Source organism: Squalius cephalus (genome assembly GCF_949319135.1).
Source record: "Squalius cephalus genome assembly, chromosome: 7".
In the NCBI taxonomy this organism is placed as follows: domain Eukaryota; kingdom Metazoa; phylum Chordata; class Actinopteri; order Cypriniformes; family Leuciscidae; genus Squalius; species Squalius cephalus.
The window spans coordinates 12,418,214-12,528,968 of record NC_137128.1 but is presented as its reverse complement, the minus strand read 5'-3'; the positions used below and the strand labels follow the sequence as shown (position 1 = coordinate 12,528,968).

The 110,755-nt window shown below is 39.0% G+C and overlaps 1 protein-coding gene across 4 annotated transcripts; it reads right to left on the bottom strand.

Moving 5' to 3' along the window:
* Nucleotides 1–1,349: 1,349 nt before the first annotated feature.
* rock1 (Rho-associated, coiled-coil containing protein kinase 1) lies at nucleotides 1,350–85,169 on the bottom strand. 4 transcript variants are annotated; one of them, XM_079877386.1, is made up of 33 exons: nucleotides 84,285–85,169; nucleotides 50,581–50,662; nucleotides 46,984–47,084; nucleotides 44,553–44,690; nucleotides 42,240–42,415; nucleotides 42,059–42,143; nucleotides 40,747–40,891; nucleotides 38,079–38,217; nucleotides 37,842–37,933; nucleotides 35,359–35,518; nucleotides 35,203–35,266; nucleotides 35,005–35,093; nucleotides 33,827–33,875; nucleotides 33,510–33,645; nucleotides 31,486–31,565; nucleotides 30,562–30,808; nucleotides 27,817–27,923; nucleotides 26,555–26,705; nucleotides 25,580–25,740; nucleotides 25,303–25,487; nucleotides 23,520–23,589; nucleotides 19,725–19,828; nucleotides 19,435–19,600; nucleotides 19,153–19,246; nucleotides 18,989–19,077; nucleotides 16,669–16,860; nucleotides 16,300–16,465; nucleotides 11,868–11,938; nucleotides 11,670–11,758; nucleotides 11,459–11,537; nucleotides 10,073–10,334; nucleotides 7,942–8,149; nucleotides 1,350–1,448 (listed from the first exon to the last, which is right to left on the bottom strand). In XM_079877386.1, the coding sequence occupies exons 1-33, from the start codon at nucleotides 84,381–84,383 to the stop codon at nucleotides 1,445–1,447; spliced, it is 4,080 nt and encodes a 1,359-aa protein (XP_079733512.1). In that variant the 5' UTR covers nucleotides 84,384–85,169; the 3' UTR covers nucleotides 1,350–1,444. The 4 variants fall into 4 exon arrangements, with proteins under 4 accessions (XP_079733512.1, XP_079733511.1, XP_079733513.1 ...); XM_079877385.1 differs by lacking the exon at nucleotides 1,350–1,448 and adding an exon at nucleotides 6,148–6,326 and having other exon boundaries at nucleotides 84,285–85,163; XM_079877387.1 differs by lacking the exons at nucleotides 1,350–1,448; nucleotides 84,285–85,169 and adding exons at nucleotides 6,148–6,326; nucleotides 65,881–65,925.
* Nucleotides 85,170–110,755: the final 25,586 nt, after the last annotated feature.

Below are 110,755 nucleotides of genomic sequence, written 5' to 3'. Positions count from 1 at the left end.
AGGCACCACCTGACAAAACATCAGAAACGATTAAACCAGGTAGGTAAGAACAGGTAAAACACACTCAGGCGATAGATAAAGATATGTTTATTGACACATATCCATCAGTGCGGCCTCCAATGCAATTTAACATGCAATACATCCACATCAAAACAGATCATTGTTCCAGTGCTTATTTTACTGAACACATTTGTAAAAACCATGTTGGATTATTGAGGAGGTATTCATCATCTTGATTCATGAGTATGTACACTGACGGAAACCGCTTTGACGGGGAGCTGGGGATGTTAACGGTCTTTTTTTTTATTGATATTATAAAAGAAAAAAAGCAGGACATGTTGCCTTCATCATGGTTCCACATGCAGAACTTCTGAACTTTGGTTGACAACATTGAAGACATGCAATAGATGGTCCGCTCTGTTTCAAACCCTTTAGGTTCTGGTAAAAATCACACTGTAATAGATATGTTTGTTTTCAAAGTATGATAATAGTAAAGATTTGTTTGGAGAGGAGCGCAAACAGATATGGCAGTAAAATTGTTATCCAAAAGGCACTAGGTGAGCCAAACGCTACAGATGTTTAGTTCTACAAATAAATTACAATTCAAACAGTGCAGTTACATTTGTTAACTTAATGTTTTCCTTTTTGAAACATTTATCTATGAATCAAATGTAAGGCAACACATTACAAAAAAAATAAACAAAAGAATATTACAGAAACAATGTACCCAATGAACACACACACAGACACAATTTATTTTCAATGGTTTCTGTGACATTTTATGTCTCCTGATGCCATTTTGATGGTATCCTATGGCTTGGAGCCTCCAAAAACAATAATGATGATAATGACAATTATGATAATATTATGCATAGACTGTAATGATCTTCCATGCTCCAGAAAAAAACCTCAAAATCTCCCCTCAGAAACTCTCAGTACCCAATACTTTGCAACCAAACCCAATTCATTTTGAGGCATAGAATAAGGCAACCAGAGTCCATCAGAAGGAGGCATCAAAGTGGATCGAAGTGGAAATGGTTTGCAAACAAAAAGACCCTTTTACGGTTAATTCCCCAAATTTCCCCATTTCCAGAGGTTTCAGAGTCCAAACAGAAAGACATGGCCATGAGAACAGCCTATAGTTTCCTTCCCAAGCTGTGAAAAGATGTCAAAGCTTTCCTCTGGACAGTAGGATATATGGTGTGGAATAAATGGGGAGAAGAGGGCAGAAAAAGATGATGCCAAAAAGTCTCCATGATGCCTTGCGGTAGGTAAATCCTGAATTTCAGCACCAATTACTGTCTGTTTTTTCAGTTGTGAAATGCAACTTTAAAAAGGTTAATTACATGTTTGTTACAGAATTTGTGTATACTTTTTTTTTCTTTTTTTTTTTTCTTAGAGAGGAAAGTACAAAAATCCCAATTTAATCCAGAGGTTCAGATGGTTAGCTGGAAGAAAGAAGAAAAGAAAATGTCCAGTGTTTGAAATGAAGTTTAAATGTTGGATCACTCTTACTGAAATTCCATGTTAAACAGAACTTTTCAGTCATCATCATAACATGATACACACACATCTCTCGACGTGGGTGAATCGAACAAAAAACCACAACATTTGACTGCAGAAACCAGAGAACAACAACAGTAGTAACTTTTAGAAGTTATATTTTGCATGAAGGAAATACAGCCTGAAGATATTTGTATGCATTATGAATGCATATTTATCCTTAATATTACTACAAAGCATCTGGATGTTATATTGAAATCTCTATGGTAATTCTTATTGTTTATTTTAAATTACAGTAATAAGAATAGCTAACTGTCATCACAATACAGTGGCCACGATATGTATTGCAATATACAGTGCCCTCCACAATTATTGAACCCCCTGGTAAATATGATCAAAATTGGCTGTAAAAAATAAATCTGCATCGATTATCCTTGTGATCTTTCATTCAAAAAATGTGCAAAATTCTAACCTTTCATTGAAGTAAAAGAATTGAAAGTGGGGGGAAAATCACATTATGAAATAAATGTTTTTCTCCAAAACACGTTGGCCACAATTATTGAAACCCTTTTATTAAATACTTTTTGCAATCTCCTTTTGCCAAGATAACAGCTCTGAGTCTTCTCCTATAATGCCTGATGAGTTTGGAGAATAACTGACAAGAGATCAGAGACCATTCCTCCACACAGAATCTCTCCAGATCCTTCAGATTCCCAGATCCATGTTGGTGCTTCTCCTCTTCAGTTCAGCCCACTCATCAGGTCAGGGGACTGAGACGGTCATGGCAGAAGCTTCATTTTGTGCTCCACAACAAATTTTTGTTTTGATTTTGATGTTTGTTTTGGATCGTTGTCCTGATGGAAGATCCAACCATGGCCCATTATAAGATTTCTAGCAGAAACAGTCAGGTTTTGATTTTTTATCTGTTGATATTTGATAGAATCCACAATGCCATGTATCTGAACAAGAAGTCCAGGACCTCCAGCAGAAAAATAGGCCCACAACATTAAAGATCCAATGGTATATTAAATTGTACACATGGGGTACTTTTTATCCTTGTGTTCACCAAACCCATCTAGTGTGTTTGCTGCCAAAAAGCTCTGTTTTAGTCTCATCTGACCACAGAACCCTGTGTTGTTTGAAGATCCAGTCGTGTCTGACAATTAAATTTGCTGGAATTTGTTTTTGGATGAGCGAGGAGGTTTTTTTTTAAACCCTCCCAAACAACATGTGGGGATGTAGGGGTTGTTTGATAATTTTTTTTTTAGGCTTTCTGACCCTAAGACTCAACTAATCTCTGCAATTCTCCATCTGTGATCCTTGGAGAGTCTTTGGCCACTCAAACTTTCATACTCGCCGTGCATTAAGACAATATAGACACACGTCCTTTTCCTGGCAGATTCATAACATCTTTAGTTGGTTATAACTTCTTAATTATTGCCCTGATGGTCAAAATGGGGATTTTCAATTCTTTAGCTATTGTCTTACAGCCACTTTCTAGTTTGTGATGCTCAACAATCTTTTGCTACGCATCAGAACTGTATTCTGTGGTTTTACTCATTGTGATGGATGATTCAGGGGATTTGGCCTTTGTGTTTCCTCATATTTAAACTCCTGTGAAACACGAAGTCATAGCTGGACAGTTTCATGTTCCTAGTCACCCTGGTGTACTAAAAAAGGTAAATATTAATGGGAATATACTTCAGAGATATTTTACTCGTAAAAAATTCTAGGGGTTTCAATAATTGTGGCCAACATGTTTTGGAGAAAAACATTTATTTCATAATGTGATTTTCCCCCCACTTTCAATTCTTTTACTTCAATGAAAGGTTAGAATTTTGCACATTTTTTGAATGAAAGATCACAAGGATAATCGATGCAGATTTATTTTTTACAGCCAATTTTGATCATATTTACCAGGGGGTTCAATAATTGTGGAGGGCACTGTATGTGAGTTAAGTGTAACAGCTGGTTACTGAACACTGTATAACAGTACAGGTAGTGGTGTAGGAGTACATCAACATTCTGCGATGTTTGTCTTCAATACAGACACAGAAGCAGCTTTAGTGATAATGTCAATTATGCGACAATACAAAAAACATCCTAAAAATAAGCTTCATCTTCTTCAAGCAAAATATAATCACTTCCTTTGTCAGGTTTTGTGTGATTGACATTTTGTTACCATCATAGAAATTTAAAGAACAGAAAAACGACATCCAGTTCCCCCTCTCTGGACATTATGGGTGTCCACAAAGCTTAGTATTGTCAAAAATACCGACTTTGGTACCAAGTCGGTACTGAAATTTACAAAATGTGACGATACCAGCATTTCCCTCTAGCATTTTGATTGCTGTTGAAACAGATTCTTAAACACCTCTGATTGGCCATTGTGTTCACGCAGTCTACATATGTGTCTCTGATTGGCCATTGTGTTCACGAGCTCAACATATGTGTCTCTGATTGGCCATTGTGTTCACGGGCTCAACATATGTGTCTCTGATTGGCCATTGTGTTAACGCAGTCAACATATATGTTTCTGATTTGCCATTGTGTTCACGCAGTCTACATATGTGTCTCTGATTGGCCATTGTGTTAACGCAGTCTACATATGTGTCTCTGATTGGCCATTGTGTTAACGCAGTCAACATATATGTTTCTGATTTGCCATTGTTCACGCAGTCTACATATGTGTCTCTGATTGGCCATTGTGTTCACGGGCTCAACATATGTGTCTCTGATTGGCCATTGTGTTAACGCAGTCTACATATGTGTCTCTGATTGGCCATTGTGTTAACGCAGTCAACATATATGTTTCTGATTTGCCATTGTTCACGCAGTCTACATGTGTCTCTGATTGGCCATTGTGTTCACGGGCTCAACATATGTGTCTCTGATTGGCCATTGTGTTAACGCAGTCAACATATATGTTTCTGATTGGCCATTGTGTTCACGCAGTCTACATATGTGTCTCTGATTGGCCATTGTGTTCACAGGCTCAACATATGTGTGATTGGCCATTGTGTTCATGTGCTCAACATTTGTGTCTCTGATTGGCCATTGTGTTCACAGTCAACATGTGTGTCTCTGATTGGCCATTGTGTTCATGTGCTCAACATATGTGTCTCTGATTGGCCATTGTGTTCACAGTCAACATGTGTGTCTCTGATTGGCCATTGTGTTCATGTGCTCAACATTTGTGTCTCTGATTGGCCATTGCATTCACACAGTCAACATATGTGTCTCTGATTGGCCATTGTGTTCATGCACTCAACATACATTATATTGCCAAAAGTTTTGGGACGCCTGCCTTTACATTGCACATGAACTTTAATGACATCCCATCTTTAATTTGGAGTTGGCCCACCCTTTACAGCTATAACAGCTTAAACTCTTCTGGGAAGGCTTTCCACAAGGTTTAGGAGTGTGTTTTATGGGAATTTTTGACTATTCTTCTAGAAGCGCATCTGTGAGGTCAGGCACTGATGTTGGACGAGAAGGCCTGGCTCGCAGTCTCCTCTCTAATTCATCCCAAAGCTGTTCTCCCAGGTTGAGGTCCAGAGCAGGCCAGTCAAGTTCCTTCACACCAAACTCGCTCATCCATGTCTTTATGGACCTTGCTATGTGCACTGGTGCTAATGTTAATTTTGTCAGCTATTTACATTTAGTCTTAGTCCTGTGTCAAATGTACTTTTTAGTTTTTATCATATTTAGTCAACCTTGCCCTGTTTTCATTCAGTAAAGTTTTAGTCGACTAAAAGCCTGGGCATCAATGAAAACGTAGTCATATTTTCGTCATGCTGCATAATGATTAAATTTATAATAGGCTAAAGATTATTTCATGGGGGTCATGAAATGAGAAATCTAAATTCCCTTGATCTTTTAACATATAAGAGGTCATAAAAGTACTATAAAAACATCCTGTAAGTTTCAGAACTCAAAACTTTCTTGTTAATCTAAAAACAGCTTATATTGAAGCCAATCCATCTGAGCGCATGAACACAATGGCCAATCAGAGACATAAATGTTGGGCATGTGAACGCAATGGCCAATCAGAGGTGTTTAAGAATCCGTTCAACACCGCTCAAAATGCTAGAGGGAAATGCTGGTATAGTCACATTTTTAACAAATACCAGTACCAACTTGGTACCGAAGTCGGTTTTGACAACAGCAGTTGGGTTATGTTAAGTGATAGAGCTATGGGTGTGGTTGGACCGTCTAGCTCAGGGGTGTCCAAACTCGGTCCTGGAGGGCCACTGTCCTGCAGAGTTTAGCTCCAGCTTGCCTCAATAAGTTTCTAGTATGCCTAGTGAGACCTTGATTAGCTGGTTCAGGTGTGTTTGATTGGGGTTGGAGCTGAACTCTGCAGGACAGTGGCCCGCAGGAGCAGGACTGGACACCCCTGGTCTAGATGCACCCATTACTCCCAGCGAGGGGGAGCTGGACGTCAATCTTCACCCATTGTCTCCTGCAGTGGATACAAGATACAAATGGCAGAATATAGGGGGAAATTTCAAGTTTTAAAGCCAAGACCGTAGAGAGCCTCTGTCCAGATAAAGGAAATTCCCTTTTAATTGGTTAAGTTTGTAACAGAAAGAATTTGCCATTCTTGTAAACAAAAACCCAGAGTAAACAGAAAAGGACAGGCCTCTAAAGAGCAACTGTCCACGGTTAACCTCGACCTTTAAAGCTGTGAATGAAGGCACTGAACAAACACAGGAGCAGTGGACTACACCATTAGACATGTAAGGTGTGGAGAAGCTGTATGATGTTGTCAGCATGTACTGGATGTTGTGTCTGCCGCATGGAGACTGGACTGCGCCCTGCTACAAGACAACAGCAAATAAACAGCCCGTCACGAGACTACCCTGCCTCTACAGCCAGGAACTTATGGCCTTCATTAGCAATAATTACAGATCTTTATATCTCAATCTTATAAAAACATGTCCCAGTCACATTTCACCCCAAATGTAGTATATATTAAAAAAAATTATGTTAACATGAAGTTTATTTTTAGGACCATAGGGTTTTTTGAACTAAGACATTATTTAAATGACAATCAAGCACTTCCCTCACCCATTTTAAATACCATACTGTATCTCAAGTCAAGTTTATTTATATAATGCTTTATAAAATACGGATTGCTTTAAAAGCTGCTTTACAGTAGCAACCACAAAAACAGCATCATAAACGTTTAAAGCAATCATGTCAGCTTGGTGTGTGTGTGTGTGTGTGTGGGGGGGGGGGTGGCAACAGTTTGAAACACAACGTAACTGATGAGTTTAAGCTACAGCATAAGTCAATGTTTTGTCATTACATTTTCTTATCTACCTGTTTTATTTTATTTACCATTATTTCCTACAATGAAGAACAAATTTTTTTTTTTATATCAGCATAAAGTCAGTACCGCAAATACTATGAAATAAATACATTTTAAATACATATTGTTTAACGCTACAATAAAGTTATTTTTGTATTATTGTTACAATACCAAAATAGTGGTCTTTAACAATACGATTAAACACTCCTTTTAACCGTTTAACTGCATGAGATATTTATTTATACAAATTTACTTAAAGCAGAGATGCATGTCAATCAACAGAGTTCAGTATTTTTCTTTTTCTCTCAGCATTAGCATTATTTCTTTTTGATTGTTATTAATGATAGCACAGACAATGTGCACAGGATGTGACGGTGGCAATTTCTTTCTTTTCTTTTCCTTTTTAAAAATAAATAAACACTGCTGTGGCGAAGGTGTTTGGGGGTGGTGTGCACTTTGAGAGGGCTGGGGGAAACGGGCAGGACAGAACCACCCTCAAACACTATAGAATAACACAAGACGCCTCACTCGTATTGTGCAACGCTCAATATGGGGGGATTTTCCAGCCTCCGTTAGAAGCTCCGATTTCTATAGAAACAGTCAGATTTTGTTTTCTGTCATGAATCGAGCGTTTAGAAACAAAATTTATGAGAGAGTTTTTGTCAGATTTCATTGGTGATTTCAAATATGAAATTTAATCGTAAGCTTGGCGAACAGATTTGGAGAATTTGATGTTTCCCCATTCAAAGAGATAGGAGCTGCACTTGCATGCCCGAGAGGTGTTTCAAAATGGTCGCCGAGTGAAATGACTTGTCTTAACGGCACTTTGATAGGACATAGGAATGATCACTACTAAATGGAACGACCAGAATCTGCCAGTGCTGCAGAAAGATTATTGCATCATGTTTTCTATTTCATCACTACATTACAGTAATAAGAAATGTGTGCTTTTTATTGTCCTGAAGACATTTTATTATTTCTTTTGGAGTGAAATATGACTTGCAATCAAATCCAGAGAGAATGCTTTCTGGTTAAAACTATGCTGCACTGAAAATCCTATTCTCTGCTCCAAATGCATAATGTGCTTTAAGATTGGTGTGACACTGTATGGTTGTAGTTACCTTGGCTTTCCTGGCATGTTTTTGGGGTTCTTGCGGAAGGACTGGTTTGCTACGGAGCGAGTGGACATTGTGCGTGGAGACGCCCTTGAGAAGGTAGAAGGAGGGGTCTTGGGAATCTTCTTGCCGAGATGACCAATCCATTTCTTCTGCTCATCTTGGGACAAGGCCAGAAGCAACATGTCTCGAGCTGATGTCACATCATAATTAACTGAGGGACAAGAACAAAATGAGTGTTGCTGTGAGATGCCTTGTCATTAGCCATTTTCACAATACAGTCTTTGCTGTAGATTAAATGTAACTTTCTGATTAGAGGGCCCGTTACCTACATTTTTTTAAATCAGCATTTACAGGTAAAATTCACTGTCAATCAAACAAGAAGTGCAACAGAAGGGGCAAACAACATCTCCCGCATCGCCAAGTTCTGCCACCGTTCGATCCAAGATATCGGTCACGTTATGAAAACCGTAGAGGCTGACAACCAGGTCTTGCGAAACTCTGATTTGCCGGCATTTGAAACGAATTACGTTACCGCTAATATCAAGCCCACCTTTGGACCAGCATCACTGATTTCAACTATGGAGGTGAAGTCGTCCAGTGAGATGTAGAATGGGAAGCGGACTGGCCACAGCGACATACCAGCTGAGATCTGGAAGATGATTGGAGAGTGTGAAGCAGCAGTTTTGAGGTACTCATTCGAGTCATAGCTGAGAACAAGCCCCCAACACCTGAACAACCAGCACAACTGTGCCATTCAGGAAAGGTAAGGGCAACTACCACCCAAATTCGATTGTTCAAAAGGTATTTCAGCGGGTACTGGACCAACACCTCCAAAACATCACTGCCATCACATCCAAACAGTGTGGCTTCATCAAAGGATGTGGCCCTATTCTTGCCATCTGGTTGCTGACGGAGAAGCACCTGGAGAAGAACGGTACACACAGCATTCCTGGACCTGGAAAAGGCATTTGACTGAGTTTCACGCAACCTTATCTAGCGAGGACTGCAATCTCATGACATCCCTGAGGTGTATGTGGTCTAATTTCTTTACTGTAATGTCACAAGCATGGTTTGATGCCCAGTTGGGATTTCATCACCTTTCAACATCACTGACGGTGTTCACCAAGGCTCAGCCCTCTCGCCCCTTCTGTTCATCCTTTGCATAGACACAGTGACAGCAGACTTCCAATCACCACACCCCTGGACACTCTTGTACGCAAAGCATTGCTTTTGCAGGAGACCTGCTCTGTGCTTCAACATCCAACGGCTTAGTGAAAGCAGAATGCGGCTAAACATTCAAAAGATTGAGTACCTGGAGTTTGGCCCCCCAAACCAATGGCACCATCAACATTGATGGACAGGATTTGAAGAAGATCATCTAGTTTAAATACCTCGCGACACTATCCTCGATGCCCGGGGAAGAATCGATGCAGCATCGCTCAAGTGGAGACTAGTCAAAATCTATAAGACCGTAGTGCATTCAGTGGCCCTTTATGGGGCAGAGTGTTGGGCCACCACAAAGCAGCACGAGCAAGTCCTCCACACCAAGGATATGAATGTGCTCCAGGGGACACTTGGCCTGACCCGTCTCAAAGGCTTGGAATCACCTCGATCATGGAGAATATGCGGGAAGCATTGTATACGGCTATATAATGAGCAGTAACAAGAGCTCTGTGGCAAAAACAGCCCTCTTTTTCAACCCAGGAGGCCACTGACAGCATGGAAGTCCAAAGAAACAGTGGATAGACAGTGTTCCAGTATATATGTGGGCCGTGGACCTTGCCCAGAAGATGCTAAGGACTGGGCCAAATGGAGAAGATAAAGCTGAATTGCAAAAACCTTGTAAAACTATGGGATAAACTGTAGCAAAGAGAGATACATCATAAAACTAATTTACACTGTGTGAGAATAATAGTAAGTTTGTTGTATATATAAAATCAAGATCAGTATGTGCTGGAAATTATTTTTATTTTTATTAATCAAAGAAACAAGTAAGAGATTAACTCAATATCAAAACAGTTGATAGTTCATGTTTGCATATTGTAATCAATACTTGGTTTCAGTCAAACCATATAAATGTAAAAAATATAATAATAAAAGGGTAAACACACAGAGGCATCTGCTTGTGGCTCACCTTTGCAAGGGGCAATAACGTCCTCCTTCTTGTCCAGATGGTCCTTGTGGCACTTGACGTGGCAGCGGCGGCACTCCAGGGCTGGCGGCGGCTTGAACACGTGCCACAGGGGTTTGGAGCACGCCTCACAGTTAGAGGGGAAATGGTAGAGGGTGGGGATGAACTCATGGCCTTTGTGGGGCAAGCAGTTGGCCTTGTCACCCTGAGGAACACTTTCCATGTCCGCTTCCTTCCTACACTCACCCTCATTAGCATAAAGTATCTGAAGAACAAAAACATATTTTTCAAATTGTACATTTAAGTAAAAGTTAGAGGGTCATGAAACATTTTTGAGACATTAACATACATGCATATTGCACAATGTATCACACATTTTTTCTAAAAGCAAAAACTGCTACAGCTGCTTTACACAGAATCCTGCCAATCGCATCAATTTTATGATTTGGGCTTTTGTACAAAAAATTTATTTCTGTGTAAACTGTAAACGTCTCTGGTTACTTGCGCGGGTTCTCCGCCTATATAAAGCAGTGCCGAATTCCAGTTCTCATAAATTCAAGAATTAGAAACGCAGCCAGCTTACGCAATATCATGTTCCTTCATCTCAGGGAATCGAGGATATGCATGTAGCATAGACGTTCCCTTTCCATTTTGGTTTACTTGACATTGCGTCAGTAACTGATACTATGGGGAACTGTAGTTAACTAGTTATTTGATGCAGCAGCATGTTCTACATTCTCTTAACAGCATGCACATATCGGCTTGTATTGTTCATCTTCAACAGAGTTTTTCACACTGCAATTAACCCCGGGTTATCGTTGTACTAAATCTTTTAACTCCGGGTAAAGAAACGTTTCACACGTGTAATTTAGAAGCAGGGTTAACACTTCTTATCTGGAGGTGTTAACCCTGCATTGATACGGTGTAAGAATGATGTGGCTGGAGGCTTAGCAGAGGACACCCAATCACGTGTCTTATATTCACATGCTTTGGTTAGTCACAGAATTGCTGTGTTGTATAAAAAGTAGGTTATGTTTCAGCAAATGGTGACAGAAAACGTGACATTTACAGTCTGGAAAGTCCACTCAGTATAAACTTGATAGTACAGTCGTCAATATATTATACAAGGATGCACAATGCTAGAGCCTTTTCTGCAAACAGTTCGTGTGCTGTGTTCGTCCAATCAAAGACATTTCACACATGCAAATAAGGACATTATCCGAGGTTTTAGGAAAGTACAGTGTGAAACGTCAGCTTATGAATAGCCAGCACAGTTTTTGAACTATGTCTATTTATGCACACAGCATTGATACAGTGATACGTCATTACAGGGAATTTCATGACTATTTTTAAATAGAATCTCTGTGCAAAACATTGAAAATAACTGACCTGGAATATTCGTGGAATTTCATCCGTCTCAGCTCGATAAACGTCGCCTTGTGTGACAGGACGTACATGGAAAAGTTTGCTGTTTTGAAATAATATATTTTTGTTATTTAGCAGAAAGTGTAATCATTCAATTTTACATACACGAATGAATCAAGTGGCCAGTTAACATGGATATTTCGATCCATGGATAGTTATTCATCAGAATACTTACTCAATATCTAGTACCATAGAGGGGTTGGACTGCTCTTTGTCTTGCTCATCATTGTAAAAGAGAATCTTTTTACTGCTCACCACAACATACTGAGGGAAACAAAAACAAATATCGAAAAGGGGGGAAAAGAGCAGGTCATGCACGTCTAAATTCATGGACAATAATAGTTTAATACATAATTCTTCATGCAAGTCTTACCTGCTTTTTCCAGCCATATCTTTTTATATTAACCCTATTAGGTATTGCGAGCCAGCCTTCGAGCCTTGATTCTGAAAACAAATAAATTCCATTATATCCGAGTCAGAATTTAAACAAGCAATAGAAATAGACATGCTGTAAAACTGGGAACACAAACCAAGGTTGTGACACAATCTACAAAAACCGACTGGCTTTTACTAACATGCGTAAACCAGGTACACTTTAAAACAACTGCCCACATCACAGGGTTGTAGTTGCTGTTTTGTTAAGTGAAACTAACAAGGAAAAAAGGGCAGGCCTTTATTTTATCGATCAGGGATTAGTAAGATGGTGAAAATGAGATGTCCCATACCTAAACAGATCCTGATGTTATTGTGAATGTGAGAAAACAATGGCTAAATAGACATTTGACTCATTACCCAATCAATATTGACTATAATAGCTCACATGGACCACAGCCTTAGTGATGTCAGTGGAAGAGGAACACCAAGTTATTACATTTTCATTAACAATTATAAAGAATTGCATTTCTATTTGGAATAACGGGCACGATCGCTAAAAACAACAGCAGCTACAGTACTAGCTCTCTGGCTTGATTAACATGAACAAATAGGCCAATAGGAGATGCTAATTTATTACAGTGCTACATCTGTATGTTTTTCTGAAATTTTGCATAATAAACCCAGGAATGTGTATCACGTTTATAGCAGTATTAGTAACTGGCTCAATACAGCAGTTTGTTACAAAGTACATTTTTATCATCAAAGCATGTAATTCTGCCCCTTTTCTGGAAATGTCAACCGAACTAAGATGCAATTAAATTAAAATGTTACTGGTTTAAAGGCATATGTTCACGCAGTGGTTGTGAGGAAGACAGGTAGGTCACATAAGAATTGTTTTAAAAACTCATGCAAAAACTGTGTGACCACAACTGAGTGTGAATGCTTAATGTCATTCATTCTGTAGTGAGCATGCTTCCAGTGCAATAGATAAACCAACATACAGGAACACGTGTGCTTCACAGGGCTGGGTATTGACACGGAATTCCCAATGTGATTAGATAGATTCATTCTTCTTAAATTTTCAGGTCACTTTGGATCAATTTTATGGTTGGATAACTTAAATCATTTGGATAAATTAAAGGGGTCATGACATGAGATCAAATTTCCCTTGATCTTTTGACATATAAGAGGTCTTTCTACCATTAAAACATCCAACAAGCTTCAGAGCTTAAGATATTGCCCTCATTATAAACTAGGCATTTAGCAAGCTCTTTTTTTTGCAGTCTCTCGAGGGTTTTTCTGAACCTGCCTTCTCAGAAATCTGGTTGCAGCCGTTGATAGCTTCCTTTTTCTGCCCTGTCCAGGTAGAGTAACCACTGTTCCTTAACTTTGAACTCACAAACTATGCTTCCAACTGTGTCTCTAGGAACATTTAGTGCCTTCGCTATCTTTTTGTATTTTGTATGATTAGTCGCATCAGGTTTGCTTGAGACAACACTTGTTTTGCAGATGTGTGCTTTCAAGAGGGATTCGATTCAGGAGGTTGAATCATTTTGAAACTGCAGAAGTCATTAAAAGTTGCATTTTCAGTAAAATTTTGGCAAACCACTTGAAACATTGCAAACAGCTGAAAGTCTGAATATTTAGCCAATATTTTGAATAATTTCAATTGCAACTGTATATATTTTTTTGTGTGCACAAAAACCTTTATTAACATTGTAAGTGATCCCCAAGGAACACATTAAAATATATAAAAATATAAAGAAAAAAACCATGTCATGACCACTTTAAGGGTTTTCAAACTTTACAGAGCAAGGGAGGGAAAAGCCATGCTAAATGAATAAACTTTTCTTTTGTGCATAACTTGCAATTTGAAGGCAACGCCAAGTTCTATATCACATTCATATATTTAAATTTTAACCCAGGCCAATAGGAAAACAAAGAATAAAGCTATTACACACACACACACACACACATTAAAAGAGTGTGACTTGACCTAAAACACCTCTGAAAGGTGCTCAGAGCAGGTTAGTCTAAAAAGATTTTAATAAGCAAAATATGTTTCATTGATTTCAGCAATTTAGTTTCATAAGTCTATTTTAGCATTGCTCTATCTGTAAAGTCACTCTGAGTAGCTTATTTCTGAGGCATCACCAAAACACATTTGACATTCAGTAAGATGCGTTCATTAAAATAAAAATAAAAAAGTAATAAGAGACAAAATGCCACCCAATAGCACAATCCAGGCATAACGGGATCCCAATCTTAAGGTTACTCACAGAGGAAAAAGAATAGAAGATACACAGATAAGGAGAGCAAGAAGAACTGACTATATATGAGGGAGAACAAGAGATTAGACTTTAAACACAGACATTGGAAGATGATGATTATGTACACCACCTGGCAACATGAAGCATCATCACCTTCATCCTATCATCACAACATTACATGTGTGTGCTAAATCTAATTAACATCATAAATACAGTCCTGATAAATATACCCTAACAAAACTACATTCATTAGCCAAATAATATAGTCAAGATCAAGGATTTCTTTTCTGAAATGGCTGACTAATATAAACAGAATACAGGCATAATCACTTTTTAAAAAATATTTTAAAAATGCATTCCAAAGTATCCCCTCTCTCCAAGTCTTTTTTCCTGAAATGCTGACCAGCATTGTGGTAATAAATGAAAATTTTCAATTTGTCTATACTGTCAATTTTACTTTCATAGTTTTAGAAGTGTTTTACCAGTGGCTTTCATATTCATTTTGCGTTATAGCATGCAATTCTGTGTAGTGATGGAAGTTGGAACAATATGAATGACTTTTGCCTATAGGTGTCATAACTGCTTTCAGAGAATGAAATCAAACTCAGTTTGAGGTATTGGGATTAAGGGTGTGTTCACACATGTAGTTCGATTCTCTTGGTTCTTTTGGTCCGGACCAAAAAAGAAAATGATACATCTAGTCCTGGTTCGCTTAGCGTTCGTTCACACTGTCATTTTGTTTCTAAATATAGAAGGAAAAACCCCAACTGCTTTTATGGTGTATATTTTGCAACAAAAATTAACGAACATCCAAAACAATGCTGTGTGCTGGACTAAACGCGCTCGTTGTGTGTGCGGACATATGATGGTATTTTTATCAGCTGAGAACTTGAGGAGCTTATAAAAACTGCACAGTTAAAACAGCGTCAGGATTTGCTCCATTGCACACAAACGCAGATCTGCTGCGAGGAGACGCGGTTTCAACGCCTGTACTGAACTGTGATCAGCAACACAAGTCCTATGATGAGAAAAACCAGGTGTGCTTGAGCATTCTGTCCTTTTTAAGGTCCGATCTTGTGACATAACGTCCTGTCTTTGGTCTGTGTTGCGTTCATAAATCTCAGCCACCATATCGGTATCAGCCGATATATGTATAATTTTAATGTTATTGTTATCGGCCCAATAACAAAACTGGGCTGATATATTAAAGCCGATAAATAATGGATTATTTCCTTCAGTTGACACATTTCAGATGTGCACTGTTCAACATGATGCTTTTGAATTGCTTGAAATATGATTGAAACCACTTCAAAAAAGGAAAATACGGTTAAGTGCAACATGTCCAGCACAAATCTGTTATAAATTAAATGAGAACATTATAATTGTGTGCTTGGGAAATGGCCAATGGTGAGACTTTTGTTTTTGTAATCAGGCCCTCAAAAATCATAAAAAAAAAAAAAATTTGGATTTAGATTTATCTGTCAATATATCGGTTAGCGGTTTTCAAATATAAAGAATTATCGGTAATCGGTATCAGCCAAAATGTTCACACTGGTGCATCCCTAGTCTCAGCTGGAAAAAACAAAACAATCGTATGTATGCGTCCATAGTTTTGGATGTTTGGTAAGTTTCGTTGCAAAATATACATTATAAAAGCAATATTTGCATCTTTAAGTTCGGTCTTAAAAATAACAACGCCAAGCGAATCAGGGCAAAATGTATAATTTTCTTTTAGGCCACACCCTTAGTCACACCAAACTTGATGCGAACAGGCCCGTACGGTGGCATTATGATAACAAAGGCAAGTTTGCTTACTGTTAGTTACCTATTCTAGTGTTGCATTTTAACAGTGGCGCATGCTGATTGATGAAATACAATGGGCATAGAGAAATTTGGGTAAATTGCTTCTAATTTTTTTGCACTTCATTTGCTCTGCGTGTTTTTTTTTTTCCAATGAAACAATTTTAAATCCATTCCTAGCAGACCTTGAAACATGGACAGGGATGATAGCAAGACATGTAGTCAAAGCTTCAGAATGATCTGGCTATTGTGGGCTTTCCAATCACTACAAATGCAAACCAAATTACCTAAAACTCTATTCCTTAATTGACCTGACATTTATATAACAGAAATATTCATGCTTCGTGAACGTTCCCTTACCAGCAATGTTACTGTCCAGCTCGTCCGTCTGCAGGCTGGTGACGCTGGAGTTTTCCACGCGGAGCTGCAAGTCGTTCAGCTTCTCGCGGAGTTGCTCGATGTCACTTTCTTTGCTGTCCAGTTGCATCTGCAGCTCATTGCGATACGTGCACTCCTCAGCCCATTGCTGCAAATACACACAACATCATTATCATGCTGATTATCATGCCGATGTGGCTTCCTGGAGTGTGCAGTCATGAAACTTAATACATTTTCATGAGGCAATCCTTCACTAGAACAGTCTTGTTGAAACTGATTTAGAGAATCATCAGATTCCACTGATATTGGCATCAGGTTTGTCCCTGTGAAAACGATTAAACATGAACTTGCCGCTTGCATCTCGTTGAGCTCCTTCTGGTACTTGATGGCCATGTGGTTGAACTTCTCCTTCTCCTGGTTCAGCTCCAGCTGCAGTTTGCGATTCTCCTTCTCTTTCTTGCGCAGGTCAGTGGTGCTGCCTCTCTTCTTCTGGTCCAACTTCATGTCCTTCCGGTTCATAATCTCAGCCAGCTTATTCACCGCCTGCAGGGACATGATGAGGCGTCAAAGTTTGAGCAAAGAGCAAAAGATTCTTTTCCTTTCAGACATGTCATATCAAACAAGTCTGGCTGTAAACCGAGTGAACTGCTGTGCTGTCAGCTGCCTACACACAGAAACCTAATTAAAATGGATCCTCATAATTGAATGATAAGGAACGCTCTTTATAGGCACCACGCAAATAGAGACAAAGCACATAATTGATTTTGATGTTAATATTAGGGCTGTCGATTTAATGCTTTACTTTGATTAATTAGTTATGGAGGAAAAATAACACGTTAAAATTATTAACGCATTTAGCGCAGCAGCTCCGCAGCCCAGAGCTACGAAGTTCATCTTAGATTTCATCCAGTTGATGGATGATGATAAAATTGAGATTTTTGGGTGAACTATACCTTTACTGGGTTTTTTATTAAATATAAAATATTTATATGTTTATATGTGAGCATGAAGCATCACTGTGTGATGGAGCCTATAGAATGCAGTTATAATGGCCCTTAAATTCAATATATTAGGGCAACAACGCAAAAATTATGTCTCATATTTATATTATTTGATATAGTTAAGCAATTTCTCACGTGTAACAAGCGCAATATCACACGAGTGCTGTTTTGTTTCAAATAGCACGAGTGCAAATGTGATATTAATTTCATACAACAGTTCAATAAATAATAAGTTGATATTGTGTTATATTTTAGACACAATATGGTCTAATTTTAGCTCGATTTTGCCAACGAAAATATCAATGAAAATACTACCTGCAGAGCCAGAGCAGAAATGTTGAGCGTCTCTGAGAAAACACACAGCGGTGTTTCGTTCTGAATGAATCTGTGTTTTGAGCGAATAAATCGTGTGAACCAATGATTCAATGACTCATTCATAAAGAGAGCCATTTACTTCATTCCTGAATGAATCAGCTGTTTGAGCGAATCGAATGAATCGAACTCCATGACTTCGTCACTAAGCATTTACCATCACCTACTGGTAGTTTTAGATTCTTATTGAGAGTATCATTTCATTCAAAAAATATTTTATATTTCCATATTAATAAAAAACCCAGTAAAGGTATAGTTCACCCAAAAATCTAAATTTTATCATAATTTACTCACCCTCACAGCTGTTGAGGCCTAAATGTTTGTGTAATTAATTCTTTTGAATAAAAAAATATATATATTTTTAAAGCTAATTTTTGAAATAAATTTTTCTCAAACTAATTTTTGAGCTAATTCATGCTTTTTTCATTTAACACAATAATGACTTGGGGGTTAATTTCTCAGCCAAATTTGATGTGTGATTAATTTGAAATCAATTATATTAATGAATTGCCACATTGTGTAATTAACTAATTAAAAATGTTAATCTCTTGACAACCCTAGATAATATATTAGTTTAACGACCTGATATTCTAATAACAATAAAATTACACATATACCATATAAATATTAGGTAAAATTGCATTGATTAATTAGGTTAAATTTGAAAAGATTGTAATGTTTCTAATAATGAATTTTTAATATGCTTTAAGACAAACCATGTGTAAACTCATAAGTCAACACCTTATGAATTTTATTCAGTATTTTCTTCCTAAAACTGCAGTGAACCAAAGACAGTCTCAAAAACTCGGTTTGAAATCGCTGGTGTTTCTGACGTCACAAACTACCTTGTAACTTGATCAGATCAACGTGTGATCGTCAACAAGTGGATCTCTGAGCTGCTGTGAGTGAGTGGAGGCGGGCTAATTTTCATATTCATATTCATTCATATAGATGAGTCAAGGGTGTAGAGTTACATTCAAGCTATTTTAATGCATGACGAATTATTTTCAAGGAATTCTTTTTTTAAATATGTCATTTTGGTGATCAAAGAGTTTTATAGAATACAAATATTGACTACAGGGGGACTTTAAATTTAGTCTATGTTTGCATTTGACTCTCAAAAGACAATATGAGAACTCAAAAAGTCTTTTGAGAGTCAAATGCAAACAGACTAAATTTAAAGTCCCCCTGTAGTCAATATTTGTATTCTATAAAACTGAATACAAATATTGTATGATATTGTATAAAGTGGCTTTTTCACTATTAGAACATACATTATTTTTACAAAGTTGCCATACCTGGATCTTCAGAGTTCTTTCTATATTAAGGATCTTCTCGTAGTTCACCTTTACTGAGTTTTCCACCTCCTCCTTCTCTGCTGCAAACTCTACAGGAAGACATTAGAAAAGTCGTGTTAATGCGTAAAGATAAACTGTAGTTAACCACTTGGAATTAAGATTACCTTCTTCTTGAGCTCGGAGCCTTTTATCCAACTCGGTCTTCTCCTTACTGAGGATCTCCACATCTTTGGTAAGGGTTTTAATGGATTCCTCAAGCTAAACGAAAATGCATTATACTCCAATTAAAAGCCACTAATATAAACACAAAGTTGACAATAATGACAGAGTAAAATTGCAGGTGGCATATAGAGGTCTAATCCTGAAAAGTGCTGGAAGACAAACAGACTATATAAATGAAATGGTCAGACTGAGAGAAGGACGCCTGTCCTTCGCTAACAACAGACCTGTGTGATGCTGGAGTCTTTCTCTGAGATCTCCAGTTTGTAACGTGAGACAGCCTTCTTGTTCTCCTGAGAGAGTTCAAAATACTGTTCTTCCTGAAGCGCACGGGCCAACTGCTCCGACTCTGCTTTCGTCATGGTGAGGTCCAACTGAGCAGAGAGCGACTCCCTACAAAAAAACATTTCAGGAGGAGGAGTTCACAAGAACGTTCACCGGTATTTCTAAGTCACAAGACTCTTTAGTTCCTTTAACATTTTTCTAAAAGCTACAAATTCATGAAGAGGACTTTTACTTCTCTGAGTACATGTCCTGGACTTTTTTGAGAGCGTCTTGAGTTTGTCGATTCCTCTCCTCTATCTCCTCCTTTAGCTCCTTCACCTGAGTTTTATAGAGTGTCTGAAAACAGGAAAAATGGCTTGAGAATATATAAACAATGCTGATTTCCTCTCATGGAAAATATGATCACACACAAGAACATAACATCCTGACATGGCCGTAACTCATGAAACTTGGCCTTATACCATTGTCGATTATTATTTGTTTGAAAAATGTTAGGTAATAACAATTTCCATATCACTTTGCCAAACTCCATCAATTCCTTCCTAAGCCTAAGCCAAGCCAAGTTAATCAAAAGAGTGGCTTCAGGCCAAAACCCTGACAAATGTATTGAGAGAAATGTAGTATATTAGACATGCACATCTGTAATTGTGGTAAAAGCAGAATAATTAACTCTGCACCACTTAATTGCAGTGGTGATCCTCTGTGTATTAGGAGTTAGAGGTTTTTAATTAAGGAGATGAGATTGGAAGTGACTATCATATTTATTTAAGAGCGGGACACATCATGGCGACGGTTTTTGAGCGTCGGTCGGCTTGGTTTTTTCGGTGTGTTCTGCACTGTTGGCTCTAGTCGGAAGCCGTCGGGGGATTATTCAGCATGTTGAATCAGCGTCGGGCTGTCGGTCAGAGGGATCACTCTGATTGGCTGTTTAGCTTAGCGAACGAATCAGTGCACAAGAATAAAAGCGAAAGTGGTGAAAATGAGAAAAGAAGTCAAGACGGTACAGACAGAAGGCTGTTATAACTTTACATCATCTTTGGCCTTGTTTACACCTGGTATTAAGATGTGTTTTGGTCGAGCGGATCATAAGCAGACGAGTGAGACACATGACCGTTTACACCTGGTGTTTATCCGTCTCTTTTGTCCACTTTCAACCACTTCTGTATGATTTCTTCGAGGGGAGGGTCTATGGGCGGGTGAATGTATGGGCTTTTTCAGATTTTTCCATCTAATGGATGAAATAAGCTCACACAGTTTAATTATGAACTGACTGGAGAAAGCAGAAAAACATACGGCGAGCAGCAGCTTTCGTTTCTGCTCAAGATCAGAAATCAGGAATGGTGAGAGAACACTGTTTTGTACGTTTTTCGTCTTCAAACCAAACTTGGGTCTTCAGACAAAGTTTAAATCCCGTCTGGCTACACACTTCCCATGTTTACGGATTAGGTCAGTTGGCGTAGAGAAGATGGTCATTTGTGGCTGTTTGAACGCATTCGATCACATGAGCGTTTACTCTACAAAAACAATCCAGGCGAATGTGTTTTTGACTCCCTCTGGAAGTGGAAGTGCTCAAAACGTTTTAGACCCCGTTTACACCTGTATTTAACGTCGTTCACTTGTGATCCGATCGACCAAAATGATTTTAATATCTGGTGTAAACAGGGCCTTACCTGAGCATTTGAATGCACTAATATTTTCATAATAACATGAGCCGCCTGGAATGAAGAAAGTGATCAGTGTAACTGATATTCAACATGGTCAGCGATCACTGCTTTGTTCATGGTTTGTATTTCTGCAGTCCTAGATTTGGTTTCTCTTTTTGAATGATGGAAATACACTATTGATGCTGATATAGACAGATATTTCCTTACACGCAGGGCAGAAACCATGTGATAGTTGACAGTCACCTTTAGTCGTTTTACTGTGTTCAAGCGCAGCTTTTTGACCGAGACGCAGACGACGAGAGGCGACAACAGTCAGCTTTTATCATTGCTAGTTCTTTGACGTCGGCTTGGTGTGTCCCGGGCTTTAGTCTGGTTACTGACAAATTTGTTAAATCTCAAGAAAATTGGTCACTAGCTAGGCTTCCATCAATGTATTTTCATGCTCATTTTGTGACATTGCATAAAAACACACACACATAAAAAAATAATTGTTTGCGGTTTTTTTTGTGCATAAGATATTATGGAAACATATCAAAAAATGTCATGTGACTTTGCCTAAACAAGTCCTGTGACTGAATAATTTGCTCAGAGAAGACATTATATAATCAGGGTTTCTGCAGGTTTCAGTAAGTCAAATTTAAGACCTTTTTAAGACATTTTAAGACCATAAAGATTGAAATTTAAGACCTACACGACGCATTATCCAAGTTAGATAGATAGTTACCTCGGGATCATTAGAGTATCTATCTATCTTTCTATCCATCTAGGATTATCTGATGTGTGTGTGTGAGAGAGAGGGAGAGGTAGATATTTTTTTAACAGAAAATTTTACTTTTGCATATTATACTGTAAAAACACAATTATTGTTGATTTTAGTTGATCACAGTTGATCATAACTAGAGAGGAAATGATGAGATGATTGAAGTGACCAAAATGATCACGGTTATCACAGAATCCTGTTCAAAAAGTACTAATACTACAGAATAAAGTCAATTCAACAAGTTTTATGTCGAAAAACAGCAAATAACAAACTGATTAGCATCAATATGCACTTTTTGTTTACGTAAACATCAAAATACCATTAAAAATGTTGGCCAGATTTTAAAAGAGTGTCTTGCAACATGTTATCTACTAACATGTACAAGTTCAAATAAAGTTTTGACAAAAAAGGTTTTATACAAAATAAACCTCATTATAAAAAGAATGAGTCAAAAAAGATAAATTACTGACATTTACACATTAGCTTATATTTATTAGTAGTGTTTGGGTGCACCCCCATCCTTCATGTTGACTGAGCTTTCAATGTTGTTATGGAAAGGGGTGATTGGTTGTTTCTGTCACATGATCTTGAAACATGAAAAGTTTAGATTTTTTTTCATCTCGTTGCGCCTGGTAAAAAAATTAGCACGTCGCTTCAATTATGAGCGCGCTTGCCGCACGCCTACATTTGAACAAACTTGAGCGCGCAAAAGACGTGATATGTGAAAGGCCTCTGGCGAGCTAGCTCATATCAAGCCACGAGTTATTGGTAGCACGCGAGCGACGTGCTGGAGACCGCTCTAGGGCTCCGCTTTGTAGGCTACAACTCGATACTTTTTTGCTACTTTGTAATAACTTTCTGGGGCCAGCGTTTCTGGAAATGAACAAGGGTAAACACTTTTTTAGACCTGACTAAATTAAATTTAAGACCTAAGATGAAAATCTGTCCGTTTTTAAGACTTTTTAAAGCCTTAAATTTAAAGTTCAGAATTTTAGACTTTTTAAGACTTTTTAAGACCCTGTGGAAACCCTGATAATACATGCATCTGCCTCTGTTGTGAATTGTGTTGGTTTGTCTGCTTGCACTAAGCTCAAAGTCATTTATTACATTAAAAAAAGAAGCCACAGTAGCTTCTCCTGTATCTACAATTTCCATTTCCGTTGATATACTGAAGCATTTCTCTTGTACATACTAACGGAAATGTAGCTTTCTTTGCAATCAGTTTTTCCAAGATTCCACTTTTGTTTTCTTTTCTTTTCTTTTTTTTTTTTACATAAATTGAATTCGAAACTTGAATGGAAACCTGGCACATATGAAACATGCCTTGAACCCAGGTTTTATGGGACTTTATATGCACTTTACACCCGGGAAAAGGTAACAAAAGCATTGCTAAAGTTGTTTCTGTTTTTACTGTGATGCTACAATATCAGGATTAGGAAGTATTTACCTCTGTGAGGCAAGAATTGCCAACGACACAAGTAAATAATGTAATGAGCAAGATGATGATCACACACGAGGAACGATCGCTCAAAGCACTTGATGCGTTTTCACCTCATTAAGGAAAAGGAAACTTGAAAAATGTTCAGCAGTCTGTGATACTCACTGAGAAATACTGTTCAGCCTCCAGCTGGTCCTGAAGTTCCCTCATCTGACCCTCATTTCCTCTGTACTGCCTGAGGAGACACACGCTTCCATCAATCAGTCACTTCAGCTTCACAAACGGTATTTATTCAGACTCCAAAGCTCAAGCAAGTGGAAATGAGTGTAAACCTGGCAGGTCCACCCACTAGGTCTTTTGACACATTAGGGCAAGTTGTCTCAAGCAAAAGTCATTTGAGAGATAAACAAAGTAATTATATTTTGATAAAAGATTACAGTTTTTTTTCTTGGAATAATGTAAAATGATGCATAACTCACAATAAGGTCAGGGACCTACGGAAGCTTGTTTCCAAAAAAGCAATGTCTTACAATTCAGACTTTTTTTCTTAGAACTGCGTGATATAAACTAGCAATCCTGACTTTTTTGCTCCAATATAAATTATACAGGTTCCTAAGGAAGCTCGTTTCTGCCACAAAAAAGATAATGACAAAATCTCGCAATTGTGAGAAATAAAGTCATAATTGAGAGATAAAAAGTCGCTATTCTCTTTTAAAAAATTTTATTCCATGGCAGAAACAAGCTTCCATAGGAGCCTGTTAATATAAATCGGTTAATGATTTAATGCAGACTTTGAGGTACGAAACAATCCGACAGAGGGGAAGTTAAAAGATTAACTGGCAGTGGAACTCCAGACGGAGGTCAACTCTTAATCCACGCGTGTAAATACTGGCAGCCAATAGTTTTGGCCAGATTTAAACATAATCTGCAATAATAGCCTTTTCTACAACAGAAAAGCCTTCTAAATATTCAGTAATGTAATAGCTGTTGCCAGTAAGGCATTTTATGGACAGAACAGTTACAATTAGGGTCCAACATGACCAATAGAAATGCTTGTACTGAAAAATAAATAAATAAATACAGAAATAAATAAGTTAAAAGGATGGTTCACCCAAAAATAATTTACGATTAATCTTCGAAACATAAATTAAGATACTTTAAATGAATGAGAGGTTTCTGTCCCTTCATTTTAAGTCCAGGTAATCAAAACTTAGAAGACCCAAAAAGATCAGGAAGGCACCATAAAAATAATCCATATTAATTGAACGGTTTAATCCAAGTCTTGTGAAGAGATATGATTGGTTTATATAAGGGATGCACTGATATGAACATTTTGGCCGATACCGATTACTGATAATGCTTTATATTTGAAAGCCGATAACCGATATATTGGCCGATATATTATATATATATATATATATATATATATTGAGGGCCTCATTACAAAAACAAAAGTCTCACCATTAAAAGCCATGTCCCAAGCACACAATTAAAATGTTCTCATTAAATTTTATCTAGCCTATATATGACAGACTTGCGCTGCACATGTTGCACTTAACCATATTTTCCTTTTTTCAGTGACTCCAATCATATTTCAAGCAATTCAAAATCTTCATGTTGAACAGTGCACATCTGAAGTGAAATAATCCATTATTTATCGGCTTTAATATATCAGCCCAATTTTCTTAAATGAACATAAATGAACATATATCGTCCGATACCGATACGGTGGCCGATATATCGTGCATCCCTACTTTATATAATGAACAGAATAACTTAGGCTTTTATTTATACCATTTGGACCCTGTATAGAAACTAGATCATTTTACTATTGCTGGCTAATAGTTCCAAAGAACATGAGTTTAGTGTCTTTTAAAAAAAAAAAAGGGGAGATATGTACATATATATTCATGACCCTTTGAGGGCAGGAGAGAGCAAAAGAGCGTACTTGGTGAGCTGTGCCAACTGGAACTCGACGGAGCGTTTGTTCTCGAGGGCCGCGTTGATCTCCTGTTTGAGTTGCTTCTCCGATCCTTTCAGGCGTTCAGCCTCCATCGTCCAGTTTTTCAGCTCGTTTTGGGCCAGCGAACGCTTCCCAGACTCATGCTCCAACTGCACCCGCAGCTCCTTGACCTGGTGGGGTGGAGAGAAGACGAAGGATGCTGGATTCATAACACCTTTAACAGTTCTTTTCAAGACAAGCTGTTTGCTGGGTTGACACTCACCTCGTCCTCCAGCCTCTCCTTCTGCTTCATCAGCTGCTCCATCTTCTGCACAGACTGTTTGAGGTCGAACTCCAGCATGGAGCACTGCTTCTCCACCTCCACCACCCTGCTCTCCGCTCGCATCCGCAGGGTGGTCTCCTCCGACACCTTCTGCTCCACCGCTGACAGAGAAACAGAAACAGAAAGACTGAACACCATGGACAAGAGCAGTCGATCGACATATTGGTCGATATTTGGCATTTCAAAATTTTGACAAATATGCAATTCATCGTATCACTGTTAATTGTATCAGGCATGGTATCATAAAAAGTGTACTTTGAGTCTCTGACTTATGAACGTTTTGTGAATAAGATGTATTTTGTCCCAGGACATGCATGAGAGAGCAACTTTAATTGTAGATTTTTTGCTCATCAGCCACTGTGGCAAGTGGTTCTCCAAAGTTACTAGCCACTCAGCATTTTCACTGCATCGATACAATGGGGGAAAACGGCTTCATAGATATTTTTATTATTATCTCATAATTTGGCAGCAGATTTATTAGGCTGCTGTCACTTTAAGATCTGACCATTATACTGTTACACATGCGATTTCTTTCTCAACTGTTTACGTTCAGTAAAAACATAACTATGTTTATGTGAATACTCACCAAGACCAGCATTTTGACATTATTTTGTTTGTTTTGTTCGACTGTTTAAGAGCAATAAGCAGCAAAAAGAAGTCAATTTAGTACTGTGAGGTGGCTTTATGTGCGCGCACTTTGGGTTTGAGCACAAAAGCTGCAGGAATGAGTTAAATTATGCGCAATAAACGCAAACCCACACCGAAATTCCAGCCCTGTAACACCAACAATATTCATCCGGAGCAACTGAAACGAGTGAGTGAGGGGGTGGTGTCCGGGCATGCAGCTATACAAGACGCCGTGCAGCTCTGGACACGCAGTAAGATGGCATTGGTGCGTCTTACACACACACATACCGTGCATAGCAGCTGACTTGGATTCCTCAATAGACTCATATTTGTCTGTGAGTTGAGCCTTCGTGATGCGGTGCTCGGTCAATTCCTGGTCTAGCCGCTGCTGGAGAGTCTTCAGCTTGTAGTTTAGGTCAATTTCCAGACTGTTCTTCTCCTGAGGACACAGAGAACATAGAAACACCGGTTACACAAAACACAGTTACTACACACAGAGAACACATCAAATAAAATGTATGTGGGTGGATTTTTCTTTAAGTAAACACTTTCAGATATCCTTGAGTGAGACTATGGCATGAGACTATATTTTCAAAACGGTTTATCTCGGAGCAATTCTAAGTGTATCTGTAAACCAGTCTCATTCTACTGTGTGTAAAATGGTTATACACTTGAAACAGACTTTTTAATGGTGAGACAGTTGCAAACAGTGAGAAATGTTAAATCCTAACGTTGCTGCCTAGGTTTCCATTCTAAATGCATTACTGAAAATGACTAGTTCAGTCATGAAACTGTAAGGCGAAGGCTGATAGGTCCTTTACATACAATCTGCTATCAATCACATTGTCTACTTACTACATGGTACAAGCTGATTGGCCTCTGCTGTATTGCAGCCAATGAGCTTGCTTGTTCAACATTTGAATAGTCTGGTTCAGTGTTTGCTGTAAGCCGGTCTATCAGAGTTTCTGAGACCCTCCACCTCCCCCAGCTCCACTTGTTTAGCCTTGCTATGGGATTTAAAGTGTGCCTATTTATGTGGCAGCAGCAGCAGCATGTCTTACATGCTCACAGCAGATTGTCTGTGTATGTATTGGCAGTGCAAGTCTCCATATTTGCTCTGCGGCAGCAATAATAGGAGCAGCATGCGTAGCAGTCATGTCACTGTCACTAACATGCTAAGACTATCCAGAGAAATACCATGAGAAGTGATATATAGCCAAATCAGCTTAAATGTCAGAAAGTCTTGAATTTTCCCGCCCAAACTCTATTACCAAAATAGTGCTGACACTGTCCGAAAAATGTGAAAAAATGCAGCTTTAGGCATAAAAGAGCTTGCCACTGGAGCTGTAACCTTATAAGGACAATTTTATATCTTATCTACCCTTAAAATTGATAATGTAATGTATGGAAAAGTAAATCAAAATAGTCACAATGCAAAAATATCTTAAAAGCCCCTAATAGACTGCAAATATTATGTAAAATATATTTAAAAATTGCATTTTAAAATATGTTTTTATTCATTTTAAAATAATATGAAAAAAACAGCAAACCTTCTCAAGAACGTTACATCTGTCTTGGACTTGTTTCCTCTCCAGCTCCACTTTAGACAAACTCTGCTTCAAGTTCTTGTTGTCCTCCTGTAGACCAGTGATACGAGCTTCAAAGAGACAAAGAACAGACTTAGATCCCACTGGATTATCACAATAGTTGCAAAGGGAATGTTTTGAAATTTTAAATGAATATTATCTACACTATTTGCACACCATAGAAAATGGTTTTATTAATAAAGAATTCAGACCTTTACTTTTTGCTAAAATGCTTCAAATGATTATTTTTTCACGTCAAACTACACCCCATAATTAAACAGATTTGTGATAACTTTGTAAATTTATTAAAAACGAAAAAACTGAAATATCACACCGACATAAGTATTTAGGATCCTTTGCTATGACGTTTGAAATTTAGCTCAGGTGCATCCAGTTTCTCTTTGAGAGGTTTCTACACGTTGATTGGAATAAATCTGTGGAAAATTCAATTAGTCGATTTGTGTGGAATGCATCAATTCGTCGCGCTGTTTATGTTCCCCAATGATGCATGCTGAAAATCAGCCGTTATTACAAAAATATCTGGCCCGATCTAAAGTGGAAGTGGAAATGTTTTAAACAAAGACCGAATAAAATGCTCTGCACACTCTATAAAACTGAAATGGCACAGGCCGACCGCAGCAGCACAACTTCTATGCAAGAGAATCTGAAAAGAAAGAAAACATCCCGGGGCTCTCCTACCTTAAAACAACGAGACGGCAGCGTAAGGATTTGGACTATTACAGTGAAGTTTTACACAGTACTAGAATAGTGTTGTCATTTGTCAGTCCCATATTTTGTGCTTAATACGGCTGCGTTCATCCAGCACTCTGTCTTTACGAGCTGCTGTGGGTGCGAGGCGTACTGTCGGCAACCAGTTACAAAGATCTTAACAGTGTTGGTTATTTCAAATACCTAATGGATGAACTCACGCCTCAATTGGACTCATTTAAGTACGCACCGTCAATCGTGGTAAAATTTCACGGTTTTATGGACACCGCCATGTTTGATACTGTCGCCGTGGTTACCGCTATGGTTGTGGTTGTGGCTTCAGCTGTTTGATCATGCAGCTGAATGAACATATTCAAGCAGGCACTTTAGATTATTCGATTAAAATAATAAAAAAACCTCTTAAAACTACATTTCATGACACAACAACAGTGGTTTTTGTAAAATGATGGTGTTTGCTCGTCTGCCATGACACTCGCTGAGAGAGAAATGCTGCAAGCGGAGAGAATGCTACAAACAGTGATATGGTTCCCGTGGTGATACTGAATTTTTTCTGTAATTAATTGTGATATCGCACATTCAGGTTTTTAATATATTTTTATATTGTATATACAGTGCACCAAAATAGATTCAATTCATTATTTTCCTCAATATTATACAAACAATACCCCATAATGACAATGTGAAAGAAGTTTGTTTGAAATCTTTGCACATTTATAAAAAAAAAAATAAATAAATAAAAAAAAAAAAATCACATGTACATAAGTATTCACAGCCTTTGCTCAATACTTTGTTGAAGCACATTTGGCACCAATTACAGCCTCAAGTCTTTTTGAGTATGATGCTACAAGCTTGGCACACCTATTTTTGGGCAGTTTCTCCCATTCGTCTTTGCAGAACCTCTCAAGCTCCATCAGGTTGGATGGGGAGCGTCGGTGCACAGACATTTTCAGATCTCTCCAGAGATGTTCAATCGGGCTCAAGTCTGGGCTCTGGCTGGGCCACTCAAGGACATTCACAGAGTTGTCCCGTAGCCCCTCCTTTGTTATTTGGCTGTGTGCTTAGGGTCGTTGTTGGAAGATGAACCGTTGCCCCAGTCTGAGGTGGACCTGGAGAGCAGGTTTTCATCAAGGATGTCTCTGTACATTGCTGCATTCATCTTTCCCTCGATCCTGACTAGTCTCCCAGTTCCTGCCGCTGAAAACCATCCCCACAGCATGATGCTGCCACCACCATGCTTCACTGTAGGGATGGTATTGGCTAGGTGATGAGCGGTGCCTGGTTTCCTCCAGAGTTTCTTGGTCTCCTCCCTGACTAAGGCCCATCTCCCCTGAAAGCGGCCAGCTCTAGGAAGAGTCCTGGTGGTTCCAAACTTCTTCCATTTACGGATGATGGAGGCCACTGTGCTCATTGGGACCTTCAATGCTGCAGACATTTTTCTGTACCCTTACCCAGATCTGTGCCTCGATACAATCCTGTCTCAGAGGTCTACAGACAATTCCTGGGACTTCATGGCTTGGTTTGTGCTCTGACATTCACTGTCAACTGTGGGACCTTATATAGACAGGTGTGTGCCTTTCCAAATCATGTCCATTCAACTGAATTTACCACAGGTATCTCAGGGATGATCAGTGGAAACAGGATGCACCTGAGCTCAATTTTAAATGTCATGGCAAAGGCTGTGAATACTTATGTACATGTGATTTTTTAGTTTTTTAATTTTAATAAATTTGCAAAGATTTCAAACATACTTCTTTCACGTTGTTATTATGGGGTATTGTTTGTAGAATTGTGAGGAAAATAATGAATTGAATCCATAAGGCTGTAACACAACAAATTGTGGAAAAAGTGAAGCGCTGTGAATACCTTCCGGATGCACTGTATACACAATATATATATATTGTGTTAATATAATCTGCCTGTGTCCTCATCTGTGGTCTATGTTGATGGAGTCAAACGGGTGAAAGAGTGAGCCGCTCTCACCTTGCAGTTCTCTGATCTCCTCTGAGCCCTGGCTGCAGGAGCGTCTCTCGGTGTCCAGCGTGGTCTGCAGTTGCAGAAGCTCTTTCTCCAGCTGCTGTTTGACACTCTCTGCAGCGCGACACTTCTCCTGCAGCTCACGGTTCACTCCCTCCAGCTGGCTCATGGACTTCCCCATCTCCGTGTGGCTCTTCCTCAAACGCACCACCGTGTCGGACTCAGCCCGCAGGAGGTCGTTGGCTTCCCCCAGCTGTGTGAGATGATGTTTCTTAATTATCATGTGGTGTAAACACCTTTTGAAGAACCACAGAGCCACACTTGCTGGATGATTTTTTGAGGAAATCATCCCACAAATGACTTCCAAAACAATTACACAATTTCGGTACCATAGCAAAAGCTATTGGAACACTTTCCCTTTAACTATTTATATGAACTAAATATATGAAAAAAAAAAAAAAAATTAAATACAATTAGTAAGTCAATTATTAATGCTAATAATAATAATAATTATAAGTTCATAATACATAGAAGCATTAGCATGTAGCCTTCAAACACTGCTTTAAAAAGAATCACATTGACAGTAATAGAAGAAAGTCAAATGTAAAGGCTTGAAGCTACTAAATGTCTTTGTTTTCTTTTTCTTGTCAGTGTTGCGGCAACAGGATTATAAGTCTGCATTTACACGACACAGATATATCCTGACACTTTGTTGGTAATCTTTATTGTCAATCGTCACAATTTGGGGAGCGGGGCTCAACGCTAAATAGTTTTTCTACTGCCAGTGGTTCCCAGTTTTACTTGCCCCAAAAACATATTCACTGGCCCAACCCCCAAAAAACAGGAGGGTTATTAAAACCAGAAACAGTTATTGTTCAAGTTATTTATATTAATATATTTAAATTCGAGAAGTGTTCTTGATAAGCTTACTTGGTTCTGTAGCTGGGCGATCTTGTCATTGTTTTGACTCATTTTCCTCAAGTCTTCCAGTTGCTCCTTCAAAGTAGACACTAGAGAAAAGGAAATTGGATTTAATACTGGGAGGGGGAACGCTTCATCTTCCTTATAACATGTTAACAGAGCAATGAAATGTGTATTATACAGACCTATATGGCGCTTGGGTGAATTGTATTCATGTTAAGGCTATTGTCCTGTTTCCATTAGCTAATTTACAGACTGTCATAGTCAAAGATCAGACATATAACTGCTCTTTGCTGGATGTGGTTTTCCACAAAACATTTAATGAACTACAGTGCTCAACTCAAAAGCCTGTTTAAGGCTGAGCAGTATGAATGAATATGCCATGAAAAAGTAATTTTTTTTCCAGTGATAGAGGTTCTGCCATGGGGTAAACTCCAGAAGGCAGGGTTAATGTAATGTAATGTAATTTCACTAAACCCAAAGCTCTCAAGTCAATTCACATTTATTTCTATAGCACTTTATACAATTCAGATTGTTTCAAAAGCAGCTTTACAGTAATAAAAAGGAAAATAACAGTGTTATTGTAGCAAAATGTGTCAATTTTGAAACAACTTCCATTTCAGCTGAACAGCTCTACAGAAGAAAACATGGTTTCATGATGAAAACCCAAAGACATTGCCAACAAAGTGCTGAATACAAGGCATTTTTCAATACCAAGAACGCCAAGTAAAACTGAGCAGTACGGTCTCCTGAAGGCAGGAGGATGCAAGGACTTTAGTGCGGTGCTGTTTCTAATGTCACTCCCCGTAAAATGTTCACTGCCCTGCTTCTGATTGGTTTCAGTGGGGCTGCTGCCTGCTGGCCCCTATCTCTAAAGCCCACACCTAGTCCTAACCCTCATAGGAAGAAGCAGAAGAGTCATAGGCCTTTTATCAAACCCCAGAAATCAGCACAGGCGGACGATGTACAGAAGCCTGTAAGCTTTAAACTTCTCTTGTTCTCACTCAAGAGATTTCCGCTGAAAGCTCGCAAATACCCGACGGCAATTTTAATGTCTACACAAATACTCATGTACAATAAGATATCCAATAATAACCATAAGGATAAATAAGTAAATATTTTATTAGGTTATGACATCTGTGATGTTATGTTTTATTTATTGTGCTTTGGATGGTACAGTCCCACTGTCCCACATGTGCTGAACGATCCTCGTGTCCTTCCGAGTTCATTCTTTCAAGGTAGCTGGGCAAGACCAGTCTTCGAAGAGCGCAAGTCCGTTCTTTACATTGAGAAACTTATCTTGGAAACTATGATTATCTTCACTGTATACATATTTATAACAAAATGAAATATAATATAAAACACAACCTTGCCTCTTTTGGGTTTTATTTTTAAACTATGAATCCTCAATAAAAGGAACGGAGCAAAAACACATCCAGGGATTTGAACTGTATTTGGCTAGAAGTGAACGTTGAATTGGAACAGTACTCGGGCAGAGACTGATGAGGTTTCACAAGTTCACAAATATAGACAAGAATGCATATTGAGAAATGGATCAAGATCACCATAGGAAAAGGATGGTAAAAGAAGGGCACCATACATTTACTAATCGTGCAATCATGTTTTTTCTTTTTCTTCTTTCACATGTCATACTTTATTGACAATGTTTGATGTTTTGAAACAATGTTTTTTTTTTATTATTACTGTGAACAAGAATATATCTGTAGGGTTATAATATAAGTTTGAAGCTAAATAAATAATAAAAAGTCTGTGCTTGCAAAGATAACATGGCTCTGTAAGTCTTTTTTTATGTATAGCTGTTTTACTTCCACATTTGTTATAATTTTTTTGTATTATAGAAATACATTATAACACTTTGGGGAATTTTATTTTTTTAAATGCAAATCCAAATAAATAAAAATAGTTTTATGTTGTTATATTAAATTCATTTTTAAAATTAGTTATATAAATGTATTATTGAGCGAAACCCGAAGCCTTATCAAAATTAGAATGAGAGCCCGACGACGACTCACCCTCATTCTCCAGATTTCTTCGTTTTTCAGCCTCCTGGTCAGCCTTCCTTTGATGTTCTGTTGCTCGGTGCTGGATCATGATCTTGTCTTTCTCCAGTGAAGACATGTTAACCTCCACACTCTTCCTTAGATTACTCTGAAACACGTCAAGACAACAGAATGACTAGAAACCGAGAACTAACATAATATAAAATATAAAAGTTTCACCAGATATAATTCAATTTAGCTTTAATTATATATTGGAGCTTTGCATACAAAATACATATCCTCTGTATTCATTTAGATACATGCTTTAGAGATTAAATCATTTCACTCACCTCCTCATCTAACTCTTTCATTATCTTGTCTAGCTTTGTATTGGATGCCCTGAGGGGGAAACGAATCAAAGAACAGATTTCAGAGGCCTGATTTTTTTTTTTTTTTTACTTTGGGTTTGGATATAGGAATGAGGAGATTAAATTGGGGAAAGATGGATTTATTGTTGGGGATATATGGATCTTCACATGGCTGGCTGAGAGTTTGATTTGAGATTGAAGATGGTGATTTGGGATAGGTAGATGATGTATTGTGGCTGGATGGACAGGGTTCCCACACCTTGGTTAACTTCAAATTCAAGGACCTTTCAAGGACTTTCCAGGTCCAATACCCTCAAATTCAAGGACTTAATGTGGGGACACATTTCAAGTGAGAGCAAGGTTACATCGTGTTACCTTGTTAATACATTGTTATAGTTTTGCGTGCGTGAACGTCATAAAGTGTTGGCGAAATAACACATTAGCGGACCGGAGGGAATACTATGGAATTTTTTTTTTAGAAAACTTCTTGCACAAAATGAATTCAAGCACTTTCAAGGACCTGTATCTATATATGCTTATTTTCAGAAACTTTCCAGGGCCTTGACATTTTTTTTCCCAGATTCACAAACTTTCAAGGATTTCAAAGACCCGTGGGAACCCTGGATGGATGAAGAGTTTGATTTGGTTAGATGTATGATACATAGATGAGGCGTTTGATGGGTTTGGATCGGATGTTTGGTTGTAGGTGGATGGATGAAGTGTTTGGTTCGGGTGTTTGGTTCTGGATGGATGAAGTGTTTGATTGGTTTGGATGAGGTGTTTGGCTCTGATGGATGGATGATGGATGGATAAAGTGTTTGGTTTGTCTGTATTGGGTGTTTGGTTTGGGATGGATGATGAGATGTTTGATTGGTTTGGATGAGGTGTTTTGTTCAGGATGGATGAATGGATAAGATGTTTTATTTGTTTTGGATAGGGTGTTTGGTTCTGGGTGGATGGATGGATGGATGAAATGTTTTATTTGTTTGGAAATTGTGTTTGGTTTTGGATGGGTGGATAAGGAGTTTGGTTCTGGATGAGGTGTTTGGGAGGTTTTGAATGGTTGCGTGGTGTGGATGAGGTGTTAGATTGGTTTAGATGGACAGATGAATGGTTGGATAAGGTTATTTGGGTGGATGGGCAAGCAGACAGATAAACACCTGCACTTCTGCTCCATCTCGTCTCTCATCTGCATCTCACTGTTAAGTTTTTCTTCTAGCTGATAAATTCTCTTCTGAAGATTCTCCAACTGAGAGATCAGAGAAACACAATCAATCATCCTCACAGTTTAAGACAAAGATTCACTATTATAGTGCTATAAACTCTTTCATTTAAAGTCTCTGTTTAGAGGTCCTTACGTGACTCTTATCTTCCTTTGTTGAGCTGCGTTTGTCACTCTTTATAGTTGATTCCCGAGGAAACCTGATAGGGAGTAAATAAATAATAATTTTTTTCACGCTTTTTCCAATCTAACACAAACCCCTGGGATCTAAGCACTGACTGCCTGTACTCACTGGTTATTGCTGTAGTAGGTGAAACCCACAAACGGAAGCTGGTTGCCTACAAACGCTTTAGGAATGGGGAATGTCTCCTCCTCCCCTCGATCTTCCTCAATGTCGTCGAAGTTGCTTGTGTCTACGTCACTGCTTAACTCCGGCACCACTGGAGCAGCCGCTACATGCAACAATAAAGTAGTACATTTTAATGAGAACAAACAAATAATGCTACAAATGCAAAAAGTAAAGTCTGATGAAAGGAAGGTACAATTACAGTACAGTTGTTCTTGGTATATTTGTGTCTCTACTCAGAATCAGATGGACAGCATGCCCGAAATTACAGCAAAATTACAAAAAGAAAAAAATATAACAGTGCTGAAAACTGGTGAATACAATCCCAATGGAGTAAATGTGGCCAGGACACCGGAGTGCCATGGGATTTTAAATGACCGCAGAGAGTCAGGACCTCGGTTTAACGTCTCATCTGGAGGACGGTGCTTGTTACAGTATAGTGTCCCGTCTCTACGCTAGGGCCGTACCCCCTGCTGGCCTCACTAACATCTCCTCCAGCAGAGGTCTCCCATCCAGGTACTGACCCGGCTCAGCCCTGCTTAGCTTCAGTGGGCGACCAGTCTTGGGCTACAGGGTGATATGGCTGTGGCATTTGTGGCTGTTCTGTTTATAACACTTCCTGCTGCCAGTTGGTGGTGCTATGACTGTGACTCACTCACAATAGTCACATCCACGAGACGAACCATCATTCCCAAACCTACAGCTCAAGTTTGATGTAAATCACTCAATCCATGTAGAATACTTCAGACACTCCAACAGGATTTCTTTTGTAATTTTGTCTGGCTCAGTTAGACAATTGTGGGTGGAGTTAGTGTAAATAGCCTCTGCCAACAAGCCAGGCTATTTGCACTTGGTGTGAATAGATACCGTTGAATATAGAGAATTCTAAATATATATAGAGAAGCACACTAGACAATACGCAATGGATTCTACTGAACACGTGTTTATATTTTCTAAAGGAAAAGTGAGTGTTTGCCATGGACTTATTATGCAGTTGCTTAAAGGTTCCCAGGGGGTTTTAGTGCATTGCTGTGTTGTTGCTAGGGTGTTTTGGGTGGGTCAGAGGAGCTCATCCCCAAACTTCAATGATTTTTGTGGCCAGATTTACTAACAGCTAACAGATTACTAACAGATTTACCAGCGCAAACCCTTTTTTGGCGTTAAAAAACTACTGTCAGGATTTACTAAAGACAAAAATTAGTGCTGAAAAGGCACGGACAGGGTTATTTTTGCAGCTGACCTTATTGCATATGCATTTGTAAGAGTTTCTCTTTCAGATGCAAAATTTATGGGTGGAGAGTATATAAATTAATGATGCAAGGTCATTTACTAAGGTCTGCGCTAGTCAATTCACTGATATTTGCGCCATTATTTACCGCCCCCAAAAAGCATGTCTTAGGGGACGTTTACACGACAACGAAATGCTTAAAACAGAGAAGTTTTTCCTTTGAGTTTTCCACGTACATACATTGTCAAAACGATCCCCATTCACACGAATCTGCGAAAACGACTAAAAACGCTGTATTTGCTGCCAGGCCATTAGACGGCGATGAAACACTATAGACTGAACACGTAATACGCATGTGCATGACATCATCGTCTTCAGAGATTCACGTTTAAATGGAGACTGTTTTCAAAAACGTGCATTTTAAAGACCGTTTTCAAAAGTTCGCATTATCAGGCACCGTTGTCAAAACACAGTTGTCGTGTAAACGAACGACCAAAATGCATAAAAAGTTTGACCTTTATAGTTGAAAATGGTGTCATGTAAAACAGCCCCTTAAACCAGATGCTAATTTGCGCTGCTCTTGGTAGATTGCACTGGCCAATATGGAAATGATCCATTAAATGTTCTTTGCAGAACTTTCCACTCCCATCGGCACTTTTGTTGGATTGTGTTCCCATGCTAATTTGCCTTGTTTAGTAAATCTGGCCCTTGGTGTCTAGGTCACCTGGAAGTTTCTAGTAATCCTGAAAGCTGGTTCAGGTGATTTTATTTAGGGTTGGAGCTGAACTCTACTGGACAGTGGCCCTCAAGGAACTGAGTTTGACAACCCTGGTCTAGATGGTTCATTTTTTTTATTTGATTGTATTGTGCACTAGAGTGCATTTGAAAAAGGAAACTCTCTCAGTGAAGAGCTCAACTCAACCCTCATGTTCTTTCAACCTGTGTGCATTTATTTTTTTGTGGAAAATGAAAGATGATATTTTAAAATGTCTTAAAATCAGTGGTTTTTTTTTGTCCATATAATTAAAGTCACTGGGGTCCAGTGTTGTTTTGGGGTCCAGTGTTGTTTTGGACCCTGGTGTCTTTCATACCATAGTATATACAGTAGATGGTTTCAAAGATAAAAGACAAGAATCAAAAAGGTCAGAATTTTGAAAAGGTAACCAAGCTGGCAGATCTGAGGTTCAGAAACTCAACTCACTCTCTCTGATGTTCTCCCAAGCCCACTGGTCGTTCTTGAAAAAACCGTGTCGCTTGATTTCATCGACTCCATTGCGTCCTAACCGCACTTCCCTAGTGAGAGATGAGATGAGATGAGATTAGCACAGTGTATTTTGAGTTAACATGCTTTCGTTCAATCCCTGATATGCAACTGATCAGTGCTGAAAACACTTACTATATTTTATTTGTAGCTAAAAAGTGTTTTTTGTATGCAAACCTGTCGGTGAGGAAAGCACAGATGAGGTTTTTTGCATCCTTTGAGATGTCGCTGTCCTCGGGGAAGGTCAGGGCATTCTTGTGATTCATGATCTTGCTGTAGGTGCCCACCAGAGAGTCAGCATAGAATGGCGTGTCACCTGAGGATACATTGAACAACACATAACACTTATTCTTCTGAATGCTTCCTCTATCCCAAGCTTTGTGATCCCTCCATCTGTTGGGAAGTCTCGCATTCTTAGAAATGTGTCTTCGTCTTTCGAGTTTAGTTTCTAAGAATTTAACCTGGAGCCAAAATGAACGAACAGCTACTCTTGTGCTTCTGCCAAGACCTTCCCTCTTGATGTAGGGATCTATGCTCAGAAGTGTAGCTTTTAATAGACAACTTCTATGGTAATTTGCAACATGAGGATTCTAAACAAAGCAGTTTGAAATGTGATGAGATATAAAGACTGTGCGCCACAAAATAATATGAATAATAAGAGAACATGTCTTTCTAATGAGCTGTCCTTGCACAAGCACTATGTACTCTGATTCACCAACAAATGGCTTATAACCTGGTTATTTAATCAAATCACACAAGTTACCAGTTCATACATAAATCAAGAAAAGAACACTCCTTTTAAAATCACTTAAGTGGTCAATCACTTCTGCGAAAACTCTAGTTATAACAACTGAAGCTGACTACACTACACAATGAATCTCTTGTTTTCATTTATATATAAATATATATACAGTATATACATGCAAATATTTCTTATATATATATATTTGTATTAAATGTACACTATGTAACTTTTGACCTTCAAGCAGTTAAAAAGCAAAACTGCATGCATTTTGTGGAAGAATATTGTTTTGGTTGTGCTTTGGCTCTGCGGGACTGTGCGGATGAATATGACCCTTCACGTTAGATACAGTTTTACAATGAACTCTGTTTGAGAGCTACTTATGACACTTTATCTGTTCAATAAAACACCTTACTCACCACTAAAATACAACATCACATCTCGCCATCTACGAAAAGCCAATGTTGATCTCGTTTTATTACGAACTCTGTCGTGTTCTCTTTTTGCCAGCAGACTCTCCTCGTTTCAGCGTTTGTTAAACCGGGTGATTCCCCAGAGCTTTCTCGCTCGTTGTGACAAGTAACCTCTGCCACCCCACACCAAACGCACGTCAAAGTAGCCGGAGCAACTACTCTCTATTGGCGGATATGACGCGATGTATGTACGCAGCGAAAACCATCCCGACAGGTCTAAAATATAAATACTTAGACTTGCCATAGTGAATCAGGGTAAGACAAAAACACGTTTTGGGAGAAAGACTGATGATGTAATGACTTAATGACTTAAAGGAGAACTCCGGTCAATTTTAACATTGAGCTCATTTTTTTGTACATGTGGAGTGCTGTCAATACAGAGAACAACGACAAAAAACGGTGTTGCCTACACCGAGTTATTCTATTTTTAAAATTTGCACCCTGTTGACTTCAATAGGGCAAGTAGTAAGCCTGCTTTTTAGCCTCTTAACATCCTTTAAGTGTCATTACAAGTGCACAGAAAATGTGAGTGATTCCTTCCGAGTGAACACGGGTGGATCTGACTGCAGTAGATGTTAGAGATATGAATAAAAACGAAGTTAATTCAGCCAGCGCTCATACCTTTGTTTACATCCTGTTTTCGGTGGAACGCCATAGTAATCGATTTTCGAGTTCACGCGCGTGATCATTGGTAACTAAACCTATGCGCGTGAACTCGACAATCGATTACTATGGCGTTCCACCGAAAACAGGATGTAAACAAAGGTATGAGCGCTGGCTGAATTAACTTCGTTTTTATTAATATCTCTAACATCTACTGCAGTCAGATCCACCCGTGTTCACTCGGAAGGAATCACTCACATTTTCTGTGCACTTGTAATGACACTTAAAGGATGTTAAGAGGCTAAAAAGCAGGCTTACTACTTGCCCTATTGAAGTCAACAGGGTGCAAATTTTAAAAATAGAATAACTCGGTGTAGGCAACACCGATTTTTGTCGTTGTTCTCTGTATTGACAGCACTCCAAATGTACAAAAAAATGAGCTCAATGTTAAAATTGACCGGAGTTCTCCTTTAACTAATTTTGAACCAAAAATGGTGGACTTTTACATAGTGTACCTTTAAATAATAGAAACAAATTAATACAACGTCCTCACGTTTAATTAATATATTAATTGATATAATAGACAAATATATTTGCCTATTTTTTTTCTGCATGTCATGTGCAAAAAACAAACAAAGGTGATGACATATGAAATAATGTGGTGACAATATTGGCATTTAGCATATAAATCCATGTATGGGAAACGGACTACCAGTTTAATGCTCCCATGCAAATCAAACCAACTTTCAACTGTCATAAAACGCAAGCACATGACATTTACTATGCTGCTTGAATTTGTTCTGAATAACAAACATATTCACATAAGCTAAATTTGCTCCTGTGAATAAGAATTATTTAACCTAAAGTGTTTTTCTTAGATTACCCACTGACTGCAACCGTCAAATCTAACCCAATGGCACAGCAAGGCTGACTAACAAAAAAATAAACGTTCGCCTGATAACCTGTGGGCAAAAGCTGCAAATGCATTCAAGCTTTTTTGCAAATGCGAGACTGATGCTAAACTCACCAACGAGCATCTCATAGAGGAAGACTCCCACAGACCACCAGTCACACTCTCGGCCATAGTAGCCGTCTCCTCCCTGCGACTTCAGTACCTCTGGAGAAATATAGTCTGGAGTTCCTACTGCTGTGTCACATCGTACCATCCCATCCTGAGAGGAGGAAAACAACAGAATAAAGTGTACGGCAGAACTCAAACAACAGTGCTTTGTAGGAATGGTTCAGGATGTCATTCACCAACTGACTTGTTCATAGCTTTAGATGTAGATATTTTTTAGATTATAGTTTTGATTTTAATATTTTTTAGTAATGGTGCTTTAAAGGTATAAGAGATTGTGTGGATTGCTGTAAACAACATTCACTGCACTGTGAGACAGACAGCTGCCATTTCATCCAGTACAAAGGATCATTTTTTTATTTTTTTAAATGTTTATATACAGTTGTAATGATAACTATGATGGTGGGTTATTCTTGGGTCATACCCAAGTAGAGAAGCTAAAGAAAATGTTTAATTACATCATATGATGAATGACAATTATTCTTACTTCGTCTGTATGTCAAATGCAGATTCCTGAACTGTTGTATTTCAATTGTTAAATGTCTTAATTTCCATTGAACATCAAGTATGGGGTTAATTGATGTAGTTTTCCCAAATAAGATTCGTACACAGTTTAATTTACAATATATCAGGTGAAATTCTATCATACAGTAAGAAGTGATGTCCGGCATAGGAAAATTAACATCTTCAAACTTTATTTAAATATTATTAAAAATTAGTTAAAGATATTTTAAGCATATTGCATAGTTGTGCTTGTAGTCAACTGTTTAATTTGTGAGAACGCAATGAAACATGCCAAATTGTGCCGACAACATTTTTGGTCAGGCTGTCATACAAAGAAATGATGAACATGCAAACACAAGAGAGAATCAACTAAATATTAATAACTGATTATGTTGTAGTCAATGTATGTGTTTTCCTGCAAGGTTTTTGTTGTTCTATGCAGAACAACAAATGCAGACCCCCCCCCCCCCCCCCACCCCCTTCATATTTAAAATACTTTAATCCTCATATTTTGATGGTTTAATTGAACTTGTCGGTCACTCTACTGTACACAGTATTGTGGGAATATACTGTACAATACTGTGCTAAAGTACAATCAGATGCTTCACAAAAACATTTTTGTGTGTTTATTACACAACAATATGGTTATCAGATCTAGGAAAGGATTAGGTATTCTACACTAAGCACACACACACACACACACACACACGTGACAATGACTTCTATGAAAATGTGTAGTTTCGCACGTCTCTAGTACCTTGTTCATTTTCATGCAGGTCCCAAAGTCTGCCAGCTTCAAGTGGCCTGCCTTGTCTAACAACATGTTGTCAGGCTTCACGTCCCTAAGACGAATGTTAACACACGCACATATTGGTTATCTTCAAAACTTCAAGCAAGCAAGCACACCAGAAAAGTGCAGTTTAATGTGTGCGTGAGACCTGTGAATGAAGCCCATGGAGTGGATGCCGTCCAGTGCCAGCACAACCTCAGCAGTGTAGAAACGTGCCCACTTCTCAGGCACATCATAGTTGCTCATCAGGTTGACCAGGTCTCCGCCTGGCATATACTCCATCACCATGTAGAGGTAGCGGTTGTCTTGGAATGCATAAAACAGCTGGATGACATAAAAAAGAAAAAAATGATATACATCTTAATAAACATCTCAACTGTTTATGTTCACTTAAGACACATCTGACTGTTTACAAGGATACTTCCCAATATGGGCATTTCAAGCGCAAGACGACGTGAAAGAGTTCAGTATTCACGCGTTTTCTACAGACACAGATTTCTGATGTTTACGCACAGAAAACTTCCCACACAGCAAGTAACTGAGTTCTCTTTCTCGTCTTCTTACACTTGAATATTTCATGTGGCGAGGCTTAAACTTTCGTGACGATGCATTACTGGCCCATCAACTGTCCCGAGAGTCGTTCACGTTTGTTCTCACAACACTGCATTGCTAGAATTCATAAATACAAAACCGACCAACTGGCGAACAGGGCTGTCAAAATGGCTGAAAAGCTAAGTTTGAATTTCTTTCTTAAATAAAAGCAAAATTCAAAATATATTCGAATTCTAAAGGCAATATTTCATGTTAGAGGAAAAAAGTGCTGTTTTGTCTCCTATGCACACAAGAGGGAGCAAACGAGTGCAATAAGCAAATATTAACCAAATCGAGCATCGCATCTTTTATTGAAATGAAATTCACTTTTTAAAGTGCATTAACGTTTGAAACAACTGTTCTTAAATAAAAAAGAATTTCCTTAATGTGCATGCAAGGAAAATTAGGTTACAATTATTGTGCATAAAACTGTGTTTGTGCATCAGTAACCTGAGAAAACACGCTTCAACACACACCGTAATGAACTACATGAACACGAAATAGTCAAAAACACCAGATGGTCAACTTGATCTGCAGCGAGTGCTAATAAGCGCTTTATGTTGACAATGTTTCCAGCTGATGAAAACACATGCTCAGCTCTGACCGATGTGCAGGTATGGGGTCAAGTGTGTCGTTGCATGATTTTTGCCCCCAACTGAGAGGGTTTTCGTCAGCAGGAAGCCTTTTCCCGCCATTTTTCAAATGAACAACGCAGCCGCACTGTGCTGTTTAGTGGATAAGCTAACAAAAACCAACCAGTTGCTCCAACATCATCACCATGTCATGCCGATGCGCGCCTCGTGACACACCAAAAATTTGCATGCACGGTTTTTGCATTCGAATGTGCCGGGGTTTTTTATTCTACAAATATTCTAAATTGTTATTTTTATTTGACAGCTCTACTGGTGACTGACACAATTTCATATGCTCGCCAACGCTGATCTTTACTCGCATTTGGCGCTTGGCGAGTGTTCATTTTATTCATATACAAGCATCATGCTCAAGAATACAACAAAATGGGTAACACTTTACAATAAGGTTCATTAGTTAACATTAATGTATAAACTAACATGAACTAACAATGAGCAATACATTTGTTACTATATTAGTTCATCTTTGTAAATGTTAGTTAATAAAAATCCAGCTGTTCATTGTTTGTTCATGTTAGTTCACAGTGCATTAACTAATGTTAACAAATACAACCTTGGACTTAATGTTTTAGTAAACGTTATAATTAATATTAACAAAGATTAACAAATGCTGAAGAAGTATTGTTCATTCTTAGTTCATGTTAACTAAGGTAGTTAATTAATGTTAACTAATGAACCTTATTGTAAAGTGTTATCACAATATACAATATATAAACTTAACATGATCAATGGCAACAAAAACAATAAGCTTTATGCCGAGGGTCACATGAACAAACAGGAAAACAGCTCTCATCGTATCCGCTCGTCAGAGAAAGTGTTAGCAGACATACGAACTGACGGCGATATCTATGCACCTTTATGCTAATCAGCTAACCTAGCTAGCTATTTTTATTGTTGCCATTTTATTCAACTTAAATAACCAAATTTTAATGGGAAGAAAAAAAAAAACTTTTAGATAACAATCTGCATCTGCGATGGACATCGGTTGTGGCTCCGTCATTCGTAACTGCTTTGAAGGCATCTTGAGCAAAACGTTATATTTAACGAAGCGCACACAAAAGACCTGAGGTTTGTTGTTGCACATAACCTGAATATAATGTATTCAGTTTTCAAATCTGTTTTTATATTAACTAGAGAGCAACTAGACATCCATCCACATTCAAGACAAAATCACACAGCTGATTATGATTAATACTCATAATTAATCAATTGATTCATACCTGTACTACCCAATTACTGTTGGCAAAGGCCATAATATCTCTCTCTTCCCAGAAGAAAGCAGAGTCCGACCTCTTGATCATCTCAAACTTGCTGAGCAGCTTCATGGCGTACACTTTCCTCGTGGCTTTGTGCCTAACCTACAGAACAGGAAGACAGGGAACATGAATAGAGCTTGTTATTTACTTTACCTTCACTATGACACACTAAGAAAACAATATAGAAAATAACTCTCACATGACTTCTACTGTATTCACACAGACGGAAAGTTAAAAATGTAATGCAAAAACAAACTGCACATGTAGAAGTGCTGGGCAGTGTGACCAAAAATCTAGATTCTAGCAGTCCCTCTGTATTTTATTCCTTTCATTGACTGGGCATTTACTTAGAGTTGCTTATTTCTCTGTCAGCAATGGTGCACGAAGTACTACACAAATACAGTAAAAGAACACACAGCTTCCCTCGTAAAATATTACTCCAGTAAAAGTACTCATTTTCATTTTACTTGAGCACAAGTATAAAAGTACTTTATATGTAATGTACTTAAGTATTAAAAGTAAAAAATACTGACAGATGAAGTGTGATTATTTACACTAGTAAATGAGTGCAGACAATTTGCAAAAGACAATCTGCAAAAAAGCAAGTTTGATTTAATTAGCAAAACTTAAAATAAAATAAAAATCTAAATATTAAGCTTAATATACTAAAATATAAATTTAAGATACTCAAGTTATTCAAGTGTACAAACAAGTAGGGCTGTGAAACGATTAATCGCATCCAAACTATATATATAATAGGGCTGTCAAACGATTAATCGCGATTAATCGCATCCAAAATAAAAGTTTGTGTTTACATAATTTATGTCTGTGTACGGAGTATAATTATTTTCTATATATAAATACACACACATGCATATATATATTTAAGATAATGTGTTCTTTATATATAAAATATTTATATATAATATAAATTATATATAATATAAATTATATATAATATAAATATATATACACAGTATATACATGCAAATATTTCTTAAATATATACATGCATGTGTGCGTATTTATATATAGAAAATAATTATACACCGTACACACACATGTATTATGTAAAAACAAACTTTTATTTTGGATGCGATTAATCGCGATTAATCGTTTAACAGCCCTTATATATATATATATATATATATATATAAAATTATACACAGCTCACACACACACACATATTATCTAAACACAAACTATTATTTTGGATGCCGTTTCACAACCCTACAAACAAGTATAAAGAATATACCATATTGTATTTTAAAAAAATGTTTGGGAACCACAGCTACCAGTGAGATGTCGTATGGGGCAAAATGTGTTAACAAAAACGCTATACTGTTTTATACTGTATAATTTGACATTTGCGGGATCTGAGCACTTTTCATTCAAGAATGGTTGTCTTCATGTCCTCAGTCAGCTGCGAGTCAGCAAGAACGGTGTCACTGAAGAGATGAAGCACTGGTTTGAGGGACGAGACACTAACAGTGTTCACCAGACAAGGCATCAGTGAGCTCCTGAAGTGTCCTCAACAACTTGTTCACGGCCTCCAGTAAATTCATGTCCTGCCAGCTTTCAACACCTGACTTATTTGATGCACTGTAGCGACTGAGCGTCTCCCAGCTGTTAACAGACTGTTATGTTAGCTGACTGGCTAGCAATACCCAACATGCCATTTGGCGGTGTAATTCTGCGAATGTACACTTTTTATAATAAGCTAAATGCTACACCTGCTCAGCATTTCTCATGTAAACATTCTTTATTGTAATGTACACTGTGTAATCATGATCATATATTTATGTGCTTCATGTTTCACGTTTAGTGTTCTGCACATGTCAGAACATGGATGTTTATGTTGAATCTTTGTCATCAGAAGACAGAGGTATATGATCACGCATGTACGTCATAGTAATAAGTTCTGGAAGACAGGCGATAGAAATTGATGATGATTCTTTCTAAAGAAATATGAAGCAATGCAAACTTTTGGGCTAAATGTATCAATATCTATCAATTGGTTTAGCATGTTGACACCCGTCACTGTAATAGTTTTATAATAATTCTAATGATAGACAGTTTGTCAAGATGAAATAAGAAAGCCATGGTAAAAGCTCTTCATGATGAACAGCGTCACATAGTTTCAGCTACGCATCCAGTATGGTAGTACATATCATATGTGGAATTAAAACAAGCACTAATATATAAATGTAAAAAAAAAGTTTTTGGTAAAAAGTTGTAACAAATTTTTTTTTTTGTAATTCTAGGTAATGGTATATACAGTATGACAGCATTAAAACTAACCAGTAATGGCAGTGACAAGGCCGATATATCAGCCGATATTACACCTTTTTCAAATATCCGCTTTTCAAAAGACGACAATACGCGATACACTTACCAGTTGTACTTCTCCAAATGCCCCTCTTCCTATGACCTTTACCACTTCATAGTCCTCTGCTCTCATCCGCAGCTCCCGAATCTTGCTGATTGTGTCCTTATCTAGAAACAAACACACACATGCACAATATAACCCAGAGCTGCAAGAGGCAATCAAGGGTCAATTTTATAAAGCGCTTTGGAGATTCATATTTTGTGAATAAAGTGATAAATTATGTTTTTTGCACAAAAAAAGCATTCGTGTCGCTTCATAAAATTGAGGTTAAACCACTGGAAGTCACATGGATGGAGGGACAGAAAGCTCTCAGATTTCATCAAAAAGTTCTTCATTTGTGTTCGAAGATGAATGAAAGTCTTACGGGTTTGGAACGACTATGAAAACGACGATTTTTGAGTGAACTAACCCTTTAATGCTACACCTTTCTGTTTGCATCACAGGCCGTATCATTCCTGTGCTTCAGTCGAGCAAATCACAGTCCTAAAACCTGGACTAACTGATCGCAGCGCACTCTCTCAGTGTTTGCACACAGCATCGGCTGCCAGCTGGTCCAGATCGACGCCGAATGGCACGTTTCGCCACAAGGGTTGTTCGACACAATGGTGGAAAAGCAGCTAGAGTGAGTTCTTATAAAGTCCTGTAGATCTCTCCCCCTTCACTCTAATAAACCATTTCATCATATGCACTTCTGGCTGTGCCTTTAGACAAGCATCTGCATATTGTTAAGAATCCATTAACAAAAGAGAGGGAGGAATTAGACAACCTCGCTGTAGGAGGAAGTGGATAGGAATCATTTAGGTGAGTTTGTGTAGCACTGAGGGCCCTAAAGGCTTTATCTGACACAACAGCTCTGCTTCAATAGGGGACAGATAACATTCAGACAGATTTAGTCATCGCAGAGCGAGTCACATTTGGCACAAGTATGCATGGACGGGGCGGAGGGGCGTCCAACAGATTTAAAAATACAGCAGAGAAACAATATGATTTGAATCATATTCATTCAATTTAATGATTCGTTCAAGTTTGAAAACGTTAGAACAAATAGGGCAATTGCACACTTGCATGTGTGGCTCATTACAAAGTGTTTAATTAATAGTAAAGAAATGTAAATGTAGAATGTGAATCGATACACATTTATGGTTAATGTATTTGTAAACATTTTTTGACCACTTACTTTTAATTGAATTAATTGTTAATAAAGGAAAGGTAAAAGCACTTAAAGGCACAATATGTAAGTTTTCGCCGCTAGAGGTCGTTTACTCTAAACAAAGGAGTAGTTTGATGATGCCTTGATTTCGCTGAATCATGGGAGTTGATGTCTTCGCCTCTACAGCCGGTGGAGAATACGACGGGACTCGGGCAGAAATCATATTCATGGATGACCGGTAATGTTTTATAGATTCATTAACGTTACAAAAGTCGCTGGAGCGATTGCTAATGAGAGACGAGCGCGACACACGGCTCGAGAGCAGCGGAGCTTTTATTATCCCGCAGATGCTTCCACTTCTTCAGGTCATGTGTATGTAGGTATGTGTGGTTATACAGCGCTGTTTTATGATAATAGATACATGTGAGTGTGTTGAAAGTTGTTATAATGCTACTCTGTGCGTTCGCTCGGCGGCTACGATACGAGACACTTGTTGCACACGGCAGTGAGCTAGATCGACATTAGGCATGGTAAAACGGTACTCGCGGTAAATCAAGAAAACAAGATTTCAACATTAAGACTAACTGTCTCAGTGTTTCCCACACATAGACTAATTCGTGGCGGTGTGCCACAGAATCAACACCGGCCGCCACATATTGTGTTTTGTTATACTTTTTTTTTTAAGGTTATTTAAAACACGCAGCGTATTCGTTTAGCTGCATTTCCTTTCCCTGCTCTCCCTCTGTCTTTCTGTCATTCACGCGTCTCTCTCACTCACATACTCACATACATACATACACACACACACACACACACACACATACACACACACACACACACACACCACACACACACACACACACACACACACACACACACACAGCCCCTCCCCTCCGTGCACACCGCGTCTGTCTCCATGAAAACGAGATCATCCGAGATCAAAAAATATTTTATATTCTGAATACAATGTTGTCAGTGTGTTAAAGTGTGAGTCCCGACCCTTAGCAAACAAGCGATTGCGCCTTCTTTAGTAAGTTAACTAACGTTAGGTGCAAGTTTGTGGTAAAATGCAGTTGGGCTGTCGAGGTCAAAACACTATATAAGCGGTTATGTCATCTTTAGGGTGTTAAATGTGTGGATTTTGGGTTGGGTGTGTGGATTTTGTGAAGGTGTGAAGCATTTTTTATTAATATTTAATATAATAAAGTTCTGTGTTACGAATTATTAACGAACAAATTATTTTGAACCACATCAGATCAGCAAAAGGACGAGACACCTCAGCATGTCCTACACATGTCAAAGTGCTTATTCCATAAAATCTGAATACAGATGTACGCTATGTAAGGTGTGCGCATACAGCCTAATTTGCCTTGTACAGTTATTCACTAAGGTTATGCAATTATGTTGTGTTGTACAATATTATCTTATTTCGTAAAGTAATAGTAAATGTACAAAAAAGGTTAAACTGGTTTAATACAGTAGAGCGCAACATCGTAAAAGAGACTATTATTGTAAAATGTATTATTTAGGTGAATCAATTTCTGCAAAAAAAATCCCAGATAATATTATGTTAATGCTTAGTATTTCCTGCATAGATTTACATACGTAAATCTATTTTGTGTTGAGTTAATCTAACTTGTGTCGTCAGTGTGCAGTACACATACCCATTTAATTGATTTCATACATTGTAACATTTACTGTCTATTCAAGCAGGATAAGCAAAGTAACAATTCATTTCCATACATATAGAATAAAAACGAATCCTGTGTGACTGAAACACAGGTGACTTTAGGTCAAGGTTTTGGCTGTTAGGCTTGAACACTTCACCGCCTGCTGGCAGTTTCTGTGAGCAATCCAGTCATGGTGAATGAGATCAGGTCCCCCATAGATGAGTGGCTAGAATGCAATGCAATATTGTTGCTTTTCGTTTTGTTTTGGAGCAAATGGGAATGTGAAAATTATATTTGCTATGATGTCTTATTTTCTCATTTACCCTAATATAGTTTACTTCTGCGTTCCAAAGATGGAAATGTAAAAAGGATCCATTGTAGTTGCTAGGTTGTTCCGGGTGGTTGGTTACTGGCCCAAGTCCAAAGAACCCACCCGTGTCTCTATGACATTCTACATCCCAGATAAGTCTATTAAGAGTAATAGCACAATATCTGATGCTGTTCGTGTCCGTAGCACAAATTATATTAAAGTTACAGGCCCAAGTTTACCACTTAGAGCAGTAAAAACTGTCATACAACGTTATGCCTCCAATGTAACGGTGAGAGAGAGAGAGAGATAATGACATGTGGGTGACCACCATGCAGTCCCGAAAGACCTTTTGTTGAGGGAATACTTGGACAGACAAAATAGTGTCTGACTGAGAGTACTGACCCAAAAACAATCCCCGCTTGCAGTTAAGCAGCCTCCAATGGTTTAGAACAAGCTCCAGACAAAATACTTACATCTATTTAAGAAGTTATCGATGCTTTTGTTTTTCCTCAGGGCCGGAAAATCAAGGTCATAAACCAGAGCATCCAAACTGTCCTGAAATGAAACAAAAAAACAAAGATTACTTCAGTGGAATGTGCATTTTGTATCTTCTGATCGGTAGTTGTGCTGCATATAATCATTATTTATCACTTTCACAGACTAGACGATAAATGTTTTTGCATCCTTTTGTTTTTGCAAGTCATGAATGAACCATCCGCGGTAAAATGAATGAATTTGCAGTGTTCTCTGATAGCAGAAACTCGTAGTGTAGGTGACCTCAGTCAGTCAACATGATAAAGCACAGCACATTGTAAGCATGCTAAAAACTAGTCTTGAAATTGATCATCTTCAAAGCACAGCCACTACAAATATTAAAGCTCAAGTTCTAACTCACAAGTCAATGCACCTATATCCACAAATCATTAGTTTGTTAAGTTTTATTGATTTATATAGCACATTTAATAATGACAGCGTCGACCAAAGTGCTGCACAAAATAAAAATAGACACATAAAACAGATACATAGATACATAAAATAAAATAAAATAAAAATCACAAATTTACCCAACAATAAGAATTAACACATAGTAAAGTATTATTACAGCAATTACTCCAGCCCATGACCCATTTTTTGACCCGACCCAAATTATAAGTCTTAAGCAATGATTTAAAAGCCTGAAGAGAATTGGCAGATCGTACACACAACGGTAAATTACTCCATATTCCACAATCTGATCTCCCTTAAGTTTCAAGTGTTAGGTATTGGTCTGATGGTAAGAAAGAAGATCAGACAGGTAGGATGGTGTCAAGCCAACCAGGGACTTATAATAATACCTTAAACTCAATTCTAAACTCAATAGACCTTATGCGCCAGAGAAACGAGGACACTGCCATCTTTAGAATATTGTCTTTCAACTTTCGTTTTTGCGGTCGCTCTGTATATTTCTATGGCATTTCTGTCCAGAAGTAATTAGCTTTTGAAGTGGATTTACTTAATGTAAAGTTAACAAAAGTTATCATGAGGACTGTAATGTTTAAAGCAGATGTCTTAACAAATGTCAGTAGACCGGGAAGATTTTAAAACGAGCCGTTCATTAATAAACACGCAAAATCGCTGTGAAAATACAGACCGGAAGTCAAAAGACAACGAGCGCAGCGCTGAAAAGGGGCGGGGCTACATAAGGTCTATAGGAAGATAATGCAAACTATTTAAAACAGGAGTAATACAGGAGACGTTGATCAAAGTAACCATCTGATTCTGCACGATCACACACTGATTGATTTACCTGTTGTTTAAATACACACCAGCAAGTGCCGGTTCATTGTTATGTGGCAGGCTTGCAGCCTTAGGCTATGTGTGTATTATTTTTCACATCCATCTCCATGCCTCATACAGACAATACAAAAAGCAAATGTGTGATCAACTGTGAATGTACATTTATGGAACAAAAAAGTCACTCACTTTGCAATAACCAAACAAAACATGCCTTGAGAGAGCACACTTTGATTGTGTGATGTAGTCTACCAGAATGCAGTTAGAAGAATTACCCCAAAATTCAAGATATGGGGGCAGAAAAATGCCCTCTAAAATGTGTGTTTTGGTCTTAATATTAAGCAATATTACACAAGCAAGGGTGCTTTTTTGCTAATATTAGCATTGCAAAGTATTGCAATATTGATTTGCAAATGTGATTTAGATTTTATTAGGGGTGGGCATTGGCAATATACCAGCAGAAATCTGTCAAGCTGTAGGGATACTGGACTATCGTCTCTATCATGGTTATGCTCACGTTAGCCTTGTGGTTAAAAAAAACAAGTGATTTTATACACAGCAAAATACATAGTACACCAATACACAGCAAAAAGAGGACGCATTTTGGTGCATGCGCGCTCTTGTCTAGAGAAGTATCTGAGCGCACACACCTGAAACGTGCGCCACATGCACATAAAACCGCTGCTCATTCAGCGTGTGAGTCCTGAACAGAGCATGTGCATGTGTATCATATATTAGATCAGTGCATTCGGTCTTAAAGTGACAGCAGCCTAATATATCTGCGGCCATCTGTATCATTAATGTTAATCAAACAATCTTATTGCTCTTTACTGAATCGCTTTTGTAAATTTAATAAGAATAAATGTATAGCCTATTTAATTTATACAGTGAAGACTATGCAGGGTTTTTTATTTTTTTATTATTACTTTATACAATTTATGCAGTATTTATATAGGTCTTTCTAGAGCCTGAAGTTTTTTAGGTAGGTCTATTTCATTTTTGTCTTTGTTCCATTGTAGCTACTTTTTTGTTCTATTTAAAGCAAAAAGAACTAGGCTATATTGTGATATACATATCCTTATCGTGAAATAAAATAACTCAAAGTAAAGTTAAAAGTAAAAAAGAAGTTCATATTAAGTGACTTTTAGTAATTTTAGACAATATTGTCTAGGCCTATATAGTCTATTTTTGCTCAATTTCACCAACGAAAACAGATCTGAAACAAGTAATAAAAACTCAGTGAGTGTTTTAGCGCAATTTTCTGACGTGATGGGATCACAACACTAAGAGATAGTAAATCTTTTCCTGGATTTTTTTTGTGCGTTCCCGAGATTAGACCTTCCTTAACATAATGCCGAAAACCCGAAGTCTCTAGGTGGTCTGGTTGAGGAGTAGATAGAACTGGAAGATTGGTGCGCACAGACAGAACAGAAATCATGAGTTAACAATCGCAATTTTGTCCGGTGGAAAATTGCGCTAAAAAGCCACAGCAGAACCGTTGCACGTCTTTGTGAAGGACGCATGACTCAAGCCATGTAAGGTTATCCTGGAAGAAAGCTTGCTTCCTTTTGCTCTGAGAATGTTCCCCATGCTCCATGCCACACACTCAGGACAGTCAAGGTGAGGATGGAGGACCCCCATATCTAGACCCTGTCACGGCCAGCCCAATCTCCAGACCTGAACCTAGCTGAAAACCTCAGGAATGCGATCAAGAGGAAAGACACAAAGTCACAAGCCATCAAACAAAGCCGAGCTGCTTGAATTTTTGTGCCAGGAGTGGCATAAAGTCACACAACAGCAATGTGACCGGCTAATAGAGAGCACGTCAAGATGAATGATAGCTGGGATTGGATATCAGGGTTATTCCAGCAAATATTGATTTCTGAACTCTTCCTTAAATAAAACTTTAGCATGGTGTTGAATATAAACTTGTTTTCTTTGCATTTTTCAAGGTCTGGAAACATAGCAGCTTGTTAATTTGACCAGTTATCATTCAGCAAATAAATTCTCAAAATGACAATTTTTTTTATTTGAAGAAACATTGTCAGTAGTTTATAGAATACAACAAAAATGGTAATTTTACTCAAATATATACATATAGTGCTAAATTTGCAGTGGTCTCTTTTATAATATAGGCGCATATATATAGCATTTTTGAAAGAAGTCTACTCTGTTCGCCACGGCTACTTATATTGAATCAAAAATAGAGTACAAACAAACAGTAATATTGTGAAGTAATATTACAGTTTAAAATATTGTAGTATATTATAAAATGTAGTTTATTCCAGTGATCAAAGCTGAATTGTCAGCATCATTCATTACTCTAAATCACTCTAATGTGCTGCAAGGCTCGAAATTGCGACCATTCTGGTCGCATATGCTCCTGAAATTTAATCTGTGCGACCTAAAAATATATTTGGGAGCATTTGTGCGAGTGCAAATAATGGTTGTGGTGCGACCTGTTTTCATTTCTCTAAAAAACGTTTGCAAATTACTTCACAGTGTGTACCTTATGTGCGCTGATACGCGATGGCCGGACCGTCATTCTATCCAACGTTATATAACCAATCCCGGGGGATTTCCTGCATTGATTTTTTTTTGGCGGCTGCCAAAGCCTTTTGATCGGTGCGTGAGTGACTGCTGCGCTTGACGAGAGGAAGCCCCGGCCGCGCGCGCGCTCTCTCACGTCTTCAAACAACACGAGCGCTGTCTTGCTCTCTCTCCCTCGCGCATATTAATCAAAATCATTTGACACCATAGAAAAAGAGCGGAAGACCGAAGTTTCACGTGGAGCATTCGGAGATTTTTTTTTTCTCCTAAATTTCCGTGGAGTGTGAATTGTGCTAAAAAAATAAACTACCGGGATAATCAGACAACGCTTGCCGTATGCTACACGTCCACTAATGACACGTCCGATTCGCGAACTAATGACTCATTTGAACCGATTCACTTTAATGAATGGTTAAAACAACTGATCTGTCCAACACACTCACGAGATGTCTGAATCGGTGTATAACAAATCGGTAACACTTTACAATAATGTTCCACTTATTAAATTCTAGTTAACACAGTTAACATGTACTATTAATAAACTGGACTTTGTTAATTTTTTAACCATTGTTAATGTTAATTTCAACATTTGGGCTACTAATAGCCTACATTATTGAAATATTTTTTTTTATTTGTTAACATAGTTAATGCACTGTGAAGTAGGCTTGTTGCGATAGTCGGTGTTACCGGTGATACACGGTGTTTAACCCACCTACCGGTCATAGCACTTGACCACCGGCACCGTCACCATCGTGTTGAAGTTTTAGCCTATAGTAATAAAGCACTTAATTCAGTTAGTGACTACGTGCCTTCGTAATTTAGCGTAAGCGGAACGTTCACATATCGCGCCTAAAAACGCATAGAAAACGCTAGGCGCGCCGCGTTCTCCTTTTTCCAAAGCGCTCGGGTGGTTGCGCTCCGGAGGCATCTGTCGTTGCAAAGCTTGGTTCTTGTCACGCGACCTGCGGTGAGCTTGCGGCATTCTGAAAAGTTGAGATGTTTTTATCTCGATGCGGCGCGGACGCGCTTGGAAAAAACGAGCTTCCATTATGAGCGCGCATACCGCGCGCCTACATTTGAAATAACGAACTTGCGCGCGCAAAAGACGCGATATGTGATCAGGCCTTTAAGCAGCAGGTGTCCGATTTCATTTATCATTTGAGGAGAGTGAGGCGAGCTAACTGGCAAAGGATGGCGGAAGATCTGGTTTCAAAGAGAAATGCAAACGTGAGTTTAATTTTTTTATTAGTTTTTTTTTTTTTTTTTGCACTTAAGTGTCCAGTGATTATTCGGGTAGGCTACCTTATTTAACGAAGTTTTTGATGTTTGTTCGTTTCATATTCGATGGTTGTGCGGTGTTTTTTTTTTTTTTTTTTTTTTTTTTGCTGAAAAAGGCAGGCACTTTATTTAACGAATAGTGATTTTTTTTATATAATTTCTTGTTTGATACTTGCACGATGTGTGCAGTGGTTCGTTTTAATAAATGCACTTTAAAGGTGTTTCATAAGTGCTTTTGTTTAGTTTTTACATGGTGTGTTAAGTTATTATTCATTTTGCAATAAAGATGTGTGTAATACAAGCGAGTGTCTTATTGTTTTGTGTATTTTTATTAAGAATAAAATAAATTAACCCATGATTAATTCAAACAAATGCTACTGAATTGCCGCTAATTAAAGTGAAAGTAAAATTGAGACGTGTGCACGTCCGCATTTTCGGCCACCCGAAATCCCTGACACGCAACCCCGGTGACACCGGGATTATCGGTTTTTTTACACGTCGATTAACCGGTGGAAAAAATCCGTCACCGCAACATCCCTACTGTGAAGTAACATTAATGAACAATGAACAGCTGTATTTTTATTAACTAAGATTAACAAAGATTAATACAGCATACTAATAGCAATAGAGTGCCAAGTGCCAAGCAAAAAATGCAGGGACAGGTGTGTGGCAAACAATCAGGTTCATCAGGTTCGATTATTAAGGCTTTTAATCGGCAGGATACGTCAAATATAACCATACTGTCTATGAATATAACACCGCATACACCATCGCCAAAGAAGAGCTTGCCTTCACTAAATTTATGTCAAATGACAAATCATGTGCCAATATCATCGGGGTGAGATGATATAGAGCCAGAAGACCAAATTTCAAATCTTGGCCACAGGATGAAATAAAATCTGTTAATATATAATTTGTAGTTGTGGTGCTCCTTAATTTTTGGTGGGTGCTCCTAAATTTTTGCTGGTGCTCCTAACTTTTTGAAGTTGGGAGCACCAGTGCTACCAAGTAAAAAAGTTCATTTCGAGCCCTGTGCTGATTTGCTGCTCAGGAACATTTCAAGGATCGTTTTGATAAACTATTAAACTATTATGACAGAGACCTGGCAGTGAGTCCAGAGACAGAGATTAAGGCTTGTTTTAGTCTTTATATGAGTGACTGCACAGACTGATTCTCAGCAGAGATATTCATTTATGTAAAATTCACTTTTATAAGGCGTGTGTGTGTGTCCACACAAATGTGTGTAAACAACCAGCCTATAAATGGTAAAAATCCACCCACTCCTTTTTTATAATCCCAATAAATCATAAATAGTCTCTCCAAACGAGCAGTTCCAGATTTCCCTCAACTCTTACACAAGCCCCGGCCATGACTGATGCCGATGCCCTATTAGCATAGATCCCGCCCTGAGTGAGACGCAGCAGCCGCTGTTTCTGTCTCCTCGCTGTAGCAGCTGGAGATATGCAATGTCACCCAAAAATGTAAAAAAAACATTACAAATGTTCTGTTACTGGATGTACCAACAAGCATAAGAGTCTCCATAGACTCCATAGCATCTGAGCCACTGAGGACACACTGGTTGACTTTTGTTTATGAAGGAAATGTGTCCAAGAAAGCCGTTAAAGTGTTATATATTTGGGCAAATGATTTTATGCCAGACTGCTTCACAAACAAGGGTCAGTTCCATGCTGAATTTGCACTAAAGTTGTGTCTAAAAGATGTTTAGATTAACATGACGGTACATGCTAGTCGATGATTGAATCAACTCCACAACAACTACATAAATGTCTCCACTAACCATTCAGAAAAGTCTAAAAGTTGTAACTTCTTCCCAGGGCTGCACGATTATACCAAAAATCATAATTGTCGATTATTCCCTTGAATTGTAATCAATTACGATTACCACAATTTACATTGAATGATGTTGAATTGTTTGGCCATGGGACCCACATTTCCCCATGGTCATCAAGCCGCGACCCACCTTTTTAGGAATTATATAGGCCTATTATAATACATTTGTTTACACAAAAACTGTTGACACACACAAGTAGGCTACTGTCCCCCTTTACTTAATATACAAATAAATTGTAAGAATATGACTAATAGGCTACTGATAAATAAACAGTAGGCCTACGAGTTTAAGCTATTTAAATAGCAGTCCCAAACTAGTTTTTGTTAATACAATCTTGGTATGAGCCACCACAGTCATTTAAAAATATACAAAATAACCAATAAGTGGCAATTTGGGGTTATGGAAACAACAGTTACCATGGTGATACACAATACTTACAAGAACTGTTAAAGTGAGTGCAGGCTATGAGCGCAGTATAACAACTGACAGGACATGAAATTTCGTTTTTCTGAGGTGAGAGACTTTTTTATTTCGTATCAAGTTATGAAAATAACGATAGAATAATGGCACTGACATATAGCCTGACAACATCTCATCTGACCGCAAATGCTGAATCTGGACAACGCGTTTTTTTTCTAATTTAAAACGTAACGACGTTGCATGCTTGTAGTTTATTTTGCGCTGTATATAAAATTAAGCTATTAATATTAAGTTGAAGAGTGCGCGCTACCGCAGTTTAACGGCTGACAGGACAGGAAAGTCCGTTTTTCTGAGAGACTTTTTATTTCAGCATACACTTACGTCTCTGGTAGTTCCTATTGTGCTGGGTTCTCTGAAGTAACTGTTAGTCGTGGTTCGCCTCTCACAACGTAACATGCTCAAAACACCACGCAGAATAATGTAAGCGGCTTTTTTTTTTTTGGGGGGAATCACGGTTTTGAACGATTACGTAATCGTGGCATCCGTAATTGTAATCGCGATTAGAAATTCGATTAATTGTGCAGCCCTACTTCTTCCTGAGTGTCTCCATCATCATGTCCGACTCTGGTTCAAACATGTAAGGCTCAACACCGCTACTGACCATTTCTGACATTTTGGCTGCGTGAGATTCTCCAGTTTTGTTGTTGCCGGAGTATCCGAGGCAGCTGTAAAGGCTCCGCCCTCTTCTGGAAAGTGGGCCGGAGGCAGCAGCTCATTTGCATTTAAAGGGACACGCACAAAAACTGCGTGTTTTTGCTCACACTGGAAGAGGGACAAATTTGTCAAGCTATAATAAATTATCTGTAGGGTATTTTGAGCTGAAACTTCACAGACACATTCTGTGAAGTTGTGTTCTGTGAACATGCATCAGAGACTTATATTACATCTTGTAAAAGGGGGCATAATAGGTCCCCTTGCAGTTTTTAGCTGTCCATCCCTCTGGAGTGATGTGTCACAGGGATGCCAACTAAAGTAAATTTTATGTGATCAACTTTGTGCCTGACTACACAAAACACCACTGTTGATCTCGAAATAATCAACAAAATAATGTGCTACATTTAATATTCATTTAATTCAGCAATGAACATTACACCATAAGCAGCGATGAACATTATACCATATTTTAGTGTTTTCCTGCAAAGGGTGTCGAGGAAAATATTAAAATGATAGAAAAAGACTGTCATGCCCCCTTTAAAAGAGGAGCCTGAAGATTAGGGTTGGGCTCAGTTGAGTCTGAGGGTTTGAGTGATCACACAGCACGCTTGAACTAGTCACGGGTGACTTAGACATCGAGGATTACACTAGATTAAGATTAATCCTGTTGATGTCACTTATGCCACTGCAAACCTGGTTAGATCAGTCTGCAGTTTCTTAACCTTGAAAAGTTGATGGGCATGTATACATTATATACAGTATGTACAGTATATACACTGTACGCTACCAGTCAAAAGTTAGAAAAAATATAGTTTTAATAATATAGTTTTAATGTTATGCAAACCAAGGCTCTTATGCAAACCAAGGCTGTATTTGTTTAAATCAAATATAGTAAAAAAAAGTAACAATATAAAATATTACAAATTAACTCTTTCCCCGCCAGCGTCTTTGAAAAATGTTGCCAGCCAGCGCTAGCATTTTGGATCATTTTCACAAAAGTCTCATGGCCCCCAGATTATTTAGCTGTATGCATCTGAATGCAATATATCAAAAAACAGAACAGACCCTCTGCTTTTAAACAACATTTTTTTATTCTAGCATGCATTCTTTCTTTTATCAACAGTTGATACCACAAATGTATGAAAAATATATGCAGATGCATCAAAAAAGCAACATTTTAAACAAAAAGCTGAGAAAATCGAGTTGTTGTCAAAGACTACATCTGGATCGGATTCAGAACGATGCTCAAAACACAGATGGAGTAGATCGAGTCCATCATCCCTAATGCTTCACAGTCCTACACCTCGTCCTGGGTCGACATTTCATTCAGTAACGTTAGGCAGTTTTGATTTATTTGCTGTTTAATATGATCATCATGTTATTTTACAAACAGTTGTGGTCAGAATTATTGGCATCCCTGGTAAATATGATCAAAAATGGCTGTAAAAAAATAAATCTGCATTGTTGGCCACATTTATTGGCACCCCTAGAATTTTTTGCGAGTAAAATATCGCTGAAGTATATTTCCATTAATATTTACCTTTTTTTTAGCACACCAGGGTGACTAGGAACATGAAATTGTCCAGCTATGACTTCTTGTTTCACAGTACTTTAAATATGAGGAAACACAAAGGCCAAATTCCCTTAATCATCCATCTCAATGAGTAAAACCAAAGAATATAGTTCTGATGTGCAGCAGAAGATTGTTGAGCTTCACAGAATAGAAAGTGCTGTAAGAAAATAGCTAAAGCATTGAAAATCCCCATTTTGACCATCAGGGCAATAATTAAGAAGTTATAATCAACTAAAGATGTTACGAATCTGCCAGGAAGAGGACGTGTGTCTGTATTGTCTTAATGCACGGCGAGGATGAAAGTTTGAGTGGACAAAGACTCTTCAAGGATCACAGAAGGAGAATTGTAGAGATTAGTTGAGTCTTGGGGTGAACCCCTACATCCCCACATGTTGTTTGGGAGGGTTTCAAGAAAAATCCTCCTCGCTCATCCAAAAACAATCTCCAGCAAATTCAGCTGTCAGACACGACTGGAACTTCAAACGGGACAGGATTCTGTGGTCAGATCAAACTAGGGCCTTAAAAAGGGCCTTTTGGCAGCAAACACGCTACATGTGTTTGGTGCACACAAGGATAAAAAGTCCTCCATGCCCACGGTTAAATATACCGCTGGATCTTTAATGTTGTGGGCCTATTTTTCTGCCAGAGGTCCTGGACATCTTGTTCAGATACATGGCATCGTGGATTCTAGCAAATATGAACAGATAAAAAAACCTAAACCTGCCGGCTTCTGCTAGAAATCTTATAATGGGCCGTGGTTGGATCTTCCATCAGAACAACGGTCCAAAAGAAACTCAAAATCAACACAAAAATGAGTCCCTGAGCACAAAACCAAGCATCTGCCATGACCATCTCAGTCCCTGACCTGAACCCTATAGAAGATGAGTGGGGTGAACTGAAGAGAAGCAGCGCCAACATGAACTTGTGAATCTGAAGGATCTGGAGAGATTCTGTATGGAGGAATGGTCTCTGATCTCCAAACTCATCAGGCATTATAGGAGAAGACTCAGATCTGTTATCTTGGCAAAAGGAGATTGCAAAAAGTATTTAATAAAAGGGTGCAAATAATTATGGCCAACGTGTTTTGGAGAAAAGCATTTATTTCATAATGTGATTTTGCCCGCACTTTCAATTCTTTTACTTCAATGAAAGGTTAGAACTTTTGCAAATGAAAGATCAAAAGGATAAACAATGCAGATTTATTTTTTACAGCCATTTTTGATCATATTTACCAGGGGTGCCATTAATTCTGACCACAACTGTATGCATCTGCTTACATATGATATCGCTTGTTTCTGCTTCTTCTTAGCCTGTGTTATGATCAGGAGATTCAGTACTCTTTCAGAAGATGCCTAATAGCGCTCCTACCTTATAATAGTGAAAACAATGAAAGCCGGAAAATTCCGTCAATGGCAGGGAAGCGTTTTCTCATTAATGACAGAAATTTTCGTCAATGGCGAGGAAAGAGCTAAAAGAATGTTTTATTTTATTTTAATATTTTAAAATGTAATTTATTCCTGTGATGGCGTTCAGTTGTGCTGTCGTTCCTGGTTCAAAAAGAAAAAAATTGTCATCAATTACTCAACCTCATATCGTTTCAAACCCATAAGACTTTTGATTATCTTCGAAACACAAACGAAGATATTTTAATGAAATATGAGAGAATTATATATTTTCATTGACAGTCCACACAACTAACACTTTGACACTTTAAAACGTTTTTAGTAGGCTAATCCATATGAATTGAGTGGTTTAGCCCAAATTTTCTAAAGGCTCGATTGCTTTATATGATGAACAGATTAAATGAATTTTATTCACATTTTATTTTATTACAATTGTTATATTTTACTGTAAAAAATGAGTATCATATCTTAATTATATTCAATAAGGTTACACTTCATTTTACAGTGTCTCTGTTACATGTTACAAGTAGCCTACTTAATAGTAATCCAACAGTGGTTACACTTTATTTTAAGGTGTCATTGTTACAGTGTAATTATATATTTAAGTACTGAGTAATATTAAGCAACTACATGTACTTACTATAGGGTTAGGGTAGGATTAGGATTTGGTTGAGGGTTAGTTGGATGTAATTATGCATAATTTACTGTTATTACTACGGTAATTACATTATACATATGTAACAAGGACACTGTAAAATAAAGTGTTACCATAACAGTAAATTATGCATAATTACATGTAACTAACCCTAAACCAAAGCCTAACGCCAACAACAAACATATAGTAAGTGCAAGTTGTAAATTAATATTACTCAGTACTTAAATGTATATTACACTGTTACAAGGACACCTAAACTTTAAAATAAAGAGTATCCTTAATATAATAATAATTTAACTTTAAATTACAACTAGAGCTGCACGATTAATCGTTAAAAGATCTCAATCTAAACTAGGGCTGCACGATTTGAGGAAAATGTCATATTGCGATAATTGAGGTCAATATTGCGATTACGATTGCGATATGCGATATAATAAACAAATGGTTTCATGAGTCAACTTGCTTGGTTCTCAAGGAAAATAAATGCACACACAGATTAGTGATAATCAGCCTAAAGAAAAAAGTTCTTTAGTCAAGAGCAGTGAGTGTTTTTCTCTGTTCCCTTTGTTCTTTAGCGACAGATTTTTTTTTTTATTGCATTTTAACAAGAACAAAACATAATTTACATACAAGAGTACATATTACCATACATGTCAGGGGTAAAGAAAAATAATAATAAAAAAAAAGAATAAAAAAAAAGAATAACTTTAGCGACAGATGTAATTAGTGGCTACTGTGCACTGTCCCTTTAAGACCAGCCGCTGTCAGAGACTCGGATCTCACACGCGCCTCATTCTTTCACGAGTCATCACAACTCTTCATGTTCATCATAAGACTACTCTTATGTTATGAAGACACTCGACAAAAAGACATTTTGGCATAATTGTGTGTGTTATTGTTCGTTAAAGCTCGAAAGAGAACTGTAGCCTATTCTGTCATGCTGTTTTGTGCGCGCGCACGCACGATATTAGCGCGAGTCTTTCTGTCACAGTCAGGAGGACGTTCACAGGCAGCGCGTTCATTTTGGCATACATGTGTTGTTCGTTCTACCGCGAAAGAGAACTTGATACTGGCGCGCATCTATCTGTGTGTGTGTGTGTGTGTGTGTGTGTGTGTGTGTGTATATGTGTGTGTGTGTCAGGAGGACATTCACAGGCAGCTTGTTCTTTTATGTCTTATCGCGCATGAATGGTTTAAAAGCATTTGCATTAATAAGTGCGTTAACAGCGCTAATTTGTTTATTTAATATAAAATCGCAGCATTTTGCGTCATACAATCGCGTAGGCTTGACATCGCGATTGCGATTGCGATACGATTAATCGTGCAGCACTAATCTAAACACTAGGGGTGGGGGAAAAAATCGATACTGCATAGTATCGCGATATTTTCTGTGGCAATACTGTATCGATACACGGGCGCCAAGTATCGATCTTTTATTATTTAAATTACACATGAGAAAACACGCAGCATATTCATTCAGCTGCATTTCCTTTCCCTGCTCTCCCTCCGTCTCTCTGTCACTCACGCGTCTCTCTCACAAGCAATTTTTTGTCTCGCCAAAGTCTTATTTGATCGGTGAGTGTTGTACATGACTGCTGCGCTTGCGATAATGCGCATATTACTGAAAGAACGAGCAGAGAGAGCCCCGGTCGCGCGCGCGCGCACCCTCGCCGTCTTCAAACTGTCTTGCTCTCTCTCGCTCCCTCGCGCATATTAATCAAAATCAATTGAGAATTGACTCGATGGTAAAAGATCGGAAGACCGAAGTTTCACGTGCAGCATTCGGGTATTTTTCCCCTGAATTACTGCTGGGTGTTGTGCAAAAAAAAAGAAGAAAAACTTTTACGTTGCCTTATCTTCTCTGAAAAGCGTTCCGCACATTCAGCTGACATGAAAAACACTTTCAATAAACAAAACAAAATCCAATGATGAAATGTTTTCTGTGTTGACAAATCTTGTGCGATGTCCTGACTGCCGGGATAATCACACGCGTTGTACAAGTCCGCTAATGACACGTCCGTTTCGCGAACTACTCCTTTGAACCGATTCAACCAAAACAATCTTTTAGTTTAGACTGTTTGCGGTAAATGCAGTTGGGTTGTCGAGTTCAAAACTCTAAATAAGATATGAATCAAATAAACTTAACTTACTATAAACAATGTTATGTCATTGTTTTACTCTTACACTGAATGTTTGGATTTTGTGAAGGTGTGAATCATTTTTGATTAATATTTAGCCTAATATAATAAAGTTCTGTGTAACAGATTATTAACGCAGATTATTAACGGAGATTATTAAAATTGATGTGACATGAACAAAGATGTTGACAGTTTTCCTTTGCGGACATAATTCGAAGTTGGAAAAAGGTAATAAATCGCAATATATTGCAGAATATCGCAATATGTTTAAAATCGCAATAATATCGTATCGTGACCTAAGTATCGGGATAATATCGTATCGTGGTGCCTCTGGTGATTCCCACCCCTACTAAACACCCACACAATCTCATTCCTAAATGACAACGATTCATCTGAGTCTATTAAACTAATAATCACGACAAAATCACACCAGAACATTCAGATTTGTGTTGCCGCTCTGCTGATCCAGAGAGAGCAGTTGTCGAAGAAAGAAGAACCAGGATGAAACATTATTGTTCTGAAATAAACACTTCTGCTACAGAAGCATTAAAATACAGTAAGTCAACTTTAGAAAGTAACATGGCACTTCAAATAACGATTGAATCGATTACATTGTTACGTCATTGTTGGCGACAAGTAGCCTAACTTTAAAAAAAATATTTTTTTTATTGAATCATTCATTCAAGAGATTTGTTAAAAAATGCTGACTCATCAAGTAATGAAAAAAGTTAAGTATTTAGGAATGAGTCATTGAATGATTAATTCATTCAAATTTTAAACAGATTGCAGCAATTAACATTTTGTCAGAACCCCTAGTAAATTACGTTATTTTGTTAAGTTGTCTTCAGAATCGTGATCTTTGTTTGAAACAAAAAAATCGTGATTCTCAATTTATCCAGAATAGAGCAGCTCTAATTACAACTGTAAAATTGCAAACAGCGGCAGACAATGAGCTGCTAATGTGTAAAAACACTGAAACATGCGGCGCACCAGATTCATTTTATCATCAAATTTGCAGTTTGATAATCGCATTAAGCCATATTGCAATTTCAGTTTTATTTTGATTATTCGTGCACCCCTACATCATAAATGTCTCTTTTTTGGCATTCTGAGCTATAGCTTTAGTGTTGTTATTCCTCGACATACCCATAGTTTATAATTCTCCTCTTCCAATCAGCTGTCATTAAAACAATGCCATGAACAATTCTGTGCCCCATTAAACTGAAAACTGGACGTGCAGATTCAATGATTTTGAGCACCAATATTTTTTAAAATCACACTAGATGTAATCAGACACAATATAATATTTTTTAAAGCATTTTCAAGGACAATATTCAAAATTCCTGTAAATTTTAAACCTTGAAAAAATAAAATCAAGCATTTTCTAAACATTTTACAAACTGTGGTAATAACAAACCTCTCCGTTCAGAAATGAATGTTTGCATAACATCCTGCCAGAGAGAATTCTGGATGGCCACAGTCACATTCCTCAGCAGGACTGTACACGTCAGAGAGCTATTTTAAGAATGCAGCCAAACAAGCTCCCAACAAAGTAGAGGAAAAAACAGCCGAGACCACAGTCAGAAAGTGAAGAGGGCCTAACAGGGCTCCAGACTAAGATTCGAGAGGCGTGCCACCAACTTCTACAGATGGTGGCACCGCACATGCATTAATATTACATGTGTTGTCTCTCAGAAATTTGACAGGAGCTCAATTTGGGATGCAGATGTAAATTTATTTTCATAAACAAAAAGCTTTTTTATAAGATAAAATTGTAATATTCTAACTGACGGAGTTAAGATTACTACTTATTAACATTAGCCATTGGTCTTCAATAGTATCATCCATCAGTAGATCATGATAACCACAGGTTAAACCACAAAAGGCAGATAACTACAAAATTACTAGTAAAATTTAACCATGGTTCCTGTGGTTATTTGTTATGAAAAATAGTTGCCTAAACACATTTAAAAGAAACTAATACACAACAACTGCTATAGCTTAATATTTAATAAAATTCTATATGAATATGCAATGCATCTGCCACAATACCATGGTTACAGTTAGTGTTACTACAGTAAATCCATGGAAAATGTTGATGATTTGTGGGTTAAAAAACACACAGACTGGATCGTTGTGGCTCAATGTTTCTCCTGTTTTCCGCATCAGTGTTGTTGAAAATGTAAGCACTGGTTCATCTGGCTATAAACTAGTTGAAATCACTGAGACGTTTGTGTTTTTTATCGGAGAAATCAAACAGTTTGATCACGTGATCGTGACCGGTCAACGAGTAAACGTATTTGTTCTAAGCTCATGCTGAGCTGTTGTTTGGAGCAAAGCTGATCAATGGTCCGTGTGGAACAGGAATGGCAGCACTTATCGAATTGGTGTTGGCACCAGTGCAAGCAGGTCCTTAACCTGTAGGCTATTTCAAAAGATAAACATGGAGACTGAGAACAGTTTCTAAAAACCAAAAGCCAAGGCCATAATAAAAAGTGTTTTTAAAATGTCTCTTGTAACCTCAGCAATCACAGATTTGACTAGTGTTTAAATACTGAAATTGTAAAACTGTAATGTCACCAGTCTTTCTGCAGTAGGGGTAGTATAGAGTACTGATTTTGTTCAGTATTTGAAGACAAAGGGAAGTGAAACAGAAGATATTTGAATAACTTTGGGATCCAAACTTTCATTTTCAACAGAAAAAAAAAAGAAAGTCATACAGGTTTGGAACAACATAATGATGAACAAACAATGACCGAAATTTCATTTTTGGGTGGACTAGGTTAACCCTTTAAACGCCATTCTTCCGTCAGAAAAAAAAAATAGTGCTTGACAATAAACAGCAAATGAATGCTCCTAGGTGTAACAGTTCAAGTGAACACAGAGACTTTTTTTAAACACAGTATATGATATTTTCTTAGACACATCTGATGATCTCTCAGCATAAGAAAACCTTCTGAACACTCAAATCTGCCTAAGAACCATAATTTAAAGGGGTCATGACGAGAAATCATATTTGCTTTGATATTTTGACATAAGTGGTCTTTGTACCACTAAAACATCCAAAAAGTTTCAGAGCATAAAACATCCTCCTCATTATAAACAAAGGATTTATTTGATCAAGCTCAAAAACTGCTTGTTTTGATATTGCCGTGACGTCACACGGGAAAATACATTTGCATATGACTGCCTCCAATGCAAAACATCGACAAATAGTTATACATCATCACACCAACTGGCGTTCAGTCGCTTAACGGCTGACATTTGCCTAAACTGGATGTGAGGATCGCGTCAAAAGCAAATAGCACCCATTATAATCACTGACGCTGTCTACACCTGATACAGTATACAGATGTGCGTTCAGTTTCTGACATACTTGAGTCAGTCAACAATAATCACAATAGGCCATATTATGACCCAAATTTAAGCTCTCTTACAACGATAATCAAGACTTTTGTTATAGCCTACCGTTTAAGTTATTTAAGTTTTTTCTATGATCTTAAATTTGATCAAAATGAATTCAATCAATTCAAGACTTTAAAGGTAGGGTAGGTCAGAATTGTCTAAAAAAACTTTTATTCAAATTTGTTTAAACTGTCTTTATATACCAATACATAATTAAAATGCAAGTACTCTGAAATAGAGAGTATAAAAAATTTAGTGACTCGTGTATTTAATCTTCAATAAACACAGCTCATTAATTCCATTCACTCCCACCTAAAAACGGGTGCGCGACTGCGCGCACATGGGCAGAGCCAGTAATAGCGGCGGTAGTCATGGCGACGGAGAGTGACAGTCGCGCAAGCCAATCACTTGTTTCGTCCCGGTAGGAATTAATGAGCTGTGTTTTTTGAAGATTAAATACACTATAGTCACTCAATTTTTATACTCTCTTTTTGAAATTTGAAAAAAAGTTCTTTAGACAATTCTTACCTACCCAACCTTTAAGGACCCGCGGGAAGACAATGAATTTCTGTGTTCCTGAATGTTTCTATGTGTGCATGATGATTTTGGTTTGTGTGAGTGTGTGTGTGTGTGTGTGTGTGTGTGTGTGTGTGTGTGTGTGTGTGTGTGTGTGTGTGTGTAAGCATGCATGTGTTTTAATAAGGACAGCACAATTTAGAATGGTGATTAAACAGACTGAAACTACCTGAACAGTTTTAATACTTGCCTTCCAGCCAATCCAAAACCCCAAACCTTTTTTAACATATAAGTGAATCTCAAGGAACATTAAAATAATAAAACAGTTAAAGTCATGACCCCTTTAAGCCAGTTGTACGTGATGCACTTCCTGCCACCAGTTGGTGGCGCTATGACCATCCTCACATCCATGTGATCAGCCTTCTTCACCAAACATACAGCTCAAGTTTCATCTAAATCACTCAATGCACACAGCAGACTTAGGCTACACTTAGTATTAGATATTTATAGAGTGATTGCTCAAACTTATGGTTTGTCCTTTTTTTTTTATTCTGCCAAAGTTGGCCCTCAGAAAGCATACTCATCACCCAAAAATAAAAATGATATTCATATTCTGGTCTCATGTGCCTTTCTGTATGCTTTATTAGTATGGTGTTTACTGAGTTTGGTCTTTTCATATCACTGTCTTAACGCATTTAGCCACGTTAGCGTTTCAGAACGTCCCGAGACCTCGTGTGTCATGACATCGTCTCATACAAAAAAAGTCCCATTTCATGCCAAACAATAAAACGACCCCTTTACGCTCTCCCCCTGCTGGGCCATTGCAATTGCACAAGTTAGTTATGCATGAGATCATATAACAGTTAAATATATCAGATAATAGTTGCAAAAGTCAAGGCGCAAAGATTTGAAATTGCAGTGACAGATTTGAGAAGTTGCAAGTGCCTAATAGAGGTTGTACTGTGAACGTGAATGAAAGAATAAGTGCAACTATGTACTACAAGTTTGTGTCTGTTATAGTATTTCTGTGAATGGCATTTCACACATCAGGGACTACTTGTCTGCAGCTTCAAATTCAGAATACAGGTTTGTGACTATTGTCTGCGAGTGCAAATCTCAACATTCAACTTGGGCTGCACATTCAATGAGTGTGTGGTTTTTTACCATTATAGGCTGGTTGTTCTCACACACTGCGGACACACATCGGAGTTCAAACGCCTTATAAAAGTGCATTTTGAATAAAAGGTCCCCTTTAAATCCAAACTATTGCCAAATAAGCGCTTTTACATTTCGCTTTGAAACCAGATCTTCCGCCACCGTCTCGTCAGTCAGCTCGCCTCACTCTCGTCAAGTGATAAATGAAATCTGAGTCCTGCTGCGTATCTGTGCTGCGACTCTCGTCCGGCTTACGCTGAACTAAGTCGACACGTTACATTTTTAACTGTAGTGTCTGTTATAGCTGAAATAAATGTTTTTTATTACTATAAAAAAATCTAAACGACAGCGGGGGGCGGTGCCACGGTGGGCAAGTGATGTAAACACTGACAATCGCAGCAAGCCTAGTACACATTCAAATTCCATTGTGAAGTGGCGTTTGGGACACAGACATTGGCTAATAAAGTGAAATAAGTGCTGCATTATGGGACATTCACACAGGACATTGAATGGAACAGGAACTGGCAGTTTCATACTGACAAGCACCACTCGACACACCTTCTTCAAAAAGCTAGTTTGATAAAGGAAATTATCAAAGTTTATGAAACAATCCTTTTCTTTAGAATAGAAAGTGACTATTTCGCTTCACCTACCTGCCATCAAGATCACATCTAAACCACTTCTTCTGAAATACATCCATGCATTAGCTGTGCTTCGCTGCACATGTGCTGGTGAGTGACATCACAGCTGAGACTTTGGCTGTTTCTCAACATTCACAGAGGACACATAAAATTACCTGGATGGGTTTTTGATAAGGACGCATCGATTGCGGACTTGATCAAATCGAACCAACAGAAATCCCAGAAGTCATTGTGGGCAGAAGCCAGCAAGTATTAGAATATTTTTGTTCTCAATTAAGAGATTCCCGCAGCAAGCGCAAATGTGTGATGGCTGATGAGAGTACACATCTGAGGAGAGTACACATCTGTTGTATTGTTTGGCATAATTTTAATAAAGTGATAAAAACACTTCCAGAAAGCCTGCAGTACTTTTCATTGGTATATAACATTTAAAAACCATGGGCATAAAAATATATTTAAAAAAATGATTCAAGTGAATGTTTTAATCACCAACTTAAAATGTGAGCAACAAGCTCAATCCTCACAAACATGCGTTTGGTGTCCTCGTGTCCTTCGTTCTTTCAAGGTAGCTTGACTGGTCTTCACGAGAACACAAGTTCTGTGTGTTCTTGGGAGTGAGAAACAGCCTTACTCATCACTCATTCACCTCCTACTGACAAGCACTGACAAAACCACAGACGGTGTTTCTCTAGTAATTACGTGACAAAGCATGAGAAAGTCCGGAAGTCTTCAAGCAGTTAACACAACCTCAGGGCGAAGAAACAAATCTGCTAGCGAGAGGTGTAAAGGAAGTGCCATGCTTTGTTAGTATCACTATGAAAAATTTCAATTTTCAATGGTTTTAGATTCGTTTTACAACATAATTATCAACCGGTGGAGTTTTTATATAAATAATTAAATTAAACTCAGAGAAACAGCCATGTAAGACTGGAACAAAGTCTTGTTTTTTTCAGAAGTGACACGTGACATGGGACAACTGAACCACTAATCCAGATCTGTTGTGTGGTGTAGGCCTGGACTAAAGATCTAGTTGACCTCATACTCAGCCTTCTTTACACAGTTGTACAAGCCAGCAACACTAATACCTAACATTTTGCCTTCTGGCGATCTCGTAAATAAATGAATGTCTCTCTGTGACTAAATCTTACTAATCTTACATCTTACTCTCTTAACTGAATTCACTTCTTGCCATATTTGATGTGCTCTATGCATGTGCGTTGATCAATATTTATATTAGTGTTGTCAAAAGTACAGACTTCGGTACCAGCATTTCCCTCTAGTGTTTTAAGCGCTGTTGAACAGATTCTTAAACACCTCTGATTGGTCACTGTGTTCACACGCTCAACATGCATGTCTGTGATTGGCTACAATGATCAACGCTTCAAAAACATGTTGTCTTCACCGAGCGCTTACACAGATACACACTTACTGCATTTTAAAGCAGGCGTCTATCAGCGGATCCCCAATATATCTACTGATAGACTCCTGCTTTCAAACACAAGAAGGGTGAACTCACCAGCACATGTGCAGCGAAGCACAGCTAATGCATGGAATGTCTTTCAGAATGAAGAAGTGGTTTAGATGTGATCTTGATGGCAGGTAGGTGAAGCGAAATAGTCACTTTCTATTCTAAAGAAAAGGATTGTTTCATAAACTTTGTTTCATAATTTCCTTTTTCAAACTAGCTTTTTATTTTTCCTGAAGAAAATGAGTGGTGCTTGTCAGTATGAAACTGCCAGTTCCTGTTCCATTCAATGTCCTGTGTGAATGTCCCATAATGCAGCACTTATTTCACTTTATACGCCAATGTCTGTGTCCCAAACGCCACTTCACAATGGAATTTGAATGTGTACAGGAGCCCATGTAGACAGTTGTCAGCTATTAAAAGATTAACACCAGTGGGCATGACCAATAGTGCAATATGTATAACTATACGTCAATGTCTTGCTCTGGAGGCAGGCAGTCTTATGCAAATGTGTCTAATATTCACCCATTTAATGGATTTTAAGCTCTACACCACCTCTCAGTGAGAGTGATATTTTTTTTCAGATCAAGCGCAATAAGACCAACTGAGGTGTTTACAGGAAGGATTTGTTTAGCTCAATTGAGGCATCAAATGGATTATTAAATGGATTATTAGTTTGCATGTAAACGTAGCCTTGTTTAGCCAGGTCTATTATTCCTCCTTCAATTTCTGTTACTGTAATGAAAAAGGTTCTGGTTAAATTCACACAGTCCCTGTTCAGGTCCACATCAATGTGATAGGGTCTCAGTACTTTCTTTACACACACAGTTAATTTTTTGATTGTTTTTATATAATAATTACGCCCTGATTTTCAATTTCACATGCCATTACAAAGCTATCAGGTAAAACCCTTGCTCTTCATTTTCACTGAAGCAAGACCTTGCGAGGACCAAAGGATGACCAAAAAGCAAACGAGATCAGAGGCTTTAACTCTAAACACTGCAGACAGAATCTGCATCTCACACTGACAAGTCAAAATTGTTTGAGTCTTCAAGAGCTAGAAACAATTATTCATATACAGAATATTTTTTTGGTCAAAAGATTGTCACCTGCTCTAGACACATCCAATGGCCCATTTAGTTAGTGACATACTACATAATTCAGGAATGGGGGAAAAAAAATTGCTCCAACAAAAGTTTCATTTTTCCACATGACTCAAACTTTGCTTGTCTAGGATCAAGTCCTGCTATTTATGAATCACCAACTTTTTTTTTTTCCAAACTGCAAATCTGTGCCTCGAACCAGAAGAATATACATGGGCCATAAAGCATTGCACTGTAACACGCATACACTTGGAGCCACCCTGTGGTCCAAGACAAGAGGTTTGTTGATAATCTGGGAATTTTATTAAGAGGTGGGTTGGGTGGCCGGAGGGTGCGGGAGGGAGGGGGCGAGCAAAGGACTTCATTTATCAATGGAAACTTCTTAAGGGCAAAAACAACACTCTCGTGTTCAGAGGCCTGGGAGCTTGTCTTCAAAGATCATTACTATTCATCCTCAACCTATATAAAGAGATCATTTCTCTTCACTAGACTATTCATATGGATTTGTTTTACAACACATCCTTTTTGGATCTTTTATGTTTTGGTGACCTGGACTTTCAATGGAGGGGCAGAAACCTCCCGGTTTTCTTTAAAAAAAATTGTGTTTCAAAGATTAAACAAAGTCTTTTGGGTTAAGAACAAGATCAAGGTGAGTAAATGATGACAGAATCTTCATTTTTTGGGTGAAATGTCCCTTTAATGTTAACCAGAAAACAAATGAAAAAGAGAAAATCACTCACTGCTCTTGAATGAATTAAACTTTTGTAGATTTAATAAGTATTGTTGTGGATTTAATTCATACACTGAAGACTATGCAGTGTTTTGTTTGTATATCTAACTACTTATTTTACTTGATGAAAATTGCAAATTCTTAACCTTAAGCGGTATCAGCAGTATCTTTCTTTCTTAAATCACCTATCGTCGGCATGATTGTCAATTACTTGGTCTTATTACTATTACAATGAACGTTTCCTTACAAAAAAATATGCATGCTTATTCTATGATCTCTTTCTGCATTTTAGGACCAGTAAAATGGGATCTCCTGTTTGAAAGATCAGAAGATTCCTGAATGCTCATTACTCAGGACTTCCTGCATCTGTCAATGAACTGCGTGATGTATTGAAGACATGCTTTCACTTCACAGAGTTAAGACTTATCCTGATGTTAATGAATTCATTCATTTTAGTTCAACGAAGACAAAAGCTCTTTGAGAGGGAAGGCTCATAGAAGATGACTCTTGTTCCAATCCTTTTTGCAATATTTAAAACTGATCAGCTGATAGAGTAGATCGTTTATGTAGACCAGTTTTTATTTTTTCATGTTTGAGTCTAAGAAAAATCACATTGGTTCAATGTGATGGTGATAATTCCAATAGAAACAGTTTAATTAGCCTACATCCAACAAAAATCAACATGATCACAAACGTGACGCTGATTTTATGCAACCGTTCCAGAAACAAGAAGTTTTTTACTAAGTAAAAATAATTTTAGACACAATTGAGTGGTGCAGGTATGACATCACTGTGTGGGCTAAAACGCAGTAGTGAGTTCACATTTTAGCACTTCCGGTTCCATCGTCCCGAAGTCAGTGGGTTTTTTGAATGGGGTTGTGGTTTAAAGGCTGAAATAAGGTCTGTTCATCTGTGATAATTATCTTGATGGACAAAACATGCAAGTATCATAAACTTTTGGTGATCACAGAACTTGTTTTTGGCGATAATCCAAAAGTCGATGGGAAAATCCAATTGGGTTTTTCTCGAGGGAACCAGTGTGATGCGAACTGCCGGTTGGCCAACAAAGTGACGTCATTCCTGCACCACTCTATTCGGTTTGTTTTTGCTATGCCAAAAAAAAGTCCCAAACAAGGTCATAAAGTCACTTTATGTCTCCAAGCAACACGCTGGTGTTTCATTCCTGATTAATGACTCAATGACCCCAGAGTGTACAACCGTCGTATGCTCAACACCTAGAGAATACCCATAATGCACTGTGAGAGTCGCGCCCGCAGCTCAACCATCCATCCATTTTCCAAACCGCGCTGGACCAGCCTAATATCATACAGGAATAAATTATTTTTTAATTGATTATTAAACTGAGGCATGCTAGTTTCCATGGCAGAGTTTCAAGTGATTATAATTAAACAGCAAGCACAAACTATGCACAAGCAACAGCCCAAATTCCAGCGCAGCCAGTGTCCAAATTCACTCACATGTTTTCATTCACTCCTTCAAGTGGACTATATTAATGGACCAATGATGATTTTATTTGATTGGCAACAGCCCTATGATGTCTTATTACTATTCTGATTGAACTTACTGATTCATTTCTGCCATTAAGACAATAATTTTATAAATAATCTTCATCTATAGCTTTTTTGTTGTTGTTGTTGTTGCTCAAATTGTTATTTATATCAGGGGTTTTTAACATACAACTAAAAAAGCACCTGATTTATACTGTATTATATGTATTAGAGGCTATGGCCTCTAATTCTAAACTTTGACTATGTTCTATATTTATCTGTCTAGAGACCTCAAAGCATAGTCTGCTTATTGTGCAGTTTGTGCAACTCCAATGAAGTTCTAGTTGATGTCATTTGTAGAGTAGGTAGGGCCCTAACAATGACTTAAACACATTCACAAAATCAAAATTAGGTCAGTGTGCGGTGAGAAATGTTGTCGAAGTAGTAATTTCTGACACATTCCTCCAGGAATGTAAAGTCAGAGGAAAATATAACATACGCTGGAAACACTGATGCCGGTCGCTCAGAGCTGCAGGCCAGGGAAAAGAAACTGTCACGAGCTTCCCGAGCACAAAGTGTGTTTGATCGGCCAGTTGCCCTGAGGTAAACGCAGTTCTAGACGCTCTGAACATTGCAGCTTCATTAGACATGTCATATCTCGAACTAACCCTGGATTAGGAAGCATTAGAGGCGGATACGGAGACAGGCGAGACGATACACATGGAAAAAACTGGCCAGAGGTGAAAGCTTCAGATGAATAAAACAAAAGCGACTCTACTCTTTCTGTTTGCTCTTTGAGAGCAAACACAAGGCGTAAACCCATACAACTGACTGAAAGGCATTTGAATTTATCAATCACTTGTGCCATGTAATTCACAGCCAATCTAACAGGATCTTTTTATAAACCCATCGATTCTAATCTACAGAAACTGCATTACCATTCATTCACTGTGAAGGAGTTTTTCATCCTCAACTTTTCCAGTAAGGTTCCAAGCACCCAACCAATAGATATTATATGTATAATATACCGCGTAATTTAAATGTAACAATTTTTTTGTATAAGCATGTATAATGTATTGTGGTTGGAATACTAGACATAATTACATTTTATATTTTATTTATGGACCTCAGGAAGACTTGCAACTATTTTATGGAATCTAAAGGGGAGAGTGATTTCCGAAGAGTTATTTATGCGTGACGGTGGAGTTATTCATGGGTTATTCATGTTCACCCTCATCATGTGGTGTTTATTTACTGGGAGTCTGAAAAACGCTCTAGAAGGCCCAGATAGCTGTGATAATAACTTCCAAATAATGAAGCATCTCAGAGCAGAAAATGATTTACCCTTGTATAGAACAGATGGATAATATACACCTACTGAGAATCAATTATTTTTTAAGGTAAGTTGCACCAGTTTAGTGTAAGTTATAACCTTAGTAAAGTTGGCCAGGACATATGATAAGTATATTAATTCCAGCACGAATTGTTAGTTTGATTTCTCAAATATGGATTTCTCAGAATGCTTTTATTTCATGAGCACAAACAACTGAATAGAAAATGCTTTTTTTTACATTCTGATCACATGGTTTGCCAACTTCAGAGATGCAATATTTGCACAAGATTATAGGTGGTATTACAGCTATTCCATACAGTCTCTCTCACACGCGCACACACACACGCACACACACACAGTTCATGTAATCACGAGAGCACCACGACGCATGTGCGAGAACTGAGAAGATGATGCTCACGATCAATTGATGGGAAAGTGTGAAAGGTAAGCCATTCATTCGGACATGTAGGAAATGCACACTTTAAAACCATTTTAAACTACATTGAGACCCATCTGCGTCATCTTCTCAGTTCTTGTTATGTCACGTGCACATGCGTCGTGACGCTCTCGTGAACTCACTCAGAGGCCCACACAGAAGAAAATGAAGAGTTGAATAAAGTTGTTATTTTTGTTTTGTTTTTTGCGCACAAAAAGTATTCTCGTCGCTTGATAAACTTATGGTTGAACCACTGTAGTCACTTGGACTATTTTAAACATTGTCTTTACTAGCTTTTCTGGGCCGGCAGATGAAATTACCTAGCAGCCTATGAAGGAGTGAGACAGCTCTCAGATTTCGTCAAAAATATTTCAATTTGTGTTCCGAAGATGAACGAAAGTCTTACGGGTTTGGAACAACATGAGGGTGAGTAATTACTGACAGAATTTTCATTTTTGGGTGAACTAACCCTTTAAGTGTTTTCAACGTCTGTCGTCTCAATATACGAGGACATGAACACATGAACTTCATCTCCAGAACGGCTTTGAAAGTCACTTCACAGGCTTTAACAAACAAGATTACATTCATTCTCAAGGTCTAACAAATACTGTATGTGGAAAGCATTTCCTTCCCCACGAATGGTAAATGAATATCGTGATAAATATCGATATCGAATGATATGGAAAAAATATAGTGATACTATTTTTGGCCATAATCGCCCAGCCCTTTATGAAATTGAATACAAATAAGTTGTTATTGAATCACAAACTTATGCTTATTTATTTTTAAGAAAATTTGTATCAATGTCCAGCCTCAAAAACACAGTACCAGTAATTGTAGCAGTGGACTATTGATGATTTCCGAGGAGGACAGAAAACCGGAAGGAGACTGGTCAAGTTCAACAAAAAGACACTTCCAAACACTGAAGTGATTTCCTTGATATATTTATTTAGTTAGAATAGGTATAACTCAATATTTTAACTAATTGAAAATGCTAAATAATCGATCAAAGCCTTCTCATTAATTGGTGAAATAATCAATGATTAGTCGATTAATCGTTCTAATAATCATTCGATTAATCATTTGGCGCAGCCCCATTATATGGTGTGGCAGATAACCAGTTGTTTAGTGTGGCTCCGTTCATTCAGCGCGGGTTTGTCGAGAATGTGGTTCTGAGATCTGAACATGTGCAGGTGTCAGTTCGGTTACAGAACGCGGTTCACAGTCGTAAAAAACAAAGCGCTGCACTACTAGTCTTGAGCATCTGCTCTAGGTAAGTCTTGTTTTGTGAAACAAGACAGGGGATTAGGGATGAACATAAACAGTGAGACGCATACACACAAATAATCGGTGACGCTGATTATGAAAATACGTCAATTTGTGTGGAATGACGTGTCGGAACAGCCCTAACAACAGCATTCTGTGTGTGTGTATTACTACCATTTGTAGTTTGCTTTTGGGATCTGATTGGACCTGAAAACTGAAAAATATTTTTTTTTGCACACGTCCCTATTTCATACATGAAGCGCATTTAAACGAGGACATGGTAGCGAACAACAATACGGGTCCGCTTGTGGCAGTGCTTGAAAATAACCTGCATCTGAGGCTATCACTATATATTACTATTCACTTATACTTTAGATGAAAACTTCTTGATTCTGTAATCCTATTACAGTATTTTCACAAATAAAGAAATTGTTAAAGTCCCCCTATAGTCAATCATTTTTCCCTTAAAACTCATCTTTGATCACCAAAATTACATATTTAAATGTTTTTTCCTTGAAAAAAAAATGTCTTCATGCTTTAAAATAGCTTGAATGTAACTCTACACCCTTGCCTCATTTAGTATACGCGGTTCTACTATGAATATGCAAATGAGCCCCGCCTCCACTCACTCACACCAACTCAGAGATCCACTCATGACGATCACAAGGTGACCTGATTGGTTACAGAGTAGTTTGTGACGTCAGAAACACCAGCGATTTCAAACCGTGTTTTTGAGACTGTCTTTGGTTCACTGCAGTTTTAAGCAGCAATGGTCAGTCCCTCCAGTTTTTCGCAACTCCGCGATCGCTGAATACAACGCAAAATCAACAAAATGTCGCATTTTTTTGCGATCCTGCATAATTCCTAATTTAACCGCAAAATAATCACAAAAATGAAAAAGACCTCACAAAACATTAAATTATAATCACCCAATTGAAATATCTCTAGTTTAATTAAAGTTTCAATGCATTTTTACGTGGATACAGATGTTGCGGGAAAAGGGGAAACTCCTTTTCCTCGATTTACTGAAGCCTATAATGTAAAACGCATTTTGCGGCAACTGCACATCCAAAGGCGCGGGCCCGCCAAGGAAGCGCGGCCTTAGCCTATCCCCAAATAACGCCATTTTAGCAGGTTTAGCGACTGAAGCGACAACTTGCCACTAGTGCGGCCGGCTACGCAATACTCGTTCCCTACTCTCAGGGAACTGAGGTTACGATAGTAACCGAGTAGTTCCCTTTCGAACGGTCACTTCGTATTGCGTAGCTATACACAGTGGGGACGCCATGCAAAACGCCGCACTATAAGTAACTGGTTGCCTACGGCAGCTCAGGACCCTCAACTCAGGATTTACACACAGTTCTAGAGTATAAATTACTACACCTGCTGTTAATATTTACATCGGTCAGGTAGAAAAATTTCCCATAGATTGTTTTAAAAGTTAATTTGATGAGAATTTGATTAGACCAAAATAAACAAGCTTTATGCATTTTGTTTGTGATTTGTGTCATGTATGACTATTGTGCATCTGACATAATACTATTATGGTAAATGTGATGTCCTAATTATAAAATATAAAAATCGCAAATTTTTGCACAAATTTCTGGAAATTACCACCACAAAATCAGTCATTTTGATCGCAAAAATCACACAAACAAATCATGAAATCCTGGAGGGACTGAATGGTGTTGACTTTTTAAGCATATTAAAATCACCACATTAAAAACTTGGGTTTCACCACAGGAACAAAAAATATGAATAAAAGGAAGTAAACACTGTAACCAACAGGGCACTCAGTATAAACACTAATTCTACATACAGCACACGGTGAAAATGACATGAATATGACAGTGGCCGAATGGATACTGCGCATTGAAATCAAGGGTTTAAGGTGTCGATCGTGAGCCTCCAGTGAAGCTGAACTCTCGTCTTCATTCAGTTCACACAGACCAACCATCACACACAGCACACACATTCATGCAGGCTACACATGCGCACTTCAGAACATCTCACAACTGGATTCAACTAAGTCTGCAAGGTTTGTAAATGTTAGATATTCAAAGACTTGTTTATAAAACGGATAGTTGCAGTCCTAGATTCTGATTGGTTCGAAGCCATTGTAAATGACTCAACAAACACACACCTGTGACCGCATTACATTAGTGTTACTGCGCAATTGCCGTTTGTGATGCTTTGTTGCTGCATGTGTTGCTTAGCAACCTCTTTGTAACTACATTGCTTGGCGAAGGAATAAATGTGTTATAACGTTATACTTTTTTGTTGCTGGTGTTTATTTTATGAATAAAATAAATATTGAAATGAATATTTTTATGGTGTAACCGTTTTATAAAAGCAATAAGCCCCTTGAAGTCGTGTTTTACAGTGGATTACAGTGGACTCCGCTAAGGGGCGTTGTTAGCTACGACGCGGAGCTAAGTCCACTGTAATCCACTGTAAAACACAGCTTCGTGTGTTTATTACTTAGGCTAATTATTACATGTTATAAATTCTTATTACATGGCTTGGTTGAATTCTAATGTAGAATGCGGTGTGTTATTTCTTGATAACAGACCGCTGCTAAGTATAACACACCGTTGCCATGAAAAACAGAGCGTTGCTATGGACGCAGGATTCTAACCGTAGAGACGGAACGGACTATAGTATTTTCTTTAGCGGAAGCAATACAATCGTTTTTAAATCAATAAACTCCTTTTTAAATCAATATTTTGTGTCAAATTATTGATTTATTTGGTAGGTAGCCATGTAATAAGCGGGATAATGTAGAGCGAGACGGTTGTTATAGCGAATACAACCCCTTCAGGCTGATTTGAGACCTGAAGTCCTGATCTGCCTGTCGGGGTTGTATTCGCTATAACAACCGCCTCGCTCTACATTATCCCTTACATATTTGCTGAATGGGGTTGTATTCGCTATAACAACCACCTCGCTCTACATTATTTATCCCTTACATATTTGCTGAATGTTGACAGTAAATGAGAAAGTATTATAGTGTTTTCCTTGTTATTACTGATAATATAAAATCAAAAGCTATAGGCTATAAGCTACTACTTTTTCATATAGCCAACCTTTTAATTTCTTTGTTTATCCAATAATGTAATAAACTGTTAAACAGAGTCATAAACTAATGAAGACAGAGAATGGATGCGCTGTGTGCTCAGGCGTTCTCAGCGGCGTCAAAATAAAAGTCCTGCTTCAGACACATCAGCCAAACTGAATCCCTAATGGCCTGATGCTGAAATTTGAAAAATGTCACATATCGTCCAACATATCGGCCTTGGAGATATATCGGTTGACTATTATAAAAAAATTTATTCAAATAAGTTTTGAGTCAAACTGCCTTGCATCATTGTGTAGGCAATTGAGCAACGAAACTTATCCCTTATCACCACCTAGCATCCAACCAGTACAGCACTAATACTTGTATTGCCAGTTTGAACACCGCTATGAAAATTATTATAACGTGGCATGTCTACTCCACAGGTAAATACAAAATACTCCCTTTTAGCCTAATAGTTAAATTGTTAAGAAAGAAATTGCATGTTTGTGTAACAGTAAATTTAACCTGTGCATATTAAGCTCTTAAAGTGACAGCAGCCTAATAAACCTGCTGCTTTCTGTCATGTTAATCAAAGAACAAAAGACAAAGAGAAAATCACTTGCGGCTTTTGACTGAATAACTTTTGTAACTTTAATTGCAAGCATTAATAGGTATAATTTTTACAATGGAGACTAATCAAGTGTTATTTTACATTTGATTACTTTATTTAATTTCTGTAGTATTTCTTACCTGAATACTACTGTTAGACTTACCTGAAAAGTTTAAAGCCACATTTATTTAATTTGTCTATTTATTCTATTGTATGTGCTATTATTTGCAATTTCTTTATTTGTTCTTATTTTATTACTGATGTTTACTTTGGTTCAAAGTTTCAAATAAAGCCTCCCTGTGCTGTGTGAAAGCAATTCCAGACAAATTACCCAAATTATCAAAAAATTATGAGATAATAATAAAAATATCTATATGGCAGTATAAATGGCAGCTTTCCCCATGGTATCGAAATGGAGTAGAATATTGATATTTGTCAAGGTATTTCAGTATGGTGACAACACTACCTTACAGTGCTCTTTGTAGCTGAATTCTTCATATATTAAAATGTTTCAGAGTAAGTGGAAGACATGTGGTTTTCATGTCAAATAGCACTACAACATGTCCACAACATGAGGCATATGATAAAACCATTCAAAGACCTATATTCTAAAACATAATTACCACAAAAAAAACAAAAACATTTCGAGTATATAACTGTATAGCCTTCTTGTAGCTCCAACAGCTGCATGAACAGCAGAATGAACTGATAAAATGCATACCTGAATGCAAAGCAAGTTGCTATAAGCATAAATATAGCCTATGGTGTGGTAACAGCTCTTTCGTGTCACAGCTGTTATTTTATTGGAGATTTTACTATGGCTGGGCGATTTTTCAGATTTTTTCGATTAATTCGAATTTAATGTTTTGCCTTTTATTATTTTTAAATTGAGAAATTGCAGTTTTGAATACATGTTAGCAAACATTACAATTAGAAATGTTGACAACACGGCAATGATGACAAGCAAAGATATTAGACACGAGTTGAACTTCTAATTTGAGCGCCGCGGGACGCTGCAAAAGACACGAGTGCAACAGCCAAACACGTCCGCAAAACATAAAAACTATAGAAAAGCAGCACAATGGAATGCAAAAACCTGTAAAGAACTACTGTATGTTTAATATTTCATGTTTGTATAATGGTGACAGGCTGAAATGTGCTGTTATTTTGCTTTTACAAACCATTTGCTGTTACTAATGGCCTAGGCTATTACTGGTGTTATACTTATAGTCATTTTGAATTTGAATGGCCTTGACTTTTTGGGTTGACCTCTAAAACTCAATGTCTACTTGTTAGCTAAGAAATATTCATCATTTTTCTTATTTTATATTATTTCTGAGTATAAAGGATATGTTTTAGATAAGTTTGTACAAAATTTGCCTTCACATTTCATGCATATTTTCTGCAAAGATGTTTAACAAATAAGTAATTTGTTTTACATTTACACCATGTTGATCACTTCAGGTGTGGCGCACTTATTGGAATATAACCTTTTTAACCAGATGGTTAATAAAGAGAATGTTTGTTACTTGAATCATGTTGTAGTTACATTTTTAAGTTGACGAAACGAAACTATCTGTTTTAAAAACAAACACACTTGTAATTGATCAACCGAAAAGGGTAATGAATGACTGCAGTCATGTATAAATATGCATTTATACACACACACATATAATTTATAGCTGTCTGATTCAATACATTACTATACTGTGAAATCCTGTGACCTGTATTTACTACAGTGGTTGTCAAAGCCTGTGAGACTCAAGACTGCACAGAAAGAGTACATATGAAGTGTCATTGATGTCACTATTAATAATTGAAGCTCTCAGTGAGAATGCTCTTAATGTAAGGCAAGATTTAATACTAGGCTATAACTATAACACACAATCTGTGTGCCTGAGTATGCAATGTCAACTCACAGGAGTCAGGAGGGCTCAAATTCCTAAAGAAAGAGATGCTCAAATGTAAGAAATCACTTTACAAATGGCACATTTCATGACGGCTAAACCCAGAGTACAAATGCAGATCAAATTTAAGTTTATTGAAAAATCTGAGCATGGAATATGGGTGGTGAGGCCTAGTGGTTAAAGACCCTGTTGGTTACCAAAAGGTTGTAGGTTCAACCCTGAAAACTTAGGCATGAACTATTACTTTCCTTCCTTTAACAAGAAACTGAACCTGCTGGTTCCGGGGCCAGTGGTCCTGCAATGACTTGTACTCCAAATGCAAACGGCTAGCTTTGAAATAGCAAGAATTAATACAGTAAATATCGTAATTCAAAAAAAAAAAAAAAAAAAAATTAATCAAGGTAACTTATAGTTACAATCAGTAAAAATCTAGAAAAAATATTCAAATTTAAATTCAGCATCGCTTACCAAGTCTGACTTGTACACAAGTGATTACAGGCTGGCGCGTGCAGTGCAATGTCATTAAGCATGATTTTGCATATTTGCAGCGTATATAGCGTATTATTGTACTGTACTGTATGCATGCATTTCAAGATTTATATTAGATTGTGCCTACCTTAGTAACAATTACGCAAACAAACTCCTTATAAAAGCAACAACAGAGTTCCAATAAATCTGATAAACTCACCAGCAGACAGTCTGTGTTGATCTCCGATTTGGGATCCTTCAGCATAGCATCGATCTTCTCGAAGCGAGCTGTCAAACTTTCTCCAGCAGACATATTCATAACTGATCCGATTCAGACGTATGAAAGAGATGCGAGTCTACTGGCTAAGGTTAGCAAATGAACTCGCCAACTTCCTCTGCCCTCACAAAGCAAGCACTAGTTTGATCAAAGCAGCGTTTTGTGTCTTACAGTCTTATTATCGCTCTCGTTGAAACGTGTACAACACCGAGAGGTGACGAAAAGCCACATTTTCAAAAACAAAACAACAACAACAAGACAAGGTGTCGGATTAGTCCATGACAACTTGGCAAACACAAAAGCAGCAGCAACAGATTATAGTGCGCTAAGCTAATTTAGCTTCAGGAGATATGTGGAGAACAAGCTCTTTTAAAACAGACGAACAGATCATATCCGCGCAAAAAGAAGAAGGGATAAAATAAATGTTGCAGAGTTAGCATGCGGCCACATGAAATGAAGTTTCTCCAGGCCTCTGTCCATAAATGCCTGCCAGGCCAAACGAGTCTGACAGCTGCAAAGTGAGAAGTGGCGAAAAAAACTTCGCCTTACAAATTTCGATCAGTTAAAACAAGATCCTGGTTAAAACGATCCTTTACGGTTCTTCTGCAATAAACATCTCCGAGTCCGCACGCCGGCTTCTACTTTTCCAAAAAAGTATATAATCCGCTGTGCTGTGACTGTAAGGATAGTTCAAGCTTTAATCGATGTTATTATTCAAAAAAAAAAAAAAATGCAAGACTGGGTGCCCGATTTTCTCCCACTGCCTGACCAACATGTCCGCCTTCCTGTTGAAACACCCCGGAGAATCAACTTCGAAACCTCGCTGACTGCGCATGCGCAGAAGCTCTCTCGCTCGCTCTCTCTCTCTCACACACACACACACACACGAGTACAATGGCGGGTCGTGTTGTAGTAGTATCCGCTTGCAGAACGCATAGCCATCAGTTTCAGGACAGCGGCTCCAGGCCAGTCTCTACAAAATTAAGCTACCGTTTAAATACGGTCACTTTTCAAATCGTACATGCATAATGTATCATGATTTATAACGAGCATTTTTTATTTTTTTTTACATAGTAACGTTAGTCATGTTTAAAGTTAATGGATACAAACATAATAGATCGTTGCTCACATTGCATGAAGTAGAATATACAATGTTGTATTAAAAATATGAATAAATGCTTAAACTATATTAACCAAGATTAACAAATACATAAACAGTGCGTTTTGACAATATTTTTAACCACTGTGTACTGTGAAGTTCATGTAACCTGTTGTAAACCAACCTGTTACACACACATATATATATATATATATATATATATATATATATATATATATATATATATATATGTATATATATATAGTGCAATAAAGCCTGACAATAAATTCAAGCTTTAATAATAAAAACATTTATTTTTATTTTATTTTTTATTTAACAGGGACAATGCAGTCAAACATAGTTACAATACAAATCCTGCAAACTGATGCGCAGCATAGAGTTTATAGCTAGTGCTAATTTTCAACTCATGTCCCTGGTTGGACTTTTCTAAGTACATTATAAAACAGATACATAAAAGTATAAAACATTCACATTTCTTCAAACATTAACTAATTCACTCACTCACTCACTCACTCACTCACTCACTCACTCACTCACTCACTCACTCAAACAAACAGAACAATGACTATATGTAAAAATGCCTACAATTTTGGTTTGTCTTTAGCCACACCTTAAGCCTGGAAGTGAAGTCAGATATGGTCTTAATGTCAGATGGTAACAATTTCCAGAGCTTACAGCTCTTAACAGAAAAGGCTGTGTGTGCAAAGCTTGTTCTGCAGTGTGCTGTTGTACAGTTATGGCAACTCTTTTGCTGTTCCGTATTTGAATAAATTTGCCAAGTGGCTCAGGTGCTAAATTATGAGTACACTTGAAAATTAATTTAAGAAAACATAAATTACTGAAGCTTTCAAAGCTTAATACATTATATTTCTTGAGGATGTGACAGTGATGGTATTTGGCTTTTTATCCATCATTTTTATGGCTTGATTGTAAAGTGAACCAATGTGTTTTGTTGCAGACGGAGCTGCTTGCGCCCAAACTGTCATGCAGTATGAAACATGTGAAAAGACCATAGCATGCATGTACAGCAGGGCTGCCTGGTTTGGCATATAGTTTCTGATTAGTTTAAAACAGTTAAGATTACTTTGTATTGTTTTAGAGATTTTCTAAATGTTTAGTAAATTTAAGTTGAGGATCTAGGACCAATCCAAGATATTTAAATTCTGTAACAGAGTGAATTTTTTCATTTTGTAAGTTAATTTTAAATCGTTCGTTTAGATCAAGTTTCTTAATAGAAAAACACATCTTTGTAAGATTCAGCACCAACTGATTTTGTTTGAGCCACTGTGTGACATCAGCCATACATGTAGACAGCACATCAGCAGCCAGCTCTGGTGACTTGGTGGTGATAAAGAACTGCATTGTCTGCATAGAGCTGGAAGCTGGCACCTGAACAGTTTAATGGTAAGATATTTATAAAAAGACTGAACAGCAAAGGACCAAGTATAGAGCCCTGTGGTATGCCCATTTTGATGTTCAAGAGCGAAGATTGAAAGACATGCACAAATTCAGTTTTTTAAAATCCCCCTGTAGTCAATAATTCTATCCCTTAATACTCATCTTTGATCACCAAAATGACATATTTAAATGTTTTTTCCTTGAAAAAAAAAATTCTCCATGCCTTAAAATAGCTTGAAAGTAACTCTACACCCTTGCTTCATTTAGTATATGTGGTTCTATGAATATGCAAATGAGCCCCGCGTCCACTCACTCACTCCAGCTCAGAGGTCCACTCGTTGACGATCACACGTTGACCTGATTGGTTACAAGGTAGTTTGTGACGTCAGAAACACCAGCGATTTCAAACTGCATCTTTGAGACTTTCTTTGGTCCACTGCAGTTAAGGAGAAAATACTCAAATTTCCCTTGATCTTTTGACATATAAGAGGTCTTAGTACCATTAAAACATCCTGCAAGTTTCAGAGCTTAAAATATTCCCCTCATTATAAACAAAGCATTTATTTAACAAAGCTCAAAAATGGTTTGTTTAGATATTATAGGATCTGTGATGTCACAGGGGCAAATACATTTGCATAAGACTGCCTCTAGAACCAGACATCAACGAATAGCTATACATACTGCTTAAACATCATTGTACCATATGCCACACCCACTGGCATTCCTTCGCTAAATGGCTCCACCAGTCTACAAAAGCAAACAGAACCCATTATAATCACTGACGCTGTCTACACTAGATACAGTATACAGATGCCCGTTAAATGTACACTCTACATGTATGAGTCTGCTGACAACAGGACAAATGGAGGAGTAAAATAATGCTTGCTTTAAAGCATTCTGTTTTAAACAGCTCATTTGCAACTCTGCACCCACTTGTGGAGGGTTTATTTTTAATGGCATCCTAGATCGCATTAGAGGATTATATGTTTGTTCGGAGCGTTTGACTTCTATATTAGTCAAGGCATGATGTAGTGGAGAGCTCACATAAAACTCTCTAGCAGCCAACTGTATTAGATCTGACAGCTACCATGCTGTGATTGTGACTTATTGTGACTTATATCTGAGTAAAATTGCTTCTCGAACAAGAAAAAATGTAGGGCAGGATTTGATTTCGTCCATCCGGAATTGATTCGACAGTTGTTGAGGTTATTGTAGTGGAAGGGAAAGTTATTTTGTTAAAGAATACGATGGCACATGAATTAAAAAAAGATGTGCATGGATAAATCATTTAAAATAAACACTGCAATATTTTATAAAAAAAAATAAGAATTGTCCATTTTAATTTTATGGTGACTTTAAGAAAAATAAAGAGAGAAAAGATTCCCTTATTTTCTCAACCATCCCCCAAATTCCCTGCAAACTCCATTCTCCTTCCAGCTCATACATCCTATCACACATGCTCAACGTTTTCAGGAACATTATAAACATCACATTAATCTGATATCCCCTTTGTCATTATATAAAGCAGAGGTCATCTACCCTGCTCCTGGAAACCCACTGTCTGCAAAGTTCTTCTCCAACCTGCCTCAGCACACCTGCCTGTGATTTCCAAGCGATCCTGAAGGGCTTGATTAGCTGGTTAGGGTTTGAGCTAAACTTTGCAGGACAGTGGGTCCCCAGCAGGGTTGAAGACCTCTGATATAAAAGGGTTGATTTTTTAATCTTGAAGAGGCAGATCCAATCTTCTCTCTCATTGCCCTCCACACAACATGATCAGGAAGCAAACAAAAGTTACATTTTTTCAATTCTTTGTGTTCTCAGCATTATCATAAATATTTTCATCATGAACAAATGACATCTCTCTTAGGCCTTACTTCTTCCATCCATTGCAATCCTAATAGCTACTATTTCTGCTGTAAATACAGATCATTAATTATTTTGCATATGGTTAGTACACTCCTACTCCTACGCTTTCTCTCCATGGAGTAACCACCATCACTTGAGCAAAGACCCTTGTCGGTATAACGCAAACTTTTGAAAATGTCTCTGTGTAAACAGCATAAAACGTGAATCTCTGAAGACGATGATGTCATGCACATTTGTATTACGTGTTCAGTCTATAGTGTTTAGTGTTTTCAGTCATTTTCGCAGATCTGTGTGAATCGGGATCGTTTTGACAATTGTGTCGTATGTACGCGGAAAACTCAAAGGAAAAACTTCTCAGTTTTAAGCATATCGTTATCGTGCAAACGACCGAAAGGTATTACGGGGCTGGATGAGCAGGGAGGGGAGAGGCGGTACAATCCTGCATGACGATCCTGAAGCCTTCATAGATCTTTATGAAAAAACAGCGGCTGGCAGAATGCACAGTGACTAGTGCTCTTCATCCCGCTGCTGTCTGTGAAAACACAGATCGCGGGTCCAGAACCTCCTGGGGCCACTACACTTCACAACATTGCCAGAGCTTCTGTTCCTTGAGCCTGGGAGAAAGCTAACACCCTTTTGTGTTGTCCCAACATCTTTGTGATCCCTGTGGATGGTGGTTAGTGGTGGAGACCCGAGGGATCGAGGTCATTGTTAATCTTGTGGTGCTGGAACAATTTGTTACCCGTCTGCCCAAGGAGACCATAGAGTGGGTGTAGTGCCACCACTTGACTGGTTGAGGAGCATGTGATGGTGTTTTCAGGGGCTGACGAGTCCCAGAGTGTTTCTCTCTCCTCTCTTTTTCTCGTACTGTTGGCGAGGAGCGCCAACATCAGAGACCTCTCCTCATCCCAGACCAGCTCCTCATGGGGGAAGTCCCCTAGTCCTTAAGAGCTTAGTCACCACTAGTAATAGCCATAATTCACGTCAGGGGCCAAAAGCATATAGTGGAGGCGGTGGTTAATCTCCACCTCAATAAGCCCCTGATCTTGGGCATTAATTGGCCAGCGTTTTCACTGTTATTGGGGAAATATGCTTAGGAGCTTTCTGCCGGTAGAGCAGTACAGCGCACACTTATCCCTATTTTTCTAGGATCACAGACAGGTTGACAAACAAAAGATGATACAACACAACTCTTAGTCCTAAAGAGCCGTCGGGAAATGTTATTCTAGGTGACTCAACATAATCCAATGGCTGGACACCTCAGGCAACAAAAATCACTAAATCGTCTCATTGCCTGTTTCTTTTAGCCGTGAATGTCAGCTGGTGAATCCCCCGGCCACTCCTAAAGCACCATTGTGCCCTCTCCCATTAATTGAGGTCCCCTTTTAAAGAATTGGGACAAACCTCTTCAGGCCATTAGAACAATCAGCTTGTTGGCATCACTTTGTACTCGTCAGTATAGTGGATTATGAAACACAATACCCCGAGGCAGTACTTCTCTGCAACGTGTCGGCACAAAATTTTGCGGAAGTTCTGTTTCATATGATCTCCCGAGTGGCGGAAGTGAGTGGTAAGGGAGAATTTGTTGAAAAATTACTTACAGCTGTTATCAATTGCAGTGAGTCAGAAGAGATGGAATAAAAGCTGACTGTCCATGGGAGGAGAGAAAGAGCCGGACTAGGGAACCGCTGTGAGTGTGTCCCATGAGAAATGAAAAGCACATTTTGTTGTTTTCATCATTTCCAATAAATAAAAAGACGTACTACAGACAGCCCCCTCTTCCTACTTTCCTTTGAGACAACCAGACTTGTCAAAGTCAGTTAGCAAGACACAACCATCATGTTAGTCAGTGATTACAGTTTGTTCTTGTAATGATAACAATATAAGGATAATATTTGACATTTTTGTATGATCCAAAATTGGCATTATCTGGAATCTTCACAAGTGTTGGCATCGTCTAAAACCTTTGCAAAGGCAAGATCCAAAATCTGGATCTCAATCTGCAGTTACTTCGGGATGCAAGAAAGTGAACAGAGAAAATTTAGCATGGCTGCTGTTCATAGCATTTCAGAAAATAGATGATCATGTGTATTTGGTACTATTTAATAGGATATAATTGTATTACAAGTTTAAGGGAATGCTTGGCTAAAGAGATGTGTCTTTAATCTAGATTTAAATAGAGAGAGTGTGCCTGAGCTCCGACTGTTTTCAAGAAGGCTGTTCCAGAATTTAGGAGCCAAATGTGAAACGGTTCTACCTCCTTTAGTAGACTTTGATTTCCTTGGTACTATCAAAATCGCAGAGTTTTGTGACCTTAAAGAGTATGATGGATTGTAGGCTAGCATGATTTGAGATCTGTTAAGGACAAAATAGCTAGACCGTTTAGGTGTTGGTTCCCAATCCTGGTCCTGGAGTATCCGCAGCACAGCACATTTTAGATGTCTCACTAATAAGTGTAAGGCTCAGTAAAGACTCCAAAACCTCAAACATGTGTGATAGAAAAGAGAGACATCAAAATGTGCAGTGTTGTGGATTTTCTAAGGTGTGAAAAATGCTGTTTTTATAACATGGTAAATATGAATTTCAAAAGATAAGTTGATAAGTTAAAAGCTTTTGTGTAGAGGATTTTAGTCTTATTAATAATATCTCTGTTTTATCAGAATTGAATAGAAGAAAATTACCGGTCATCCATGTCTTAAACACACTCTGTTAACTTGGATTTAGAAATTGTATCTAGCCTGGAAGGAATACCTAAGTATCATCTGCATAGTGGAAATGATGACAGAATTTTAATTTTTGAGTGAACTATCCCTTTAAGCCTCGGATACGGACAGGAAAGTCCAAAATAATTTTATTCATTCAATGATACATGTAAGCTATTGTCTGTTGTGCTCAGTCATGTGTGGTTATGTCATTCTAAAGGCAGTATGTTGATTATTATGATGCTTAGATGTTTCTAATGAAGTGTGCAGTGTGTATATATATATATATATATATATATATATATATATATATATATATATATATATATATATATATATTTATATATATAAATAATATACATATATATTTTATTATTATTATTTTGATGTACCATTGTATTTCTAAAATGGTTTTGACAATAACAATATTTATTTGTACTTGAAACTCTGTAAATTGCTCAAAAAGCTGTTGAGACTTTTTGCTGTAAGCCAAGAATTTGCCTCCACCAGGTCATATGGCATCAGTTGTCATATATTCAAATCACAGCAAGCACTTTCCAAAACTTCTCCCATGATCCTGTCTGTATTTTTAAACACAGACATAATATACTTATGAAACATATTATAGCAAATTACATCCGATACAGTGGTGAAATACATAGGAATATTTCGTATGATTTGACTTTTTATTTTAATACATATGCAAAATATAAAACGTGTGCATCATACCTGACACCTAGATGAACACTTCACAGTTGGTTTTATGACTGTAAGTCATTGTCTTCAAATCCTATTAAGCTTTAAATTAGGGCATATTATGTGTATGATCCCATACAGTAGTAAAATATAGCAATATTTATAGTTTTGTACACATGTTAATTATAATCAAATGTATTTTGTTTTATTGACCACAATATTATCATTGATATTTGTTTGAGATGGACACTTTTGATTAATTTTGAAAAAGGGCAGGGGCTTGACCCCCCAAAGAGCCCCCATTCTTGTGAGCACCCATTTCTTTACATATTTCTGTGGATTCCACTGATTCACAGGACGCCCCAAGCAAAGAAATGAACATCAGTGCTGACACCTTTAGGATTTTTAGTTGAGCTCTTAGTGGTGTTATTGTGATGTTCATTTCAGAGAATCCCCTTTCACAGTCAGCACTGCTAACAGCAAGTGATTTCACAGCCTCCTGCAGTTTTAGCAGCCCATCAGTTACAGGAATTTCTGGATGCTCTTTGAAATCTCTGAATCTCTGTCTGACACCAGAAAAGCTGATGTCGAAAAGGTCACAGAGCTCTCTTATCTCATCCTCTCCATAAAACACTGGCAACGGTGATGGCCAGGCTTCTGGCACAAGAAAATTAATTTTGTCAAAAAGTGACTTTTCACTTTTAGTCACCATTCTTGAGCGCACACTTTCAGCCAGAGCTTTATACATTTTTTGAGGATCAACTGGTTTTACCCTCGGGTCCTTTTGTATATGTCCCTTGACTGCAAACTTTCAGATAAATCTTTAAGCTCCTCCAAAGCATCAAGCATGAGACCCATGTTCTTTATAAAGTCCCCTGATGAGAGCTTTGTTGCAAGACCATGAAACATGCATCTCTCATTTGGACTGCGTTCAGCATCATGACTGGCTTTGCAGAAGTGAGCATAAAGCGCCTCATGCATTGTCCACACTGCCTTCACTGTTCTGTGTGATGAGGCCACCCATCTCACACTCAGGACTCTGCCAATCTTTTTAACCACAATTCCTAATTCTGAGACGGCAGAACTGAGCTCCCTTTGATTCTTGGGGGATTGGTGGTGCAGACAATACAATTTGTCCATGAAACTTGAATTATTAATTTCTGTGCACTGCTTAACAGCATCCCCAAAAGCCAGCTCATGTCTATGGTTTAAACAATGTACTCTGCCGATGTTGACCCCATTTGCCTTTTGCAAGTCAAGAAGTTCGGGTGGTCTGTGAAGGGTTTATTACGTTTTGCAATGTAATAAGCTGTTCTGAATATTGACATTGTAGAGGAGGCTATCTCCTCTTGTGCCACAAGTAAACTTGAGTCTAACTGCTTTTCTGATCTCTTTTTCAGTATTGCAGCTGCCTGTATGTGACTTTGCGATGACTTGTGTTCATATATTTTCTTCCGCAGTGATGTCATTTGTTTGTTTTTTGTTCTTCCATATGGGGAAATTTGACAGTTTTGCCATTCACTGGAAAAAGTGTACCTTTGAGATCCTTGTCTGTAAACACCAAGTGATGTGGCACTTTTGCACACAGAACAACCTAACCTCTTGTTAGAGACATAGATAAATGGGTATGCTTGTTTTAAATATTCATATTGAGAAATTCCCCAACAATCTGGCAAATTCTGTTCTATGTAAGTGATACTGCTTTGGGTTAGGCTACTGGTACTGTTTTGGGCTGTGGTGTTGATGCTGCTTTGGGCTACGCTGTTACTGGCCTGTGCTGTGCTGCTACTGCTAGGCTGGGCCGCTGGGTTACTGCTGAGCTGTGCAGTGGTGCTGATGCTGGGCTGAGCTGGGCTGAGCTGCTGATATTGGGCTGCGAATCGATGCTACTACTGATGCTTCTCTGGGCTATGACCTGGGGTGCTTTCATTCCCCTAATCATGGTGAAAATATGGAATTTGAAAAGTGGTACTAAGAGTCACTTCAGCTCAAATCATGATGACTGCAACAGTAAAAATGGAGAACGCAATCTGCTCTGCATCAGGCCAAATAAGTCATTTTTATAGTATATCACAGTGCAAATTACCCAGTTCCATGGCATGGACTGACTGGAACTGTCCATTCACATGGCATGGCCACTAAATAACACTAAAGACTAATGGCTCTCCGCTATCCTGACAGGCAAGCCATCCTTCAGGGAGCCCGGAAAGCAAAACCCACTTTGCCCGGAGGAGCGCGCCTGGAATTCTACGCGGATTACAGTCACGAGACAGCTCAAAAGAGGAAAGCGTTTTCGACCGTAAGATTCAAGCTTCATCAGAAAGGCGCAGAAACTTTCCTAATCTACCCAGCATCGCTGAGAGTCTCCCACAAGGGTCAGAAATACTCGTTTGAATCACCGGAGAGTGCTGAAAAATATCTCGAGGGTTTTGATGTTGACGCGTCAGTATCCACTGTTCGTAGATCCTTAAACTTCCCGCTACCGGAGGAAATGGAGGGGTAGACCTGACCATAAGGTGACATTGTTTGAGTTTTTTGCTGAATCACAATACATGGACCAATTCCCTATCAATGTATATGGACTTTAGTTCACCAGAGTGAAATGGTAAATTATTTTATTTACAAATAATTGCATTGTGTCAAACTATTTTCAGTTTTCAAAATTTAATTTTCAATTTTCAAATTGTGCTGGTTGTAGATAGTTATTTATGAAGGTCGGGTTCTACTCAGAAAATGCGGACTAAATTACAGTCCTAGCTTAGTTAAATCTGGTTGCTGTAATTCTAGTTATGAGAATAGCGTAGCCTATGTTTTGAGTTTGGAATATTTGTTCTCTAATTTAAACCTCCTCAACTGTCAAATTCATAGGGGGCTAAGAAGGTTATAGTGTTCAGACATTGCCTCGCGATCGCCACAGACGTTTGCTAAAAAGGGAAGGGGGGAGGGGGAGAGGGAGGGGACGCTTAGGCGTTTAAAGCACTCGGGACATTTTCTGTTTTTGTTTTTGCTCATTATTACGGTTGGAACTTTAATGGTAGGCTACACTCAATAACTTGCTCTAACCATTACATGCTAATTTGTGATTGTCTGGTTACTACAGACTATGGTTAAAATAAACACGTTATCTTTAAACGTCAGGGGGTTAAACTCTCCTATTAAACGTACACGAGTGTTAGATCTTTTACACAGGAAAAAGGTTGATGTAGCGTTTCTTCAGGAAACCCACCTGACTGCCACGGATGCTAAAAGAATGCAAAATAGGTGTTATATCCCCATAGTATCATCTAGCTGTAAATCTAAGAAGAAGGGAGTGACAATTTTATTTAAACGTAATTCTAACTTTATTATTGAGCATACAGGTTCTGATGAGAATGGTAGAATTGCATATTGCTGTACGTTAATAGAAGGAAAGAGGTTAGCATTTGTTAATATTTATGCTCCGAACTCTTATGACGCCTCCTTCTTTCCAAATGTCTCCAAAATCATACTATCTCTCCAAGGTTATTCAATTATCATTGGATCTGATATGAATGCCGTGCTCGACACAGTTTTGGACCGTTCCAATCCCTCAGTTTCAGTAACACAAGCTCAGTCTTCTACAGCACTGAGATCCCTCATTAAAGATATAGATGTATGTGATGCTTGGCGTATACATAACCCAACAGCCAAAGAATACACCTATTTCTCCCCGAGTCATAAATCATTTTCAAGAATTGATTATATTTTACTCTCATCTTTGTTACTTTCAGGGCTAATCAATATTGAATTTCTACCACAAAGTGTCACGGGGCGAGTGAACGAGAGACGAGGATTCAAGTGCAGAGGAGATTTAATTAACAAACACAGACAAAAATACAGAAAACTCAGAACTCAGATAATCAACAGACAGGAACATCAAAGACAGGTAACTCGGACAACGAACCAGCACAAGACTACAAACACAAGGAGGCTAAATAGGGGAACAACAAAGGAGGGTAACGAGACAGACAGGTGGGACAAATTAACCAATAATCAGATAACAAGATGGGAGGGGCTAGACAATAGACAGGAGAGCACATGGCACAAAACAACAAACACCCATGTGCAGCACAAGACAGAACAGACACGTGACATTACCCCCTCCTTAAGGAGCGGCTACCAGACGCTCCACTAGGGACGGGAGGGACAGACCAGGGCGGGACGGGAGGGACGGGGGGCCAGGTCCAAAAAGGGAAACAGAAACAGGGGGTAACAGACTCAAAGGGGCCAGGGTGACACAGACAGTACATCGGGGGAACAGGGCGAAGCAAACAGTCCATCTGGTGGCCGGGGCGAAACAAGCAGTACATCGGGTGGCCGGGGCGAAGCGAACAGACCGTCGGGCGGCCGGGGCAAAGCGAACAGTCCATCCGGCGGCCAGGGCGGAGACTTTCCCTCGGGCGGCCAGGGCGGAGACTTTCCCTCGGGCGGCCAGGGCGGAGACTTTCCCTCGGGCGGCCAGGGCGGAGACTTTCCCTCGGGCGGCCAGGGCGGAGACTTTCCCTCGGGCGGCCAGGGCGGAGACTTTCCCTCGGGCGGCCAGGGCGGAGACTTTCCCTCGGGCGGCCAGGGCGGAGACTTTCCCTCGGGCGGCCAGGGCGGAGACTTTCCCTCGGGCGGCCAGGGCGGAGACTTTCCCTCGGGCGGCCAGGGCGGAGACTTTCCCTCGGGCGGCCAGGGCGGAGACTTTCCCTCGGGCGGCCAGGGCGGAGACTTTCCCTCGGGCGGCCAGGGCGGAGACTTTCCCTCGGGCGGCCAGGGCGGAGACTTTCCCTCGGGCGGCCAGGGCGGAGACTTTCCCTCGGGCGGCCAGGGCGGAGACTTTCCCTCGGGCGGCCAGGGCGGAGACTTTCCCTCGGGCGGCCAGGGCGGAGACTTTCCCTCGGGCGGCCAGGGCGGAGACTTTCCCTCGGGCGGCCAGGGCGGAGACTTTCCCTCGGGCGGCCAGGGCGGAGACTTTCCCTCGGGCGGCCAGGGCGGAGACTTTCCCTCGGGCGGCCAGGGCGGAGACTTTCCCTCGGGCGGCCAGGGCGGAGACTTTCCCTCGGGCGGCCAGGGCGGAGACTTTCCCTCGGGCGGCCAGGGCGGAGACTTTCCCTCGGGCGGCCACGGCGCAGGAACTGGAACAGACGCCAACGGCTCAGGAACTGGAACTGGCACCACCGGCTCAGGCACTGGAACTGGCACCACCGGCTCAGGCACTGGAACTGGCACCACCGGCTCAGGCACTGGAACTGGCACCACCGGCTCAGGCACTGGAACTGGCACCACCGGTTCAGGAACAGACACAGACACAGACACAGACACAGACACAGACACAGACACAGACACAGACACAGACACAGACACAGACACAGACACAGACACAGACAGACGACACTGGCTCAGGCTCAGGAACAGGAACAGACGACACTGGCTCAGGCTCAGGAACAGGAACAGACGACACTGGCTCAGGCTCAGGAACAGGAACAGACGACACTGGCTCAGGCTCAGGAACAGGAACAGGAACAGACACCACCGGCTCAGGAACAGGAACAGACACCACCGGCTCAGGAACAGGAACAGACACCACCGGCTCAGGAACAGGAACAGACACCACCGGCTCAGGAACAGGAACAGACACCACCGGCTCAGGAACAGGAACAGACACCACCGGCTCAGGAACAGGAACAGACACCACCGGCTCAGGAACAGGAACAGACACCACCGGCTCAGGAACAGGAACAGACACCACCGGCTCAGGAACAGGAACAGACACCACCGGCTCAGGAACAGGAACAGACACCACCGGCTCAGGAACAGGAACAGACACCACCGGCTCAGGAACAGGAACAGACACCACCGGCTCAGGCTCAGGAACAGACACCACCGGCTCAGGCTCAGGAACAGACACCACCGGCTCAGGCTCAGGAACAGACACAGGCTCGACGGCGGCCATCTTGTCAGAGGACACAGGCTCGACAGGTGTGACGTGGACACTCTCGGCGGCGGCCGTCTTGTCAGGGGACACAGGCTCGGCAGACGTGACGTGAACACTCACGGCGGCGGCCATCTTGTCCGAAGACACAGGCTCGGCAGGCGTGACGTGAACAGGCTCGGCGGCGGCCATCTTGTCCGAAAGACACAGGCTCGGCAGGCGTGACGTGAACAGTCTCTGTAGCGGCCATCTTGTCCGAAGACACAGGCCCGGCAGACGTGACGTGAACAGACTCGGCGGCGGCCATCTTGTCCGAAGACACAGGCTCGGCAGGCACCACCGGAACTGGGACCACCGGAACAATTATGGAGGGAACCCTTCTCCTCCTCTTGTGTCTTGAGACCACCGGAATTGGGACCACCGGACTCGGGACCACCGGAACTGGGACCACCGGAACTGGGACCACCGGAACTGGGACCACCGGAATAGTCACAGAGGAGGTCTTCCTTCTCCTCCTCCGTCTCCGGACCACCGGACCACCTCCTCCGATCTGATCACCGTCTGACATGGTGCTCTCCTCCTCCAAAGTCCTCTGAACACATCTGGAGAAATATTCAAATAGGGAAATGGAATTTCCCTTCTCCTCCTCTGAAGAAAAAATCTCGCTCCGCTGAATCCACATTTTGGCTGGTTCGTTCTGTCACGGGGCGAGTGAGCGAGAGACGAGGATTCAAGTGCAGAGGAGATTTAATTAACAAACACAGACAAAAATACAGAAAACTCAGAACTCAGATAATCAACAGACAGGAACATCAAAGACAGGTAACTCGGACAACGAACCAGCACAAGACTACAAACACAAGGAGGCTAAATAGGGGAACAACAAAGGAGGGTAACGAGACAGACAGGTGGGACAAATTAACCAATAATCAGATAACAAGATGGGAGGGGCTAGACAATAGACAGGAGAGCACATGGCACAAAACAACAAACACCCATGTGCAGCACAAGACAGAACAGACACGTGACACAAAGCGTTTCCGATCATAATGCTGTACTAGCACATCTTCAGATTAATACATCTTGTAAACCATCCCGATGGAGATTTAATAATTTTTTACTGCAAAATGAAGACTTTCTTTCTCAACTGAGAGCAGAACTGATTGAATTTATCAATATAAACAAGGGCTCTGTTGCTAATCAGGAAATGCTATGGGCTTCCATCAAAGGGTTCTTAAGGAACAATGCTATCTCCTTTTCGGCTAAGCTTAAAAAAATTCATCTTGAACAAATATCAATGTTAGAGAGAAAATGTGGGGAATTAGAAAAGGAATTAAGCAATCAGTTTTCCAATGATACACAACAAAAATTACATTTAGAGAGGGTCGCACTTAATGATCTTTTGCGAAGAAGAGCAGAGTATTTAATGCACATTACAAAACATAAATATTATATAGATGGAAGCAGACCGAGCAGACTTCTTGCGCTTACTCTTAAAAAACATGAGCGACGTTTTAACATCCAAGCGATCCAGAGTTCAAAAAATGTTCTCACCTCACATCCCACCGAGATTAACAAAACGTTTATGTCATTTTTTGAAAAATTATATTCTTCAGAAACACAACCCAGTAATGATCAGTTAAAAATTTTTTTTGATCAGTTGAGCTTAAACATGCTTTCAAAGGAGGAAGCTGACAAACTTGAATCTGAAATCACCATAGAAGAATTACACTGCGCATTATTAAATTCAAATAAAGGAAAGTCCCCGGGAATCGACGGCTTACCAGTGGATTTATATCTAGCGCTGTGGGATCAACTTGGACATATCTGGTTAGATACTATAAATGAGTCCATATTCAAAGGCCGTTTTCATAAAGATCTCAATACAGCTCTAATCACGGTTATGCCCAAACCTGGCAAAGATCATTCAGACTGTTCTAATTATAGGCCCATCTCCTTGATTAATGATGACGTTAAAATGTACGCTAAAGTTATTGCCAGGCGTCTACAGTCAGTGATTCATAAATTAATTGACTCGGATCAATCAGGATTTATAACAGGTCGTTTAGCTTCTGACAATGTTCGTCGAGTTTTACATATCATTGCTGAATCCGAGAAATTAGAAACGCCCAGCGGCCTCCTGTTTATTGACGCCGAAAAAGCCTTTGATCGGCTGGAATGGAGCTATCTATGGTATGCATTGAAGAAGTTCAATTTTGGTGACCATTTTATTAGAATGATTCAAACTCTATACGCAAATCCCATGGCCAGGGTTTCTACTGGTGGACTCATTTCAGATTCTTTTACTATTTGCCGAGGCACAAGACAGGGGTGTCCGCTTTCTCCTTTTATGTTCAACTTATCGTTAGAACCTTTGGCACAGTATATTAGACAATGTAAACGTATTACCCCAATTCAGTTAGGCTCAACAACCCATTCTATTTCTTTATATGCTGACGATACTCTGCTATTTTTATCTGATCTACAACGCTCACTTCCTAACGCCCTTCAAATTATAGACGATTTTGGCATATTATCGGGGTTTAAAATGAATCATCCTAAAACTATTTTAATGCCTCTCAATTCAGATGGTTTTAATTTTTCTATTCCAAGTAATATTCAGATTTCAAAACAAGTCAAATATTTAGGGATTCAGTTGAGACCTACTTTGTCCCTTATTTCCAAAGTTAATTATACGTCAATTTATGGGGAAGTTGAGTCAGATATTCAAAGATGGATGTGTCTACCTTCATCTCCATCCGCCCGTATGTCAACAATAAAAATGAATATTTTGCCCCGCATCAATTTTATTAGCTCTATGCTTCCTCTCCCCCCACCAGTGAATTATTGGAAAAAGTTGGACTCTTTATTGATAAAATATATATGGAATGGAAAGCGTCCTCGTATTAAGTGGTCTACACTTCAAAAAAGTAAAATAAAAGGTGGTATGGGCTGCCCTAATTTTAAATGGTATCACTGGTCTTTTATCCTGCTCTCAGTTTTGAAATGGTTTGATTCGAGCTCTCAGTCTTCATGGAAACAACTAGAAAAAGATCGTATTTCACCAATTCGTTTGCAAGATTTTTTATTTTCAGGCCTTTCGCACAGGAAATGCTCACTGTATTATGGTCCTATAATTTCCTACACTCTTCAAATATTCAAAAAGATTGAAGCCTGTTTTGCATCTAAAACTTTATGGCACACTCATACCCCGATTTGGCACAATTTGAACTTACTTTCTGGCGGTCAACCTTTCGTTCAACCTTCCTGGTCTACAAAAGGCATTCTAACATTAAATGACATAAAAGGGGAAGATTCAATTTTGGATTTTCGCGACTTAATAGGAAGATTTAATATCTCGTCTAATACTTTATTTTTATATTTCAAATTACGTGCCGTGCTAAAGACCCATAAGGTACCTTGGGGTGCAAATCTTCATACTCACCCGGTGGTGAACTGGATCTCAAACGCTCCAAACACAGGAATTGTGTCATATTTTTATCTCTGCTTTCAAAATCTTAATACAGAGAACTTTTCTAAAGCTAGAGCTTGGATAATAGATCTGAAAGTTTCTAACAGGACAATTGAATGGGATACAGTATGGGATAATACATTTCATGCATCCACAAACCCAAATCACCAATTCATTCATCTTAAAGTTATTCACAGGGCATATCTAACCACACGCATACGACATGTAATGGGTCTTTCACCCCACCCATATTGTAATTTCTGTGGACCGGGTTGTGTGGACACTTTGGTACATATGCTGTGGGACTGTCCAGATGTGCAAAAATTCTGGGATAGTGTGCTTGATGTTTTGTACAAGGCGTCGGGGATTTGTATCCCCAAAGATCCTGTTATTTTATTGTTGAATGACAATTCTCAATTTCCTCTATGTGAGAAGGTACGGAAATTCTGGTTAGCTGCCATGACCGCCACAAAAAAATCTCTTGTTCAACGATGGAAACCTCCCCTACATGACCTGTCTATTAAACATTGGCTTCACTCTTTACTGGATATATTATACCTGGAGCTGTCATCTGCACGGACCAATCACGCTAATCCTAGGACTGTTTCGATGTGGGAGAACTGGATATCTACAGTCAATATCCAGTCAATCTCCCTGCATTTATTTGCGTTTCCACTATCAAAAGTTGAATGGTACCAAAATGCCGAACCATACCGTACCACTTTTTAGGTACCCTTCCATTGGGGTACCTAGCACAGTGGAACGGTACTAAAAGGTGGAGCTAGACTCACTGCAGGACGTTGATTGGTTGACAGGGAATCGTCACTTGCGCGTGCTAGAAGGGGAATGACAACATAAGAAGCACCATTTTTTAATATACAGTTTAATATAATACTACTGTTACTGTATCACGAAATGTAATTTTAAGAGTTTTTCAGGCGAGAAGTAGTTGTTTAAAGCTCAAATCTGTGGTTTATTTATAAAGATGATTTTTTTCCCCCGGTTGTGAGATCCATGCGGTCAACGGGCGCTCGGCGCTCATGTTTCCCGGCTGGATGAGCCTTTCCTCGGCTAGTTCTTCTGTCGTTCGCCACTGACTCCGACGGTAGTGGTTAAACATGAGATATAATTCGTCTTGTGTAGACCTAACGGGCGATCTTTGGTCTCGTGAATATATAATTCGTTCCCTGTCAATCGTTTTGGCTGAGGGCTAAGTTTAGTTTCATATTACGTTATAGGCTATTTGTATTTAACTTTACTGTTGTAATGTTAGACTAGAGCGCTGCATTTGGATATTTGACTGAATTGTTTGCTTTATGTCTTATTGTATAGCTTCTTGTTCCTTTTACTTAAACTTTTATATTGGCTATTATTGATAAAACTGAAATTTTACAAAAAGAAATATGGTTTCTTGTCATTTTTTTATTACAAGATTATCACTGATGTTTATTGCAACATTTGTACAAATGCATATTGCCTGAAATATGTTTAATTTTTTTTTTTAAACGAAAAGAGGTAACGTTAGGGTTGTGTTTTAAATTTCGTTTTGTTATAAATAGAATAACGTGCAGTGAATAATCAATATGCGTTGCGCATGAACCACATTTGTGTCCCTATAATGTTTAATTTATTTAAATGAAAACGAAAAGAGGCAGAGTGGTGTTTTATAACATATTTCGTTTTATTGTTGCTTAAAATGTACATACAGAGTAACAGAGATTAGCGGAGTAGCAGAGCGAGCTGAGTGACGCTTTTAAGAACGCGCGCACCATTTGCATGTAGGAGTCGCACATGGCAAGTACAAACTTTGTGTACTTGATATTGAGAAAAGCCTAATGTCGGCGCTTGTCTTCTTGTGACAAACATGTCGAGGAGCAAGAACAAGATCTGCTGTATGTCATCCATTGTAGTTTACTATGTTCTTCTTCGCGCGAAAATGACGTCGATCGAAACACCACGCCTATCAAGTAAGGGTACTGTTGGCAGTGGAAACGCTAGCCAGATCATGGTTAACAGACCCGAACCGTACCGTACTGTCCCGTACCGTACCGTACTGCTCGGTGGAAACGAGCCATAAAGTTATATTAAAACACTAAATATTTATTGTCCAATTCATTATCAAAACATCACATAACAACAATGCTTGGTAGACTTTATAGGCTATCCATTTCCTGATTTAAAAAAAAAATCTAAAAACAATGACTTAGGCTATCAGCTAGTCCTTCAGGGTAATTTTCTTCCTTTTCTATTTGGGCAGCATTTCCAGACCAATCCTTACTCTTGGAAACAATCAGTGATCCTTCATTTGCATCCTCTCTTATTTTCATCCTCCTCCATCTATAAGAATCAAGTTATGAAGAAATTAACATTACCAATAGGGCTGCGCGATTAATCACGATAAATCACAATTAAATCGCACCAGGGCCGGAGTGGGGCCACTTTTCAGCCTGGGAGTTTCGGGCCCAAGACCGCCCCACTTTTTCCATGGTGGAATTCCAAATTAGCACTTTTTCCAAATTGGATAAATGAAGCAACAGTTCAGCTCTTACTATTGTGTCGTTTGTATTAATACCATGGTTCAACAAATAATGTAAAGGTTAAATAATAATTCACTTAGACTATATAAGAAGCAATTGCGACTTTATTTCACACAATTCTGACTTTATATCTTGCAATTCTGACTTTATAACACGCAATTGCGACTTTATTTCACGCAATTCTGACTTTGTATCTCGCAATTCTGAGAAATAAAGTCAGAATTGCGAGATGTAAACTCGCAATTGTGAGATAAAAAGTCGCAATTATCTTCTGTGGCGGAAACAAGCTTCCATACCTCCTAGCCTCTTCCTCCCATTCATCCTCCCTGACGCGTACCGTTACGGTAGGGCCGGCCCAGCTATCGGTAGGCGCCGGCGGTGCCGCAGTAGCCTACCTGGGAAAACGTTTTGAAAAGACGGGCTATGGACCCAACCAACTCTATAGGAGGGGAGGGGAGAACTCCCTCACATGGTACAACCCATGCAGAGGCTGCGCACTGCGGTGTCAGAATGCGGAACGTGTGTAGCCTAATGTAACTAACGTGACAAATGTGAAAAAATAAATAAATAAATCCTCGACCGGCCCAAAAGTGAAGCGGCCCACCGGGAATTCTCCCAATTCTCCCGATTACCCACCCCGGGCCTGAATCGCACGCGATTTGGCAAAGGCTGCGATTATTTTATGCGCAGCTTGTCAGTGAAGTACGGCTCTGTGATCAGTAGTAAATGCTCCGTCTGAAAGCCAGAGGGCGCTCTGGCACAGAAACTCCAAATATGCCTTGCCGCAGAAGAAGATAACGCATGTCATTCCAGGAAATATGGGCATCATACGATCGCTGTTACTGAATAAACAGAAGATTGAAATGCTTTGATTGATTAAACATGACTAATAAACACACGACTGCTTTTGTATCAGTTATTGAGAAGAGAATATTATTGTTATGATTGGATTGGGGCGAGCATGGAGAGTTATTATTAGGCACACGGTTCCCTTCCCCCACTCATAATACAGAGACTGAGGGAAACGCAACAAGTGTCTGCCTGTATTTTAATATTTTTATGTTCCCCTTTTCAGGGAGACTACATTTGGAGGCACCGCTGGGATGTTCAAAATGAGGTTGGTGTCCTGTAACAGAGGAACTGACCACACATCGACCATTCTCCAAAATCGACCCAGATGGCAGACAGCGCAGTATGTTGGCTACGGAAGTGGTGGTGGCCCTGTCCGGCCCAAGGTGTATTATTCACTAGGGAGGCAACAACAACGACCAGGCAAGGCAAAACACTAACCCATAGTCCAACCTATTACTCATCTGCCAAAATGGAGTCAGAGATTGAGAACTTGCCATTTGAAATTAAAGGATTGTTATTTCAGCTCACCACTGAACAGTTGATGCGAGTAAGTGACTTTTTGAAAATATCAGGAGTTGACAGGGAATAGATTGCAGATAAAAGCTGAAGCTCTCTTGTTTCTTACATCAGTCAGTATATTGACCGTGACGAAATAGCCGAACTCGAAGATGAGGGCATGGCGGAACTGTTGAGCTTATTGGACATTGTCAAAGGCTTGCTTTTCTTTTGTGAAAACCCCAAAGAGGAAGAGGTTAAAATAGATGTACAATCCAAATTAATGAAAGAATTAGAGAGTTTAAAATTGGCAGTCCAACAAAAGGAAATTGAAATGCAGGAATTGACAACAAGGGAAATGAAAAGCAGAGGTGATAGTGAATTGTTACAGAGAAACCTACCAACAACCCAGGTAAATAGCCTCACATGGCAAAAAAACTATAAAATCTCAGGCCAGATTGGTGAACCGAGCAAAAAGGACCAACTCACGTTTTCCAGTTTAGCGCGTCAAATTAAGAAGGGCCTTAGCAGAGGGTATTCAGTGGCAGAAATAGTGGATGCTGTTATCAGGGCCATTGTACTTGGTCTGCAACTGCGAAGCTACCTTGAAGGTAAAAGTGATCTATCTTTGCCTACACTTAGGAGAATTCTCCGTTCACACTATCAGGAACGGAGTGCCACAGAGCTTTATAAACAGCTTACCACCAAAGTGCAGAACAATAAGGAGACCCCGCAGAACTTTTTAATTTGAGCCATGGACCTCAGGCAAAAAATATTGTTTGCATCACAAGAGGCAGAGTCGAATCTGAAGTATGATCCGGTACTCATACAGAGCATGTTCGTGCACACTATACTTACAGGTCTGCAGAGTGATAACATCAAAAGTGACCTCCAACCCTACCTGTTGCAACCGACCACCTCAGATGAGTTGCTTCTAGAGAGACTCAATGTAGCATGTGGGCATGAGAAAGAGAGACTAGATAAAAGGCGGCAGACACCACAGCGGTCAGTAGGTATGCACATTGTACAGTCTAGTGATGCCAGTGGAGATAGAAAACAAACAGCTCAGCAGCACACTGTTACTTTGCCCCCAGATGTGTTGTCAGATTTAAAGAGTCTCAAAGCAGATATGGTATTGTTAAAAGACCTCAAAACCGAGATGGCACAGATCCGAGAGACCATCCAAAAGACAGATCATGCTACAGGACAGAACTCTTCTGTCAACACGGAAATGGATTGTGAGTCAGCCCAACAACCAATGAATTCTCAGCCTCAGTTTGCCCCTTGGAACACAGAGAGCCCTACTGCTCTTCATCAAAATGGCAGGTTAATACAGGACTACCGTGGTGGTGCATGTGTCAAATGTGGAACATCTGTCTGTCTATAGTATTGAATCCCCTGTGTGTCATTGATTTCACCCACGTAATTTATTATTTGATTTGTGCCTTATGTGTTTTTTTGATCACTGATTGCTATCACTGGTTGCTTAATTGTGGGCCTAAATACTCACTAACAATTATGATTGACAGACCCCACTTTCTCCCTCTGACATTGGCGGCATTGGCAGTGCTGCTCGGACTAATGGATTGTTGATTAAGGACAGGTGCGACAGTTTGCATGATAAGAAGAGACAAGCGAGAAACGGAGGGGGGAGTGGGGCAGAGTGCGTTCCCCTGCACACCGCGAGCCGAACCTACAGACAGGAACACTGATCGCTGCGATTGATTACAGAAAGTCACAGCCAGACGAGCAGTGGGCAACGCATTAATGGAGATAAGTAAAGGAAAGTGCTCAGCTTACTGATGTTTTGGGTGTGTGTGATCCATGCCTGTGTGTATTGCGATCTGAGGGTTTTGTGTATTCCTTTACAGCGGAGCAGAAGAGGGACGCAGATGTTCATGTGGTGGATTCAACAAGCTAAGTAAAGGAAAGTTGTCCTGTCTATCAACTTATGTGTGTGTAAGAGAGCTGGGCCAGTATTTTGCGTGAGACTAACCCCGGATTTCCACCAACTGCGGAACGGCTGCGGATCGGCTCCGCTGCGTGTCAGCTCCGTGCTCCGCTGTCCTTCAATACCCACCAGGTCCGGAGTTGTTGCGGAACGGCTGCGGCCATGACTGACAGCTGAAGTCACGAGGACCCACGAGATCTCGCTAATTCACGTATGATCGCGCGATATGTAGTTTCTATAAACAGAACGTTATGACGAATGGTATATTATGACGTTTTCAAGGTGTAGTGTAGGGAAATATGATCCGCCATGATCAAGGTGTATTTTATTTTGAAAATTAACCGGATCTTTTATTTTGTTTTGTTTTGTTCTGTTTTTTGCTCGACTTCCTGTCCTGCGCACTCTGCCCTGTAGTGCTGCGGAGCTCTCCGGCATCCGGCAAAAATAGAAGCTCTGCGTATCTGCTCCGGAGGGCTGCGGATCGCCGGAGTCGGAACGCAGCCGTTCCGCAGTCAGTGAAAATACACACATTGACTTAAATGGAAACCTATTGACTCCGCCGCCGTTCCGGAGCGGATCCGCAGCCGTTCCGCAGTTGGTGGAAATTGGGGGTTAGGGCTGCTTTTACTCCTCCTCAGTGCTGCCGCTGTGTATATTGGATCTAGACTGCCTCATCTGAATCAGCACCCCCTTCCGCAGTCTATCAGACTTCCATATAAGGCCAATGGACCTTGAATGTGGTTTGGGATTTGATTAAAGACTGACAAAATTTTCTTTCAATGCATTTTATATTTATATATTTTTATGCTTGGTTGATGATTTTATATACTGATATAGGACAGGATTTGTATTATGAATGTAAGCTGATGAATTGATGAATTGTGTTGAATTGTGCTGTAGGTTAACTGACCAGTGAGTTGCCTTTCTTTACTTTTTTATCCTGTTGCCTATTTTATAATTGTAATTATTAAATAAATTGTATAAATTCTAGAAGTGGTTGCTGTCCCTTTCCTGTCAGTGGAGAAACTGTCCGCGGCGAGTTGTGGCGCCGGCCCAGTTTCAGCTGAGATTTGCACCACAGAGATACCCCATGCCCCGTCCTAGGGCTAGGTGTTTTGGGTGCCAGCAGCGAGGGGAAGAATACTGCCAGCATTGTTACAGGTGTGGAAGTGGCGAACATTTCCGTGCTGGTGGCAGGAGATACCAGAGACAACCTGACATGGTGAGAGAGGCTCATTTAAACAGACAGCGGCTGCCCCCGAGGGACAGGGAGTAGCTGAACTGACTAGAATGTCCCATAGGATTGAGAGATACAGAGAGAAATTGGTCAGAACAAAGATAAACCCAGAGCTTACGCTGTGGAGAGAAATGTTGTGATGAAAAAACATTCGACAGTACCTGAATTGGTTGGGAAGAAGTGTCTCATCAACTGCTACATACAGGGACAGAGAACTCAGGTGCTTTGGGACACCGGCTCACAGGTATCCGCTATTGATGAGACGTGGAAAGCTGACAAGTTATCAGACATTGGGTTGCAGAGATAGCAGAGATAGTCGACCCAGATAACCCCTTGCAAATTGAAGAAGCTAATGGCACAAGTATGCCATATGTGGGTTTGGTAGAAGTGACCATTAGACTTGTTGGCAGTGCTGCAGAATTTCATGTTCCTATGCTCGTCATGAAGGGCAACCAACAGCCTCACCCTATAATCAGCTTCAATGTGATTGAGTATGTTGTGACCAACAGTCAAACAAAGGAAGGAAATGTTGAGGATGAAAAACTAATTACAATGGTGACTAAGGCTTTCCCTAACCTGCAGAAAAATATGGCCAGAGCATTCATTAAGGCAGCGAGTGTTGAATGTACCAGTGAATATCTTGTGAGAACAGCATGTCATGGAGTGAATGTACCGAGCCACAGTATTATGCAAGTTAAGAGCAGAGTACAAACTAAGCCACTGAAAGAGGACACAATGTTAGTTTTTGAGCCTGATGACAACGGCTAGTGGCCAGATGGACTTGAGTTTTGTGATACCCTAGTTGAGATTAAAGGAGAACTCCGGTCAATTTTAACATTGAGCTCATTTTTTTGTAAATTTGGAGTGCTGTCAGTACAGAGAACAACGACAAAAATCGGTGTTGCCTACACCATGTTATCCTCTTTTTAAAATTTGCACCCTGTTGACTTCAATGGGGCAAGTTTTAAACCTGCTTTTAGCCTCTTAACATCCTTGATGTGTCATTACAAGTGCCCAGCCATGTGAGTAATTCCTTCAGAGTCAACACGCGGTGAATCTGACTGCAGTAGATGTGCAAGATATGAATAAAAATGATGTTATTTCAGCCAGCGCACATACCTGTATTTACATCCTGTTTTCGGCTGAAGTCCACAGTAGTCGATTGTCGAGTTCGGGCGCATGATCGTACGTACTAAACCTATGCGCGTGAACTCGACAATCGACTACTGTGGACTTCAGCCGAAAACAGGATGTAAATACAGGTATGTGCGCTGGCTGAAATAACATCACTTTAAATCATATCTTTCACATCTACTGCAGTCAGATTCACCCGCGTTCACTCTAAAGGAATCACTCACATGGCTGGGCACTTGTAATGACACATCAAGGATGTTAAGAGGCTAAAAGCAGGTTTAAAACTTGCCCCATTGAAGTCAACAGGGTGCAAATTTTAAAAAGAGGATAACACGATGTAGGCAACACCGATTTTTGTCGTTGTTCTCTGTACTGACAGCACTCCAAATTTACAAAAAAAATGAGCTCAATGTTAAAATTGACCGGAGTTCTCCTTTAATAAGGGAGCACCCCCACCCATCACCCTCATTATGCAAAATTCAACTGCCCATGATATTATGCTGACAGGTAAAATCACTATTGGCACTGTGCAGCCAGTTGCGTCTGTGTGTCCACTTAGTACACCCTCGCACACACACTCACCTGTTGAAGTAAGCAGTGTTGAGATTGAACACGTTAAAGACCAGAAAGCGGATGCAGACCTCTGGGACCCCCCAATCGATCTAAGCCACCTAGAAGAAGACAAGAGACCGATAGTTCATGAGATGCTGCGGGAAGAGTCAGGCTGTTTTTCCCGATGTGATAGCGACATAGGCTGTATTGAAAAGTTGCAGCTCAAGATTTCATTGAAAGACCACAAACCAGTAGCCTGGTTCTACCAGACTCGTACATTTCATTTGTACAGAGAGTCTGGCCTCTCTCCATTGACAAGCATTAACTTCCTTGTAGGCGGGTACTCTGTTGAAGTTTAAAACTATTGGATCTGACCAGAGTCACTCTAGATCTGCCATAACCAATTGCTAACGTTTGGTCGTGACGTATGTCAACTCAAACTAGCGCACGATCTCAACGTAATCTTC

What these genes read in the sequence shown, in the direction of transcription:
- rock1 (XM_079877385.1), bottom strand. Translation starts at nt 84,383, where the DNA reads ATGAATATGTCTGCTGGAGAAAGTTTGACAGCTCGCTTCGAGAAGATC. An exon ending in AAATTCCACGAATATTCCAG is followed by an intron (nt 10,335 to 11,458) that starts GTCAGTTATTTT and finishes TTTGTTCTTCAG; the next exon opens with ATACTTTATGCTAATGAGGG. An exon ending in AACATGCCAGGAAAGCCAAG is followed by an intron (nt 6,327 to 7,941) that starts GTAACTACAACC and finishes GTTGTCTTGTAG; the next exon opens with CAGGGCGCAGTCCAGTCTCC.